The sequence below is a fragment of the Drosophila tropicalis genome, unplaced genomic scaffold, assembly GCF_018151085.1.
Source record: "Drosophila tropicalis isolate 14030-0801.00 unplaced genomic scaffold, ASM1815108v1 contig_115, whole genome shotgun sequence".
NCBI classification, from domain to species: domain Eukaryota; kingdom Metazoa; phylum Arthropoda; class Insecta; order Diptera; family Drosophilidae; genus Drosophila; species Drosophila tropicalis.
The window spans coordinates 412,154-544,188 of NW_027172519.1; the positions used below are offsets into that span (position 1 = coordinate 412,154).

Consider the following 132,035-nt stretch of genomic DNA (forward strand, 5'->3'; position numbering starts at 1 on the left):
CGTCATTTTTTGCGCACATTCATTCAGTTATTCTTTTTAAACCATTTTTATTTCCTAAGGGCTTTCTGTCGTGTTTGGCATTTTTTCGCTATTCCCCTCTCCCAAGGCTTTTGGTTAGTGTAAGCCAAGCCGCGATTTTGCGATTGTTCTGTTAATTGTTAATTTTTATGGTCTGGTAATTGCCGCAGCCATGGAAGGATGAGGGGAGAGATAAAACAAAACAAAAACAAATAAAGCAGACAACAGCAGAATGAAGAAATTAAAATAGCTGGAAGGGAAAGTCCAGGCTCTCCCAGGAACGAACCTATAAAAATAATTTAGTAAGCAATAAAAATGCCGAAAATAACTTGAAATTGAATTGAATTTGAAGCGAGTCAAAAACTGGCAAGTGGCTTTTTTGTATTTTTTATTGATAGAGAAATGGTCCAAAATGTTATCTATTTAGGTGGCAGAGGTGGTTGGGTTACACCCACCCACAGCTCTCAGAAAACATCAAAAAGCGAGGCCATTAAAGGCGCTCTTTTTTTTCTTGTTTGGAGCTTGGCAACCCTTTTACGCACTTACGCATCTTAAGCAAACACAGGGAATGTGTGAGTAGAGGAAATCGAAGGGTTTCAAAGGGAGGGGGTGGGTGTTGGTGTTTCAATTTTAAAGTAAATATTTGCCTCTAGGGTGCTCTCTGGATATTTATTACCTTATTTTTTTTTATCGAATGGACGGAACGGTATAAAAGGGCAATGGCAGGTTGTTGTTGTTGTTGTTAGAACTCAGACTTTGTCTATGGTCAAACAAATCGTGTCGACATTAAGCCACATTGAAGAGCTTGACCAGAAGCAATTTACGAAACGATTCGAATGGCCGGGGCTATATATTTCAGGATTTGCAGAAGGGGGAAAACTTCTACAAATAGGTGGGTAAACAGGGGGAACGCTGAGAACGATTTCATTTTGATACTTTTATGTTGAGCAGGAAGCGTAAATAACTTGAATTTAAGTTTTTCCACCATCACAAGAAACTGTGCCACCATTGATTTGAAATTTATTTTAGTTCAATCCCGAAACATGTTGAATTTGCAGTTAGAAATTCATTTATTTGTTAACAAACTTGACCATCTTTCCCCAATATAATTCCATATCCAAAACTTTCTTATAAAACATAACATGAATCCTTGAAAAGTCAGTCAGTACTAGTCGAAGTCCTTAGCAGCCATTGAGTGTCGTATGGGTTTAAAATTGCAGAGAGTTCTAGCACCTAAATTTATATTTTCAGATGGAGAAATTTTCATTTTTTTTGTTAAACTTTTGAATAGATAGATAATAACATGAAATTTTTAATTTTTTGGCTTCCCAGAGGATTAAACAAGTTTAAATCAAAGTTATTGCAATCCTTTTTCAAAAGGTTGTCGTCTGTCTATGCCAAAGCCGATATTTATAATGATATGAGATTTTTCAATAATTGTCTGTAAATGTGTCTTACATATTTGTGAATCGTTTGCTACTGCTTTAAGAATATGTGACCATCTTGTCTTAAATTTTGACTTACTTATTCCTATATACAGATAGTTTGTTCTTTTATTGTCCTTTCGGCAGCAGGGAAAATGGAGAAGTTTGTATACATTCGCTGTGTGATATGGCTTTGATGTTTTTGGTCTGTCTATACCAAGCTTATAGACGATGTGTATATCCTGATGGTCCTTAGATTTTTACAGGTGAATCTATCATGGTTTTAATAATACTTCTGGACGTGTTTATGATGTGATTTTTAGAGGTGTTTGGTGTGTTAATTAATCATTCGTTCAAAGGATGGACGCAGTCTAGTTTAATCTGGTTGCCCATTCTGCATACCATCTAGCCCCGAAAGGCCGTAAAGGTAGGAGATGACATTAATCTCCATCTTCAGTGTGAAGTTAATATCCTTGTGATACGAATTCATCATAGTCAATATATATTTCGTGTCCTTATCTCTCACTATGTCGTCCCCATAAGTATTTGCTTTATTGTTTTTTATTGTTCGTTTGAATATCTTGTATAAGTGATGCAAGGAAGCCATCCTTTTTAACTGCGTATAGTACTTGTTATCATATCTAAAATATCTGTTCTCTGTTATGAAAAAATACTTAAAAATGTGTATATTTGCTCCCAAAATTATGCAAGAATTCGTTATTTGAAATATATAAAGAAATTTCTACCTAATGCGTTCTTTTCTTGCCTTTAGCATACTTTTGGGAGTAAATTTGTCTCACTACGTTTAAGAAACGTCATATATAAATAGAAAATTTTTGAATTAAGAAAATAAAGTCGAAAAAAATAACAATTGCTTTGAGGTTAATTTCGATTTATGGCAACATTTTTGCAGAAGTCAATGAAGAAGTGTGATGATTGTAAATTGATTTGAATGTAATTTTTGAACTCTTGGAAGTCGCTTGGCCTGTATTTTGACTTGTCAATTTGTTTAGATTAACTAGCCCAAAATTTAAACAAATTACAATTATGTCTCGGCGAAATCGAAAAATCCCCTCGAAGCTACCCAGATACTTATGGGTACATGCAGCGAACTGGCAAAGCGACAGCTGACAAATGACACCAGTCGAGGAAACCGAAAGACCGAAGCGAAGACCAGCATAGACATTAAGCGATTAACTCGTTGAGTTCGGAGGCCAACTTAAGCCATTTTAACATATTGTTAACGTGGGCAAACGAGGCATGTTTTAGCCCCCAAGCCCTATGCTCCCCCCTCCCATCCGTGGACCCGCAGCAAGATGTCTTAAGGGGATTTCAATGTCCTTGCCTGATGATGCGTTTTTTGGACTTTCAACCGTACAATGACATGCAAATGTATGCAGATCTCTCGCTCCTGCTGGCCTTTTGTCGTCTTTGTTGTCGTCATGTCAACGTAAGGCAGGCAAATCGACAGCCAAGAAAGCCCAAAACAAGAGGAAATTGTTTCTAACCGAATTCAACTCGTTTTATTTCTTTTTTTCGGTTATTTGCTTAAATCTGCGCGCATGTTTTGTGTGGTAAATAAAAAATGCAAAATAAATGCGTAAATCTCGTAAGAGAAAGGGATATGAGGAAAAAGTCGGTTGCCAAATCGGACTAGGGCCACTACGTATGTATGTATGTTAGGTTGACGGGCGAAAAGAAGAGGGAAATGGAGGTAAATATGTCTGCAAACTTTTTATACCCTTGCAAAAAGGGTATATTAATTTTGGTCAGAAGTGTGCAACGCTTAGAACGAAGCATCTCCGACCATACAAAGTATATATATTCTTGATCAGCACGACGAGACGAGTTCAACTAGCCATGTCCGTCCGTCCGTCCGTCCGTCCGTCCGTCCGTCCGTCCGTCCGTCCGTCCGTCCGTCCGTCTGGATCAACGCAAACTCCTCCTAGACCGTAAGAGCTACAGAGCTGAAATTTTGCACGTAGGCTTGTGTATACTGCAGGCGTTGTATATCTCGGATTCAGCCGGATCGGACCACTATATCATATAGCTCCCATACAAACCCCAAAGTCACGAACAGTGACTTTCTCAATAACTTCGTTATTTTCTGAGCTATTGTCGTGAAACTAAATATTAGAGAGTTTACTACGCCTATAAGCGACTATGCCAAATTTGATCAAGATCGGGTGACTATATAATATAGCTCCCATACAAACGGCCAAGTCACGAACAGTGACTTTCTCAATACCTTCGTTATTTTCTGAGCTATTGTCGTGAAACTTAATATTAGAGAGTTTACTACGCCTATAAGCGACTATGCCAAATTTGATCAAGATCAGGTGACTATATCATATAGCTCCCATAGGAACGATCGGTGGGAAACAGTGACTTTGATCAATATCTTCGTTATTTCCTATGATTGTAGGCCTTTCTTTCTCAAGCTTAAGCCTTTTTAGATAAAACGTTCTTCCACATTGATGGCTAATAGGTAAGGAAAGAGTTACCAAAAAAGTTGCAAGGGTATACAAACTTTGACGCGGTCGAAGTTAGCCCCGGCCCTCTGGTTTATTTTATTTTTTTGCAGGTGTTTCTTCTGTGTGTGTGTGTGTGTGTGTGTGTGAGTGTTCAGACAACACAAGGACAACAACGAATAGAGACAGTTCATCAAGTTGACTTGTGATTTCCGGTTTTCTTTTCCTTCTTTTACGCTTTTTTTGTTCCCTTTACTTACTTAACTTTAAAAGCGGATTTGGCGGAGACAAACGCCGCCCATGGTGGCATAAGGTATGAGGCATTGTAGCGCTTAACTTGCATGTCTGATCGTTGATGTGGGTAGAAGCTTACAAGGCAGTTCCAGGAGATGGAGGTCCCAGAAACACAGCAAACGAAAAGCAGTCCAATGTCTTCAAAGTGCCAGTAAGTTAATGATGTGAGAATTGTATTTTTCACCTTTCAGACTGTAGTCAGAACAAAAAGATTTTCTCATAAATCAGAATATATTCTGCTGTCAAAATATTAAAATACATACTTATGTTTAGATATATATGTGTGTGTAAATTGATGACTAAACACAAGGATATATTTAATGTTTCTAAAGCAAAGAAGGATACTTCTAGTCCCAAAATCTTCATATGTATGTATCCTCCTGATCAGCATGAGAAGCCGAGTTAATAGAATGCGACTGGAATGAAACATGTTGATTGAGATTAAGTTAGACAATGTGACAATATAAAATATAGATCGAGACGCTTACTTTATTGAGAACCATCTCAGTAGAACTATCAGATATAGTTGTAAATTATCATCAACAATCTTTAAATACAAATATATTTGGAAAACGAAACTTCAAAGTCTAGAAAATGTATTGAACGAACTAACGACAAAATTTACAATTTACTTCGTCGTGGCCAAACACAACGAAATATTTAGTCAAGTGTATTATAAAAAAAATGAAACAAATATTTAAGAAGAAAGTAGAGAGAGTGAGAAAGAAAGGAATCGAGAGATAGAAAGATAGAGAAGTAAGTAGAGTACTCGAGGCTTCGAATTAGCATGAATCTGTTGACAGAATCGGACTAAAATCTAATTTGAAAGCAAGTTAAACATTTAAAGCACATAAAATTAAAGAAATATCCACTTCTTCCCCCTTCTTATCCTCTCACCATACGTTAACAAAAACTAGGCCTAGTTTCTGTCGAAACAATATATCCTTAAACAGAGAATGACAGCTCCTAGTTTTAATGATTCCTTTCAGGACTCTGCAATTGAAACCTCTCGACCTCGGCTGGGTTATGGCTATATCCTAATTTGGGAAGCGCAGTCATACAAAAGAGTTTGGGAAAGCGCTTTTCCTCATTGAAAAGTCTATTTGACAATTTGTCGTAGACGTTCCAACCGGACAATGCCTCCATTCATGCGGTTCATGCTACCAAATCGTAGATCGAATCGGAAAATCTCTTGAACTAAGTATAAGGTCATTTTTGTGGTTGGCCAAGAAAGTAAACAGTTCCTTAACTGCTCCACTCCACCGCATCGATATTTCTTTCAAAGCAACTAACTTGAAATCTCTAAACGGTAATAATTTAATATTAAAATCTCGGCTCCGTTTCCTTTTCCCCTTTTTCCTCTTTCACAGTTGATGAGCTGATTCAGACTTGGGCTTTAATGTCCTTTGACTATATTTATAAGGAAGCTTTATGCCTTTAGGATCTATAAAGTGATTCTAAACAAAGGAGTTCCTATTGTTTGTATTTTATTATTTCATTTAGATTTGAACTGTTTTTTTGTTTTTAGAGCCAACTTTTTAAAGGGCATTGTGGATGATTTTGCTGCCATTTTAAAGTCGTCTTCTGTGTATGAACATTACAAGGCAATAATCTAAACATAATTACTGATTACTATCATTATAATTACAATGGACTTAGTTTGATAAGCCGGCCTCTTTGTTCATGCAGCTTCGTTACTCAATTACAAGAATCATGTTGCATGGCATTGACACGCCTACTCCGAGAGCAATTACCGAGCACCGAAACAGCCAGACCAACTAACTAACTAACTAACTGACTAACTGATTGACTGTCTGATGGAATAATTAACACACACACACATGCTTACCATATACACACACCTGTTGTGTTTGTGTGCCTCGAAGATTTCTAATTGGCAAATGTGCACGCTTGTGTGCCCATTAACCCCTTAAACACTCTCTCTCTCCCCCTCCCCCACAAAGACATTCTGAACAATTGCCACTTGGCTTTGATTTCGCTTTTCATATTGAGGTCTAAGACTTTCGGAGTGGTAATGGAAGTGGGATTGCGAGTGGGTGTGGGCGTGGCATAGAACGTGTTCAATAAGCGATTATTTTTTCAGTTTGAAATATTTCTCTTTGTCGAATTTTGTTTTCATTTAGGTCCTCATCGTCGTCGTCGTCGTCGACGTCGCCGTGTTTGCTTTTTTTGCACATCTTTCTCCTCTGGCTGGCAGCTATTATTTGTTAAATGAAGCGATTTGTTTGTTGACATTATGCATGGAAGCGTTAAACACATTTTCGCTTTTATTTTTTCTACTGTCGAAAAATTGTTTTTGCAATCCGTCAGAGGGTGGTGGGTGGTGGGAGGTGGATGGCGCAATGTGGTGATGGCCCCAGGTGGTTGAAGTGGTTGGGATTTTTTGGCACATACCTGACATGAGGTGGCTATACACAAAAAAGGTGGTTGGGTCTTATGTGTGAATTCCAAACAAGCAGCGGCAGCTGTTCAACATCAATGTGGACCAAAATACAAAAAAAACACACACAAATATTTGCGGATGAACGACAGCGCCAATGGAAAGAGACTTATATATCATTCCTTGAAGATGGTTTATCCAAAAAGTCGCCTTTTAAATGTAGACCCATGAATTCTATATCTATTTAATAGAGTAATGTTAATTAAGACTTGTTTAGTTAGTGTGAAGGGAAACAAAATAAAATTTAATAGTTTTCAATTGGAATCTAATGACAATTAACAGGGCTTAAATTACATTTGGTGGCAAATGGTCCTTGAGCCCCCTAATGCTTCCATATACATAGATACCATCCTGATCCATCTCTCACTGGAATCACGATCAGTCAAAAATAGAGATTTTAATTCAAAAGTTGTTGAGTTGTTAGTTTCTACCCATCAAGATCGGACCACAATATCATTATTCTTACAGTGAACATTTTTTCATTCCCTTTCTGAAAGTATTATAAATTTTGGTGGGAGAGAAAGAAAACGTTTTCGACCCTACAAAGTTTATATATTCTTAATCAGCCTAAGAAGGGTCGGATCTTAACTTAACACTTCTTAACACTTCCTTTTTTCACTATTCAGAGGATGTTAGAGAATTGGTCAGATGCAGAAACGAGAAGAAGCCAAGTCGATTTAGCCATGACATTACGGCCTTCATTAGAAAGCGACAAGCGAAAAGCTTTTACTTGCCAGATTAACATCAGGTTTGCTGGTTCGTCGGATCGGACCACTATTACATTTACTAGTTGCCACAGATTGAAAAGAAAGAAATCTTATAAAGTATCTTATGATGTAGAAATGTAAAAAAAAATCTTATTGTTAAAGGAATCAATCAGTCCTTTTCCAGTTTCCGAGCATTTCCGCATCGCTTTTCAACTTGTTGTTTTCAATTCTGAGTGGAATAACCATCGATTTCGTTTTCCAAGCTAAGATCGAAACACTTTTGTTCCGCCTACCACATCAGCTTAGAGGATTACCGAGCGAGAACAGGTCTTCAATCCGATTGCGACAAAAACATTCGGACTCTAATAAGAAGACAGGGCTGAATGATTTCAAAATGTGAGTTTCGGTGCAGCCGAAGTCAGCTTCTTCTAGTTCTAGTTCGTCATATATAACATTATTTTCATTCTTTCTACTTTCTCTTGAATTTATTCGTCATTTGATTCACTTGCCTGCACGAACATAATTTGATAACAATTTTCAGGCACTGAGCAAGTTGTTAAGGGAGACTTTTTGGAGGATCTATGTGACCGCCTTAAGCTTTTGTGGCAAAATAAATATGGAAGGAGAAAATTGCGTCAATAAGTCATGGGATTAGAATAAAACCAGAGGGCCGGGGCTAACTTCGACCGCGTCAAAGTTTGTATACCCTTGCAACTTTTTTGGTAACTCTTTCCTTACCTATTAGCCATCAATGTGGAAGAACGTTTTATCTAAAAAGGCTTATGTTTGCGAAAGAATGGCCTACAATCGTAGGAAATAACGAAGATATTGATCAAAGTCACTGTTTTCCACCGATCGTTCCTATGGGAGCTATATGATATAGTCACCCGATCTTTATCAAATTTGACACAGTCATTAACAGATATATTAAACTAACAAATGTTTAATTTGAAAGCAATCGCGGTAAAAGTAACGAAGTTATTTACAAAAGTCACTGTTTTCGCCCGATCGTTCCTATGGGAGCTATATGATATAGTCATCCGATCTTGATCAAACTTGGCACAGTCATTAACAGATATACTAAACTAACAAATGTTTAATTTGAAAGCAATCGCGGTAAAAGTAACGAAATTATTTACAAAAGTCACTGTTTTCGACCGATCGTTCCTATGGGACCTATATGATATAGTCATCCGATCTTGATCAAATTTGGCACAGTCATTAACAGATATACTAAACTAACAAATGTTTAATTTGAAAGCAATCGCGGTAAAAGTAACGAAGTTATTTACAAAAGTCACTGTTTCGACTGATCGTTCCTATGGGAGCTATATGATATAGTCATCCGATCTTGATCAAATTTGGCACAGTCGCTTATAAGCGTAATAAACTCTCTAATATTAAGTTTCACGATAATAACATGGAAAATAACGAAGTTATTGTTTGTATGGAAGCTATATGATAAAGTGGTCCGATCCGGCTGAATCCGAGATATACAACGCCTGCAGTATATACAAGCTCTGTAGCTCTTACGGTCTAGGAGGAGTTTGCGTTGATCCAGACGGACGGACGGACGGACGGACGGACGGACGGACGGACATGGCTAGTTGAACTCGTCTCGTCGTGCTGATCAAGAATATATATACTTTGTATGGTCGGAGATGCTTCGTTCTATGCGTTGCACACTTCTGACCAAAATTAATATACCCTTTTTGCAAGGGTATAACAAGCTTAAAGAAAAGGTAATAAAAGGTGCAAAAAGTCTAGAGCCGGAATCTACTGAACATATGCTCTCTAATGACTAATCAAGTTGAGTTCCTTCTTTTGTTTGTATTGGCATAAGGGCCATGTTAACTGTCTGTTATGGCCAACAATGTTCCTCAAATAGATCCTGTGTACATATGTACATATTAGGTAAAAAAAATAATAATAATTCGGCGCAAGCTCGAAAAACAAAATGTTAACGAAATATTTACGATTTTAAGAAACAGCAACCAAGACTCAGTCCCATTATTTGATTTAATTCAAAACGTTTTCCTGTACAGGGAGACCACGAAAAAAAAAAAGAAAACATGCAACTTCCTTCCTTTAGGTTCAGTCTTTCTTTCTTTCTTGCTTTTTTGTTTCATTTTGATTCCTTTCGTTTTTGGCTTATCCGTTTCGGTTAAGTCTCTGGTTAGCCGCGCTCTCTGGATGACATTTTTGCCACATGGCATGCCATGTTGCCATTTTGCCAATAGGGAGACATTTTTAAGGCTAATTAAATCCACTTCATGACTTTGAAAAAAACGAAAATGCTAAACGCCATCCGGACTTTGGCATGTCCTTACCAGTCAGCAAGCCAGTGCGACAGGACCTCACCTCAAATTTATGTCATGTACAATTAACAACTGGCAATAGGCAAAAAACAATGGCAAAGCGAATAAAACAACTGCAAAATGCCAAGAAATGTCCGTTTGAAATAATTTATTTATGACATTTTAAAGCTGGATAACTTTAATATCAAGTCCTTGGGCTGCTTGGCGGCCACCAAAGGATTTGGCCAATTAAAAATGCGGCGTTGGCCTTATCGCACGCTCCAATGTGAGTACTCTCTCTTCCCCACCCCTTCTGCAAGCCCCTGTTCTTGTCTCAACTTAATGTGGTTACAAAAGTTTCAGCAAAGGCAAAAGGTGTTGAAAGTTCTGTTGGGCGGAAGTTTTTACGTGCCCCCACAGGCGTTTCATCTTCTCCTTCGCTGTCGTCGACGTCCTGTTCCCTGTCGTAATCCTACAAGCCAGCTAGAGCTTTAATCCTAGCTGGCTGCTTAACGGCACTGATAAGAAATAAATGTGAAGATGAACATTTTTTTTTTTTATTTCGGTTTTTTTTCTTTTCAAGGCAAAGGCAATTAGTGGACTGCTAATTTGGTGAAGCAGTCAAACTAAGAGCTAAATTGTACTTGTTTTCAATGCAAAAGTACACGAACATAGTGCTCTCCGTCAGTGTGAGAATCTGCATCATGGAAATAATCATTAGCTTCACATGCAACGAAATGGTCGTCTTCATATCCGAAATAATTGGATCAGAGTGCATCCTTTCCCAGCACTCATGCACATTGATTAAGTAAGAGCCCAGGCAATGCATCACATAGGGCAGTACGAAAACCCATTCATAAGGATATGGAGTCTCCGGCAACCAGCCACAGGGCACAATGAGAGCCCCTATAGGCAGCATGGCGATAACAATCGCATACACCAGAGTGATTGCTGGACTCGATATCTCCATTCCAATGTAGGGAACGGCCGATTTGCCACAATACATCAAACGGGGGCCTAAAAGAATACTCCAGCAGGTGACAGTCAGACTCATGTAGACGAACAGCAGTTCCAACTTAACAATTAAATTGAACAATTTCATTTTACCAATTATATATATTGAATTTATAAATATATCTATAAATTTCTTTACAATTCTTACAAGTGACTTTGAATTCTATGAGTGTTGTTGTTAGCTCTCTTTTCAATACAAATTTTGTTTTAATTCTTTTAAAAACTGTCTTCCAATGGGAGAATGTTCTAAAACAAGTGGGCAATCTTATGTATGAAAAAAGTTACTTCCGAAAAGTGACCACAAAGGAAACGAGACAACCACCGAGATCGATAATATCAGCCTCGTCAAAAATATAAGTCGGATTGGTACCAAATCGGTTTACTGGTAGCCAACCTTGTTTATTTGAACTGATTACTGTCTGCAACCATTCTTCAATCTCCTAAACAACCAAGTTCCTTCATGTTCCTTTTCGAAAAATCACTGCTCGAGACTTTGTCGTTTCGGTTAGAGCCACATGGAGAAGAAATACGATCCAGTTGAGTTGGCAGTATATTCTATGGCTTTAACAGCCTAGAAGGAGTTTACGTTGATACAGATGGCTATGAACTTGCTATGCTTCCTTCCATTCATGAATATATATTCTCTAACGATATCAGTAGAAGCAATAATCACCTATAAATGCAACGAAAACAAATCATTTAGTTCATACAGATATATACATATACATATGTACATATATATATACAGATATACATACATATATGCCTGCTGATCACTGGCTTACCTGTATGTGTGATCACAGGCGTCCTTTCACGATACGCCGCCTCCTACGGAGCAAGCATATATACCATATATACTCATATATACCAGAAACAGCCCAATAAATTACTTGCCCTCATAATATTCACGTCGACCACACACACATCACACATGTAACCCCATCTCATGCCGGGTCAACTACACTGTGACCCATATCAATCCAAACTAGCCACTTTCACCCAGGATAAGCATTTGACCCAATAAAAACTTACTATCAAGTAAGATAAACACTTTTCTAATGCTCTCTAATATCAACCTTTGTAACCCATCCGCTTATTCTATTCTATCAATCAATATAATATTTAAGGCTCCCAAGTCCGGAGAAAGGACAGTCTTAGTCTGGACTTAGAACCAGAAGTACTAAGCAGTGAATAATAAAAGGAATTAGAATCAGTTTTATAGCAAACTGCTTAAAGGAAAAGGAATAGTCCTGTGTGTCGTCCTGCCCTCTGCATCCGAAGGTTTACGGTAAGGCCACGACCCGACACTAGGACTCGATAGTTGGCATTGACCAGCAACTTCTTCATGACGACAAAGGATCGTCATCCTCCCAGTCTTAAATACCCAAGAGGGATACAACGACAAGTCCATTTTTTGTGCATTCACAGGAGTCAATAACAATCTTTAGACTCTTATTCTTACAGACATTATTGCGATTACCCAGAAAGGCATACAAAGGGTAAAGAAGGAAAAAACAGGAGAAGCAAAAAGTAACCAAAAATGAGTGGTTTAGAATTATTATCCAGATTTAAAGGATCTGTCTTGCAGAGGCAAGGCCATGAAAAGCCTGGTAGATATCATGGTTATCAAGAGCCTCGCCAATTCCATTTCAAACTACTATGGGGGGCGTGCTGAGCTAGCGTCATGGTTTAAAAAGTGGGATGTGTCCTCGCGGTATTCGCAGAGGATGACAAACGGTCGCCAAAGAGATCCTCAAAGAAGAATGCAGAACCATGGAATTCTGGAAAGCCATAAAAACTATCCTCAAAAGCATTACCCGGAGAGGAGCACCTGCAAAGATATTATTAGCCAAATGGGTGAAATGTACCAGGGACAAGACTCGGTAGAGCCTTACTATAGGAAATTCAGACAGACAGTGGCTTACCAAAATAGACGAGTTGTCACCAGGAGTCAAGGCCGCGTTAACCGATGTACAAGAAAGAGCGAAGACGAATACCTTCATCAAAGGGCTAAACAGAGACATCAAGAAACACATGGTCTTAACCTGGCCAACAACATTAAAAGCTGCCCTCACCGTGTTAAGACATTTCGGAGGAGTTACAGCAAGAGCTATAACAGAAGCTCCCCGTACAAGCGTGGAATATCCTCCAAGGACCATAACCGCGGTTCTCATCGCTTCGTTAATAATAATATCCAAACACCGATCAACCACAACTAATCAGAATCATAAACCCATCCTAGGACATCATCCCAATCGTCTAACTATGGAATCCGCTCGCAAATAAACAAATAAGTCAAATCGGAATATAGTTTATTTATTTGTAGTCTGAATTGAACCGAAATCGCAAATTACGGACAATTCTTAAGCCTAGCTATAGCTACTAGGCCTTAAGCTAAAAGATTATGCTAACTAGTTAGAAAGGTATTTACAGGATTATAGATGTATATATGTACAATGTTTAATATGTAGGTATTATTGAAAATTGATATTTTGGTAACTTTGATCCAGATTATATAAGATTGTTAAAGGAATCGAGAGGATTAGAGGAGAGGTATTTCTTTCTTATTGTATTGTATTTGAGACAATCTAAGATTATGTGGAGGACTGTGTTATGTCTGTTGCACTGGGCACACTGTGGTGGAAGTTGTCTCTTAAAGAGAAACTCATGGGTGAGGCGGGTATCTTTGGAGTCATTGGAATTTGACGAAGTCGACCCGTGTAATGGTGTTTTCAATTTTTATTTGTGAGTCTTTCGCTGTGGTTTGACTTAGGTTGACTGTCCTGTAATGGTCTAATGTTTTTAGCCAAGATCCCTACTGCATCCTTTGAAGGTATTCTTAATGTAGTTTATTCCATCTTTGTAATTTATATTGGACTCAATTATATTTGGGAATATAGTTTATTAAGGCCAAATGCATTGAAAAGCGATTGAATCTTTACTGATTGGTTAGGTTTCAAGGATTACTATTCTTTTCTTAAAAATAAAAAAGAAATAAAAAGAAGAAAAAAAGGATACATATGTGGGAAAAGATTTCAATGTTTCTTCCTGGTTGAGTAGTTTCACATTTTTAGCTCATACATTAGCATTATATTAACATTTTGTGCGAAATACTTTCCAAGCAATTCATTCTCAGTCACTCTCATCTGCCTGTCTTTTGTTCTCTAGTCTACCTCTCTCTCTCTCCCGCTGCTTGTTATAGCAAAGCCATTTTGATGCGCCTTTCATGTCCAGGCTTCCTTTTGGCTTCTTACTAACTTACTAACGAAAACCTCACGTTGAAGTGCAGAGAAACACACACACACACACACTTACAAACCACATACTATACACCTCATGCGGTGACAACGACTTCTAATACCACCGCGCAAAATATGACCAAAGTCCTTTAAGCGCCTTCGCCCCAGGACAACGCAGGACATAAAAAAAGGAGAAGGCCTAAACACGAACAGAACAGAAATCTCCTTTTGCCAGTTCAAGTGGAAAATTTATGTGCCTTCGGGGCGGTAACTTCATTATGCAATGACCTACTATGAAATGCGGGAATGTGCACAAAATTTATGTGCAAAAGTTGAGAGACAGCCTAAGTAAAGTACAAGCAAAGGCAACGGAAAGGTGGGGACCAGAACCCAGACAAACTGGAGACGACGACTGCCTGAAGTGTGAATAGTTGCTTTCGGTTTTTTTTTTTTACTTTTTTTTATGTCTTTTACATTGTGTCTGATAAACACTGAACGGGGTACCTGGCGACCAGCGAGCCAGCGAGCTTCAGCCACAGTGATAAGCGAACAATATTGCTCCTAATCAGCCAAACAATTAGTTGGATTTCAGTTCCAGTTCATGCCGAGAATTCAAAGTGAAAGGTACTTGAGTGGGAAATGAAGGGGCAAATACTTTTGATTGTCTTGATAGGATGCGGCCTTGTCTGCGGCCTTGAAAGTGTTCGTTATGAGAACTATAAAGTCTATCAAGTGAGAGTCGATACTGCAAATCAATACAAAATCCTGTCGAATCAACAAAAACAACTTAAGGTAAACACCTTGGGCTAATTAGTAGAATGTTTGGCAAATAATTACTTCTTTTCCTCTATAGCTTAGCAGTTGGCGTGAGGCACGTCAGTTGGGTGAATACTCAGACATAATGGTTCCACCATCCAGTCAAGAGCAATTTGAAGAATTGCTTAATAGATTCAAGTTTGAATATATGTTGAAAATTGCAAATGTTCAAGAAATTATCGATCAGCAGACACCTAAACAGAGATCAAGCTCCATGGACTGGACTCAATATCATACCCTAGAGGAAATCTATGAATGGTTGGATGTAATTGAGGCGAGGTATCCAAACATTGTGACACCCTTCACCATCGGCCAGTCGTATGAGAATCGGACAATACGTGGCATTAAAATTTCATACAAAGAAGGCAACCCGGCCGTGTTTATTGAATCGAATATCCATGCTAGGGAATGGATCACATCGGCAACCATCACATATTTCATCGATGAGTTGCTAGTCCCACGAAGACCAGGTCTTCTTGATATAGCTAATAATATCGATTGGTATATCATTCCTGTGCTAAATGTAGACGGGTTTTCATATTCTCATGAAGCGGTAAGCGGTTTTTTTCCTCTCAAGATTAGATTTCAATCGCATCAATTAACATGTGCCGCCTTCTTATCGCAATTGGGCTTATCTCTCTAAAAGTTTATTAGTTGATAAACTAACTAAATAGTGCTAATCAATTGACTACTTTCAGGAACGATTGTGGCGCAAATCGCGTATGCCCTCAGACCCAACGGGCGAATGCATTGGCACTGATTTGAACCGTAACTTTGATTATCTATGGATGTGTAAGTTTTTAGTTCGATTTCCTTTAATATAACTCTAAATACCATAAGTTTGTTAAGAATCCTAGAAGAAGAAACTTACTCTTGACCAACAATTGTTAGACCAAGTTGTATTTGTCTTCTTCATTCGACTATGTCTAGGATGGAAATCTATTTAGATTCCTACAGAAAATAGGATAGAAAATATCATTTTATTTGTAGTGACCAGGGCCAGGATAGAAAATATATATGTATACATACATGTATCCTAACTTTAAATTCTCCTACCCACTTTGTCTCTTTCTATTTGGCTAGTCTCATAGTCTGCACCTTTCTTGTCTCTGCGATACAAACATTTAAACAATTTTATAAGTTCTCTGCTTGTTTGTTAAGTGAATGTGTGACAAAATGACCTCTCTTTCATTTCTTTGATGTACATATACTTATGGAAATGTCTGAAATTCCATGACCCCAACATTTCCTTTGATAAATTTTAAAAACAAACTGCCATCGAAATCACTTGAGTCTAGAGATTTCTGTGATATTCCCCGAGTAAAATTTTCCAATTGAATCAAGAGCTGAAATCTGGAGATAAACTAGGATACCTACGTGAAGTAGGATTTAGACTCACGATTTAGGACACGCAAAGGCAGAAAGACCTTGGATAGCATAACACAGGCCAATTACCATTTTGAGGCAAGGATCTCATCCTTTTCCCTAATTCGGAATATGCACAAAAAAAGGGGAAAAATTGAAATTGAATTCTTTATCTAAGTTATCTATTAATTATTCTTAGTCTGGATCAAAAATGGGATAGTGAAATTTTTGTATTTTTTTCTCTTTTCTTTAATTGTCCTTGCATATTTTACTAATTGTAAGTTGATTCTAGATATTAACTGTAAATTTGGCATGGATTAAAAGGTACATTTCCACATTTAGTTGGGACATAAGATCCTTACGTATAGATTAGATTTCATCGTCTTGTGTAATCAACAGATTGAAACAAAGCTTAAATGAACAAACATGAATTGATTTTAGAGTGGAAATTTTTGTTCTTTAATCTTTTGCAAATTCGCTGATTTCGTTTTATTTGCAGTGACCGGGGCCAGTGATGATCCGTGTTCGGAAATTTATGCAGGACCTTCGGCCGAATCTGATCCAGAGATAAGTCAAATGACTGCTTACATTGACAATCACATACCGGACGGTAGTATCAAGATCTATATATCGCTTCATTCGTATGGCCAATATGTGCTCTCGCCCTGGGGCCACACCGATGAAGAATTCCCCGAGCATTATCCACAGATGATGCATGTGGCAGAAGGGTTCGCCAATGCCCTAATCCGAAGATACGGCACAGTTTTCACCTATGGCTCTAGTGCCACAACCTTGTGTAAGCCCATGATTTTCTAAGTAATTTCTGATTGAATTAAGTGTTCCTCGTTCCTAGATCAAGTATCAGGATCAGGCAAGGAATGGGCGTATGCCGTTAAGAACATAACCATACCCTACACAATAGAGCTGCGTGATAAGGGTCAGTTGGGTTTTCTGTTGCCACCAGAGGATATCCTACCAGTGGCTCGGGAGCTGACGGATGGCTTTATAGGCATGATAAATGCTGCACGGGAAGCAAATGTTTTGTAAGATGTTGAAAAACTGAAATAAATCAAACTCCGCCACCCACCACCACCACCACCACCCCCTCTGTCCATACTCCACTGTGCCTCTAACAAAGTCTGAAACTGCGAATCCCCCCTCCAGTGAGGGTTTTGGCCATCAGACGACGCCACTGTGACGAAAGCTTTTGCTCCGCCCCCCAACAAGCAACCCGAACAGCTACAGAAACCGAAGCTTCCAATCAGAGACGAGTGACACGACGACGAAACGAAACTTTTCGCCGAGTTGCGACATCGTTGCACTGCAGTTTTGTTGCCCGTTGTGATTGTTGTTGTTGTTGTTGTTGGTAGTCCCTTGTGTTTCCTACATTGCTTTTTGTTTTCTTCCTTTTTTCGTTGCTGCTTCTGTTCTGTTGCTTTTTTGTTCCTTTTGCGTTTTTATTGGCACAGTCTCCGCCTATTTTCAACGCGCGCGCAGCATCCTGCCGGCAGGGTACAAGTGTGCGAAGAATGCGATATAAAGCTCCTACACATAACACATATCGGGAAACGGGCAACAACACAATCGAAAGGACGTCGCAACGAATGGCAAACGAGCAAACGACCGAAATATGGCGTCCGTCTTGCCTCAATAACTACATATATATGTATGTATATCCTTCTCTATATGGTATCCTTGAATATATATATATATCCTGCTCCTGTTATTCTTATATACTGCTCCCCAGCTCTCATCTTGTCTCCTTCATTCATTCCGATGCTGCTTCTCTTCTCTTGAACGTATTTTTTTTGTCCTCTTTTTTTGCAATTTGTCTAATGAAATTGCGTTTTCCACTTGCGTCGCTCCAGAAATGAAAATAAAATAAAAAATATAGATACATAGATAGAAAGAAAGACACTGAAAGAGAGAGAGAGAGAGAGACGGAGACGGAGACAGAGATGGGGACAAAATTAAATAAAAATAGTCGTACGAAAAATCTTGGAAAATTTGAGAAAAATATTACGTTCGCACTTTTTGCACAGGACTCCTTATGTGAATGTCCTGTGTCTGGCTTTTTACTCACTGCTCATTCTGCATATAAATTGAAATTTACTAGCAGTCCCCCCACCTCACCCTACCCCAGCACAACCCACTCCAACCGTGCTTTCAATGAAGCTGCTGATGTTGTTGTCAGTTGCACCTTTATGACAGTTTTCTTCTTGCCAGCCACTTTTCTGTTGCTACCCTATAACCCGAAATGGGTATATTCGATATATACCTACACAAATGTGTATATATATAGACAGGGAGTTTAACAATCTATTAATATAATCCATAACTTAATGTATATACTAAGTTTTTAAGACCAAATGCTTAGCTTGCCTCTCTCTTTGACTTGGTTTTTGTATTAGGTATTACGCAGTCGGTGCCCCCATAGATTTAATTTATTTTTTCTTATGTTGGTTTTGTGTCTTTTTTTTTTTTTTGCTCCCGTGTTGCGCATATTGTGGTGATGAATTTTTCTCTTTGAGTTATACTTACATGGAATGAGAATGAGCTGGCCAAATGGCTGGAAACAGTGGCAATAAAGGAAAAATAGAATTACTTAGCCAAATTGCAAAGCTTAAAGAGATGAATTAGAAAGAAAATAAACCTAGAAGAGATATAATGCAATAAAATTAAGATTTCTCTGGGAAACATATAAATACCCCTTTTGTCTTTACATTGTAGATATTAGATATAAGATAATTGAAATTATTAATTGAAACCAAATTCGAAATATCAATTCTATAGAATGACAGAAAAGTTAATTGGAATCGACAATATTTAATGAAGTAAAGTACTATGCGGAGGCGGAAGGGGGCGTGGCAAAAATTTGAAATAAACTCAATCACTTAGCATACTACAGGAGCTTACATACCGAATTTGGTGGCTCTAGCTTTTGTAGTCTCCGAGATCTAGGTGTTCACACAGACGGACATAACTAGATCGACTCTGCTGTGGATACTGCTCAAGAATATATATCATTTATGGGGTTGGAGGAGCTTTCTTTTGCCTGTTACATACATTTTGGTGACTTTAATATACCATTTTACCCTATTGGTGCATGGTATAATGAAAAGTGAATGAATTGAATGACTATTGATGTAGAACTCATTCACACAACATTCAAACGAAGCAAAACGAACGAGTTTGAATGCAAGACAATGAAATGCTATGCATTCGAAAACAAACTCTGATTTCAGCATTTAGTAAATACAGTAGAATTTGGTTATAACGACTCCGCTTATAACGTCCGTCCGGTTATAGCGATTAAAGTTCGATTGGTTGGTTATTGGTTGGTCCCAATACAAACTTATATGAAAGGTCCTCCGGTTAGTACATCTTCCGAACATAACGAGGAAAATTGTCGGTCCCTTGAGCGTCGTTATAACTGGATTCTACTGTATTTTTATCGTATTTCTTTGTAATACATGTGATTACTATATGATTAAATTAGTCTGGTAGCTGGCTCAATGGGGGTTAGAATCCCCTACAGAGACGAATTTTTGGTCAAATAATAAAGTAATATTGAAAGCTAGATCCTTTTTGATCAAATTATTAGTTGTTGTTGCCTCCAATTCAAGATAAGACAATTTCGAATATATCGAATGATTCAAGTGCCTTATGCTTCGACACTCAATTCATTGCCTTTCATTAAACAGACTTATGTATTTTTAGAGATTTGACAAGTACTTACATTTATACTCATTCATTACATTGTGTATTCGAATGGATTCCATTCGACTTTGATTTTACTATTATTCAAACAGTTTTCTAATCTTAATACTTAATATTTTAATCGTGTACAAATATTTTTGTTCACCATTCAGATATACTATGTCCATCAGCCTGTTTGTCCACCTGTCAGACTACCAACAGCTGCAATATCAATATCAATTCAAAATACTTGTTCTTGTACATCCTAAAACAGATATCAGCTGTAGTTACCATAGCTAACTAACTTAGAGCTTTTGGCGGTCTTGCAGATTAGATGTTTACAATAAAAACGTAAGCCCAACTTGTTTGACAGTTGCTTATAACAGTAGCATTCAACATTAATTAAGCATTCTAGCGAGGTTTATCAGTTTCGATTTATTCTTCCATGGATATATGACTACAAAAGCAAAACTACAAAAGATATACACTGAGGAGCAAAACTGTAACATTTGGCTGTTTCTTCAATTTTCTGTCTGGGTGACCAAATGACTTTAAACTTTTAGATAAGAGAGTTAAATAGTTACAAAATCAAATGGTAGAAGAATCATCATTCAAGGTTAACTCCGAACAGAGTTATGAGCTACGCAACTGAAGAATGTAAGCTAGTGTTACAGTTTTGCTCGTCAGTGTACATACATACATCCATGTGCTAGATTCCCAAATAGCTCTGTGACAAATTTATATACTTTTTTGTTGGCTAAGATAATGTATGTATGTATATACATTAGCCAAATATAGGTACATATGTATATACATAAGCCCCTTGGCCTTTATAGAGTAATACATACATACATTAAGAGCATAAGGTGGTATTTGTATTTTCAAAAATTTGAAGTTTTCCAACTGACAAGTTTCTAATTTGGGCTAATATTTACTTGGCCCGCAATTTTCCTTAAATATTTTCAATATATCCCCATAATTTTTAAAGTCTGCTGGTTAAGAGTTGATTTGCCAGCAGAACACATCACATGAAAAGTTTCAACAACTTTTCAAATTAAGAAGAGAGTTTTCAAAAGAATTAAAATATGCAAAACAATTGCTTATGGAATGTAAAGCGAATCGTGAATTCTAAATTTAGAGTACGTTGCATTATTTATTCAAAATCTAGAAAAGTGCTTCTTGTTTTCCTTAAATTGAGAAAGATCTAGGATAATGAATAAGTGAACCTTCTAGGACAGTTCTCTTCTGGGATCAAAGCAGTTTCAATAAAGTCAAAATTTCGTATAATAACGGCCAAGAAACACAAGAATCATAGACTTTTATGATGGTGTCAATCCCAAAAACAGTTAAAAAGTTTGTCTGAACAAAATTATTTTTCAACCGATCGTTCCTATGGTATGAGTTATGATAAGGGAGGACAGATCCTGCTGAATCCGAGATATATGTACATACATATATATATATATATATATTTTTAACGTTTAATATATATTTGTTGAATCTACTCTTAAATTAGAGCCTAACAACAACTTTGAGATATTTTTCTTAATAAGATAAATCCTGGGGATACTGCAGGCGGCCCTAATCACTTATTATTGGGTTGGTCTGTCATTTCTTTTAAGACGAGTTCTATTATTAGTTCGCTTAAGGGAATTGGCAAGAACATTATACATATGTACATATGACTACCTTTTATTATTGCCAATGTACTTATCTTTTAAAAACCAAATTACCAAAAAAATCCGTGCTTATGGTAAGGGTATAATAAATTCAGTCTTACCCTTTAAAACTTTAAAAAAAATTTTGAAAAATTAGATCAATTTTTAGTAAGATTATAATTGAGGTTAATTGTAATTAGACTTTGTTAATTTTTTCACATTTAATTATGTTTTACCTCTAAGAGAGCAAGGAATAAAACCCGAAGGCTGAAATGGTAAATCAAAGTCGGAAACGGAATGAACCTCTCGGGTCGATTTAACTAAGCATGAGTTGACTATTTAGTCAATGTGATTAAAGGGCATTTATTAACAACAAATTAGTGTGCCTAATTCAATTTTTTATAAGTTTGTCTAAATTACAGATTAATTAAGAATTTAAGATATAATTAAATACACTGTGGCACTTTTTGTCTCACTAACAAAAAGAATGTCTAATTGTAATTAAAATATATAAAAATTAGGTTAAAGGACTTTTGGTTAGAGAGAGAGAGTTAAAGGTTACATTAACTGTAGAGCCTAGACATCCTGGTGATACAATTGCTTCTAAGTATTATCCTTGCAGTTTATTGATATCTCTTTATAAAAAGGTTAGGTAAGGAAGGGACATAACAAAAAATGGGAAAAAGGCTCAACATATCTGACCAATTTTGGCTTAAAGTTGAAGAGAAAACAATGTGAAAAGTAATTTTTTAAGAGTCAATCAAATCAATAAATAATTATTCAAATTTAATCCTTATTAAATGAAAGCCAATTATTCTGTAGAACAATATTTATAGATGGATTCATAATTTACAGACTCAAAAGCAATCAAATTTTTGTATTCTGATTAATTCGTTGCTTTCCGTTTTATTCTCCGTTTGTGAAACTAGTCACCATTCAGAATTGATAATTCAATTCTTTCAATCTCGATTGACAACCAATTTAAAAATCAAATCAAAGTTGCTTTGATTTTTGGACCAAGCCTACAATAGCAGAAAAAATGCTTTAATTGCTGCCAAAGCAATAAACTTCAACGGCAATTGACGCTTGACACTTTTGCAAAAGGCCTAAAAGTGGACGGAGACCTGGCCACGGTCTCCCTACCAGCTGCTGCTGATGCTTGGCTGCAGCAGAGCCGAAGCGAAAGTATGACCATGGATTGGCTTGGTCCAACTTGGTTGGGTCCAATGGCTCAGGCTTTTGGCTATTCCCAACGCGCGTCATGAAGCTGCGGCGTCTAAGCCTTTTTTGGTAGATAGGATCGGCTTGAGGAGGATCGCATATACACTCACACTCTGAATACGGAGAGAATTGCGTGCCTGGCGCTCCGCTGGTGCTGGCTACATGGGCCCAGAGAGTTATGACAGGCTTTCAGGCAAATCCTTAAATGGCAAAGCAACCAGCAGTTTATGGACTGACGACAACCGACATCCAGACAACGAAGAAGACACAACGGGCAGAGATTGTGGCAGAGGGAAATCTGGTTGCGAATGATTGGTGTTTCGTAAGAAAGTTAACTTTTCAACTCTTTGAAAGGGTTCCCGTTCTCGTTTTCCTGTGAATCTGCGTCGCCTGCGTTGCCATATACGAAAATGTCTAGACAGGTTGGTGGAGAATAAAATCACAGCAGCCCGATGCTTGAGGCCCGCAAACAGAATCAGAGAATCATTCAGCGGCCAATGCCAAGTTTGGTGAGGCCTTCTTCAATGATTGGGGACCCAATGAATGAAAGAGCAATTAGTATGCACAGATTGTGATCAGTATCAGTCGGAAGTAATGCTAATTTTTGTGTTATTTTTTCTCTTCGTTTCTTATTGCTTTCCTTTAACATTTTTACCTGTATGTTTTTGTAGCATGAAGGGTATGAAAAGGGTATGCTAGCGTTAGAGAACCCAACTAATCCATTCACATTCGGTATTGTAGGTCGAAATTTATCTACAATATATCAACTTCTAAGTCAAGTTAAGTCAGACTTAAGTAAAGAAAACGATTTTAGAGTTATTGCAAATCCTTCATTTGCAGAAAAGTAATTAAGTAGTTGAAAGTAATTTGTCCATATTCAGAAAGATCGATTTCGAATCTGTTTATACGTAAATAAGGACTTAAACAAGGACACGATCGACTCGACTTTTGACTCCGATCAAGAGTTATTTTGATTGCTTTAATTATCAAGGACTTTCATTGCAACTTTATATAATGCAATTTGGTATTTAGATTGTTAAATCTTTAAATATTAATCGGTACCTTAGAAAGTCGTTCATTTGGCGAGTCTATATGGATGTTGATGCTGCCTTTTGCTATGTATGTTGAGCTACTTTTTCTAAGTCTTTGCTTAAAATGGTCTGATGCATTGGCCCAGGAGATGTCATTAACATTTGCAAGAGAAAGAGTAAAAGAGATGGATAGAAAGAGAGCAGGATAAAGACAGAAAGATAACAAGAGAGAGAGAGGGAGAAGGAGGAGATAAAAGCAGGTGACTGAATGCAGCTGACAGATGAAGACGAAACTGGGAACGGGACATCCATTATGCAGGCAGCTTGTCTATACCATTAAGAGCGTTAACATTAGTATCCTGTAGGCAACACCTGACAACAACGACGACAACTAGGATGAGGAGGCAGTCGACCAGGACGAGGACGAGGACCATGAGGAACGTCAACAGCGACGAGGTCAACTCCAGACAAAGGCATGCAAATGCGATTTAGCCGGAGCTGCTAGAAGCAGAAGAAGCGAATAAGGCCTTGTAAAATAAGAAAACAACTTTTGCGCTAAGCAGATAAAAAAAAACACACGAAACGCATTTGCATATACTAACCATGAAGGCCCCCAAAAGAACAGAGTGTGTGTGTATGAGATAGAGAGAGAGCGAAGAACTGGGGAAACTCTCAAGAAGCGAAATCAAAAGCTTTTTAAAGGATATTTCATATAATTTCACGCAGACCGGACTTGACTCTGTTTGCTTAAGCGGCAGCCGTAAGGAAAGAAATTGGAAAGAAATCCTCCCACCCTGGCCAAGTGCTGTGTGACTTGCGACCCCACTCTAAACAGCCGTTGCTTTACCCACGTGCCAAGCGGCTTAAAAAGCAGCATCCTTGCCTCGTCCTTCGTTTGGTGAAATTTGCATGCGACTTTTAAATCAATTATTGTTAAATATTTATTTCTTGACAGTCCATTTGGGGGTTTACTTTTCTTCTTTCTATCTGGGAAGGGGAATGGGCATGTATATGGGGAGTAGGGCATATTATCCTAACATAAATTACATGATTGATTTCATTCAGGAGGGCAACAATAGAATGAAAACAACAACAACAAGCACTGTGTGGGCAGATCAACGAGGGACCAGAATCCCACCAAAACCAAGACCAAGACCAAAACCAGGAACAGAACCCGGACAAGGACCAGGACAGAGAATAAAGTAAACAAAATGCAAATGCGCTTTTCTTTATTTTATTTTTTTTTTTTTTTTTTTTTTTTTTTGGTTGGCTCCTTTGGATGGCTTGATTAAAAAGCTTAGAAATTAGCATATCATTTGTGCAAGTTCTGACAACAAAAGAAGAGCCAATATTTGGAAATATTTTCAATTGATTTTATGATGGCATGAGACGGAGGGCGGCGATACCCAAGAAGCCACACAAGGAAAGAGGCAGGAAGGTAACATTTGTGGCAGAGTGTGGAGGAAACAATTTACCACAGAATAAGGCTAAATATAGTCTAAATTAGCTGATATCGATATACAAATGCCAACTAATATCTTTCAACCGTTAGCTGAGCTACTATACAAGAGACATTTGATTGAAATTTGAAATTGTTGCAGGGTTCATATGGGTTAATATGTACTAACTATTCGTCGTGTGCAATGAATCATCATACCCAAGGGGATAGGCTTGCCGAGTAAATTTCGCCTGTCAATCTAACTCCGACACGTTGTTGGTATTAAAAAGGGAGGCATGGAGCTACCCATGGAAAACTCTGAAGACATTTCAATCTATTTAGCTTTGCTTTCGGCAAAAGAGCGATGAAAAAGGATTACCACCTGCCGTATAGCCAAATCTATGTGCAGCTCGCGAGACGATGGTAGGATGCTTACAGCAACTCATGCGAACAAGCTAAACCTACTGGACTGCACCAACTGGAGGAAATGTAAGGTTGTTCCATAAACGCTTAAACACAGTCCAGACATGGCAGCAATGAGGCCTCTGCTGCAGTTTAAAGAACAATATGCCAACTCTGGGCCGTTGCCAGACACACACATATCCTTACAGGCCTCAGGCACACGTCAACACCACGGACCACATTAGGTCTAAGTGGGACTCCAATTAGAATCCACCGGCTGCATCTAACCTATCCTATTGTTATTACAAATAGCCAAGCTTTGATTTAAGTCCCCAAAATCTGCATTTTAATAAGTATAAGAGCATAAAAGGTATTCCATCTGTTAAGGGTTTCATTTATGGCGAGTGACGAGGATTACCTTGTTGAAGAATCAGGGGACCTACATATATGATCATATAAGTTAGAATAGGTCTATGATGATGAAAATGATACTTCGATTTCATAGCTGCTATAGTTTAAGACAGTTCAAGGACACGGCATTGCTCCAAACTGGCTTTATAGTGTGCAGATCTTGGGAATTCCTCCAAAGTCAAACTACAAATGCATATAGGGCAATAGAAAGAGAGAGATCTCAACCTACATACAGTGGAGGCTCAGATCGGTAGCCACACAAGCAGATACATGTAGAAGCTGGCTTAACCGTAGTGTCCTTCCAAGACGATTACACCTGGATCCGCCAATAACTTGTTAGTAAGTAAAATGTCTGTCTGTAAATATCTTAGTTATTTTCCATAGCGCCTTAAAGTATGCACAAAACGGTGGGCTTAGGGTATTGTAGGCTTTGCCAACCTTTTTTCGCTTCATTTGGTTGCAATTCCAAACTTGTTTTAGCGTCGAAGCCTTGGTATGGCTATGACAATTATGGAGTTCTTTAGCATCTTCTGCTGATGATAAAACCTTTTTGAGTTGCCTTTGAAATAATCTTCGGTTGGAAGATTGACCTCGAGCTGGATGGAAGGGAAGATTTGACTTAAAGTAATTTGTTAGAACCATAATTAAACTAAAAATGTCAATCAAATAAATCTCTCATAACAAAAGTTCTAACTATAAAGCTCTACTAACAACAGATCGTACCAAAACCCAATACTCAAATGCATCCAGTATCTAGAACTATATTCGTAATAGTCTGAATGGAATTTGCATTAGTCCAGGAGGAAAGATAAAGTAAACAAATGTCTTGCGGTTAATACTAACTAGGAAATCGAGAAGATGCAAGATTTATATATACATATTATAGAATTTGAAGAAAAGCAAATAAGACGAAAACTTATGACAGCAACTGTAACCAATTCGTGCCCATATGGAATAGTTATTCTCTGAAGAACTTATAGGGGAAAGTTTTGTTTAGCCTCTGTAGAAATCTTGGAGCATTAACTCCCATTTTCAAAGCGATCTCCAGTGATCTGTGTGGGTTATTTGGTCGGATGACCTGGAAAATGAAGTGGTTTCTAATTTAGCTTATTATTATTTCTTTTATTATGTATTTATACCATTTTTATTTAATTTCTTTTGCTTCTTTTACTTTTCTTTAGTTCGGATTCTATACACATACATACGTACGTGTATATTGTATATAAATGTGTGTATGTATGTATTTTTACGCTCCTCTTGGGCCGTGTGTTTTGCTCACTGGCGCGTTGACATTGCCATCAAAATGCTTTGACGTGGTTTTTGATTGACAGGAAACTCATAAATAATTCATGTCATTAAATCATGTTACATTTTTTTTATATATTTTTTGTATTTTTTTTCTTTGCCTGCTCCTTCTTTTTGTGTTGCTTTATACTTTTTTCCGTCGCTTTCTGCTCTTTGGAGGAACATCTTTGAGGTCCAAAGAACGAGTGGTAACAAGTTTGGCTTCCAACCACTTGGCTGGACATTTGGGCCATCCTCATCATCATCATCATCGTCATCATGTTGGTCGTCTTGTCGGGTTTCTAGCAATTAAATGTCAAAAAATAAAAAAAAAAAAGATAAAGAAACAAAAATAAAGCTAAAACTGTTCTCTTTTCTATACCTCAATGTAACTCAATTCCAAGCTCTTCAGCAAACATTTTCTTTCCTTTTTGCTTTCATCATATTTTGTTCCTTACACTCTGTCGGCGAAACTTGAGCAAAATAAGTTTTCAATGAATATAATTATGCAAAACAGCCAAAAAAAAAAAAAAAAAAAGAAAATCAAAAAGGAAAAAAAAATTAAAGCAAAATATTCTGTCATAAAAGCAGCTTGAAAATTATTTAAATATTTCAACGCCTTCTCCTTCATTTTTCTGTCCTGTGTGTGGGTGTGGGTGGGGAGGGGTAGAAGAGCTGCTGTCCGAATATTTTATTATTGCTTGTTTTAATTCCTTGTCTCATATTTTTCCCATTTTTCCAGAGCGATTTTCTTTTTTTTTTTTTTTTTTTTGTATTTTGTCTTTTCTCAATTGTCCTTCAGCTGGAAAGTTTTTAATTCTTATCAAGGAATCGCTCCTGGTTTTAATGAAATTTTTGTTGTTGTTGCTGCTGTGTAAAAGGATTCGCATTTGCATAATTTTATGTCAGAGCCATTTTTAATTTGTGAACGATGTCCTTAAGAAAGAGAGGCGTCTTGCGTCTCTTAAAGAGAGAAAAATGCTAGCAGGATCTTTAATTGCTTTCGCTGCCCAGCCACACATAGACAGACAAAGGCACTCATACAAATCTGTAGCTCTGGGATGTATGGATGTGTAGAGAAAAGCTTGATCCTTTTGTTGTTCTGCGGCGATAATAATTACACGTCACGCTGCCATGCAATCAAAACATTATTTGTGCAAAATCACGGAACTGAACTGAAGCGGAAGTGATGAAGGACTTATTGGCTGCACGCTTCTCCGTTCCCTCATTCAGCAATGGAAAAAGTTTAAAAAATATTTCACCCCTCACCCAGAGCATACCCGTAGTCGGCCCCTTTCTGCTGACGCATTTGCATTGCACCCAAGTCTCTTGAAGTCGGTGCCTTCTTCCGTGTTAAATTCCACGCAACGCGTGCGGTCACGTGGCAGGCGACAAGCAACGACGGCGTTGGCTATTGAGGATACGCCCACTTTCATGATAGTAACACACACACACACACGCAAAGAGAGAGATTTCAACAAAACGTCGAACATCAGTCAGTTAGTCCTTGCCAATCATCAGCTACGGAAAATCGTTCAAAATTATGTAAATTGTTTTCTCTGTTTTTTTTGTTTTTCTGTCGGTGTGTTTTGTTTTATGAATGAAAAGATGGTAACCAGAATGCGAATAAGGGAAAGGAGGACGAAAATTTGCCTAAATGCTTGACAACCGACCAACAAACAGCCGCAGCAGCAACAGGAGACTGAAGTCTGACAGGAACATATGTTGCCATCATCAGCCCGTCATCAGAGTTATCACTTGTGACTCGTAACCCTTTCTCGCCTTTAATGAACGAACTTGGCTGGGTCTCTGTAGACAAGGACTAAAGGGAAATTGAATCCAAAAATGTTATTCAAGTCGACAAATTTCAACTTATTTACTTCAATGATAAATAGCACCAGATTAACTGTTTATGGACAGAGGATAAACAAGTATTTTGAACTAGCATCTAATTGGTTTGATTGGTTAACTTTGACTGATTGTTCATATTATATATAGACATTCGATCTTTTGTTACTCTTCCTAGTCAACGAAAGAGCAGCCTACAAGGTTGAACTGTGGCTATCCGGCTCATATGGCATGCTATGTTATCAAATGGTGGACCATACCGACTAAATCATAGAAACTCTGCAGTATATAGAAGCCCACATGCAAAATTTTAGCTCTTTAGCTCTTACGAACTAGGAGGATATCTCCTCGATCCACATGGACATGGCTATATGAACTCGTTTCGTCGTGCTGATCAACAATATATATACTTGATGTGGTCGGAGATGATTCCTTCCACCCCTTGCACACTACTGACTAAAATGAATATACCCTTTTTGGAAGGGTATTAGAGTCGATAAAAACATAAGTTCAATTGAAACGAAAAGTCCTTGGCCTTGTGTTTCTTCTGTCATTTTCATTTTCAATACCCCAAATCCGTTTTGGATTCATTTTAGTAACAAATAACAGCTCAAAGTCAACACATCTAACATGTTTGGTAGAAAAAGGAAAAAAAAAACAAAATTAAATGAAAAAAACACCCAAAACCCAAAAACCAATCATGTAAGTAAGAACAATAGAAAGGATTTAATTTAGTTTTCTCAAGTTCTCTCTTCTAGGACAATGCTCGAACTCAAACTAAATTGTAAACGTCTGCTCTAATCACAAAACCATCCATATCTCGACCTGTTCGTTAATGCAAATATCTGTGACGTCCTCATCAGACATGGGCGGTAAATTTTTACGGCTGACTACCGTGTTTTATCAGGATTAATGACGATAGCGTAACAATCGCCTTGTAATTGGTGAATATGTGATTTGAATGTTTTCAAAAGAGCATCTAGCTCGCTCACAACGTGCATTCAGACGATTGGCAAGTGCGCTTCCGGAATCTTCGAAATCTTCCTTGTCCATAGCACCAATTACCACTTTTGAATAAGCATAATATTTAATATCGGGCTCATACTAGAATGATAGACGCAGGAATGAATCAGATCCTGTCCTTGTGAGTCATTTGTTCTTCGTCTATTGACTGTGAAACGGCGTGATGTCGTTGTTCTGATCTTCTGACTTCATTGCGTTCAGCTCGTGTATCTTCTGGCTCTTCTTGATGCAATTGCGCTATTCTGACACGTGCATCAGTGTTTTGTTGCTGGATTTGTTCTTCTGTTCTTTCGGATCTGCTATTTCGCAAGTACCGAGCTTTACTTGTTCTGCGGGTCAAATCAGAAGAAAAAGGGTTGATCTTAGAATGGTGGAATATAGATGTTGGCCGATTCTCATAGATACCGCATAAGCATAAAAAATTTCATCAATATCGCTCAAGCCGTTTCGGAGGAGTATGGCAACGAAAACTGTGACACGAGAATTTTATAGGTATATTAGAAATATAGTTCAGAATACATATTCCTCGGTCAAACAACGCGCTAAACAACACAACAGACTGGCAACACCATAATTCATAAAAAATAGCGTTTGCTAACCCTGATATCTATCTTTAGCCCATTTTTCCGCTTTTGAACACTGTTAAGTAAATATTTACTTCAAAATCAATAAAGAGGTCGGCTTTGAATGTTTCCTGAAGAGTTACTCATATTATCTTGGCAATAGAAGTAATAGATTTGGTGTCTGGATGTTCAGTGTTTCACTTCCAACATTCAAATCGTTTCCCGTTGATTTCTACGTACTAGTTATCGATAGAAATGTCAGTGTTGCACAGTACCGAATACTCCTATTACACAGCACTGTTTTCATTTTCATCAAGTAGGCATCGAGAAATTTCTATCGAAAACTGTATAAATACGGGGACGACTCACAGGTTTTCTCATTCAGTTACTTCCTTCTGCTTGGACAACAACTGAATCAGTTTTTCCTTATTCTTTAAAAGGTTGAAAACCAGCTTTTTTAAAATGAACTTTTCCTTATTTAAAAACTTCTCGCATAACATTTTACTTATTTTTAAAAAACTCAATTTGAATAGCATCATTTTCCTTATTCATAAATTATAATTACAATGTCGCCTTTCTTAAAGCGATTGTGTTTTATTTTCCTTAATCTAATATTTCCAACCCACGTGCAACTGCAATAGGAACTAACTAGCTATAATGGAAGTGTCTTCAATGAACGAATTGTGAAGAGTGGTTGATTTGGCCATTTCGCAGCCTTAAAACATATTCACCTGTAATGTGAATATGACTTTGAATTTCTAGTAAGATCGTCATCAGCGTTGTCTCATCGCCTTACAGGGTGGCTCTTCGTTACATCGTGGCTGCCTTGCCTCTTCTAATATAAAATAGCCACTGGCTAACTGGCTAATTGAGTCACTGTCCATATATGGTGGACATTTTGAAAAATCCGACTGCAGAGATCATTGTGCCACGCCCTGCCACTTCGCCGTATTCTCACTCTTTTAGCTCCGCGTTTTATTGGGGCGGTCCAGAAAGTTAAATGTCATTTTCCTGGTGTTTTAAGCGAAAGCTTTGAAAAGCATTTACGATTGGGCACTTTAGCCTTCTCGGACAACTGTTTAAACTCATTTATGGACAAGACATACTAATGATAATAATGTTAACAAAATCTTTTAAAAGGATGAACATCTTTAAATTAAGTAGATTGAAAAGGGACAGACTCACAAATTTGTTTTTCCGATTCTCCTTTTCCCTAAACTGCTTGAAGGTAGTCGCTCAATTTCCTATGATGAGTAGAAACATGGGACAAATGCGGATATTAATAATGCCTTATGCATGGTGTTATTAACTATTTCTCAATTTGCTAAAAGGGAAGTTCCAACAGTTACTACCTGTGAATAACATCATTTTCCTTATTCATCGCCTTTTTTAAAGCGATTGTGTTTTATTTTCCTTAATCTTAAATATCCCGCCCACCTGCAACTGCAATAGGAACTAACTAGCTATAATGGAAGTGTCTTCAATGAACGAAATGTGAAGAGTGGTTGATTTGGCCATTTCGCAGCCTTAAACCATAATCACCTGTAATGTCATTTATGGACAAGACATACTAATGATAATAATGTTAACAAAATCTTTTAAAAGGATGAACATCTTTAAATTAAGTAGAGTGAAAAGGGACAGACTCACAAATTTGTTTTTCCGATTCTCCTTTTCCCTAAACTGCTTGAAGGTAGTCGCTCAATTTCCTATGATGAGTAGAAACATGGGACAAGTGCGGATATTAATAATGCCTTATGCTAACCCTTTCAACATGTCATCCGTGAAGTAGTCTGAAGTTACTGTGGCTTTGACAAACAAAAGTCTGAGCAGGACAGTTGCCTCGGCCTTTTAGAGCAGTAATTTGTTGCATGTGCTGAGCTCAGATCTCCAGCCGAGATTTCCAAGTTTAACTGACAACGAGTTCTTACAATTTGTTGTTAGAGTGTATACATAGTTGACTCCCCAAACAAATTGTTGTCCCTTGCCATATTATTAGACTCTTGCTAAAAGATTAAGTTTTTCTGTCAGTAGACAACAATTTATTATAAAAAACAAATGTCACATAGAAATTTACATGAAAATTAAATCTATGAAATCGCCATTGAAACACATTAAATTGTTGAATTGCACTGTGAAACTGAAACTCTGTTTTTTAGGTTATATCGACTACCAACATGATCAGAGTTGCCAAAACGATAAAAGTGCCCGCGTTATTCAAAAAATCAAAATTATTTTTGGGATTTTTTTTAAATTGAAGACGAGCACGAGCACCTCTATTTCAAAAATTAAATACAGTCAAAAAACTACAAAAGTCCTGGCATGAGAATTATCGGCGTAGGGGAATAAGAGACGATTTGCATTAGTTAGCAGGTATAATATAGAGGTTTCCCTTCCCTATTCCTCCTATAGACGGACGGACAGACAGACATGACTATTTGAGATCGTCTCGTCGTGCTGATCAAGAATATACGTATATACTTTATGTGGTCAGAGCACGAAAATTCTAATTTCAGATATTTTGCTGGGATTGGGATCAATTATTTATAAGGTCAAAATATGTATGCTGCTTGGCAGATTCTTTTGCAAGGACATAAGACCTTACAGTGCAAAGAGTCGCACAGGGGTCCAAATGGGGCACGAGCTCGTGGGCGAAAGGGGGTGTGGCAAAAAAGTTTAAATAAATTTGGTTTAGTTATCGTCTTATCGTCTCCTATAGTACAAGACTAGGTCGACTAGGCTATCGCTGCTGATCGAGATTACATATAGTTTATGGGATACGAAAAAAACTGAACTTATTTTAAGGTTTAAACTTATCCTGTAAGTTAAACTTATCCTAGCTCGAACAGTTAACAGTATTACGAATATGTGCAATGGACTTTTTTGGATTATATCAAATGTTCTGGAAGTCGTTTCCATTCTAACTATCGATTATATTGAAGTTTGAAGTTCATTTCTCTTGTTTTGATTTCTCCCTTTTGATACATCACATTAACATGGGGGGAGGGGGATTGAGGCTATTGACTTGGCACATTTGTTATATATTACTTCCTGTCAGCCATTACTATCTATTTCATATTTTCTCATCTTTCCCACCATTCAGCAGGACATCATCTTTATCCATCGAAAGGGCCGGGCGGCGGGTTGGGTGGGCCCATTCAGGACACACGTTCGTCGCAATAAAAGCGCAAACGTTTCAATTCCGTTGCGGCTGACAAATGCACAAAAATTGCCCCAAAAAATATATATTATATTAGAATGATAAAAAAAAAACACACACACACACACACACACGAACTTAGAAAGAAACAGAGAAACTGAATAAAAGAGACGGTAAGGGCGCGGTCGAGGAAGTAGACAAAAGTTTATCTCGATGCTGGGGCGTCGAGTGTTTTGATTTGTAACGTTTCTCACTTCATTATTATGCAATAAATAAATGGCCCATCTACATGTTCTCGAAGGGCGACACGGGCACGCACTATTTCTCTCTTTTTTCTGCCTTTTTAGGTCCACCGAGGGGTTGTTCATGCTTTTTGCTACTGTTAGTGTTGTTGTTGTTGCTGCTGCCAGCCAGCGGAAATAGAGCGAATCATAATGCCATAGTTCTCGCTGGTCAAGTCGATGGTTCCATGGTTTTGTCTGCGAAATTAATGAGGCCGAACATGACAGAGCGTACGATGGATGATTCCATATATGGTGGATTTCCAACATACATACATACATAAATATTTGAATCATAAATCTTTTTTTGGCAGTCCTTGCAGAATGCCAACCGATTGAAATACATACATCTGAAAATCATTCGAAATGTAACTGGGCTTGTCCAAGTGCCAAAGTTTGTATAGTCTTGCCAATTATTGTGTTACTCTTTCTCTAGAAAGTTTACTTTCCTAAACTGAAGTTATCATATTTACATATATGAACTGTATTATGCACACTAGATCTGGCAAACTATCTATAGTGGGTGCATTCGATATAGTCGATGATATCGATAGGCTTACTTGAGTTTAGTTAACTCTAGACAAAAATAAAAATTATAATTAATTCATTAATTCAGAGAAATCTCTAGTCACGGACAGCGACTGCAGACGGACGAAAAGATCTCTCATAGACGGACATAGTACTAAAAAATCTAATTAGGAGATTAATTCAGGTCCATTCGATTTGTAATATAAATTTCTGCATCAAGTATACATATCTTTATCACCACTGCTGATAACTTAAAGTTGTGAGAATAGTAATGGAAAATGTAAGCGGTAGAAAATCATCCAAGAATCTTCTCTTGCTATATTAAGTGGTATTTTAGTTCAACAAACTAAATATTTTTTAGGATTCGAAAATCTAAATTTCACTCTGTGGAGTCCTTTAAATCTTTTGCTAAGTCTTTAAAGTTTCGCATTGCGCATAAAAAAAGTGAAATAAAATTTACTTGATTAGAGAGTAAATGACAGCCAAAGGCAAAGTTTAGGACTTTCCTAAGGTTATAAACGGCTTATGGATTGAATTTTTCACGGATAAGACCGGATATAGAATACCTCTTAAAGTCCTTACTAAGGACTCCTTAGAATAGAATAGACTTCAACAAATTCGTCAACTACGTTTCTTTCAAAAACGACCCCAAACTTTTATTTGCTTTTATAATAAATTGTCATCAGTATATTACAGGAAGAAAAGATATGATTTCTCTTTTCAATCAAAAATTTGCCAGCTGTTATGATTGCGGAAGACGTAAGGATGTGAGTCATATAGCTAAATACTTCCTCGAGTATAATTCTCAAATTATGGTGAGCATTGGAGCTCCTAGCTAACCAATGGTAATATTTTTTAACTTACTTTAAAGGCTAATCCACTTACTTTACTTTAGGCATTGCAGAAACTAGTTTCCTTTCATTTTTTCCTTTCCTTTTTCTATCCTGTCTTCTTATAATTGGCTCCTTACCTCTGGATCCATCAGTCAATCAGCTCCTGAAATTTCGTTGGGCATGTCAACCTGAGACCCTCCATTATAGGTATCCCTTCAATGCAGAAATTAAAAGAACTCAGAAGACTGAAAAGCTTGCACTTTAATACATTAACCTGTTGACCTTTAATGAAATCTCATCTCATTTTGAACTTAAGAGATAACCCCTCGCATGAAACTCGATTGCAATATTTTTCCACAACCCAAAGCGTTTTAAATGTTAACAGATAATCCAGGTTTGCCACCTTTCAGCAAGCTTAAAGCTCAAACATTTCAACAGGCCCAGGACAACACACTGCGCCCTCAAATTAGTTTATCTTTACACCTTTCTTTATGTAAGGATATCACCATAGTCCTGGTGGGAAAATAAATATCAAAGACAATACAAAAGTTATTGAAAATCGCATAAATATTCAAAGGACACCCTAATACTCATTAAGGACTATGTCAAATTTCATTATAATCGGAGGAGATTGGTTTTTACCTTTGACTCTGCAAATAAAACGTTTTCCGCTTCGTTCACATGTAGAGTACGTTATTCCATCTAATTCGTTCACATCATTTAAGTCTACGCAATCTTCACTTTTCAATTTTTACATTGTTACGAGTCTTAAGTACGAGTCTGGTCCATGGATACGAGTCTGGTCCCTACTCGGGAGCCAGCTACGAGTCTATCATACGTGTCTCTATGTCGGGGTGTGGCATTACCATGATCCTTCAAATACGCATGGGAGATTCTTTCTTTAACCACTAGTATACCATGAAACTAATTACACAGGAGCTTCGATTTAAAGTTATAATTTGTTTATTGAATGTACTTCTGGTTCCGAGGCCAGACTAAGACTAAAACTACTCCAGAGATCGGGGACTTAAATATAACTTTTAATGAAAAGGGGTATACCACTACCCGGAACTCTTTCAACAGTTTCTGGTATTGCGTCTCGTTTTGCTGCATCATAGTTGGTCGGTGTGCAGGGCATGGAAACGCGTGTGCTAACTTATATAATACATTCATTTATCTGCTGGGGTGTCACAGAAACCTCTCATTTCCAAACGAAATGGTGGTGTCACAGATTTTTTTGGAACTTTTTTTGGACTCACTGGTACCGAATGGCAAATTAGCAGAAATGATTACCAATTTGGATGGTTGCTAAAGACAATAGGATTGCGCAATGCATAAATATATAAATCGTTATTGGATTCTACGTTTTTGTAAGTAAAAATATATAAAGCATGTTCCATAAGATCAAGAAAAAGTTGGCGAAATCGCTAAACTATTTATTATTATATCCCGCGGAATATAGTTGTTTAATTGACAATCCCATTGCTTACATTTGAAATTGTATTAAAATTGACAAAAATGTAAATTAATCTTTGGATCAACGACTACTATCTTTTTTTACGAATCTTTGAAAAGAATTGCGCGTTGGCAAAAAAAAAAATTTATTAATTTCTTTGATCATTTATCTATATTTTTGTTTTGTTTTCTCAATCAGCTTTCAAATTAACCTTTCAATCAATTAAAATCAAATTTTTTCAAAACGCAGCATAAAGTTTAACAATTCGAAGGGCCACTGTCAGTACAGAGTGGTCTACTTGGACATACAAACGTACAGGTTCCAGCAGGTTGGTAGGCGCTTTGAGAGGCAATCTTTGACAAAATTTAAGCTCTGCAGGTAAACTTTTGCATACATTTTTTCAATTTTGTTTCTTTCTGCTTTTTTTTTTGGCTATTAATTGTTTACATTTTTGCTGTGAATAGCACATGTTTTTCTGTGAATGACAAATGTCAATCGAACCGTCCATAAAGGAAAGTCTCGTTAGGATGGTGAAATAAATGGTCAAATTTGGGCACGGTAAAACCTCATGCACTATCCCACAAAGAGATAGTGGATGGTCCTCAGTGGGAATTGGGCTTTTGAAGGTGTTCAATATGAACATATCTTTTGTTGGGGTGTATCTTATCCTGCCTAAGATTGTGAGTCATCATTACAATGGTCACATGACAACTAAACACTTCTCAATTGACCTTCTAATTAAAACTCTCCTTCCTAATTAAAAGCGGCATTTCCAATGCCAATGCATCCCAGCAGTCTACGCGATTTCATAACGCTCTTCCCTATTTGTAACTTTCTCCATCTGGATTGTCAAATACCCAGATAGTATTTCCATTTGTATTTTTTTTTTTTTGTCTGGTTTAAATTTAAATTGTGATGTGGGAGAAGGTGCTTTTGGCGTGGGCTTTATCGGTCATTCCAAGGAAAAGCTTTGCCAAATTCTGCAACGCGTTTTTGTGTACGTTTCAAACAAAGCTAATTTTCAAATTACACACATTACAACACATTTTCCCCGACTAAAATTAATATAATGAGAGCTATTAACTGTCCTTCAATTGAAACGCTTTCGCCTACGCCTGGATTATTGGCTAAGAGATTCGGATGAGCTTCAAGGTGGACAAAGTGTCCAATGGACTATACAATTCATAAATCATTTAAAAAGTACTTGGCTTTTAACGGAAGGTACTGTATGCTGGTTTTTTTTTTTTTTTTTTTTTGATAAACCAAAAGTTTTTTACTCTTGAGTGCTTAATTTGAAATCAAAAAACAAAAAAGGCATTCTAAAATGTTAATATTCTGCCAATTTTCCCAATTAAAATGATAAGCCTAATTTTCGGTGGTTTTATAAATATTTTTATGATGTTAAGTTAATCTTGAGTTAAATTCTATTACATCTAACTTCTTAAATTAATCAATAAATAAATTATCATTGTGAAATGCAAAACTGAAATTGCACTTTACTTTTCCGACAGCCGGAAAATATTCCCATAAAATTTTCAATCAACTTTAAAAATTTTGTTCCCCTCTTTTAAAAACTTCTCGTAAAACATTATTTTTTAAAAATTAAATTTCCAATGTAACTTGGAGCATTGATTAAGTTGTTGTCCAAGCAGAAGGAACTGACTTAATGGAAAAACCTGTGAGTCGACCCCGTATTTATAACATTTTCGATACAAATTTCTCGATGCCTACTTGATGAAAATGAAAACAGTGCTGTGTAATAGGAGTGTTCAGTACTGTGCAACACTGACATTTCTATCGATAACTAGTAGATAGAAATCAACGGGAAAGGAATGGAATGTTGGATGAGAAACACTGAACATCCAGACACCAAATCAATTACTTCTATAGCCAAAATAATACGAGTAACTTTTCAGGAAACATTAAAAGCCGACCTCTTAATGAATTGATTTTGAAGTAATCTGGGCTGGAGCTAGATTTAAGTGTTGACAAACGGTATTTTTTATAAATTATGGTGCTGCCAGTTTGCTGCTTTGTTTAGCGCGTTGTTTGGCCGCTCTGGCAGCCAAATATTTTACTCTGAATTATAAAATTGAGGAACTATTCTGAACTGGCAACTCTGAATCATGTTGGTAGTCGATATATGTAACCTAAAAAACAGAGTTTCAGTTTCACAGTGCAATTTAACAATTTAATGTGTTTTAATAGCGATTTATAGATTTCATTTTCATGTAAATTTCTATGTCAAATTTGTTGTATTTATAATAAATTATTGTCTACTGACAGAAAAACTTAATCTTTTAGCAAGAGTCTAATAATATGGCAAGGGACAACAATTTGTTTGGGGAGTCAACTATGTATACACTCTAACAACAAATTGTAAGAACTCGTTGTCAGTTAAACTTGGAAATCTCGGCTGGAGATCTGAGCTCAGCACATGCAACAAATTACTGCTCTAAAAGGCCGAGGCAACTGTCCTGCTCAGACTTTTGTTTGTCAAAGCCACAGTAAAGACTACTTCACGGAAGGCATGTTGAAAGGGTCAGCAATAAGCATTATGAGTATCCGCACTTGTCCCATGTTTCTACTCATCATAGGAAATTGAGCGACTACCTTCAAGCAGTTTAGGGAAAAGGAGAATCGGAAAAACAAATTTGTGAGTCTGTCCCTTTTCAATCTACTTAATTTAAAGATGTTCATCCTTTTAAAAGATTTTGTTAACATTATTATCATTAGTATGTCTTGTCCATAAATGAGTTTAAACAGTTGTCCGAGAAGGCTAAAGTGCCCAATCGTAAATGCTTTTCAAAGCTTTCGCTTAAAACACCAGGAAAATGACATTTAACTTTCTGGACCGCCCCAATAAAACGCGGAGCTAAAAGAGTGAGAATACGGCGAAGTGGCAGGGCGTGGCACAATGATCTCTGCAGTCGGATTTTTCAAAATGTCCACCATATATGGACAGTGACTCAATTAGCCAGTTAGCCAGTGGCTATTTTATATTAGAAGAGGCAAGGCAGCCACGATGTAACGAAGAGCCACCCTGTAAGGCGATGAGACAACGCTGATGACGATCTTACTAGAAATTCAAAGTCATATTCACATTACAAGTGAATATGTTTTAAGGCTGCGAAATGGCCAAATCAACCACTCTTCACAATTCGTTCATTGAAGACACTTCCATTATAACTAGTTAGTTCCTATTGCAGTTGCACGTGGGTTGGAAATATTAGATTAAGGAAAATAAAACACAATCGCTTTAAGAAAGGCGACATTGTAATTATAATTTATGAATAAGGAAAATTATGCTATTCAAATTGATTTTTTTAAAAATAAGTAAAATGTTATGCGAGAAGTTTTTAAATAAGGAAAAGTTCATTTTAAAAAAGCGTATTTTAAACTTTTTAAGAATGAGGAAAAACTGATTCAGTTGTTGTCCAAGCAGAAGGAAGTAACTGAATGAGAAAAAATGTGAGTCGTCCCCGTATTTATACAGTTTTCGATAGAAATTTCTCGATGCCTACTTGATGAAAATGAAAACAGTGCTGTGTAATAGGACTACTCACTACTGTGCAACACTGACATTTCTATCGATAACGATACCGATAATCGATTGGGTTTGTATCAACAGGGACGGACTTACAACAAATGTCGCCTTGGTCAGCAAAACGCATATCGAAACATTTAAAAAATTTTCAATTAACAAGTCTGACAAAAAACAACAAGGAGACATGTATTACTTTGTTATTTTTCAAACGTTTCAATTAAACATTTTGTAGTTTAATATTATAATGAACAAAAGTAACTGCATATTTTGTCACTGTACTTTTTTCGTAGTTTTTACGTTACTTTTGCTTTAAAATTGCATTTAAAAAATTTCAGTGCTCAGAAATTTATTGCTGCAGCTCATGTCACCGTAATGCCGTAATTGAAAATCACATTTACCCTGAGATTTGTCTGCCAACACACACTTTCGCTTTTAGACCTAACACCTCGGAAAAAGCGAAAAACCGTGACGAGCGTCCAAAAAGAATCCACGAATTTCGTCAACTCATCTGTCGGGATATAGGGTGAATTCCGAATCCAGAACAATGGAGCTAAGCAAGCAGCATAAAGTTTAACAATTCGAAGGGCCACTGTCAGTACAGAGTGGTCTACTTGGACATACAAACGTACAGGTTCCAGCAGGTTGGTAGGCGCTTTGAGAGGCAATCTTTGACAAAATTTAAGCTCTGCAGGTAAACTTTTGCATACATTTTTTCAATTTTGTTTCTTTCTTTTTTTTTTTTTTGGCTATTAATTGTTTACATTTTTGCTGTGAATAGCACATGTTTTTCTGTGAATGACAAATGTCAATCGAACCGTCCATAAAGGAAAGTCTCGTTAGGATGGTGAAATAAATGGTCAAATTTGGGCACGGTAAAACCTCATGCACTATCCCACAAAGAGATAGTGGATGGTCCTCAGTGGGAATTGGGCTTTTGAAGGTGTTCAATATGAACATATCTTTTGTTGGGGTGTATCTTATCCTGCCTAAGATTGTGAGTCATCATTACAATGGTCACATGACAACTAAACACTTCTCAATTGACCTTCTAATTAAAACTCTCCTTCCTAATTAAAAGCGGCATTTCCAATGCCAATGCATCCCAGCAGTCTACGCGATTTCATAACGCTCTTCCCTATTTGTAACTTTCTCCATCTGGATTGTCAAATACCCAGATAGTATTTCCATTTGTATTTTTTTTTTGTCTGGTTTAAATTTAAATTGTGATGTGGGAGAAGGTGCTTTTGGCGTGGGCTTTATCGGTCATTCCAAGGAAAAGCTTTGCCAAATTCTGCAACGCGTTTTTGTGTACGTTTCAAACAAAGCTAATTTTCAAATTACACACATTACAACACATTTTCCCCGACTAAAATTAATATAATGAGAGCTATTAACTGTCCTTCAATTGAAACGCTTTCGCCTACGCCTGGATTATTGGCTAAGAGATTCGGATGAGCTTCAAGGTGGACAAAGTGTCCAATGGACTATACAATTCATAAATCATTTAAAAAGTACTTGGCTTTTAACGGAAGGTACTGTATGCTGGTTTTTTTTTTTTTTTTTTTTTTTTTTGATAAACCAAAAGTTTCTTACTCTTGAGTGCTTAATTTGAAATCAAAAAAACAAAAAAGGCATTCTAAAATGTTAATATTCTGCCAATTTTCCCAATTAAAATGATAAGCCTAATTTTCGGTGGTTTTATAAATATTTTTATGATGTTAAGTTAATCTTGAGTTAGATTCTATTACATCTAACTTCTTAAATTAATCAATAAATAAATTATCATTGTGAAATGCAAAACTGAAATTGCACTTTACTTTTCCGACAGCCGGAAAATATTCCCATAAAATTTTCAATCAACTTTAAAAATTTTGTTCCCCTCTTTTAAAAACTTCTCGTAAAACATTATTTTTTAAAAATTAAATTTCCAATGTAACTTGGAGCATTGATTAAGTTGTTGTCCAAGCAGAAGGAACTGACTTAATGGAAAAACCTGTGAGTCGACCCCGTATTTATAACATTTTCGATACAAATTTCTCAATGCCTACTTGATGAAAATGAAAACAGTGCTGTGTAATAGGAGTGTTCAGTACTGTGCAACACTGACATTTCTATCGATAACTAGTAGATAGAAATCAACGGGAAAGGAATGGAATGTTGGATGAGAAACACTGAACATCCAGACACCAAATCAATTACTTCTATAGCCAAAATAATACGAGTAACTTTTCAGGAAACATTAAAAGCCGACCTCTTAATGAATTGATTTTGAAGTAATCTGGGCTGGAGCTAGATTTAAGTGTTGACAAACGGTATTTTTTATAAATTATGGTGCTGCCAGTTTGCTGCTTTGTTTAGCGCGTTGTTTGGCCGCTCTGGCAGCCAAATATTTTACTCTGAATTATAAAATTGAGGAACTATTCTGAACTGGCAACTCTGATCATGTTGGTAGTCGATATATGTAACCTAAAAAACAGAGTTTCAGTTTCACAGTGCAATTTAACAATTTAATGTGTTTTAATAGCGATTTATAGATTTCATTTTCATGTAAATTTCTATGTCAAATTTGTTGTATTTATAATAAATTATTGTCTACTGACAGAAAAACTTAATCTTTTAGCAAGAGTCTAATAATATGGCAAGGGACAACAATTTGTTTGGGGAGTCAACTATGTATACACTCTAACAACAAATTGTAAGAACTCGTTGTCAGTTAAACTTGGAAATCTCGGCTGGAGATCTGAGCTCAGCACATGCAACAAATTACTGCTCTAAAAGGCCGAGGCAACTGTCCTGCTCAGACTTTTGTTTGCCAAAGCCACAGTAAAGACTACTTCACGGAAGGCATGTTGAAAGGGTCAGCAATAAGCATTATGAGTATCCGCACTTGTCCCATGTTTCTACTCATCATAGGAAATTGAGCGACTACCTTCAAGCAGTTTAGGGAAAAGGAGAATCGGAAAAACAAATTTGTGAGTCTGTCCCTTTTCAATCTACTTAATTTAAAGATGTTCATCCTTTTAAAAGATTTTGTTAACATTATTATCATTAGTATGTCTTGTCCATAAATGAGTTTAAACAGTTGTCCGAGAAGGCTAAAGTGCCCAATCGTAAATGCTTTTCAAAGCTTTCGCTTAAAACACCAGGAAAATGACATTTAACTTTCTGGACCGCCCCAATAAAACGCGGAGCTAAAAGAGTGAGAATACGGCGAAGTGGCAGGGCGTGGCACAATGATCTCTGCAGTCGGATTTTTCAAAATGTCCACCATATATGGACAGTGACTCAATTAGCCAGTTAGCCAGTGGCTATTTTATATTAGAAGAGGCAAGGCAGCCACGATGTAACGAAGAGCCACCCTGTAAGGCGATGAGACAACGCTGATGACGATCTTACTAGAAATTCAAAGTCATATTCACATTACAAGTGAATATGTTTTAAGGCTGCGAAATGGCCAAATCAACCACTCTTCACAATTCGTTCATTGAAGACACTTCCATTATAACTAGTTAGTTCCTATTGCAGTTGCACGTGGGTTGGAAATATTAGATTAAGGAAAATAAAACACAATCGCTTTAAGAAAGGCGACATTGTAATTATAATTTATGAATAAGGAAAATTATGCTATTCAAATTGATTTTTTAAAAATAAGTAAAATGTTATGCGAGAAGTTTTTAAATAAGGAAAAGTTCATTTTAAAAAAGCGTATTTTAAACTTTTTAAGAATGAGGAAAAACTGATTCAGTTGTTGTCCAAGCAGAAGGAAGTAACTGAATGAGAAAAAATGTGAGTCGTCCCCGTATTTATACAGTTTTCGATAGAAATTTCTCGATGCCTACTTGATGAAAATGAAAACAGTGCTGTGTAATAGGACTACTCTGTGCAACACTGACATTTCTATCGATAACGATACCGATAATCGATTGGGTTTGTAGCAACAGGGACGGACTTACAACAAATGTCGCCTTGGTCAGCAAAACGCATATCGAAACATTTAAAAAATTTTCAATTAACAAGTCTGACAAAAAACAACAAGGAGACATGTATTACTTTGTTATTTTTCAAACGTTTCAATTAAACATTTTGTAGTTTAATATTATAATGAACAAAAGTAACTGCATATTTTGTCACTGTAATTTTTTCGTAGTTTTTACGTTACTTTTGCTTTAAAATTGCATTTAAAAAATTTCAGTGCTCAGAAATTTATTGCTGCAGCTCATGTCACCGTAATGCCGTAATTGAAAATCACATTTACCCTGAGATTTGTCTGCCAACACACACTTTCGCTTTTAGACCTAACACCTCGGAAAAAGCGAAAAACCGTGACGAGCGTCCAAAAGAATCCACGAATTTCGTCAACTCATCTGTCGGGATATAGGGTGAATTCCGAATCCAGAACAATGGAGCTAAGCAAGCAGCATAAAGTTTAACAATTCGAAGGGCCACTGTCAGTACAGAGTGGTCTACTTGGACATACAAACGTACAGGTTCCAGCAGGTTGGTAGGCGCTTTGAGAGGCAATCTTTGACAAAATTTAAGCTCTGCAGGTAAACTTTTGCATACATTTTTTCAATTTTGTTTCTTTCTGCTTTTTTTTTTTTTGGCTATTAATTGTTTACATTTTTGCTGTGAATAGCACATGTTTTTCTGTGAATGACAAATGTCAATCGAACCGTCCATAAAGGAAAGTCTCGTTAGGATGGTGAAATAAATGGTCAAATTTGGGCACGGTAAAACCTCATGCACTATCCCACAAAGAGATAGTGGATGGTCCTCAGTGGGAATTGGGCTTTTGAAGGTGTTCAATATGAACATATCTTTTGTTGGGGTGTATCTTATCCTGCCTAAGATTGTGAGTCATCATTACAATGGTCACATGACAACTAAACACTTCTCAATTGACCTTCTAATTAAAACTCTCCTTCCTAATTAAAAGCGGCATTTCCAATGCCAATGCATCCCAGCAGTCTACGCGATTTCATAACGCTCTTCCCTATTTGTAACTTTCTCCATCTGGATTGTCAAATACCCAGATAGTATTTCCATTTGTATTTTTTTTTTTTTGTCTGGTTTAAATTTAAATTGTGATGTGGGAGAAGGTGCTTTTGGCGTGGGCTTTATCGGTCATTCCAAGGAAAAGCTTTGCCAAATTCTGCAACGCGTTTTTGTGTACGTTTCAAACAAAGCTAATTTTCAAATTACACACATTACAACACATTTTCCCCGACTAAAATTAATATAATGAGAGCTATTAACTGTCCTTCAATTGAAACGCTTTCGCCTACGCCTGGATTATTGGCTAAGAGATTCGGATGAGCTTCAAGGTGGACAAAGTGTCCAATGGACTATACAATTCATAAATCATTTAAAAAGTACTTGGCTTTTAACGGAAGGTACTGTATGCTGGTTTTTTTTTTTTTTTTTTTTTTTTTTGATAAACCAAAAGTTTTTTACTCTTGAGTGCTTAATTTGAAATCAAAAAAACAAAAAAGGCATTCTAAAATGTTAATATTCTGCCAATTTTCCCAATTAAAATGATAAGCCTAATTTTCGGTGGTTTTATAAATATTTTTATGATGTTAAGTTAATCTTGAGTTAGATTCTATTACATCTAACTTCTTAAATTAATCAATAAATAAATTATCATTGTGAAATGCAAAACTGAAATTGCACTTTACTTTTCCGACAGCCGGAAAATATTCCCATAAAATTTTCAATCAACTTTAAAAATTTTGTTCCCCTCTTTTAAAAACTTCTCGTAAAACATTATTTTTTAAAAATTAAATTTCCAATGTAACTTGGAGCATTGATTAAGTTGTTGTCCAAGCAGAAGGAACTGACTTAATGGAAAAACCCACAGGGGTCGACCCCGTATTTATAACATTTTCGATACAAATTTCTCGATGCCTACTTGATGAAAATGAAAACAGTGCTGTGTAATAGGAGTGTTCAGTACTGTGCAACACTGACATTTCTATCGATAACTAGTAGATAGAAATCAACGGGAAAGGAATGGAATGTTGGATGAGAAACACTGAACATCCAGACACCAAATCAATTACTTCTATAGCCAAAATAATACGAGTAACTTTTCAGGAAACATTAAAAGCCGACCTCTTAATGAATTGATTTTGAAGTAATCTGGGCTGGAGCTAGATTTAAGTGTTGACAAACGGTATTTTTTATAAATTATGGTGCTGCCAGTTTGCTGCTTTGTTTAGCGCGTTGTTTGGCCGCTCTGGCAGCCAAATATTTTACTCTGAATTATAAAATTGAGGAACTATTCTGAACTGGCAACTCTGAATCATGTTGGTAGTCGATATATGTAACCTAAAAAACAGAGTTTCAGTTTCACAGTGCAATTTAACAATTTAATGTGTTTTAATAGCGATTTATAGATTTCATTTTCATGTAAATTTCTATGTCAAATTTGTTGTATTTATAATAAATTATTGTCTACTGACAGAAAAACTTAATCTTTTAGCAAGAGTCTAATAATATGGCAAGGGACAACAATTTGTTTGGGGGAGTCAACTATGTATACACTCTAACAACAAATTATAAGAACTCGTTGTCAGTTAAACTTGGAAATCTCGGCTGGAGATCTGAGCTCAGCACATGCAACAAATTACTGCTCTAAAAGGCCGAGGCAACTGTCCTGCTCAGACTTTTGTTTGTCAAAGCCACAGTAAAGACTACTTCACGGAAGGCATGTTGAAAGGGTCAGCAATAAGCATTATGAGTATCCGCACTTGTCCCATGTTTCTACTCATCATAGGAAATTGAGCGACTACCTTCAAGCAGTTTAGGGAAAAGGAGAATCGGAAAAACAAATTTGTGAGTCTGTCCCTTTTCAATCTACTTAATTTAAAGATGTTCATCCTTTTAAAAGATTTTGGTAACATTATTATCATTAGTATGTCTTGTCCATAAATGAGTTTAAACAGTTTTCCGAGAAGGCTAAAGTGCCCAATCGTAAATGCGTGAGACTTTTCAAAGCTTTCGCTTAAAACACCAGGAAAATGACATTTAACTTTCTGGACCGCCCCAATAAAACGCGGAGCTAAAAGAGTGAGAATACGGCGAAGTGGCAGGGCGTGGCACAATGATCTCTGCAGTCTGATTTTTCAAAATGTCCACCATATATGGACAGTGACTCAATTAGCCAGTTAGCCAGTGGCTATTTTATATTAGAAGAGGCAAGGCAGCCACGATGTAACGAAGAGCCACCCTGTAAGGCGATGAGACAACGCTGATGACGATCTTACTAGAAATTCAAAGTCATATTCACATTACAAGTGAATATGTTTTAAGGCTGCGAAATGGCCAAATCAACCACTCTTCACAATTCGTTCATTGAAGACACTTCCATTATAACTAGTTAGTTCCTATTGCAGTTGCACGTGGGTTGGAAATATTAGATTAAGGAAAATAAAACACAATCGCTTTAAGAAAGGCGACATTGTAATTATAATTTATGAATAAGGAAAATTATGCTATTCAAATTGATTTTTTAAAAATAAGTAAAATGTTATGCGAGAAGTTTTTAAATAAGGAAAAGTTCATTTTAAAAAAGCGTATTTTAAACTTTTTAAGAATGAGGAAAAACTGATTCAGTTGTTGTCCAAGCAGAAGGAAGTAACTGAATGAGAAAAAAATGTGAGTCGTCCCCGTATTTATACAGTTTTCGATAGAAATTTCTCGATGCCTACTTGATGAAAATGAAAACAGTGCTGTGTAATAGGACTACTCTGTGCAACACTGACATTTCTATCGATAACGATACCGATAATCGATTGGGTTTGTAGCAACAGGGACGGACTTACAACAAATGTCGCCTTGGTCAGCAAAACGCATATCGAAACATTTAAAAAATTTTCAATTAACAAGTCTGACAAAAAACAACAAGGAGACATGTATTACTTTGTTATTTTTCAAACGTTTCAATTAAACATTTTGTAGTTTAATATTATAATGAACAAAAGTAACTGCATATTTTGTCACTGTAATTTTTTCGTAGTTTTTACGTTACTTTTGCTTTAAAATTGCATTTAAAAAATTTCAGTGCTCAGAAATTTATTGCTGCAGCTCATGTCACCGTAATGCCGTAATTGAAAATCACATTTACCCTGAGATTTGTCTGCCAACACACACTTTCGCTTTTAGACCTAACACCTCGGAAAAAGCGAAAAACCGTGACGAGCGTCCAAAAGAATCCACGAATTTCGTCAACTCATCTGTCGGGATATAGGGTGAATTCCGAATCCAGAACAATGGAGCTAAGCAAGCAGCATAAAGTTTAACAATTCGAAGGGCCACTGTCAGTACAGAGTGGTCTACTTGGACATACAAACGTACAGGTTCCAGCAGGTTGGTAGGCGCTTTGAGAGGCAATCTTTGACAAAATTTAAGCTCTGCAGGTAAACTTTTGCATACATTTTTTCAATTTTGTTTCTTTCTGCTTTTTTTTTTTTTTTGGCTATTAATTGTTTACATTTTTGCTGTGAATAGCACATGTTTTTCTGTGAATGACAAATGTCAATCGAACCGTCCATAAAGGAAAGTCTCGTTAGGATGGTGAAATAAATGGTCAAATTTGGGCACGGTAAAACCTCATGCACTATCCCACAAAGAGATAGTGGATGGTCCTCAGTGGGAATTGGGCTTTTGAAGGTGTTCAATATGAACATATCTTTTGTTGGGGTGTATCTTATCCTGCCTAAGATTGTGAGTCATCATTACAATGGTCACATGACAACTAAACACTTCTCAATTGACCTTCTAATTAAAACTCTCCTTCCTAATTAAAAGCGGCATTTCCAATGCCAATGCATCCCAGCAGTCTACGCGATTTCATAACGCTCTTCCCTATTTGTAACTTTCTCCATCTGGATTGTCAAATACCCAGATAGTATTTCCATTTGTATTTTTTTTTTTTGTCTGGTTTAAATTTAAATTGTGATGTGGGAGAAGGTGCTTTTGGCGTGGGCTTTATCGGTCATTCCAAGGAAAAGCTTTGCCAAATTCTGCAACGCGTTTTTGTGTACGTTTCAAACAAAGCTAATTTTCAAATTACACACATTACAACACATTTTCCCCGACTAAAATTAATATAATGAGAGCTATTAACTGTCCTTCAATTGAAACGCTTTCGCCTACGCCTGGATTATTGGCTAAGAGATTCGGATGAGCTTCAAGGTGGACAAAGTGTCCAATGGACTATACAATTCATAAATCATTTAAAAAGTACTTGGCTTTTAACGGAAGGTACTGTATGCTGGTTTTTTTTTTTTTTTTTTTTTTTTTTTGATAAACCAAAAGTTTTTTACTCTTGAGTGCTTAATTTGAAATCAAAAAAACAAAAAAGGCATTCTAAAATGTTAATATTCTGCCAATTTTCCCAATTAAAATGATAAGCCTAATTTTCGGTGGTTTTATAAATATTTTTATGATGTTAAGTTAATCTTGAGTTAGATTCTATTACATCTAACTTCTTAAATTAATCAATAAATAAATTATCATTGTGAAATGCAAAACTGAAATTGCACTTTACTTTTCCGACAGCCGGAAAATATTCCCATAAAATTTTCAATCAACTTTAAAAATTTTGTTCCCCTCTTTTAAAAACTTCTCGTAAAACATTATTTTTTAAAAATTAAATTTCCAATGTAACTTGGAGCATTGATTAAGTTGTTGTCCAAGCAGAAGGAACTGACTTAATGGAAAAACCCACAGGGGTCGACCCCGTATTTATAACATTTTCGATACAAATTTCTCGATGCCTACTTGATGAAAATGAAAACAGTGCTGTGTAATAGGAGTGTTCAGTACTGTGCAACACTGACATTTCTATCGATAACTAGTAGATAGAAATCAACGGGAAAGGAATGGAATGTTGGATGAGAAACACTGAACATCCAGACACCAAATCAATTACTTCTATAGCCAAAATAATACGAGTAACTTTTCAGGAAACATTAAAAGCCGACCTCTTAATGAATTGATTTTGAAGTAATCTGGGCTGGAGCTAGATTTAAGTGTTGACAAACGGTATTTTTATAAATTATGGTGCTGCCAGTTTGCTGCTTTGTTTAGCGCGTTGTTTGGCCGCTCTGGCAGCCAAATATTTTACTCTGAATTATAAAATTGAGGAACTATTCTGAACTGGCAACTCTGAATCATGTTGGTAGTCGATATATGTAACCTAAAAAACAGAGTTTCAGTTTCACAGTGCAATTTAACAATTTAATGTGTTTTAATAGCGATTTATAGATTTCATTTTCATGTAAATTTCTATGTCAAATTTGTTGTATTTATAATAAATTATTGTCTACTGACAGAAAAACTTAATCTTTTAGCAAGAGTCTAATAATATGGCAAGGGACAACAATTTGTTTGGGGAGTCAACTATGTATACACTCTAACAACAAATTATAAGAACTCGTTGTCAGTTAAACTTGGAAATCTCGGCTGGAGATCTGAGCTCAGCACATGCAACAAATTACTGCTCTAAAAGGCCGAGGCAACTGTCCTGCTCAGACTTTTGTTTGTCAAAGCCACAGTAAAGACTACTTCACGGAAGGCATGTTGAAAGGGTCAGCAATAAGCATTATGAGTATCCGCACTTGTCCCATGTTTCTACTCATCATAGGAAATTGAGCGACTACCTTCAAGCAGTTTAGGGAAAAGGAGAATCGGAAAAACAAATTTGTGAGTCTGTCCCTTTTCAATCTACTTAATTTAAAGATGTTCATCCTTTTAAAAGATTTTGGTAACATTATTATCATTAGTATGTCTTGTCCATAAATGAGTTTAAACAGTTTTCCGAGAAGGCTAAAGTGCCCAATCGTAAATGCGTGAGACTTTTCAAAGCTTTCGCTTAAAACACCAGGAAAATGACATTTAACTTTCTGGACCGCCCCAATAAAACGCGGAGCTAAAAGAGTGAGAATACGGCGAAGTGGCAGGGCGTGGCACAATGATCTCTGCAGTCTGATTTTTCAAAATGTCCACCATATATGGACAGTGACTCAATTAGCCAGTTAGCCAGTGGCTATTTTATATTAGAAGAGGCAAGGCAGCCACGATGTAACGAAGAGCCACCCTGTAAGGCGATGAGACAACGCTGATGACGATCTTACTAGAAATTCAAAGTCATATTCACATTACAAGTGAATATGTTTTAAGGCTGCGAAATGGCCAAATCAACCACTCTTCACAATTCGTTCATTGAAGACACTTCCATTATAACTAGTTAGTTCCTATTGCAGTTGCCCGTGGGTTGGAAATATTAGATTAAGGAAAATAAAACACAATCGCTTTAAGAAAGGCGACATTGTAATTATAATTTATGAATAAGGAAAATTATGCTATTCAAATTGATTTTTTAAAAATAAGTAAAATGTTATGCGAGAAGTTTTTAAATAAGGAAAAGTTCATTTTAAAAAAGCGTATTTTAAACTTTTTAAGAATGAGGAAAAACTGATTCAGTTGTTGTCCAAGCAGAAGGAAGTAACTGAATGAGAAAAAATGTGAGTCGTCCCCGTATTTATACAGTTTTCGATAGAAATTTCTCGATGCCTACTTGATGAAAATGAAAACAGTGCTGTGTAATAGGACTACTCACTACTGTGCAACACTGACATTTCTATCGATAACGATACCGATAATCGATTGGGTTTGTATCAACAGGGACGGACTTACAACAAATGTCGCCTTGGTCAGCAAAACGCATATCGAAACATTTAAAAAATTTTCAATTAACAAGTCTGACAAAAAACAACAAGGAGACATGTATTACTTTGTTATTTTTCAAACGTTTCAATTAAACATTTTGTAGTTTAATATTATAATGAACAAAAGTAACTGCATATTTTGTCACTGTACTTTTTCGTAGTTTTTACGTTACTTTTGCTTTAAAATTGCATTTAAAAAATTTCAGTGCTCAGAAATTTATTGCTGCAGCTCATGTCACCGTACATGCCGTAATTGAAAATCACATTTACCCTGAGATTTGTTTGCCAACACACACTTTCGCTTTTAGACCTAACACCTCGGAAAAAGCGAAAAACCGTGACGAGCGTCCAAAAGAATCCACGAATTTCGTCAACTCATCTGTCGGGATATAGGGTGAATTCCGAATCCAGAACAATGGAGCTAAGCAAGAGAAAAACCTCATACCCAGACCAAAGCAAGGCGGTGGAAACGTAATGGTTTAAGGACGTACTGTTCAGCACGGTCTTAACAAAGAGTGTTGATAGCCAGATCTTAGTGTTGATAGCCAGTTAGACGATCAGAACTCGCTACTTTAATATACCATTTTACCCAACGGAGCGAAGTAGTAAAATACGGTTAAGTAGTAAAATACAATTTATAACAAAAAGTTCTTATAAACGTAAAGCAGGGACCGGCAAACATGCTACATACATACATACGACACGGCTTTTCGCTTTTCCCGAGGTGTTAAAATTGTAGGTTTTCCATCAAAATTGTATTTTGGCAGACAAATCTCAGGTAAATTGATCTACACCAATTTTAATTTAATCTTGAAAAGACAATTGTGTTTTGGGACGTGGAATGGCGACACATTAAGAGCAAATGTTTCATATTAACCGTTCAGTGCACCTTAACGTTTACGGTTTATGTCAGATTTGAGTAAAAATAAACGTTAAATGAAAAAACAGGTGGCGGCACTGAGCAAAAGCTTACAGCGAAAAGCAAACAAACAAAAAGAAAAATCTACACAGAAAAGCGAAGCGAATTTAAAAAAGTGAAAGTGAAGTGCGCTCTGATTTGAAAATCATTATATACATACATACATGCATATAACATCACACCTCAAGGAACGGGAACATAAACTGTCTGATTAACTTTTGTGTCATAAATTCCACTGATCCTCGGCAATAAGTGACATATTTATAGTCATTTGAAGGAATATTTATATACATATGTATTTCATTTGAAGATATTGTTAAGGCTTTTCTTATAGTCATAATCCCCATTTGTCCGCCTTTTCAATCCATCAAAGCAAAATATATTTTAGAATTTAAAACTTAGACTTGTAAATACATTAGTATGTTCTTCGGATGCAGTCGTATTAGACCATAGAAAACCCTTTTTCTTCTGCGATTATCACGATGATCGACTCAATATCAGGATCAGTTTATGAAAATCGGACGACATTGTTATACATATATGTATGTATGTTTATAGTATGTAGGCCAGTGAAAATTATGTACTTGGGAATAATGGTAGCTCAAACAGGGAGAGGTCCTTTGTGTCTTCTGATAATTTGTCTTTTGGTCTGGGGTGGAGATGTATATTTGTTTGGTTTATGTTAATCATTGTAAAGTCCTATTCTAAACACCTTAAAGAAAAAACGTACTAGGACACATTCAAATCTTTACACAGATCACTTTGGTCATGGATAGCAATATATTCGTCAATGAAACCAAATAAAGCAGTCACAAATTTGCTCGGCGACAAATTCCTTCTTCCTATTACAGATACATAACGGTATCATCTTGATTCAACTTCTTGCTTCCAGGCAGATCTCTGCATAAAAGATCTTTTGACTAATCTCACCGAATTCTCAATCTGTATCCAGACACAACAAGCCCCCAAACACATGAAGCAGCAACAATAGAGTAGAATGGAAAACCCACCCCTACCGAATAGCTGAGCATAAAGAGAAAGCTTGTGGCACACACACATGTCTATGGGTATGCATGCGCTCACAGCTCTCTCGCTCCCTTCCTCTCTTCCACAAACACAACGTCTCTCTCACTTGCTCTCTATTTCATTGCGCTTGCATGGACTTCTCTGCAAGTGTGTGGATGGGCATGGGCACTTTGGAAAAGCTTCAAAAATTTGCTGCTACTGCTACGGCTGATACTGCTGCTGCTGACACAAAGAGGAGTGTCAGCTAGCATAAATTTCAGCATACAACGCGCGTCTCGGCACGGGCGAAAAGGAGAAAGAAAAAATTTCGGCAAACGAAAAGAAAAAGAAAAAAAAACACACACACAGTTTTCCGCAGTTTCCATCGAATGATTGAAATCAAATAAATTAAAAGAACGAAAAATCTAACAACAATAAAAAGTTATTGAAAGTTCCTTGCTAGTGTTTAAAAACGAGAAAGATTTGTAAATAAATTTGCGGTAAATCAAACAAGTTTCCATTAAAGAAAAAAAAGAAAGAAAAAGAAGAAAAAAAAACACACACAAACACCACGCAGCGAAAAACCAAAAAAACGAGAAAATTTTCAAAAGGAGGAAAAACGTCTGCGGCCAAATGGAGGGAAATCATAAATAAAACATAAATTATGTTTTTTTGGCAGGCGGCAAAACAAAAATAAAATTTCCAAAATAAAAAGGCGCAACAACAAAAACAACGACAACATATTTTAATTTATAAAAACGAAACGGATATATTGTTGTATATATAAATACATATATGTATATGTATGTATATATAAATATATAAATTTATATATGTATGTGATTGTGTATGTGTGTGTTTGTGTGTTTTTTTTTTATAAATAGAAAAATCAATTTCGCACGCAGCTAGCACACGCTCCCTTGGATGTGTCTCGCTCTCTCGGGCTCTCTCTCTGGCCTGTTTATACTTGGACTACCCTCTCTCTCTCGCTCTTACTCTTATAGTTGCGCTCTTTCGATTTATTTGGCGCGCGCCTGTCTCTCCGTGTGTGTGTGTGCGTGTGGGTGGTGTGCGTTTGTGTGGGTGTCTGTTTAGTATGTCCAGTGAGTTAAATGACTTAGCTTTTGCCTGAGATATTGTATATATGTACATATGTATGCAGACACACACACATACATGCATATGTATGTACATACATATATAATTGAATAGAACTCAAGTGCTTTTCTTTGCCTACGCCGTCGTAGTTGTTGTTTATTATTATTTGTTTAAATTGTCAAAAATAACAAAACAGAAGTAAAAAGGGGCAAAAGCCAGTGTTGAATGAAGGAAACCAAAAGCGCGCGCGCCATTCAAATAAGAGATGAGAGAGAGAAGCAAGACAAGCGAGAGAGAGAGCAGCAGCAGCAGGGACTGTTAATAGGAACAACGAGAGAGCTTACCGTTGTTTTACTGCAGCCCTGGACCAAACCCTTTTATGGGTTTGTCCTGTTTACAAAAATTGAATTTCCCAGCCATAGCACACAAGGATAGAGCCAAAGCCAACAAAAACAATAACAAAAACAACAACAACAAGGACGACTAACGAAAAGCCTAAAAACAAGTGGTTGTTGGGCCATCAAGAAAACTGTAATTTCCGTTCGCTCGCACAACCTCATCTCCCCAGCCCACCCGCGCTCTATGGATAAATCAGGGGTGGCAGGTGGGGGTCACCACACGCATCACAACATTTCGAAAGAGGCAGCGGCAGCAACGGCAACAGCAGCAGCAGCGACGCACGCAAGCAGCAGCATCAACAAATTAAATAAATTAAATTTACACACATAGTTAAATTAGTGAAAATTGAAAAAATAGTCGACGACAACAAAAAAACAACAACAACAAAAAACCAACAACAAATAAATAAATAAATACAAAAAAAAAGAGAGAGAGATACAGTCATAGAAACAGAGCGATATACATATAGACAGAGAGAGAAAGAGAGAGACCGAACAAGAGATAGATAGAGAGAAAAGAAAAACACGTAGAACGTGTCGAGCAACAAATTAATAATAACAACAACTGAGATATCGCAAGCAGCAGCAACAGCAGCAGCAACACCAGCAGCAGCAGCAGCAGTTCAAGAGGAAGATGGGCTGTGGACAGAGCAAGATACATTTATATCCCAGGAAATCGAAGAGTAAAGCAAATGGCAAGAAAGGAGGACATGGTGAGTATTGCTAGCAACAGTAACGGTAGTAGGCACTAGTACCAGGACCTTTTGGGAGGCATGATGGCGAGAGAATGTGAAAGAGCGGGGTTGGGGTCGGGGATGTATGAACAAAAGCTTACACGCATGACGACATCAATTTGTCTGATAAAAGCCTCCAAACTATATGTATGTATACACTTGCACACTCACACATATTTATGTATATATGTATATGTATGTGCGTGTGTGTGTGTATGGCCACCTGTTTCCATACAATGAGGACATCATCATTGATTAATATGTCACTGACAGAAGCTAAGGCATTTATTGGCCTAATAATAATAAAATCAAAAGTAAAAAATAACACTAAATCTAGACATTTCCGTCAATCGTCTCCTCTAGTCAGTTGATCTTTCAAGGGGCTACAAGATCATAATAGCCAAGGGATAACTGTTGATTCTAATTAATAGGCCTCATGCACACACATAGAAACTCATGCAGAGACCTGTTTCGGCATGTTTCTTGTTGTTTTTTCGTTCTAACCTAGACCATACTAAAATACTTTTGGTCGGAAAAAGGGCGCCTTCCTTTTGCTTTTGTATATGCCGTTGTTACTGTGTTTATGTATAATTAACTGCTAAAAAGGGCAACTTGTTGTTGCTTAAATGGGATGGAGGCGGGTGTGGTTCTTTGTTAGCCCCCTCCCACCCCCAATCTCTGGCTCTTTCTCTTTCTTTCGCTTTGTGTTTGTATAAAAGGGTTAAAGGCAAAATGTATAGCATACACAAAGGCGCCATTGTGCTCCCAAAAAAAGAATATTTTTTACGTATAAACGACCCAAATTTTTAATTTTAATTTCAACCCCCTCTCCCCCCAGTTATCCATTAATTTTTTGTGTTGTGCTCTTTGTATGTGTGTGTGTGTGTTAATTCTTCGCCTTGAAACTCATATTGCTAGATTAATTATAAAGTTAATTTTTGTTCATTCAGAAAATTGGAAATTTTTGCATTTAAAAGCATCAAACCAATTGTTATGCCCTTATTAAAAGCGTATGTATGAATATTATAATGCATAAAAGGAGGCATATATAGTATATATTCAACTGGATATGCACTATGAGCTATAAGCCACGATCATAGAGCCATATTCGATCCCTCCTTGACACAAGGGCACGTCGGCTCTAGTGACTGTTATCATTGACTTTGTCATTGTCTAAGAGCCTAATGATTGTGCCAAAGATCATCAAGATCTAGTGACTATATTATATAGTGATCATAGGAATGATCTAAACGCACAAATTTGTCTATGATTCTCACTAATTTGATCAAATTCCAAACGCTAAATCATACAAACAACGATTCACGAGATACTTGAAGAGATTCAATATCAAGTTTCTAGTTCAGAGCTCTTCGCGAATATCTCGAAAAGGCGCTTAAAAGAATAAACAGATTTCCGCATCGAGTTCCTAAGCTTCAAATTTAAATTGTAAACAAGGCTTTATTATTTATTATACAAACTAATGTAATCAATGAAACTTTAAAGGGTTTGGATGGAAACGTTTATTCACACAGTTTTTCGTGTGGATTAGATTTCAACATTTCATCAAAATATTATTATAGACGGAAATGTATGTAGTCGTATGTACATACATATGTATGTATGTAAATATTGCTTTAAGTTAGCTTAATCGAAGAGAATGTAATTTAAGACGAATTCATTGCCAAGAAGAGAAAAAAAAACTGCAAATTTTCCTGCCAACTCATGTTGCATCATATTTTGCGGTTTTTTGCTATGTCTAGCCGATTCAGATGCCGAAACAGATGAGGACGAAGGCCATATCGAGGACGCCGAAAAGGCACAGCAACAGCAACGTGAACGTGAGAAGCATGATGAGTGTGAAGAGCAAAGCAATAAGGACATACAAGATACAGAGGAGGATGTGGCCGTTTCGCTGCTGCGTGCCAAAAATCTATCTTTGCTGCAGAGCCAGTAAGTATTATTCATTTGTGTGTTTGAGATCCTTCAATTCCAATTGAATATTGATTAAAATTCGTTGTTGCAGGGAAATCTCGTCAAGCCAACAGAATTTCTTTCGCATGCTCGATAGAAAGATTGACGAGGGACCCGATTATGATTCTGGCAGTGAGACAGAAATTGCCTTGGAGGAGGCTCGACTGAATGCCCTGCGACAGCATTGGGAATCGGCCAGCATAACCGCCTCGATATGCTCGTCCACGGCCAGCCGATCACTTCAGACAACGCCTATACGGCAGGTTCAAGTGCAGGTGCAACAGGTGCCACTGAAAACTAAGTTGCTGTTGCAGCCCTCGTCCTCTGCGACGGCAACGGAATATTTGCCGCAGCATGTTTTGGTGGGACGGCAACAGCAACAACAACAACAGCAGCAGCAACAACAGCAGCAACAACAACAGCAACATCAGCAACAACAACAACAACAGCTTATTCTTCTGCCTCAACTGGAGGCAAGTGTTGTCAATACGTCCACAGCAGCTGCTGCTGCTCAGCTAGCCCAGCTCCAGCAGCAGCAACTCTACCAACAACAGCAACAACAACAACAATACCTGCTATCTCTTCCCGCCGGAGTTGGTGTCGGTGTAAGCCCCAAACGGATTATCTACACCGGCTCACCGACACCCGTCGTCACTAGCTCATCCTCTGGTGGTGCTGGTGCACTTGCTCCACCTCCTCCACCACCTGCAACAGCCATACAGTACATGCAACCTCCACCAGGTGGAGTTGGCTTCCTCAACGGCGCCGGCGCCCTACAGCTAGCCTACTATGGTCAAGCGCCGCCGAACACTGCCACAACATCCGCTCTCCCTCTGAATACTTCTGAAACGTATCACGAATCATCGCAACTGCAACAACAGCAGTTGCAAACCGCTCCACATAGCCAAAGTCAGCAGATGCAACAGCAGCAGCCACCACCAGGCGCCTACTACGGCGAAATTATCCATGGGGTGCAGGTGAGTCTTAACCAAATCGAAATTAACTATAGCTCACTCTAATGGCTGAGAAAAAGTAGTTGATTGTTGGTCACATTCTTCGTAGTTGCTCAACTACTTTGGAGAATACGGCCAATAGACTAATCGGACGATAAGAGGCGAGATTAGCTGCAGGTTTCCCAAGTTTTTAAATCAGGATGATTTCGGCGCACTTGCACTGAGTGGAGAAGTGTCCTAGTGTTGGCGATGTTTAGGAGGAGATGGATTTCGCTCGGCGGTAGTGCTTTAATAGCATCATCACCAGGGGACGTGGACACCTTTAGCTTACCGATTTCTGCGACTAGTTCATCCATGTCACCAGCCTTGAAGGGGAGGTCCATTTGACAAGGGACGTCTAAAAAGTCTGCCGTTTGATTAGCTTCCTATTGAGAGCAACTGTTGAAGGGCGTTAAGGCTTCGTACAAGCTGCCTCAGCTGCCCTGTCGCTGTCCGATCGGCACCAGGTGCCATCTGCTTTCTTCACCGGTTCTTTCCTCCGAGCGGTCCTTTTGATCCCGTTGGTTAGTTGCCATAGGTTGCGCTGTTGGTCGCATGGTTCCACATTCACTAGAAAGCCCTCATGGGACTCTTTACGGAGTGAGTGGAATAGCTCCTTTAGCGCCTTGTCTCTGGGGTGCGGGTATTGTGCCAGACTCGACGCAGTTTTCTCTTTTCAGCAAGCAAAGCTGTGATTTCCTGGGGCCCGCAGATGTGCATCTCTGCGGGAAGCATTCCTGGAGGGTTTGGGTGGGGTGCGACCTGGGACGCCGCTTTGTGAATTTGGATGTCGAGATATTCAATAACGTCGTCCCTGATATAGGGCTATAAAATGGGGGAAATCTGCCCGCTAAAGTAATGTTTAGATTAGATTCCATAGGTGACTCATATCTATATGATCCAAGCAAATTCATTAATTAATTCCTAAATGATTACAAAATGTTAATGTTTAAGTAATATGTTTGAAAATTAAAAATTTAGGATCAATTTGTTTGATTGTTTTTAGCAATTGTCTCTATCTGTTTTCTTTGTTTTGTTATAGCCTGCTCCAGCAGCAACGGAATACAAATTTCCGCCGGCCATAAGCGTACAGAGATTGGCTCCCCAGGTACAGAGGCAGCTGCGAGAGACACAGGAACTCATAAAAGACTCGTGCCCGCAGCTATATGCGGCGGGCTATGGCAGCCCAGGACCACCGATACGCAATCCCAACAGAAACCCAACTAGAACTAGACCCACCCTGGAGACACAGTTCTCTCAGGAACTCTCGTGATATCTATATATATGTAAAGATCAAGCAAAATGAACAAACAAACCAAAAATAAAAAATAAATAAAATAAAAAAAAAAAAAACTAAAAAAAAAAAGGAAAGTCGGAATTAGTCAACTGCGCCAAAGAAAGAAAATTTACCAAAACCGAAAACAAACAACTAAAAGCAAACACTAAAAAAGCCAAAAAGGAAAAAACACAAACAAAAAAAAAAAAAAAAAACCAAAATAAAAAGAGAGAAAAACTGCACTCAACGTTTCAGAAACCCCTCTCAAAAAATATACGACTAAATGTATGTAAATGTATTATAATACAACCAGAAAGAACTAACCTATATACCTATGAGGAGCAAAAGCATTATAAAACAACAAAAAAAAAAAAACCAAAAAATTAAAAGAAAAAAATCACAAAATATTCAAAAGGCAAATTCGAAAGTCGGCAGGCAATAAAGATTGAGATAGATGAACCGAAATTGTAATGAATAAATATAGATCTAGTAATCTCAGTGTATAACGATAAAGTGAAACGCAACCCGATGAAAAAAGAAAAAAAAAAAAACCTTAAAAAAAAAAAAAAAAAAAAATGAAAAACACAAATCATATAAATGACTTCTACTACATTCTCACAGCAAAACCAAAATTTTTGTTTAGTCATAATCTCATGGTGTAATTTTTTAAAACGTACAACACAAAAGCAAAAGCAAAACAAAAACAAAAAAAAAAATGAAAATAAATTTAAAACAAGAAAAAAAAAAAGAGAATATTTTCCTGTAAAATGTGTGTGAAGAAAGAAACTAAGCAAAAGCCACTAAATGAATGAAACAGCAAAAACAACAACAAAAACAAAAAAGTTGTCAAAGAAAAATAGTAACGATCGATAAATTAATAGAGAATGAGAGAGAGAGAGAGACAGATCTCTCTCTCGAGTAAGAAAAAAAGGATATGGAAACGGATAGAAAGAGCAAATTGAATTAACAAATTGGATATATACTATATGTATGTATGCATATACATACATATATGTACATACATACATACACATTGATAAGTACGATTATATTAAATGTGGATGATATATTATTTGTATGTACGATGGAAGCTGTCTTAGTAATATTTGTATAATTTAGTTCTATTTATTATTATGATAATTTTGGATGTATAATAGTTTTTTTCTTATATGGAATATATATATATATATAAATATATATTTAAAAATGAATGCGAAATAAAAAGCAAAATCAATTAAGTTTAAAAAACAAATCTTTTCAATTGATTAATTGTTTCAACAGTTTCAATCTTCAAATTCCAAAGGGTTCCCGGGCTCCATTACATAAGGAGCATTCTACGAGTAAAAGTGGCTTAAACTATTCTATGAGATATTACGGCATTTGTATTTGTTGTCAAGGAACTCTGACTTCTTGGGAAATTCTAGTTTTAAAACAAAGTTTACCAAGTAAATGATTTTTTTTTAATTTTAAAAATGTATTTGAATTTGCTGTGAGGGTATCATAAAAAATTTATCGATATCGTTGCTAGTGTTGGTAGGCGGCGGTTTAAAATGGGGAAAAAGAGAAGATACAGGGATTTTACTTTAAAAACGACGGAAAAACTTAGTTAAGCCAAAAAACAAAAAAAAAGGAATTTGAAAGGGGTTTAAGGATAGGAAGGAGTGTTTTCTTAGGTATTAGTTGGCTAGGACAGCAAAACGTCTGTTAATATCAAAAATTACAATTTTTCGTACTAAAAAAGGCACTTGAATTAGCGGAAAGGGAGGCTCACTATTTTTTCAATATGTAGGATTTGAAATTGTCTGCTGCCAGGGAATAAAGAACAAAGGAAAAACTTATACAGTAACAGAAATGTAAGTGGAGCATGCCAACTGCAGAAGGCGCGCAAGTAGAAAACAATATCAATCTTTTGCCATTCACAGTCTTTCATCGACCTTTTTGAGCTCATAATACTGGGCTCACTCAAAATACGGGCTCAAAAGGAGGCATTTGAGCGATACTTTGAATATCGGAAATAAAATCGATGTTGCAAAAACATCGTTGTTTCCAGCCCTGCGTGCCAATGTGCGTGTGCGAGTGTGTGTATAACAACAATGTTGACATATTTACAACTCGTAGGTTTTGCGAGTAACTTAAATCGAATATAAGAAAGAAATAGTTTATAATTAGGTCTATGAACCAAATATCAGCAGTTTGCACAGCTGTTGCTGTTTAGTGTTATTCAACAAACAAGACCCCAATAGATGTATGTACATATGTATGGACTTTTAGATTCTGCCAAAAAATTCAAAGATAGAAACAACAAATGCATTGTGGGTGTTAAAGACATTGTCAAAGTGAAGTGTGTGCGAGAAAGTGAGTGTGGGGGGATTTGTATTGATTGATAGAGGAGAAAGGAGATGAAGACCGTGAAGACAAGTTGTGTGTGTGCCATTGGCATAGAAAATATAGTATATATGTGAATACATATATATCTATGTATTATATATGTATATAGATGGCATAAAAATATAAGAAAAAGAAATATATACACACATACATTGGTATAAAATAATTACAACAAATTTAATTTTGCAGACAACATCATTAACTGTGAAATTGGAAAGTGTAAAAATTGCCAACCAAACTAACAACGGTAATTTACACACACAGGCAGACATACACAGAGAGAGAGAAGCAGCACGCACACAATGAGTGTTTAATGCATACATATATGTATGTGCGTGTGTATGCGTGCATGTGTGTGTGAACAAATCGGAGTAGCAGCAGAAGAGTACCGTGCCCCCGACCTCTTCCCCATCACTCACACCACACACACAGACACAAACACAAACATAAAACCAAAAATTCACAAATTTTGAAAAAGAGGAAAAATTATGACGACGCGTGAAAATGTCGTTGCCAGTCGTCTATCCAAATTGATGTTAAATAATGCCAGCCCAACAACCACCTCACCACCTACAACAACCAATCATCCAAATCCAGCATCACAAACGAAACTCCAATCGCCCATTTCACCTGGCGAGCAATCCGAGTTGAATCAATTGAAGCGCGAGGCTGATCCGCAATTCTCGCGTTTCGCAGATTATTTTGTGATATGTGGCCTGGATTTGGACACGGGCCTAGAGCCAGATCGTTTTGCTGGTAAGCCATCTACATTTCTTTTTTTTGTTATTTATTGTAGACAGACTCAAATATGTGTTTATTTCTTTAATTTCTAGGAGATAATTTGCACTGCTCACCCTTGGACAGGGCCTACAAAAGCAAACCTTTGGCTCATTATCCAGAAAATGTCTCCTGGAATCCATTTGATGCCCATGGCATATGCATGGTATGGCAAAAGCTAGTTGTAGTTGATTATTATATTGTTAAATAAGAAAGATCGTAAACTAATCAAAATTTGTATGTAGGCCCAGGCCAGTTGATTAATTGTCCAAATATTTGAAAAAAAAGATTAATATTTTAAGCAAAAAAAAGAAAATTGGCAATTTACGTTGGTTGATGACAGATAAAAAGTGAATTATTTTAAGTTTTTAAAATCTAGAGTATACTAGTTAAGTCAAAATCAGCATCAAGTAGATTCTAAATAGAACTGAGAAAGCTTTCTATCTACATATATGTATGCATGTGTATGGATGAGGGTGGCGAGGCCATTCAATTGAGCTCAATTGGCTGCCCGACATGCGTTGACGATAGCCCTTTCCAATTCAAATTGGAAATTTCAAAATTCATGCTTGGCTGGCTATGAAACGGCAGCGGCATCGGCAGCGGCTGGTTTTTAATTGATGATGCCACATGGCCGTTGGCCCAGGCAACGATGGCGATGACTTTGGCCTCGCCAGATAGCTTATCATATAGATAGATCGAGTAAGCAATACATATGTACATATATACAGAGTTTATATGTGTTGTTTGTTGTTATACACTTTAAATCAATGGATTCCACTTATAAACTAATCTCATTCATTATCTCATTTTGCTTTTTCTGTCTCTTTCATTTTGGTGTAGCTGTCCTTGCCGCAGGGATTGCGTTTCCGCACCCAGAAGCACAACATTGAGCCAAAATTTCATTCGTTTGCCACCACCCGTGAAGATGGCAAGCGATGCTATGGCTTCAGTTTGGTTTTCTATGAAGAAATACGCAATCGTAATATATGCGGAGCTATACATACTCTGCAATCGATGTTTATTACCGAACTCTCGAATGGCCAACAGGCGCATTCGTTAAATCGCGTCAAACAGGACGGCGATGGTCCGGTGAGTCGTTCCCTGCCCCGGCATTTCAAGGTGGCTGGCCAGGCCCCCCAGTCCGCACAAAGTTACTATGACATCAACAAGGATAAGTTATATGTGGCGAAAAGTATATCGCTAATATGCCAGGCTCCCTATGCCTTTGCTGCCCAGATGTTTCTCAAGAATCTGTATAGGTAAGTGACCACGACCAAAGTGCGCTTTAGACAATATAATGATTAATTTCGTGCTCTGGACAGGTGTCTTCCACGTCAGCCTGGTGCTGGTATCAGTCTGGAATCCTATGTATACAATATACTCTACGAGGTGATGCTGCCACAGCCGGGGAAATCCATACGGGTTTATATGCCGCCATCTGAGCCGCATTTATCAGCTGTTGCTTTGGTCCTGCAGCGACCTTTATTGGCATTGGAATTGCCTCTTTTGGATTTCCCTTTGCGTTTGCTCTTCAATTATCTGGGTGTGGAGTGTGTCATTCAATTGCTGACATGTGTGCTTCTTGAGAATCAAGTTCTCCTACGTTCCACAGGTAAAATAGACTTCAAATCAAGAAATGTGCCCCATTTGCAATGTCCGATTTCTTTGCCTCTTAGATTACCAAAGACTCATGATTGTGGGCGAGTGCATTAGCGCGCTGCTTTTCCCATTTGTCTGGCCCCATGTCTATGCTCCCATATTACCGGCTGCATTGCATCACTTCCTCGATGCTCCGGTGCCGTTTGTGATGGGTTTGCATGCCGAATGCGAGGCAGCCCATAAAATCGGAAGCGAAGCGGTTCTCTGTTTCGTGGATATCGATAAGAAGCACATTCAATTGCCCGAGGAGTTGCCCACTTTTCCGCATAAAATGGATTTTATGGCAGAGATTCGTTCGGTGCTGGATAAGTTTGACATATGCAGAGATACACGGGGGGAGCAGGAGATCGGATTGAAAAATGGACTTCGTGGTAATGGAATCGGTGGTGGTGGCGGTGTTAGTGGACCGGGTGGCATCGATGCCATGATCTCAAGTTGCACTTTGCCAACGGGTCTGCAAGCGGCACGACGCAGCAAGGAGCGTTTCCATCAAATGCAGGAGACGGTTTATACACTTTCATCCGCAGGATCGCCAGCACAATCGCCGGCGGTGGATTACCAACCTCTGATTGCCCATCCATCAAAAATTGATCATGTGCCGCGGATTGCTGACTTCTTGCGGCGCAAAGGGGGTATACGCAGTGGAGGAGGAGGTAGTGGGAGCGGGCAATCCCCAGTGGGCAGCCCTACATTTTCGCTTTCCTCCTCACCAGTTGTTGTGTATCATGATGTGGACGCTGTAGATGCCACCATGCCCCCGCCCTCCTCTCGCCTGGGCTCCCTTTCCAGACGCACCGAGAAACCCAAACTGAGTTTGGTGGAGCAATACTATCAGGATTTGCGTATCAATAGCTCGCTGCGTGAGATCTTTCTCAATCGGTTCGTTCACATGTTCCATGCGTATGCCGACTTTGTTATCTATCCCAATCAGGCAAAGGACGAGTGGCTATCGAATCGTGAAACTTTGCAGAACTTTGACAAATCTTCGTTCCTCTCCGATCAGCCAGAACATCATCGGGCCTTCCTCTCCCGCTTCCTAGAATCTCAAATGTTTGCAACACTCATTGATAACAAAATTTTGGCCATGTGGGAGACCAAACCAGATGAGCAGTTGCAATTGTTCGATCAGCGAATTAAACTGCTGAGGTAAATACGAATCTCTAATCTCTCCAAATCCAATATTCTTTTTGCAACTATTCTATTCACTTATTACAGACGACGCCACGGCGAGAACATGATATGCGCCACCAGCTATGAGCCTTGTGTGGTCAGCCAGGACTCACAGCAGGCATTTGAGAAGCGTCTCAATTGCATTGACATCGAAGTCACACCACCAAGTGAGATTCTATCAAATCGCGCCGCTTACTTTCGCAGCTTTCCACTGCTGGACATGGGTGTTTTGAATCAGGAATGCGCCTCGAGGTAGTTTTTCCTTTGTTCTACTACTATTTGACTATAGACTATCTATCTTCAACAAGCACGTCCACCAGCAATACTTTTTCAATTGAACAACTATCCCCACAGTTTAGATAGCTAATCATCATCCCCTGTACCCAAGCCTAACTGAAAGGCTTGTCATAAAAATTAATTTTGATATTATGCTAAGTGTTAAAAATTTAGTTGTAAATATTTGCCTGACCCTCCTCCCTTACTTGATTGTCTTGTCCAAGTCTCGTGTTGTCGTCCAGCCGGGAATATCTGTTGGCATATCAATTAAGGCAGAATTTAATGATCAAAAATACAATTATCGTAGAATTAGAAAATTACAGATGATAATTCGTAAGAGAAATCGACAACTAAATAAGTTTTAGCACTCGATTCGATAATTAATTCGTATTAACTTTTCAAATGGATATTTACTAATTTAAAATTATCATTGATACTTAAAAATTGAATTACTCTTCTCATATGTTTTTACATATTCGCTTTTTGTCTTCTATCGATATGCCACAATTTTATCTGGCCAATTAGCAACTTTATAAGTCATTCGTATTAATTTATTTTGTTTAAATTTAAATGTAAAAATTATACTTTTTTGTCTTGTTCTTTTTTTTTTTTTTTTTTTTTTTTTTTTTTTTCTTTTTTGTTTTGTTTGATCGTTAACCAATAAATTTGTTTTGCCACGTTAACCGAATATGTATATTTTGTTTCTTTATTTTAGTTTGTAATTCATTTTGCTTCGCCAATTGCACCGCATGCCAGCACATACAAGATTGATTCCCACACCCATCTATCCAATCCACTCCACTTTAGCCAACTCCATTTTGGTCCAGTTCTTTCTGTTGATATCCTTAAACTAATCTGCTTTCTATTTATTCTCTTCAAAATTCCACTAAAAACATATTAAACAAAACAAATGACATGATTACCTAAAAATCTCATCCGCGCTAACCTCCATAAATGAAAACAAAAAATTAATCGCGAACAGAGGCAATAGCCTGCGTCGAGTGAAAAATGGAAACAAGTGGCGTGCCCGGGAGATTTCATTGGATCAGAAGACGAACAATGCCAATAACTCGAATGTCAATAATCTGAATCGATTGTCAGCAAATCTGTCCTCAGCGGATGTAAGTCCTGCCCTGATAGCCCAAGCCAACTGGACATTTGTTGAACGTCTGTTAAAGGTAAAATCAAGACTACAAATTCTGTTCATATATTTAAATGATAAATTTCCCCCCTCAAAAAGGACATAAAATCAAAGACTAAACGCATGCTGCTGGAGAAAATGGGTAATGAGGCGGTTGCCCTGGGCCTCAAAGGCGATGGCATTGAGGAGAATACTCTTATAGCCAGCATGTGTGATCTGCTGGAGAAGATCTGGTCGCACGGCCTGCAGAACAAGCAGGGCAAATCAGCTTTATGGTCGCATTTGTTGGCCTATTTGGAAATGCAAGAGACACGCAGTGGTGGAGAATGCAATACAAGATCCGAACAGCAGTCTAGTACAGTGGTCACTAGCAGTCCTAGCAGTAAGATGAATATAGCATCGGCATCACCAGCTCTAGCTTGGAATGCCATGCGTAAACGTATGGATTGTAAGTTGGCGACAAATTGTATCTTCTTTGAGATGAGCTTACAAATTCGTTTACGTATAGATCTTTCCACATTCCAAACGGATTTCGACAGTCCGCCAAGTCCAAATCGAAGTCGTTCAAGGGATCGTAATAAATTTGTTGGCCTAGAGCAGTTATGTCCGCTACCTGAATCTTTGGAGTTCGATGTGAAGTATGTCCACAATTATAATATTAAATTTAAACAATTTCAGCTTCATGTGTCCACATATCGGGTGCTAGGATTGGTTAGGATAAGTATTTTCTTAATTTTGCTGCGTTTATTGATTAGAAATTAACTTATTTAGCCAGAGCTAGGGTATAAAATATATTTTAGAATATATGTTTGTACATAAATCTCTAAGCTATAAGGAAGTGAAGTATATCGCCTTCTATATGAGGAAAATGGATTGAGATTCTTTAAACGATTTAAAAGTGGTCATCATTCGTGCGGAGTCCTTTAGCTCAATCATAGCAAAGATTTCAAATCACTTAAACAACTATCCTAGCTAAAATATGTCAAATACGTTTAAAAATTCTCCTTAAGTAGACTTGCTAATGGTTAATTAGGTTTTAAATTTACTTTACTGCATTACTTATATAATGGCTTGACTATGTCGATTAGTTGAGATTGTATTCAAGATTTTGTTTTGACTGATCTCACATGTTGGTATGTTTGACATTTGGTGGCTAAGTGCGACCGCATTGGTTCACGGTAGAAGAAAAATTAATAATGGACCTGGAAGATGAAAATGTATCGAACTGGATATTGGATCATATAGTTAAATATTTAAAGAAATTTTGTTCATTCTTATCCGTTGAGGATTTCACTAAGAGTTTATTAAAATTGAATATCTTTTTATTTTTGTTTTGTGCAAAGAAATGTTCTGGCCATGGCTGATATAAAAACGCACATTGGTTATACCCGAGCCTGGGTTCGTTTGTCTTTGGAGAAGAAGCTGCTCTCTCGACACTTTCGGACTCTACTGTCGGATGAGACCCTCTTGCGGAGTATGTACAAGCGATCGGCATTTCTGCGCTGCGAGGAGGAGAAGGAGCAATTCCTTTATCATTTGCTTACACTAAACACTGTGGATTACTTTAGCTTTACCAACATTTATCCCACAACGAGTAAGTTGCCAGACCCTTCTTTAATCACTGAAGCATACTGATTACGTTTATATTCCATAGAGTTGCCCTATCGCGTTGTTATCTTCCCTTCAAGAAAATATGGCTCTTATCACACTTCGAGCAATGTTTGGATTATGGTGGCGGGAACTATGAATGAAACCCAAAGGGTGCCTGTGCCCAAGGGCTCACTAGAATTCATCTTTCATGTAAGTGGCATTGTAGTCAACGCCTTTTCATTTCCATTCATAATAATATCCGATTCATCCTTTTGCAGTATAAAAATTTGGGCCTACTAACCACCATGCGATTGGGACATGATAACACGGGAGCTAGTCACAAGTGGCTTGTCGAACAGGTGGTGATGCGGAATGAGGTCACTGGACACACCTACAAGTGAGCTAGCATGGTTATGCCTCCCAATTACTTTAATTCAATTTGCTTAAATGTCTGCTCAGATTCCCCTGTGGCCGTTGGCTGGGTAAGGGTGTGGATGATGACTCAACGGAACGCCTCTTGGTTGGTCAACGTGTTTCAACGAATGCCAAGAATGCCGAATTAGAGCCAAACACCTCCACCACTCGTACTCCGCCCAGAACTCGCAGTCCCAGTGTCCAGAGGCAGGAATCGGTGAATCCCTCGGAAATTCAGCATCAGTTGGGCAATTGCGTGAATGTCATAGTCAAATGGCATTACAAACCAAGTCGAGATCGCGATGTTGGTACTTTAACGAACCTCTTGTGTGGCGATGACGGCTTGGTTAAATGCCTAGAGCAAGTATTCCTTTGCGGATTTCGGTCAACTCGTTTCTTTGGCAGGAATCTCTACATTTGGGATTATTTTAGTGAGTAGATTGGCCCTCTGCTGCTAGACTTTAATTACAATGACTAATTTTTACTTTTAGCGAAAATAAAAGAGCTCTTCGAGCAAAATCTGCAACAAGATTTGGAGGATTCCGCATCCAGCATGGACTCCTCGTTTAGTAATGGCAGCAGCAACGGTGGCAATAGCTTGCAACGCCGTGAAATTTCCAGCATTTGGCGTCTCTATGTCCAGCTGATGGATGAGATTAACAGTAGCACCAATAGCCTGGGTAAAGATGGCAAATTCCAATTACTCATTTGCCTCAGCCTAAGGGAGCATTTGCTCACACGCCTCATCAAACCCATGGCCCTAACGAAAGTCACCCATGAGATGTATGAGGAGGATAGTTTTCTGCGGCGGCGAAATCTATTGACTTTCCTTATACAAATTCTCGAGCCACTCGATGATTGTCATATTGTTTTGGAGAATTCCATTACCCAAGGTATACGCATTCCATCACAGTGTTGATATGCAGAAACGTAAAGGAGGATGAGACGAAGCACCTGCACCACTTCACCCCACTGACATTTAGTAACCAGTGACCTAGAGAATACTCATATACATATGAAATCTCCCAACACACACACACACACACGCACAAACACATTAACAACATTATAAATCTCGAATTTCTTGTTAAAACCTTAAATCCTTACCTTAACCCTTAATTGCCATCCACAAATCAAGTCAAAAAGAAAAACAAAAAACAAAAAACAAAAAAAAAAAAAAAGAAAACAAAAACTAAAAAATCAAGCCAAAGTTTAACGAAAATTCCTCGAATTTTGAGAATGATAAACAAAAAAGAAACGATAAAAATTTATTGTGCAATTAATATGTTTACTACTCATAAATGGAAAACTGATTTTAAAATGTTGTTCAAAGTAGTTAAGATACTCATATTCCGTATACCAATGGTAGTTTTTGTTTCTTTCTTGTCTTCTTTGCCTTTTCAATGGTGAAAAAAAAAAAACCAAAGAATCTTTTTTCTACACATTATTATTATATTTATTATGAACGAAGGAGTGAGAGATATTTACCAAGTGAAATGCAATAGAATGGTGTTTATTGTTTGAATTAAGTTTTATTTTATTTTTTTTATTCTTTTTTATTCTGTGAAAAAAAAAAACAAAAGCGAAAAAAAAACAGAAAACATAAATTTTCAAGTTATTAGCTTTAAGTTGTGAAAAAAACTCAATAAATATGCAAAAAACAGAAAGACATTCAGAGAACTATAAATATCACGTTTTTTCAATTAAATAAAAATGGTTTAAAAGTTTCTTGGTGAAGAGACATCAGTCAATTAAAAGGATTTCGAAAACGGAAAGAGTTATTAGAGACTCCTCATCGAACGAATGATCGATGTGGTTTTTAAGCCAGAAAACAATGAAAAGAAAAACAGATATTTCTATTTGGTATAAAAATTGTAAGCGACTCGGTTCATGGGTTTTTTGGTTACCAAGTTTAATGGTTTTGAGAAAAATGCGTTTTTAAGATGTACATAAATTTCTTAAAGTTGTTTTTGAGTTTGAATAGTCGTGACCTTGGCTATGACCCTGGACTTATTTCAAAAAGTTTTAATTGAATTTATTTGTAATATAAACAAAATGTTTTACAATAACTTTATTTTGCTAATCTATTAGGGTGTCTTCATAATTGCATAATATCTCGCAGAGCAGGGTTCTAAAATTTGCACCTAAAAGTATGCTATGTCTCAGGATTTTTGTTTAAATCATCCCTCACCCTTCCTTATAGCTGATTGAAACGTCAGTAGTTTTGTGGATTTCTTTGTTATTTTAGCAACTTTTATGCCCATAATTAAGGATCTTTTGGAATATTTTTCAAAGAGTTTTTTTTTGCTCTTAACCTCTGTAAGTCAACCCAAATAAATATTGTTGACCTGTTGCTCACTGTAGACTAGTCTTTGGTCTTTTCTTCGAAATCATTCACATTCACCTTGTTGGTAGACTGATTAACTTGGACTCATAAATATATATCTTTTTGCAACTACTTTCTTAACATTTTCAAAGATGACCAAAGGATTGACTGTTTTCTTAGTTATCTCTCGTATTTGATCCCTTGCCTATATAAAAAGTGAAGGATATAAGCTTCTCCATCCGAGCTGACAGCAGCTAAATGTGTAAGGCGGAATAGGGAAACCTATGAGAGGATTTTCTTGGTTTTCAAAAAAAAACTTTCTTTGACAAACACTTGGAAAGAAGGCAGTTTAGAATATATGTATAACCCGACAATTACAAATAATTGAAGTTCAATAATCGCACTGCAGCCAGCGGACAGCCAATTAGTCCAAAATCGTTTGTTTGACATCAAGATGCAGATACTTGAACCTTATAATCAATGTCCACCCAAAGGACAACATGCTCTTCGAATAGGTTATTATCTATTATATTTATACATAGTTTTCAAGTTTATTTTATTCAGTTTCGCATTCATCCTAATTATGTTTGTGTTTGCCCAACTACAAATGTCACCTTATTTCCAAATCTAAACGTTTCAGTAGGTTGCTTTTCTTAGCCGAATGTTCCGAATCCAAACGTCTTTCAGCAGGTTTCTTTTCCTAGCCGAATATCCATCCATCCATCGAGTCATGAATCCTTCCAGCTAAATAGCCATCGTAAGGACATATGTAAGTGTGTGTGAACAAAGAAAAGTTCCTTTTTTGAATTTTGCGAGAGGGCGGGAATTTAGCAAGAGCGGGTGCACTCGATAAAAGCGATAAAAACATCGATATACCACACTCTCTCTCTAGCTTAGAATTTTCATTAGAGCTGGAAAACCATCGATGTATCGATAGTACCATCGATATTTTTCCCAGCTCTAATTCCCCTTTATTCGACTTTTGTTCGATGTTGGATGCTCCATAGTGCTGGCCAAACATCGATATGTTTTTCAAAAATACAATCTATGTTATTTCCAGCTCTAAATTATCATTCTTATTTTGCGCACGAAGTGTTGTTGTTTTGCTACGGACGCGCACGCGTTTTTTCAAAATAAAGACCGAGTTTCGTTAATTTTGTTATAAAGAAAAAGGCTAAAAACATACGCGTCGGCAACCTTTGCAATCGATTTTTAGCCAATATCAAGAAAAAGCGCCTAAATCATTGTCTTGAAATTGCTAAAGAAAGTGTGAAAGTAAGTTGTGAGTCAAAAACAAATGATGACGATGACGTGTAGCTCCTGTGACGTGAGCAGTAATTCCCTACCGCACTTGGTCAGTCTTGTTGTTGTATTGGTGTTAGTGTTGAGGAAAATGGGTTTTGCCCAAGAGAAATGTGCGTCTTTAACTCGCGGACATCGTCTGATATGATTTGTTGATATGATGAGTGAGAGAGAGAGAGAGGGTGAAAGAGGGACTTCAAGGCTCTTTTGTTTACATAATCGTAGTTTGGGGCTTGCCTAGATATCTATGTATGTATGTACATATGTTTATATGTATACATGCATACATACGTACATACATATATGCATATCTGTTTATTCGCTAGAACAGCTGCTGGCCTATTGATTTGTGGTATTTTTCTTTTTTTTTTTTTTTGGTGAGTTTTTAGCCGGCAAGACGACGCCACGTCATTTCTCATGACATGTACTACCTACCTACCACTCGGGTGACCCTCTCCCCCCGTCCCCCCACCACCATTCTCCTCTGCTGCTGCTGCTGCCACTTGCATATTGTGAACTTTAGTCTAATCGTACGATTTCCCCAACAGTTGTTGGCATCATCACCGTCGCCATCATCAAAAACAGCGTTAACGTTAACCAATGTTTTTGTTTGCATAACGAATATAATTTATTTAATTTTTTTTTTTTTTTTTTTTGTGTGACTTGGGTGTGTGTGTGTGTGTGTGTGTGTTATGGGGCAAGTATTAGTCATTTATGAACGGAAAGCTGACGTCGGCTGCGCTGCTTGATCCACTTTCCCAGGCACATACCACCATGACAATTCTCTTACCGTTAGATAGTAAGTGTGTGTGTGTGTCTGTGTCTGTGAAAGCAAGTGGGAGAGGGTGAGTGAGATAGAATGATCGCATAGCACTCACGCACAATCTCAGTCAGCTGTTTCTCAATGAATTGGCTTTTTGCGTTGTTGTTATGATATTCGCATGCGTAAGATAAACAATTGGCTTACAGAGGTATTTTTATTTCCGTGACTGGAATCTGCTCTACTAAATGACAATAAGAACTTAAACAATCTTATGGATCACAGAACTGTTGGCACTGTCCGCCCAAGAAAGCTTTTACTGTACTTTGAATTCGTGTGCACTATCAAAGATCACCTCATCGATATATACGTGCTTGAAAGATCAGAAACTGTATACCCATATATATAGTAGAATCCGGTTATAACGACGCTCAAGGGACAGACGATTTTCGTCGTTATATCCGAAAGACGTACTAACGAACGGAGGTCCTATTCATAAAGGTTTGTATTGGGACCAACCAATCATTCATTGAACTTTAGTCGCTATAATCGGACGGACGTTATAAGCGGATTCGCTATAACCGGATTCTACCATATATGTATAGTATTTGGTGAGTCAAAATAAATAAGAATGTGAATATAAAGCCAAATATCAGAATCAGAATTAAGGTTTCTATTTCAAATAAATGTCACAAACGGAGCATACAGAATAAAGATAATACATTCTTTTTAAAAACAAAACATTTCCATTTCTACTTAAACTTGAGACTTTTCAAAAAACAAACACAATGATTAAAAACCATTGCCAAACCTTAAATACAATCTACCATAATATTACGGAGTATCAGAAAAGTAGACAAAACTAATAATAAAATAAACATACATACATACGTAATATGTATGTATATACAGTTATCGATAAGATTATCTTGTCAGCAGATAATTACCAACGTTTATTAGTGAGTCAACAGCTTTAGCTACATATATGTATGTATGTATATATTTGAATGTTTGGAGATATCTTTGAATTCAAGGAAAGAAAGTACAAATTTATAAAAACACATAATACATAATACACCTTAGACAACTAAAATTTCAGAACTAATTGTTTAGATTAACTAAACAAATCTATCTACGAATCGTGAGAGGCTTCTAGTGAATAGCGTTGATTATGTTTTCCGGAAAATAAACCATGTTGCAAATGTTTCTGCTAAAATATTACTTTAGGTTTAAATAATTATTATGTCGTTATTTTATAATTGATATGACCAAAGTCATTTATCATTTCCTGGTAACGTGCTCTAAAATTAAAGTAAAATTCTTACGAATTTCCGAAATTCTCACGTATTCATGCAAAGAGACGGTACTTACATACACAGCATCCCGTATGAGTGTGATTTTTTTTTGGTACCTCGAGAAGGTTATCGCAATAATATACTATATATACATACATATATATGAGAAGTACATACATATGCATAATATAAAATAGTATCACCATCCTATATATAGACAAATGTGTGGTGGCTGCTTATCAATAACAAAAACTGACATTCATCGTGTATAGGAACAAAACTCTCGAACTCTCGAGGAGGGTTCGCCATTAACTGTACTTTCACCAGTTCAGTTCAGTTCAGTGGACACGGCCAAAAACGTCGAGGCAAGCAAACCAAAAAAAAAAAAAACAACAAAAAAATTAGTTTTCTTATTTGCCAACTTAGCACAAAAAATATTTTTTGAAACGAGTATGAGAGCTAAAAGTTAGAAGTCCATTAACCCTGAAATCGTAGAACGATGTCAGGCGAAAGCGTGTGTTGAAGAATGAACCGGATCCGCTGATGTTGTATGCGATTAAAGACAGTTATCGCTTGTGTATGTGTGAGTCCATGTTTGGTGGACATTACGCGGGTCATTTTTATCTTCTTGTATCAGTTAAACTTTTTCGGTAAAGTGTGCCTAATTACCTTCTATTTTAAAGTGCAGCGGAAAAGAGATAAGGTAAGGGCATCTCATCATGGTAACTACCCACATGCCTATATTTGTAGTACATACATAGGTTGCAATCTAATCTAGCTGTTGTTTGTTTATACCCTTGCAAAATGAGTATATTCATTTTGATCAAAACTTTGCGACCCATAGAAGTAAGTATGTTTGACCACATAAAGTATGTATAGAAGGAATGGTGGATTCCATACCAAAAAGGGTTAAAAAGATTGTTGACCTAAAGTTATTATCAGGCTGAGTTTTAGTAAGGCAAGATTTCTTAGTGTTTGAAATAAGCTGTGGCAATGTATTTAGTTATGGAAACCTTGTAGAAGTTGACTAACTACTTGCACTTGAATTTTTCGAAAACTCTTTTAGTTTAGAATCTAAACTTTAGATTATTATATACACAGTCCAATATTTTTGACTGGAATTGGAATTATTTGGGTGGCACTTTAAATCTTTGATCAGCAGGAAATGAAAATTCCCCCTATACCATGAAATGAATAGGGCGGAAAGTTTTCCATGCTCGAGCTTAAATTTGTCGACTCTAGATAGAGAAAGAGTAGCAGCAAAAACTTGCAAGGGTATACAAACTTCGGCATGGCCGAATTTAACCTTGGCTGCATGGTTTTCTTTTAGTACCTGCCAATTTTGCAAATGATTCTATTTTTCACACACACACACTTTCATTCCATTCACATACATACCTCTCTCCCTCACGCTGTCTTTTGCTATTTTTCTGCTTTTATTTTTTGAGGTTTTGTTTACATTTTTGATTCATTGTTGACGCCCTTCTGTCCTCCGACATCACACTACAAAGCCTTAGGTGGAATCGTACGACTTATGCCTTGTGACGACAATGACGATGGCGCCGTCGCCTCAGTAGATAAGTTAGACAGTCAACTGTGGCAACTGATTCACTTAACCGCTTGGTAACTCAGTTAGCACTTGTTTTGGGCGGGCTCCAACCTTATTTAAATGCTCTGGGAGATAAATCATCTTGAAGGTTAAACCTTTTACAGACATTTCCCAAACCTTTGCCCAACAATTAGATTCCTCTGTCTCTCTCTCGCTCTCTGACGTAACAGAATGTGATCTGGCACGAATAATACGACTAGATACATACATATATCATGATATATACATATGTATATGTTTAATATGCATGCGTCTTCCTAGGAGATGTTGGGGCAGGGTGCGGTATACAGTGATGCCGAAATTTTTCAGCAAAAGTAGCCAACTTTCTCATAAAATAACTAAAAAGAAAAGTAGCTAAAATGAAAACAGTATTTTTGTAATGAAAATTCAACCATACAATCTAAAATTGAATCTTACCTTGAGGCAAATTTTGATTTTCAGCCGTAAAATCTTACAACTGGAATTGGTTTTGCCACTTCAGTGCACTTCAGTTGAATCTGTGGACACTTTTCTGACCCAGTCTTTGAATTCTGATGATCGACACTAAGAAATATGTAACCAATTTCGCTTATTGTGACTTTTAAAATTTGTTTTGTAATTGGTCTTACAAAGCAGCCAAATCTAGCTTTAATATGGCTGACTTGGCAGCACTGGTGGTGTGAACCTCTGTGTTATAATTGTCTGGCTAAATTTAATTTAAAGCACGCAGCAAACAGCTGATTCAATGAGACACACGCTTTCTGTCCGCCCCTCTCTCTCTCTCTCTCTCTTTGGCTGTCTCGCACGGGACCCTAGGTTAGGCCCTAGGCCCTAGGGTATCAGGTGGGGTCTAAGAGTATGACGAAAGTAATTAGAAATTTCAATATCATGTGGTAGGTTAAATGTCAGCGGTTGGAAAAACTTATGCATATATACATACATACATACATACATACATATCGGTGCATATATTGATTTTAACATCTTTTTATATACATACATATATACATACATAAATAATACATATGTATGTAAGTATGTACGTACTATAGACCGGCCGGGAAGTTTGAATTGTATTATGTAAGAGCAAGGGATAGGAAATTGCAAAATGCACTCAAATCAAAATCGATGATAGTCATGACTATAAACATACAACCTTTTTAATATTCATGAGTTTTTGAATATTTATATACCCTATAAATTAGTTGTAAGTCTAAGGTTATGATCCCTCTTAATCCTTGCCTTCAAATATTCTCAAAAATAACACATAATCAACATAATTTAAGAAATATCCTAGTTGGAAATCATTTAGCTTTACATAGTTTTGAAAGTTGACGAATCCTTTTGGGGATTGTAGGTCATCGTAGGTGCGACCCATGTTATAGCAATTATCCTTTAATTTATCAAACTATTTAGTCGTTATCTATTTGTTTTGGTTCGAGATCTAAATCTGATCGGGCACAGTTCATCTGACTCCTTGCACCAGCACCAACAATCCCAACGTCCCTATCTGCCCATTGTAGTAGCATTTGGTGATTATTTTAGTCGCTTTCATTTAGTCTCTCGATTCAAATACGTGCCAAAATGTTGCGTTATTTTTGTTTTGATTTATTTTAGCTGCCTTTTTTGTAAAGAATTTGTATGGTGCATATGTATGTATGTAGATATATCTATATATATATGTATATAGTAAATATTCGCGTGGCAAATCAAAATCATTTTCTCTTGGCAATTAAAAAAAGCAAACAGAAACCGAATTGATTTGACCATGGAAGTGTCACGTGGTTTAAAGCGTATTCATTTCTCATTTCCCGTTTTGGTTTTTTTTTCTTCCAGTTGGATGCCCGTCGTCATTTTGAATCTACTCGAGGAAAGAACATCATTAGATAGACGCTGCGATGGCAACTTCATCGGTAATCGCCAACAATAACACAGCAATTAACACATCGCAGGGTGCATCAAGCTCTAGCTCCAGCTCTAGCTCCTCCACCACAACATTGACCACACGGAAACGTACCTACGAGACGTCCATTGGCATGCCAGCCCCAATAATTGTTGCTGTAGCTCCAGCAGCTTCTGCGCCAAATCATTCATCATCTTCTTCTCATTCGCATCCACATCGCACAAGTCCGCGTTTGGAGAGTGTCAAAGTGGTGGGATCAACTGTGACGTCGGCGGCAGCGGCGGCGGAGGCAACAATGGCGACAGCAACAGCAACAGTAACAACAACAAGTAGTGAGCCATCCACATCGGCCATCACATTGAGAGACTCAACGCGAACGATTTCCCAAAGCGATGCAGATGATGGCATCGAAGCCGGCGCTGCAGCAGCGGAGGCGGATTTTCAAGTCGCAGGCGCCTCTTCCATAGCGGATTACCTTAATGGCGGCGGAGTCAAACGCAAATATGTACCACAACAACAACGAACCATTACACAGATTCCCGTTCCAGTTGCAATAACAGTTCCAGCCTCCTTCAAAAAATCCCAACAGAAGTCCTTCAATGGCAGCGGCACAGCGGATTTAGCGGTAAGTTAATCCCAAAAATCCCAATCAAGGTCAAATCGCATCATCTTTTGTCTTGGACTGACTGACTGACTGAAATATTCAATATACATATGTACATTCTGTGGAAATTTGCTTTGGTCTAAATACATCTATTGCGAATCTATATAAATATAAAACTATTAACTATTCAGCCCAACAGATGCTTGTATATGTTTACATGCCACTTGAAAATGCACACAGAGACCACCCGCTCCGCCCACGCAGCCAACGGGAACGAGATATTTTGGAAAACATTTTCGTTTTCAATGCCAATTGAAATTCGAATTATTTATGCAGTATTCCTTTTACAAGCAAAGTGAATTTATTTAGGAAGCAATTTCGCCAAATTGAGCCAACCCCGGTGATGTCATAACGAATTGTATGTACCTTATAATTCCCACTTCTTTGGGTATCAGATATGATCCTGTTTTGTTCTTGCGTTCGCATTTAAGGAAAATGATGACAAAAGTCCTAGCCTAATGTTTCGATTTGAGAGTGTCCATACAAAAGTTCTTTAAAAACCAAACGAATCCTTCTATATATCTTAAAGGATAGAGATCCATTTTGTGTATGATAGTGGCTCCAATTGATGTTAGTTGATGAGTCTATTTGAACACAGAATCCCTATGCGAATGAAGGTGATCAAAGAAGATTGCGTTTTGGAGGAAGGTATTTCCCCTCCCTCTAGCCATTGGAATTGGAATAGATAGATCTCTCAAGCAATAATATTAATTGTCTTATTATTAGAAATCGCGACGTATTCATGTTGATGGCAGTCAAGACTTGGGTATGAATTTTTGGCAAACTCTTTAATTGATTTTGCATTTCGATGATGAAATGCCTTTTTGTTTAGCTTTGATTGGCGCCTTTGTTATTAAATGGGTGATTTATATCGTTGTATTATGTATGTCCGTATATGTATGTCCGCCGTATGTATGTGTATGTAGATTCGCCTGATTTTTTTTTTTTTGTTCTCTTGCTTCTTCTAATGCTCGTGCCAAGTCGGGTGACTATTTTCCTGTTCATTTTCAATTTGCGGCAATTGAAATGAAATGCCAGACCCAAAGATAGAGAGAGAAATTCACAGAGAGAAAGAGAGAGAGAGGGAGAGAGAAAGAGTGAGAGTGTAGTGCGAATGAGATAGAAGGGGAGAACGAGAAACAGAGACTTGGTCTTCAATTGTATTGATTTACCGCCAATTAAGCCGAGCGAGATGCGCAATTCCAAGCGCACCAATCCTCCAGAGCCGAGCCCGAAAGAACCCTACACATATGTATGTAGTAAGCCGAGCATTTTATATATTTTTTTTATATAATCAGTCAACCAAGTGAAAGCATCTGGATCAGATCATTTATTTATTTATTATTTTTTTTTTCTACATCAAAAACATAACAAGGAACCAGAGCCAACAGAAACTATTTTATTTTAAATAAATATTTATTAGTATATACATTTTGAAGAAAAATGGATGAAATTGATCCAGCACCAGCGACACCCGTGCCAGTACCCATACCCATACCACCCCCACTACCCACACAAAAAGAATTTAAAATGTTGCCACTCATAATGGACTTCAAGGAGTTTGTAAGGGACTGCCATAACGCACTCACCTCATATAGCTGTGCCCTGCGGAAAACTAATCTTTGTGTTTGTCTTCTTCATGTATTTGCAGACCATTTGCAAACCGGCTCCGTTTGCCTGCGATGAAGAAGCAATGGTGGAACGCCAACGCTGCGATTATACGCAACGAATTACTTATCAAATGGCCCGATCTGGTCAGACGCCGCGCAGAGTGCGGGTGTATGCCGATGGCATCTATGATCTATTCCACCAGGGACATGCGCGACAACTGATGCAGGCGAAGAACATCTTTCCCAATGTCTATCTTATTGTGGGAGTGTGCAATGATGAGCTAACCCATCGCATGAAGGGACGCACTGTGATGAACGCCTTTGAGCGTTACGAAGGAGTGCGTCATTGTCGTTATGTGGATGAGGTGAGTGCGAATCATATGAGACAATGCTATGCATTTCTATATTGCTTAATTGTTTATTGCAGATTGTTCAGGATGCTCCATGGACTCTATCGGATGAGTTCATTGCCGAGAATAAGATTGATTTTGTGGCCCACGATGATTTACCCTATGGCCATGATGGTCTAGATGACATTTATGGTCCGCTTAAGGCTCGCGGCATGTTTGTAGCCACCGAACGAACTGAGGGCGTCTCGACCTCAGATATTGTGGCACGGATTGTCAAGGACTACGATTTGTATGTGCGCCGTAATCTGGCCAGAGGATATTCGGCCAAGGAGTTGAATGTATCTTTCCTTTCGGAGAAGAAGTTCCGTTTGCAAAACAAAATGGATGAGCTAAAGTCGCGCGGCAAACGTGAGTTAACCAAGGTCAAGGGTGACATAATTACCAAATGGGAGGAGAAGTCGCGCGAATTCATTGATACGTTCCTATTGCTTTTTGGACGCGAGCGTCTTAATCACCTTTGGAACGAATCAAAGGGTAAAATCATCCAGGCCCTAAGCCCACCCGGTAGCCCCTCGGGCTCTGTTAATGGTGATGATCTCGAGGCGGCCGAGGATGGTGACAATGGTGATTCGAGTGATGAATATTTAGAACTGCCACCAGAATATAATACCACTGGCACTACCGGATCTGGACCGGGCAGCAGTACTTCGCTGAATGTTAAACAACTGGCACGTCGCAGCTATCAGAGTAGTTATGTGGCGACAGATGGAAATGATAATGATGATGATGACGATGACGATGAGAATAATGATAACGATAACGATGATGTGGAATACGAGAGGCGCAGCAATTGAGGCGATTGATTCATCAATTTTCAGTTTCTCTCTATCTTACTATATCTATATGTATCTATATCTATATCTGCATCTATCTATCTATCTATCTAGCTCCTAACACTCTTTACCTCTAATTCACTCTCAAAATGCTATTGTAAATTAATATGTTTGTTAAAGCAAAAAGATGTTAGAACTATATTATAATTAGTCTAAATGGGGTTAAACGATAACAGCAACACCAACACCAACAAACGATATCTAAATTAGCAAAATAGTAAAATAGAGCCACTAAAAAAGATCCCAAAACACACAAAATTATTAATGCAAAAGCAAAAGAAATTTGCATCAAACATTTATTTGTGCCTTTTTAAGATCTTACACAATACCACCATCAGAGTTTTAAAAAGAATTTCGTTTTTTTCCCCAATACAAACACATATATGAAATCATGCGAAACTTGGCAATTTTTAAGGAGGCCAATTCACTACCCGCTTCCCTAGTTTATCCCCAACCCCAACCTATACTATACAATCAATTCACATGAATACTATTTACATCTAGTTCTATAGTATTTTGTAATCTTGGTAGACTTAGCTTTAGACAGCACTTGCGTGCCAATTTCTCTATCATTCGAGTCACGTCACTTTTCACCAGTAGCAAATTGATTTTAGCCAAAAAAATAAAAGAATGGAGAAACGCGCAAAACTCAATCCCATTTAAAAAAAAAGCAAAGGATAAAGAAATTCAAGTAAATGATATATATATATATATATATATATACAAACAAACAAACAAACAAAAAATTAACATACAAAAAGGCAGTCCTCGGTAGATGAGTTGTCCAAGTCATTTGGGCAACTGAACAACGAGGACCCGGGTTCGAATCCCAGGCTAGTGTGTGGATGTAGTTTTCGTCTAAGCCGAAAAAAATATAGTTAGGTTGATAGTTTACAACTATATCCTATACTTATAATAATAATAATAATAATAACATAGAAAAAGACTCATTTTTGTATTAAGCATTAAAAGTATAACACACAAATGTGGGCATAAAAGAAGTGTTGAAAGGAAAGAAGAAAGCATACTACCGAAAAATTAATATATAGAAATATTTATATTAAATTATTTCGCATCAAACATTTTAACTATAAGTTAATAGACAAAAACAACAAAATACACCCATACACACACACACACCCACACATGGCAATATGTGGATTGTATTGCAACAAAAATGCTTTGTTAAATGATTTTTTGGTAATATAAAAATGGAATAAACAAATGAAAGAAACATGAAATGTATTTTTTTTTCGCCCCCCTAAGATTCCTTAAATTTCTATGAAAGAGTTAAAACGAGAGCAGACACTGGTCGAATAGACTTCTTTGGCAGAGTCACAAGTCAATCAAAAGAATTGGTTTTTGGGGGCGAGATCTTAAGAAAGGGCACCTTGTCAGATCAGGTTTTGATTAGAATTAGTTAAACTATTCAAGACACAATGATAATCTATCGGATAGCTAACTCGCCCAAGTTAATTGAATTGAAATTTATGCAAGCTAAGCGCTTCACATTCTAAATTCTCTTTTAAGACTATACCATTTTATGGCCCATTTCTTTGCTAAATCACTCAAAGTGTATAAAATCAATCGCCGATCGCGGATATCCATTTAGTTGTAAAAGAAAGCCCAGAGATGTTATTGCTGCCACTGCTGCTCTTACTTGCCGGCCAAGAGGCCTGGACTCAACGATTGCAGATCCAATTACCAAATATCATTTCGGCCGCTGGCTTGGCTTCTCTAACAGGTAGCAACTCGGGCTCAGCCAATAACAATAATAACAACCGGAGACGTCCGCAAAACAATAAGAACAACGATTATGCCGCGGACCTAAAGACTTATTTGGAATATCTCAATGCGAATGCCTATTATAGTAGTTATCTGAATACCTTTTATCACAATCAGGCTCTAGCTCAAATTAACCCCTACGATTATTACTATGGATACGGAAATCTGAATTCGCAATTTTTCCCAACAACATCGGCTCCAGACTCACTCACTACAACAGCATCATCGACAACATCCACCACATCGACAGATAGTCCAACCACTTCAACGGCGATTCCCACTTCAACTGGGCAACCGACAACATCCACGGCTATACCAACATCAACAGGAAGTCCAACAACATCCACAGCAATTCCCACATCGACATCGTCAACAACAGGAAGCACCATTTGTTTACTGTTTCCTAATTTACCACTTTGCACCTCAACTACTTCCACAACAACTGTATCGACCTCGACATCATCAACAACTGAATCGACGACATCCACGGCTGTGGCTGATTCCTCAACATCATCTACGACTGATTCGACCACTTCCACGGCTGTATCCGACTCCTCGACATCGTCCACATCTGAATCTACAACATCCACGGCTATTCCAACATCAACAGGAAGTCCAACAACATCCACAGCAATTCCCACATCGACATCTTCAACAACAGGAAGCACCATTTGTTTAGTGTTTCCTAATTTGCCACCTTGCACCTCAACTACTTCCACAACAACTGAATCGACCTCGACATCATCAACAACTGAATCGACAACATCCACGGCTGTGGCAGATTCCTCGACATCATCCACAACCGAATCGACGACATCCACGGCTGTAGCTGATACCTCGACATCATCCACAACTGAATCTACAACATCCACGGCTGTAGCCGATTCCTCAACATCATCAACAACTGAATCGACCACTTCCACGGCTGTGGCTGATTCCTCGACATCGTCCACAACTGAATCTACAACATCCACGGCTGTAGCTGATACCTCGACATCATCCACCACGGAATCGACCACTTCCACGGCTGTGGTTGATTCCTCGACGTCATCTACAACCGAATCGACCACATCCACGGCTGTAGCTGATTCCTCGACATCATCCACAACTGAATCGACGACATCCACGGCTGTAGCTGATACCTCGACATCGTCCACAACTGAATCTACCACATCCACGGCTGTGGCAGATTCCTCGACATCATCAACAACGGAATCGACCACTTCCACGGCTGTGGCTGATTCCTCGACATCGTCCACAACTGAATCGACCACTTCCACTGCTGTGGCTGATTCCTCGACATCATCTACGACTGATTCGACCACTTCCACGGCTGTATCCGACTCCTCGACATCATCCACATCTGAATCTACAACATCCACGGCTATTCCAACATCAACAGGAAGTCCAACAACATCCACAGCAATTCCCACATCGACATCTTCAACAACAGGAAGCACCATTTGTTTAGTGTTTCCTAATTTGCCACTTTGCACCTCAACTACTTCCACAACAACTGAATCGACCTCGACATCATCAACAACTGAATCGACAACATCCACGGCTGTGGCAGATTCCTCGACATCATCCACAACCGAATCGACGACATCCACGGCTGTGGCAGATTCCTCGACATCATCCACAACCGAATCGACGACATCCACGGCTGTGGCTGATACCTCGACATCATCCACAACTGAATCTACAACATCCACGGCTGTAGCTGATACCTCGACATCATCCACCACGGAATCGACCACTTCCACGGCTGTGGCTGATTCCTCGACATCATCAACAACTGAATCGACCACTTCCACGGCTGTAGCCGATTCCTCGACAACATCCACAACGGAATCGACGACATCCACGGCTGTAGCTGATTCCTCAACATCATCCACAACTGAATCGACGACATCCACGGCTGTAGCTGATACCTCGACATCGTCCACAATTGAATCTACCACATCCACGGCTGTGGCAGATTCCTCGACATCATCAACAACGGAATCGATCACATCCACGGCTGTGGCAGATTCCTCGACATCATCAACAACGGAATCGACCACTTCCACAGCTGTGGCTGACTCCTCGACATCGTCCACAACTGAATCTACAACATCCACGGCTGTGGCTGATTCCTCGACGTCATCTACAACCGAATCGACCACATCTACGGCTGTAGCGGATTCCTCGACATCATCCACAACCGAATCGACGACATCCACGGCTGTAGCTGATACCTCGACATCATCCACAACTGAATCTACAACATCCACGGCTGTAGCCGATTCCTCGACATCATCAACAACTGAATCGACCACATCCACGGCTGTGGCAGATTCCTCGACATCATCCACAACCGAATCGACGACATCCACGGCTGTAGCTGATACCTCGACATCATCCACAACTGAATCTACAACATCCACGGCTGTAGCTGATACCTCGACATCATCCACCACGGAATCGACCACTTCCACGGCTGTAGCCGATTCCTCGACGTCATCTACAACCGAATCGACCACATCCACGGCTGCAGCTGATTACTCGACATCATCCACAACCGAATCGACGACATCCACGGCTGTAGCTGATACCTCGACATCATCCACCACGGAATCGACCACTTCCACGGCTGTGGTTGATTCCTCGACGTCATCTACAACCGAATCGACCACATCCACGGCTGTAGCTGATTCCTCGACATCATCCACAACTGAATCGACGACATCCACGGCTGTAGCTGATACCTCGACATCGTCCACAACTGAATCTACCACATCCACGGCTGTGGCAGATTCCTCGACATCATCAACAACGGAATCGACCACTTCCACGGCTGTGGCTGATTCCTCGACATCGTCCACAACTGAATCGACCACTTCCACTGCTGTGGCTGATTCCTCGACATCATCTACGACTGATTCGACCACTTCCACGGCTGTATCCGACTCCTCGACATCATCCACATCTGAATCTACAACATCCACGGCTATTCCAACATCAACAGGAAGTCCAACAACATCCACAGCAATTCCCACATCGACATCTTCAACAACAGGAAGCACCATTTGTTTAGTGTTTCCTAATTTGCCACTTTGCACCTCAACTACTTCCACAACAACTGAATCGACCTCGACATCATCAACAACTGAATCGACAACATCCACGGCTGTGGCAGATTCCTCGACATCATCCACAACCGAATCGACGACATCCACGGCTGTGGCTGATACCTCGACATCATCCACAACTGAATCTACAACATCCACGGCTGTAGCTGATACCTCGACATCATCCACAACTGAATCTACAACATCCACGGCTGTAGCCGATTCCTCGACATCATCAACAACTGAATCGACCACTTCCACGGCTGTGGCTGATTCCTCGACATCATCAACAACTGAATCGATCACTTCCACGGCTGTGGCTGATTCCTCGACATCATCAACAACGGAATCGACCACTTCCACGGCTGTAGCCGATTCCTCGACATCATCCACAACCGAATCGACGACATCCACTGATTCAACAACGACGAACAGCGGGGATACAACAACATCATCCACCACAGCTGCAACTACTTCAGCAACAGATTCTACTACTGCATCGTCCTCAACTACGTCAGATCTATCAACATCTACTGCTGTGGCCGATTCGACAACCAGCACTACAACGGACATAACAACATCCACTGCAGTTACTGAATCAACGACGACAACCAGCGGGGATTCAACAACAGCATCTACGACAGCTGCAACTACTTCAGCAACAGATTCTACCACTGCATCGTCCTCAACCACGTCAGATCTATCAACATCTACTGCTGTGGCCGATTCGACAACCAGCACTACAACGGACATAACAACATCCACTGCAGTTACTGAATCAACAACGACAACCAGCGGTGATTCAACAACAGCATCGTCCTCAACTACGTCAGATCTATCAACATCTACTGCTGTGGCCGATTCGACAACTGATTCAACAACAACAACCAGCGGGGACTCAACAACAGCATCCACCACAGCTGCAACTACTTCAGCAACAGATTCTAGCACTGCATCGTCCTCAACTACGTCAGATCTATCAACATCTACTGTTGTGGCCGATTCGTCAACCAGCACGACAACGGACATAACAACATCCACTGCAGTTACTGAATCAACAACGACAACCAGCGGGGATTCAACAACAGCATCGTCCTCAACTACGTCAGATCTATCAACATCTACTGCTGTGGCTGATTCGACAACCAGCACTACAACTGACATAACAACATCCACTGCAGTTACTGATTCAACAACGACAACCAGCGGGGATTCAACAACAGCATCTACGACAGCTGCAACTACTTCAGCAACAGATTCTATAACGGACATAACAACATCCACTGCAGTTACTGATTCAACAACAGCTGCAACTACTTCAGCAACAGATTCTACTACTGCATCGTCCTCAACTACGTCAGATCTATCAACATCTACTGCTGTGGCCGATTCGACCAACCAGCACTACAACTGGACATAACAACCATCCAACCTGCAGTTACTGAATCAACGACGACAACCAGCGGGGATTCAACAACAGCATCTACGACAGCTGCAACTACTTCAGCAACAGATTCTACCACTGCATCTTCCTCAACTACGTCAGATCTATACAACATCTACTGCTGTGGCCGATTCGACAACCAGCACTACAACGGACATAACAACATCCACTGCAGTTACTGATTCAACAACAGCTGCAACTACTTCAGCAACAGATTCTACTACTGCATCGTCCTCAACTACGTCAGATCTATCAACATCTACTGCTGTGGCCGATTCGACAACCAGCACTACAACGGACATAACAACATCCACCAGTTACTGATCAACAACGACAACAGGATAAAACACTGCAGTTACTGAATCAACGACGACAACCAGCGGGGATTCAACAACAGCATCTACGACAGCTGCAACTACTACTTCAGCAACAGATTCTACCACTGCATCGTCCTCAACTACGTCAGATCTATCAACATCTACTGCTGTGGCCTGTGGCGATTCGACAACCAGCACTACAACGGACATAACAACATCAACTGCAGTTACTGATTCAACAACGACAACCAGCGGGGATTCAACAACAGCATCTACGACAGCTGCAACTACTTCAGCAACAGATTCTACCACTGCATCGTCCTCAACTACGTCAGATCTATCAACATCTACTGCTGTGGCCGATTCGACAACCAGCACTACAACGGACATAACAACATCCACTGCAGTTACTGATTCAACGACGACAAACAGCGGGGATTCAACAACAGCATCTACCACAGCTGCAACTACTTCAGCAACAGATTCTACCACTGCATCGTCCTCAACTACGTCAGATCTATCAACATCTACTGCTGTGGCCGATTCGACAACCAGCACTACAACGGACATAACAACATCCACTGCAGTTACTGAATCAACGACGACAAACAGCGGGGATTCAACAACAGCATTACACATCCACACACAGCTGCAACTACTTCAGCAACAGATTCTAGCACTGCATCGTCCTCAACTACGTCAGATCTATCAACATCTACTGCTGTGGCCGATTCGACAACCAGCACTACAACGGACATAACAACATCCACTGCAGTTACTGAATCAACGACGACAACCAGCGGGGATTCAACAACAGCATCTACGACAGCTGCAACTACTTCAGCAACAGATTCTAGCACTGCATCGTCCTCAACTATCTCAAATCTATCAACATCTACTGCTGTGGCCGATTCGCATCCAGTACAACGCTCAACACTACGTCAGAACTATCAACAACGAAAATCTACATCTACTGCTGTGGCCGATTCGACAACCAGCACTACAACGGACATAACAACATCCACTGCAGTTACTTATTCAACAACAACAAAAGGGGTAAAAACCGATTAACAACAGCTGCAACTACTTCAGCAACAGATTCTAGCACTGCATCGTCCTCAACTACGTCAGATCTATCAACATCTACTGCTGTGGCCGATTCGACAACCAGCACTACAACGGACATAACAACATCCACTGCAGTTACTAAATAAAAAACAAAAAAAAGCGGGGATTCAACAACAGCATCGTCCTCAACTACGTCAGATCTATCAACATCTACTGCTGTGGCTGATTCGACAACCAGCACTACGACGGACATAACAACATCCACTGCAGTTACTGATTCAACAACAACAACAAGCGGGGATTCAACAACAGCATCCACCACAGCTGCAACTACTTCAGCAACAGATTCTAGCACTGCATCGTCCTCAACTACGTCAGATCTATCAACATCTACTGCTGTGGCCGATTCGACAACCACCACTACAACTGACATAACAACATCGACTGCTGTAGCTGATTCGACAATAAGTACTTCCACAGATGTAACAACATCTACTGCAGTAATTGACTCGTCAAGCTCAGAAACTAGTACAGCAGTCGCAGATTCCACAACATCCACAACTACCGAAAATTTGTGTGCAACCAACCCTAATCTTTCACAATGCAAAAGCAAATTGGCTGTCGAGGTGGAGCACTTTCCCACTGTACTAAGTGAGCCGTATCCTGGTCCAGAGCATCAGTTGTCTGTTCAATCGCAGCCCCAATCCGTGTCTTCGCTCTGCTTCTACTATCCTCGTCTTTGTACGAAGCCGGAGGAGGCACAATTCGTACGATTGACTGATGGACATGGAAAACCTTTGCTGCTCATATCACCGAACTCGATTTCCAGTCGTTCGGCCCCGACAACCGGTCTTTGGCGAGCCATGAGAAGAAGACTTCGAAGAGCGTCTGCTAATTGAGTTTCTTTTGTTTAATTTAAATACATCAAAAATGTAAAATTTTACACCAATTGGGCACAATTTAATTAAAACAGAAACCAAAACGAAACCAATTTAAATTTATTCCACAGAAGAACCGTTGTATCAGTTAAATATAAAATGTGACAAAAGCAGAAATAATCATAAAACTCAGATCACAATAGAAATAGCAACAAACTGATTGGAATTTGAAATTGGGTTTTGACATGACACACATGAATTTTAGTCAACTTATGAACAGAGACAAAGCAAGTGGCAAAGCAGTTGCCGAAGACTTCTATCCAAATCTATTAAAAACCTCATAAATTATCCACATTGAAGAGTTTTAAATAAGTTTTAGAATTTAGTGTATTGAGCTGCTTCCCAAACTACCAACCATCGAAACAAAGCAAACGATGGATTAGTCCAATAAATCAATTATAATTCCTTAAAGGAAACAGCTCCATCACTATCATGAGAAAACTTAAAACTCCTTATGATAACGTGTTTTAAGGATACTGGATCATTCCTTCAGCTTGCATTTATTTGCCGGCCTCGCATCTATAATGTCATCATTGGCTGGTTGCTTGCAAGTCCTCGTCATTGTTTCACAGCACTTTGTAGTTGTTGTTGCCTTTTTTTATTCCAAAGGTTAAATCACGTGGCATAATCACATTTATACAAATGTATTTGAAATTATTCGACAGTTCTAATCGGTAACGGTTATCCTAAGATCCAAAAACCCAAAACGTTGCTCCCAATTGGTTTGTCTGTGAAAATATATGAGTGCAAGTGAGTGAAACAAGAGGCAATCATCAACTGAATAACTGTGGCCTTTAAACAACTTTTTGCAAATCGCTGATCTAAAGCTTTTAACATTTAATCTTACTTGCTGTTCGGCCAAACAGAAAATTGTGTGTTTTATGCATTTTTCTATGTTCTGATGCCTTTATTAAGTAACTTTAAGTGTTACAGAGGATTAATGCATATATGTAAGTATATATCTTATTTTGTAACATGAATAAGGGAGAATTGGTTAAACAATAAAATTAGTAGGCGAAAAAAAAGGGTTTGCATCTTTTCAATATTCATTTCCTTTGCGTCTCGGGCGCGTCAAAAAAAAAAAAAGGAAGAAAAATATAAGTGATTAAAAATATATGTCTAATATGACGAACAATTTGTTGTTTTAAAGCCCCTATGGAGCTCGGTTCATCCCAGTGGTAAATAGGGGAATCATTTTGGCCTTGCCCTTCTTTTGTTTTTTGGTGTTCGATTCAGTTGAAGCTTGTGGTGTGTTGGCATTGCCATGTAGTTGCTTCTTCTGATCCAAGGCCCCAACAAGAAGTTCTCCCAGACCCCAATGACCCACCGAGCGCATGTCATCGTCACCAGCAGAGCCAGCAGTGTTTTTTAGCAGCCGACGGATGAACAGTCGGTGGTGGAAGCGGAGCCGAACGTCCCCAAGCACCTACATGAAAATCTAACGAAGCACTGGTGCCTGGTGACGATGAACTGCCAATTGTGGGCCATAAGTCCTTGGGACTGGGACTTAAGGGAGTAACCAAAGGTGTAGTATTATGGGCATGGTTGATGGTCATGGGCAGGGCTTCCTCAAAGCCGCACTGAATACAAATAGAATAGATTTAATTGCATGGAAGGGCGGGCTATGGTAAAAAGTTCATACTCACCGTGGGAAACTCATGTGATGATTCTAGATTTAGATTGGCTGCACTGGCTATAAGTTTGCCCATTTGACGGTCATTCAACTCATTGATATGCTGCTCCCGTTTGCGTTCCTCGCGTTCACGTCGCTGACGTTCCTTGTGGCGATTGTGTAGATCCTCTGATGGACACAAGAAAGGATTTATGAATAAAATGTGTGAAAAATGGAAAGACAAGCAATTTACTTTCAAACAATTTCAGTATTCCTCCAGAAACTATGGGCTGTTGTAGTTCCACTTCTACGACTGAAAACTGGCAAGTCAATGGCAAGTGACCTAAGCAAGTGAATTTTCTGCGGTGTTCTTCATCCATTGAGTGTTGCTCCTTTTTGCAAAATGTTTGCCTCGATCACCAAAGGAGCCAAATCTAAAGAGCCATAACAGGCTTGCAACATCTTCACATTCAATGGGTGCAAGTAGATATGTTGGCCATCATTGGATTGATAAAAATAGTAATATTTAATGGTGTTTAAGTTATTGCCATTGCCAAACGCATTTGCAGCAGATGAAGATGAAGTTGAAGCCTCGGCAGATGATACGGAGGCTACCTCATCGGTGTCAGCTTTCACATCGCCTTCACTGACCAAAGTAGATTGCTCTTCCAGGTCTTCCACATCTTGGTAATCTTTTGCAACTAATTTTTCACTACGTTCGTTAAGCATAACAAGAGCTTGCTGTATAAATATATCCTCCGGACAGGATATGTCAGATTCAGACATCAACTCACGACGTTCGCGCTCTATAATGCTCTTAACATCTGCAAGTTTGGCTATTAGAAATTTCGTATAGTGCTTGGACGCCTCATCGTGACTGCTCATCAATGGGAATCTCTCCGTACCGGCTGCAGCTCCTGTTGTATTTATCCCAAAACGCTCTATATACATGGAGCCCTTGCGACGACGCATTAGTTGAAAGGTTATGCGATCACTCACATTCATTGCCTTTTGCTGCTCGATGTGGCAGCTCTTAAGATCGGCTGCGTGTATAGCATCATAGCAAATAGGACACTTTCGCCATGTCTTATCGCTTAGAGAGAGATAATGGAGTAAACAAGGCCAACAGTAGGCATGACCGCAGCGGGTCAATTTTGCTGCCACAGGTGGATACAAACAGATGGGGCATTGCGGTTCTTCGGTTGTCTGTATGTTTATCTGTTCGATGTACGCCCAATCGATAAGGGTATCTGGCGATCCCATTACCTGAGCTCCCTTGCAGCCATTCGAACTGATGACAAATTGGAAATTGGCCTGCAAGAATTGCTCCTTATTATAGCGTGGTTTGCGCATAATTGCACCGCCGCTTCGAGCTCCCGCCGATCCATAATCCGGAGTATCTCGGACGCAATGAAAGTTAAGAAGATGATTCAAATTCTGCTTTTTACTTCCAGGCGCGTACACAGAGTTTAGTTCATAATCAAAATCGCCGCTACGAGAGTAGCCGCTGCCTTGGAAAACTGCTAGTCCGGCGCCGCCGTAAGACCCGTTCTCACTGGTGGCCATAGATTGACCACAGCCAGCAGCTCCACTCCCATACTGGCCACCACTGCCTCCACCACGTGCCCGAGGACGCTTGTCCACATTGGGACGTAGTTTGGCAGCTTGTTGTTGTTGTTGCTGTTGCTGCTGGGCTTGTTTTCGTGGTTGCTGCTGCTGCTGTTGATCGTTGCGCGGTGTTGGCAGCTGTTCACGTCGTCGCGAACTGCGCGTCGGATATTTGTTGTTGTTGGTATGCAGATCTACAACAGAGTGCGAGCGGAAGAAAACAAAAATTTAGTTGGAAAAATTCAACAAAAACAATAAAATATCAAATGTCGCAATTGTTACACCAGGTTTGGAGGATTTCACCAATGCAGATTGTATATAATTTAGAAACAGACAAACATTTTAAATAAATTGTATCGTACCGTACACGACTCTACATACCAAATTTAATGGTTCTATCTCTTAAAGTCTCCAAGAACAATTTGTTCATGTAAGAACAAACGGACTATGACACCGATCAAGAATATATTTGTATACTTTATGGGGTCGGAACAGATACACGCTAACTCTTCAGGGATTAAATGAAATGCAAAAACATCGCTATACTGACTCAGTACGAATATCAACGACGATAGTTATATACACAATGTGGCCGAAAATGTTTCCTGCGTTACAAACAACTGTCAACCTGACCACATAGACGTAATGCATAGTAACGAAAACATTTGCTTCTTCTGGCAGATTTAAATTTCTTAGATATACAACGTGTTGGCATAATCTTGTGTATTTGCTAATGTCAAAAATATTTTAGGTCTACATATCGAAGGACCACTGTACTCACCACTGGCAGACGACTTGCTGGCTCTGACATTGTGATGAGATTGTTGTTGCTTCTTGCTGTTGTTGTTTTCCATTTTTAATGTTGTTGTTGCAGCGTAGCTCGCAGAAATTTGGGACGGTAAGGGGTGAGGAAATGTTGTAGGATGTATGAATTTTTTTCGACTGCTGCGAATTGGCAGCAAATTGCTTTTTGCCTTGATCTCCACTCGGCGGAGTGCGTTGGGCAAATAACTTTCGTTGCGGATTCATGTTTATTGAGCCATGATTATTAATACGATATGACCAGAAATAATACTTGCGTAATATTTCCAAAAATTTTTTGAGTTTGATGCAAGAAAATTGCAAGCAAATCAAAGTAAAATGTACTAGAAAAAGTACTTAACTATTGCGTTTGACTTTGATTCCTCTGCGCGAAGGCGAATACGTTGATTTTGTTGTTGTTTCGGCGGCGTATTAGTGTTAGTGCTAGTCTCTGCTGCTATCTCGCTCAAACGCAAAGGTGTGACGAAGACTTGACTTTTTTGGGTTAAAATTGAAAACGATGGCTGCCTACGACGAATTTGATTTGCCAAATGCACGCACTTCAACAAAAAAAAACAGTCACAGCTAGGGATTTTAGATTTTAAGGTACGGAAAATAACAAATTTTTGACAGAAAAACCAAACAACCTTTTGTAAGGTTGAAAAATCCGCACCCGTTATGCTCTCTCTTTCTAGCTCAATTCGACGATAACGACAACCGTGATGATCGAAAAATCATTGGTGGTCCGCCTAGACCGATAGCGTCCGCTTCGATAATTATGTATATCAGTTATCGAAAACCAGTGTTAAAACATTTTAAGGAATTTTTCCACTTTTCAACACTGAAATCTCGAGTAGCTTAAGTAAATATGTACATATTTACCTCGATTCCTTACATCTATCAGTGTTACCATCTAGCCTTTTTTTTTTTATCTCTTTCCCACTCAAGGATTTTGTAATTGTGAAATAAAAATGGCTACACTGACCTTTAGGGTACTTTGTCGACATTCTTTGTTACAACTTTCTAGAGATGGGTATTTAGTCGCATCAGTGACTGCGATACTTTGCGGTGTAAATAACGCCTGATATATAATAAATCTGTACATACACTACAAATGCAGTGAAATGCAAGGCAAGAGAAAATATTACATGTTGAGTTGTTACGGTTTCTGGGAATTAATGTAAAATAAAGAAGACCTTTACATTCTTGATCTATCTTCTCAACTAGACTGTCTGTATTACAAATTTGATTTAATTCTTTTTAAGTGGGGATACATATCCATAATTTTAATATTTTACGATGTTTCGAAATAACGAGTTGTTACCGTAACTACCAATTTGTCGACTTACAATTAGTGGTCCACATATTTACATGTATTCCTTTGTCTGTGACATTCAACTCTGTGACTTGCGATTCTCTGTCACGGTGATGCTTAGAGACTCTGTAATAAATAAAATATCGCACATCTCTAGTTTGTTAGGTCAGCACGAGTTGACTCTTTTTTTTTTGAGAAAATTTTTAGAATTGGAAAGAAAAGGCAAAAATAGTAATATCAACAAGCAAATATAAACAATTTACATTGTTCAGAACAGATTATTTCTAATAAATACACACAGCAAACGAAAAACAAAGCAATTTTATCTCTGTTTGTGCATTTTAATCGGTGGCCGTGGCCAGCAGAGATCAGGCAGAGGCGTCAACGTCAAGAATTTTTATTGCATTTTGTATTGGTTTTTTCTTTCGATTGATGGTGAGTAAAATATTCATTGAATAAAAAAAAAAAGAAATGGAAAACTAGCAGAGCGTAAGAGTATACAAATGAATGGAGCAACCGCACAAAATAAGAACAACACTAACTGCAGAAAAAAAACTCAGATACTGCAATTTACAGCTTATTATTGATTTTTCCATGTGTTAATTAGGAAAATGTTTGTGAGCGTTTTGTATTTGTTTTCATTTCTTAAATTGGTACAGTTAACACACTTCGTAGATATGAGCGAAATTTAACAAAATATAATAATAATAGAATAGATTAATCAATACTTTAAGCCACGCGATCGTAGCGTATTTGGACGATTCGATGCCAAGCCAAAGACGGGGCCCTGTTGTGGTTGTTGTGGAGGAGCTGGCAAAAGCGGTTGGGCCGTGGCTGGTCCCCGATTGATGCCGAGGCCGTTGTTGCGTAGTCGGGGAGCCACATAAGGACGTTGGCTGGTTGAGATTCCCAGTCCAGGGGGCGGTAGTCCTCCTCCTATGCCTATGCCAACTCCAGCTCCTGCCGCTGCTGCTGGGACCGGTGCTGGTGCTGGTGCCGGGGTTTGGGGAGGCACTGGTAAAGGTATTTGATTCGATGGGCTCAGGGCCGGTACAATAGAGTTAACCGAAGAATAATTGGGCACCAACACTGGAGCAGGAGGAAGTATCGGTGGTTGTGGTTGTATTTGTGTTTTTTTGGTTAAAGACGGTGCCAGATAGGGATGATTGCCACCTCCAGTTCCACTGCTATTGCTCTGGGGTATATCATAAGTTCGACCGGAGGGCGTCGTCACCTGTATACTATTTCCTGGTGAGGGTGCCGGACCACATGGCTTTGAATAATCATAGCCATTGGGAAGAGCTTGGACATAGTTGTCGAAATATTGGGTAACCTGATGCATTGGCGTTGAGTAATTGACATTGATCAGAGATTCGCGAGTGCGCTGCGGTGCCAACAATTGTTGGGCTTGGAGCCTTAAAATGTTCACTTGCTTTATGTGTGGTAACAGCTCGGCATCACCCTTAATCTTTTCCACAATTGCTTCATCGCTATCTACCGGCTCCGTCTCCGGTTCCACAGCGGGTTGCTTGGTAGTTATTTCCTCTTTAGGGGCTTCCGGCTTTGCATTCTGCACTTTTTTTTTTCTGCTGTTCCTCCAGCTCTTCCTCCACCGAGGATGTGCTACTGCTACTACTACTACTACTACTACTACTACTGCTACTGCTACTGGTAGCAGTCTTCTTACGGTTTACAAACTCAAAAAAGGTCATCAATATCAGGCACATCCGGTAGACTGCCATAGGAATCAAAGTTATCACGAAATGCACTAGCCCATTCTGGATTTTTATGCAGAGCTGGATTAATGGCCAACTTCTGTTGCTTCCGGTTGCTATTAGGCGGCGGCAAAGCCACTCCTGCTACCTCTGCATTGGCGGTGCCAATTCCGCCCAGGTTCTTAATAACTGTGATGGTCTTAACGCGTGTGCCCTCCTTGGAGTCAATGTTGGTAGCCGCATAGCTCAAACTGAGATCCCGTTTGACCTGACGCGTCTGCTGTTGCGGATATTTGATGCTTATGATCGTGGTGCCATGGACACCAACTAGGAGAAGCAACACCAGGCTCACAGCGGCGGCCATATTATATTCTGAGAGATCAACAAAACAAAAAATCAAGGAAGTTTTATATATAATTTCAACACAAATGAAGGTTCAGTAAGGCCTTTAGATGATTCTCAATTATTAAGGAATTTTTGTTTTTTATTTTTCTTTCTCTATTCCCATTACCTTCCTAGCTTCTATTAAATGTTTTGTTCTTTTAATTTAAATCTTCGTTATCTAAATGATCATTTCTAAATATGTTTATTGTAGAGCAAATCTTTAAACTCATTTTCTGTTGGTTCCAATTGTGGATTTTTTTTTTATAACACCTCAATATCTAAATGAGTCAAGATCCCAAGGGATCTTATATCACAAGAAGTAAGTTTCTTTCACATACATTTTGAAAATCCGGAAAGTACCTCATTAATTTAAGAAAGAGAATCTATTAAAAGGTAACATAATTTTACTTTTCTACGTAAAACAAACTGCCTTGCATAGATCCCCGATAAATTCTATCCAAATATGCTCAATCGAAAAGGTAACACATTATTGATAGACTTTTTAAAGCATACAATTGCATTCTTGTGATTACTCTAGTCTTTTTTTTTCTCTCAATAACTAAACAAAATGTAATCCATTAAAAACTCTGTTGAAAACTCGACAAATGTGAGGATCTTAGATATGTTGCTCCAAGTTCAAATAATTTGCTTTGGTTTCTTGGTTTTGTAATAACTAAAGGTAATGGTAATTCTTATAAATATTAATGCTGATTGCAGCAGTGATTGAATATCTTTTGAAAACGTTTTAGTTCACTGAGATTATCCTATCCTGAGATTTCGAACGGGGGCTTAGAATGTAATCAAGTGTCTACAAGATCTTTTCGAAAGAAGAGAGTACCACAGTGAGTGAAAATATTAGGAATCCATCAGTTTCAGGCATAACAATTAAACGCTGATGTTGATCACTCACTGTTGTGCAAAATGAAACTTTGATTTTCGTTTATCTGTTTTGTCTTTTGATTTATTTCTTAATCCACGATGCACGCGATATTGCTTGAGAAATCCGTGGGAGATGCCGTGCTGGGACGGATAGTCGGTTGGTTACGCGGTCAAATCTTTTGTATTACTGCCGACCCAAATGGCCAACAATGCCTATTTATATAGCGAAGCGGAAGGAGTTTTGCAGTCAGTCTGTGCAGTGTGTAATGTGATGTAGTGTTCGAGTTGGCTTTGGCTCTGACTCTCCTGGCTCTGGCCTGGCTCTGGCACTTGCCTGACTTTGGGTTTCCTGTAATGTTTTGTGCGCTAATCAGCGGCGTTGGCAACATTTTGGCTGTTGTTGTTGCTGTCTTTGACACCAAATAAAAACAAACTCTAATCGAATGCGAAACGAAGAAACCGGGCAGACACAGACAGACCTTCTTCAGGTTTCTTGCGGTCGGAACGGACGCGGATGGAGGGTAGTAGGGAGAGGTAAAGACAGTAGCAATTGAATTAAAGCTGCATAATCGCTTTGCAATTACGTCTCAAAACGATCAACGGGTTTTCAATGTGCATTTCATTTTGGAAAAGCAGTTCATGATCCTTCTGCACCTCCCTCATCCCCCCCCCACACACACACACATACGCGACTCTCTCTCACTATCTACGTTTCTGTGCGTGTGTGTGCTGGCTGACAGCTAATTGAGTGCGTCTAATGAGGAAATTGAAACGATCGATTCAGACATAATGATCATGGATCACATCCAATGGATATATAAGTATTTACGCACATATATTCAGCATAGTTGATATTAGGGAGGAGGGACATAGTAGCATAGTTTCTTTCGTCAAACTGTCATCTCCTCCGCACTTCATCGAAAGATCATGTGCGAAGGTCACCTTTTGGGTAAGTGACAATAAAGCCGTGGCTACCAATGGGAAAAGAAAACGTATTTTAACAACGGAAACTAGTCGCTGGTTTGTTATGCAACATCCTAAAAAGTAGTAGCCGCCACCCGCCCGCCATTTGGGAACAAATCAAGTCTAATTGAGTGTGTTATAAGCTACAATTAAGTGTATCTCACTTGATGTGTCGTGGATGGGAATGCGATTAATGTGTATTTTACACCAGATTTTGAATGCGATAAAACTGTAGATAACAATCACATCCGATCAAGGAAGTAAACAATTGCAAAAAATAAAGAAATGAGGAATTAGTTTCCACTTTGCATTCCTAATGACTAGAAGGAACGTCACAAGTAAAAAGTAACAAGCAGTCTTCACCCTCACCACACGACAAAGTAAAAACATCATAAATAAACATCATAAAGTATTCTCAGTTCTGAAGGATCGAATGTGTCTACTATAAATATCGTTTCATAACATTTGTGTTCGATGATTGTTTTCCTCCTTGTTATTGTTATAATTTATGGTTTATGTTTTGTTTCAAGCATATATTGGAAAAACTTTTGATATTATGTTGTATTCGAAATGCTTTTAAGGTTTTGGTCTAAAATTAAAGAAATATTATGTCATTTATGTTTTAAAACTCTGTTTTGGCTTGTAGATTGTTTGTAAGTTATGAAAACCTTATCCTGAAGAAGAATGTCAAAAGGCTAATGCTTTAATCCAAGTGTTTTAGCTTTGAGTATAAACAAAAGGAATAGGCACTGTTAGATTAATCAGTTTAAAATCATTTTTTTTAACAATATTACATATAAATATCAAAGAAGCTAACTTCGGCTGCCAAAGTTTACCCTTGGAGTCCTTGGCCATAACATTTTTACTTGTTCCAAATTCTTTTTTTTGTATCAATGCACAGACAAACCCTTCCAAATATAATTTCCATTTCTTCTTCCCCATGCTGCAAGTTGCGAATGCCGCGCATACACATACAGTTTATGTAGCATTGCGTCTGTGTGTGTATGCGTGTGCTGAACTGCTCTGTGGAGCGGTGTGGATTAATATTGACTGTAACTTGTGTTCTGATCTGATGTTTCATATCCAAAACTATCATATTAGTAAATTTCATAGAGATACTTCAATTTCTTCATCTATGCTTCTTCTAGAACTACATATATGATATAGAGGTCCGATGCTGACAATTTTCATACTTTATCTGCTCCGGGCTATAAGTAGCTCAAATATCAAGTTTCATCCCGATAGCTCTTAAGATGGCGACGTGAAGTTGATTTGCACAGACGGACGGACATAGCTATATCGACTCAGCTTCTCAAGCTGATCAAGAAATACATAGTTTATGGGGTCGGAAGCGTCTCCTTCTGTGCGTTCCAAACATCTGACCAATTACCTTTTGGAGGGGAATAAAAACATGTAAATATTGCACTAGGAAAAGAGGGCTAAGGGAACTTACTCTAAAAAAACAGCAAAATTAGAAAATAAAAACGCCGACTCTTCGACGGAACTTAATCAATGTCGAAGAAAGAATTACCGAACTTGGCTTGGTTTCAGAAGTGTCCGAGCAAGGGCCTAAGTAGAAGAATTTTACATCCTAACGATTTCTTTTTTCAATCTTCTAAAAAACAAATCAACAAATTTAATGATTATATTGCCTAAGCAATGAATGGGGTAAGTTTTCTTATCTTTTGACGAATTTTGAATAACTTTTTGAAGCCTTAGGTAAAGTTATGTTTCTAAGGTAAAGTGATGTTGAAAACGGTGGAAATTGCTTCACACTTCCATATAAAAATCCTTTGGAGAATTTAACTTGGAAGCTGCAATAGGTCTTTGGGGATAGCTTACTAGTCCAGTTCCAGGAATTCGAAGAAGAAACGGCCCATACTTGGTTGTTGTTTAGTCTTTAGGTTTATTTGTTTGATGCTCGTTAATCACATTTTGGCGAATTTATTTATAAAAGTTTGTAACAATAAAGAGAAGAACAAGAATCTAACCAAATTAAGCTTTGCTTAACGGTATATACTAGTCTAAGAGTTTAATGGAAGTATGCAAATTCTTAAATGTAGAAGTGTTATCTTTATTACTTAGTTCGCTAAAACAGGAAGTATATTGAACAGAGATAATTGGAGGGATAATAGTAAAGTAAAGATTATTACGGATTGTTTCAATTTTTGATAATTTGATTTGGTTAACTTTCTTTACAGATATTCGGAAGATTGTGACTTTGAACGGATCTACTTCCCATAATTCACTTTAAGGTGGAGGTGGAAGCTTCATTAAGGCATTGCGGATGAACTGGAGAAGGCGCAACCGGATATCGAACTACCCACTGTGCCTTTCTCATCAACTTCTCCGTATTGTCTCGTCATCGTCTCAGTCATCGTTTCTCATCATCGTCAGGCTCTCGATAAGAGATCAAAATAAAATAAATAACTAAAAACTTCTCATAAAAAAACAAAACAAACTAATTCAAGATGAGTGTGATTATTCGTTTGCAAAATCTGCCGTGGACGGCAAATGCACGCGATATACGCAATTTCTTCACGGGCCTCTCCATACCAGAAGGTGGTGTGCACATTATCGGCGGCGAAATGGGTGACGCATTCATCGCTTTCAGGTAGAGTTAGAACCTATAAAACAACAACAACGACAACAAACAAATATGTTATATTGAAAAGTAGAAAGGGCACTCCCTTATGCCACAGTGCTCCATAATAGTGATCCATCAGCTAAAACCAAACAAAATATATATATGTATATATGATTCAGCTGAATGTCACTATGGCTCACTATTGAACTATATCGGTCCTCTTAATTTTGGCTAATATTGCTTGCATGGAATGACTTCGATCATCAGCTATATAAAAACGGATATAAACGGATAAGAAATATCTAAAGGCCAAGTAATTTAAATCTTAGTCTTTGTATCTGTTGTAGAAATTTCGAGTGAGGGGGTCAAAAACCAGTTAAAATTTCGTTAGGATAACACTTGAACGGCTCCTTAGGACAGTGATAAACATTTAGTGCTTGTGTTTAAATGGCAAACACAAAGTATATAGCTGGGAGGAAGGCTCCAGCTGCAAAATTAATATCTTTTTTAGCCAGACTTTTATTGGTATTCAGTATTAGAGATTTTAAAACATTTGTTATCGATATTTGGAGTTTAAACATATGCTTTACAGGTTTCCGCTGATCGTTCGTTAACATTCTTGAACTTGTTTTCATTGTACAAATGGAGATCTTGTCCAGCCGAATTGATGTTTAGTACAATAAATGACTGTGAAAATATATTATGACGTCATACGACAAGGACACACTTTTTGTTTCTTTGTCTGGTCACAACGTATTTTTTCACAGAGATCAAATGCTTTTTTTGATTTTCGACCCGTCGGTCAGGCCATAATCGGCTGTACACGAGCCGAGCGATTGGCGCACTAAATGCAAGTGAAAGGAAAGTCTCATATCATCGGCTCCCTTTCACTTACATTCTCTCTCTTTCCTTTGGAATCTTCTCTCTACATCTGATCTCTGAATAAATGGAGGATTAAATTTATAAAATGACAATTTTTGAAATATTTTAAATTATCTGAATTTATTTATAAGCTATCATACACGTGTGGTAACTTTAAAGAGTTGAACCTTGAACTTCTCAGCAGAAAGGTCGTTTTGCGATGACCATTATATCTCTGAAGTGACTTCATCAGAAGAATACAAATGGGTTAGGTCAAAGTAATGTATAATCATGCAATGAATCGAAGGCAATAAAGTTGGATAACATGGTGGTTTCTTTTTGTTATCGAAAATAAAAATACTCGGACTGAGTATAAGAGAAAATATAATTCAATTTGGAACGAATCGGTTCGGCCGTTTCAGAGATATCTTGGTCACCGACTCGAAAAACTAGATTAAAGTTTCAAAGTTTTCCAAGGGAACGCTACGATCGTCGTTAAACACACAGTTGGCAAGAATGTCTTCGTACATCAATAATTTGTATATCCTTGCAGAGGATCTTCTGAAATTGCTCGAATGCTTGTAACGCACAGGAGACATTTCCGATCCTATAAGCCATGCCTGCATGTATATGTCGTTCCAATTCTCTAAACTCTAAAGCCACCGGATTGAAACTGGAAACATATTTATGATCGTAGGAAAATTAAGTTTACGATAGATCAGAAAAGCAGAACTGAAGTTATAGACAATATTGAGATACAGAAAAATATTTCGGATCATATGATAATATGATGGCCAAAGTTAGTATTTTTTTTATATTTGTACTCTATAGTTAAGAACAAAACTATTCAAATATATTATTTTTCTCGGATGCTTTTTGATAAAGTTTCAAACAAGACTTTATTTCTGAAGTAAAAATCGAAGTCTATCCTCACTTTTGTGCTATGCTTCAGTTTCCTGTCTTAGTGGAGGTAATAGTGTGATCGAACACCCACATCTGTCTAGGAATTTTACATTCAATCGGAATACTTATACACCCTTATACGCCCATACTGCACAGGTTGTACATATATCTCGGATTCACCCGGATTGGACGACTAATTATCTCAATAACTTTTTCAAAGCTATGATTATGAAAATTAGTTTTTGTTTGTTTTATATATGTACCTATAAATTAGTGAGTTGTGTGCCAAATTTCATAAAGATCAGGCGACCATATCTGGGAACGATCGATCTTTTATCAATAACCTCGTCCTTTTGACGTGATTTAATATTTGTCAATTTAATATAGTTGTTAATGAATACGCCAAAATTTCTTCAAGCTCGCATGACTAAACAAGACTGTAGGAAATTTTGGCTTTTTAGATAAAACTTTTTTTTCACTCACTCCTGTAGGTAAGGAAAGAGTAACGGGCAAAACTGGCAAGGGTATTCGAGTATTCATCTTAATGGGACTAGGGAAAGATGTGAAAGAAGGTGTCCATAAGAGCCGGGGGCGTATGTTTAGGATAGTTGTCCTGATGAAAACTATATAAGCTGCCTAATTTAAAGTTGTCTGTACTCTTTTTTTTTGCACATCTTGATGAATTCTCTTTGGCTTCCAATTGCACGAAAAGTATTTATTGTGTTTATAATTAGTTAGTAGTTTAAATGATTAATATATTCGTTCATGTCCTTGTTGCTTTTTGGTTATTCGGTGGCCAAGAAGTAAGAAGTAAGCTTCCATCAACTATTGTGTTGGTGGTCAAGGTCCCACAGGTATCAACCTTCCATCTAACATTAATATTTTCTCACAAGAATCTCGAATTCACGATAATAGACACATACAGCAAATATCCAAATATTAAGCAAAATAGTTGAAGCAGACATACACCCATAGGGGGAAATGGTATATTAAAGTCGCCAAAGTGTATGTAACAGGCAGATGGAAGCTTTTCCGACCCCATAAAGTATATACATTCTTGATCAGCATCAACAGCGGAATCGATCTAGCCATGTCCGTCTGTCCGTATGAACACGCAGATATCGGAGACTATAAAAGCTAGAGCCACCAAATTTGGTATATAGACTCGTGTAGTATGTAAAGTAATCAAGTATATTTCAAATTTTGCCACGCCCCTTTCCGCCCACGTAATTTAAAAAAACCGTCTTTCTCAAAATCTATTCTAGCTAAGATACATCATATTTGGTATATATGTATATTTGCTTAGTAAATGTTTTTGAATGTGTAAAGATTTTGCCATGCCCCTTTCCGCCCCCGTAATTCGAAAAAACTCGATTATCTCCCCTAATTTTTCACCTTGTCCAATCAAATTTGTCACACTTAAATTTGATACTAATATCTAGCAAAACACCAAATTTGATCAAAATCGGACAATCGGAAAAATAGCCAAGTTATGCATATAAACGTTTTTCCATAAGGCCGGAGTTGGCCGTTAGCTGGTGGCGGCGCTAGTGTGCTCATATGCTTGGGTGAGCGGGATAGTGAGATATGCTTGTAAAAAGCATGTGAACAGAATTGTTTTAAAATACGTACATATATTTGTTATTATAAATTTGAAATATTTGTTTTACTGGTGTATGGTATACCTAAGTCGGCGAGACGACTTACTTCATTTTTTTTCACTTCTACAGTGCTTCAAAGAAAAATGAGTCTCGCTCTTCCAGACTTTCATGACTCATGACTCTTCCAGACTCTATGAATTGTCTCTGTGTTCTGAGCACCTGGAGAAGCACACGTCAAGGATAGCACGGACAATGTCTATATGTTATAGTTGTCTAATCTTCCCGACTTTGAGAAATTTTCAATTCATATTACAAGTCAAGCTCTTTTGTGTTTGAATGGCCGCAAATTTCTAGAAAGCCAAGTGTTAGGGGTTTAGTAGGTTAAAAAGATATTCATAGATGCGTCAGATTTTACATATTTGGGTATAACGAAGCACTTAAGATTGGTTAATATGAAAAGCTAATAAAAGCTAGAACTATCGGTAAAGATCGTGCGACAACATTATCTATATAATAGTTTTGCTCAAAGAAACTTCCTTTTTATAATACGATTCTCAAGAAACTGAATAATTGATAGGAACCCAGAGTATGCTGAAATTCTGCGAAATGGAATAACACACATTTCATATGGCTCTTATAGAAATATACGGTTATTCCGGATTAAGTTTGTGCAGCGGAATTTTGACCAGGCAGAATTGCCTCCTGTAAGTAGGACACAAACAAGGGTGTACGAACTTCGGCTCTCTGGTTATAGAGCTGCAACTAAACTGTAATATTACGAAGGAGATTCCGTTTAAAAACACCAGCATTTCTAGAACATGATCTGTTTTTATAATTCTCGGCCCTTAAACTCTTCCAGTTTAAATTTCAGACGTTATCATTTTGGTGCATGTTTTTGGCTAAGTATTATAATCATATGATGGAACTTACTATGTTTGAACACACAAGGGATTCAAAAATAGTTGGTAGGTTCCAGCGGCAAGATAATCTTTCAAGAATTCTTCTTGTTTGGTCCATAGAATTCCAGCATACATGGGTGCAAATAACTATTATATGGAACGATAAAATAGAGAACTGTAAATGGAGGGGTGTCCTTTTTGTGTACTTTTTTATAAATATATATATTTTATGTTTATGATTCCCGAAATGTTTTCTCTTTCTTTATGTTATGTATTTTGCTTTGGTTTCCTTTTCTTCGTTTTTAGCACCGACGAGGATGCCCGTTGCGCCATGCTAAAGGATCGTGAAAAACTAATGGAGGTGCAAGTCCGTTTGTTGCTCTCCTCGCGTGCCGAAATGCAAAAGGTCATCGAGACAGCCAGACAGAGGGCATCTGGAGCTCCTACAGCCACAGCGGTGGCCGGAACAGTCACAGCTGCGGCAGCGCTGTCACCAACTTATGCGCCAGTGGTGGTGGCAACCGCCAAACCACGAGCGATTGTAGTGCCCTCGCCACAGGTGACACCAAATCCACCAAGCATAGGCGGTGGGCTAAGTAATTTCTTGACCTCGGTTGCATCGGTCACACAGGCACCATCCTTCTTGGATTATCAACAACAAGCGGGCGTAACTCTGATCGATGTATCGAATTCCAGTGGATCTTCACGTCGTCAACATAGTCGCAGTCGAAGCCGAAGTCGCAGTCATTCTACCAGCTCAGAAGACTCCGATCGCAGTCGTGAGAGAGAACGTGGACGGAAGCGTCGTTCGGAACGTGCGGACAGCAGTGAAAGAGAAGTGAAAGTGCAGCCAATTAGTGGATTAGGGAATCTCTTGCCATGGGCAACTAATGCCGTGGCATCAGCTGTTGGTGGTGTGACATTGCCAGGATTAGGCAATCATCAGTTGCATATGCCACCAGTTTTGCCCTCACTACAGAGCTATAGGACCAGCAGCAACAGCAACAACAACAACGGCAATATCAATATCAATAGCAACAATAATATGAATCCAATCAACAGCAACAACTATAATACCATGCCAACACCACATAATAACATGGAGACCCCCAGCCATACGATGAATGCTACTCCTGGACCTGTGGCGGTCTCCACTTCAAGTCCTCAGAACCAGGAACCCATTGCCTTTGCCAGTGTCAATCCCTATGCCCAAATGTATCCGCAGCTGTTCCAGCAACAGCATCTAATACTTCAACAGCAACAGCAACAGCAGCAGCAGCAGCAACAGGGCTCAAATAAAGCATTATCCTCGGGTAGCGGCTCCTCGCCCTCACAAAATGTTGTCGTCGTGCCCATTGCCGATACTTGCTACATCAAAATTAGTGGCATGTGCCCCAGCACCTCGTACAGTGATCTGAGAAAATACTTCTCTGGTCTTTATATACCCCATAACGGTATAAAAATCATGACGGTTCATGGTAATCGCACGGGAGTGGCATATGTCGAGTTCTCCCGTGTGTCTAGTGCCCAAAAGGCCTTGTCACGAAACAATACCATGTTCCGTGATCGCTTAGTACAAATCGTGCCCATTGGCGATGAAGAATTCGAACAGGCTGAGGAGAAGTTACGCCAAGCAGGCAACAATGGAGGTGGCCGAGGAGGTGGTGGGAATGCCAGTGGCGGAGGAGACAGAGGTGGCGACCGAGGCAATTCATCATCATGCCAAACAACTGTGCTTTACGTTGAGGATCTACCTCAGTTGACCACCGAGCAGGATATTATGAAGATGTTTTCGGCCACCTGCACCATTGTGGACATTCTTTTAGCGCCCAGCCCTCAAAATCGTCGGGAATTTGTAGCTTTTGTGCTCTTCGCCCGTGAGAATGAGGCACGATCGGCTCTAGAGGATACCTCTAGGCATTATATTGGCTTCCGGCAATTGCGTGTGCGCTCCAGCAGTCAGGCTGAGATGCAGCATGCCAAGGAGAAACAGCGAAGAGCCAACGAGCAGTTAATGAAAGAGGAAGAGGAACTCCAGCGGAGGGAGGAACAGGAGGAAATGCTTCTGAAGGAGCGGGAAAGAGAACTGGAAAGAGAAAAGGAGCAACAAGAACAGCTAGTGGCTGCCATGAATGTTCGTTATCAGAGTGATCCACGTCGCCGTCAAAACGGCAATGAGAATCAGCAATTGCAGCATCAGCAACAGCAGCTGCCCTTCCAAATGCAGATGCAACAGCAGCAGCAGCAACAACAACAGCTACAGCAAAATTCGCAAATGCCACCCTTTGTGAATATGAACGGAATGCCGCCGCAATCGATGCTTAACGGTGGTGCATTTAACGGAAATCCGCCGTTCCAAATGATGGATAACAATCAACGCAATCATATGGGGGGCGGACCAAGTGGTAGCGGTTGTGGTGGTGGACCAGGAGTCCAACAATTCCCGAATCCTCCCCATCAAGAAAATAATTTTGTGCGTGTCCACAATTGTGAGTATGGCACACGAATCAATGATCTGGGTGAACTTTTCAGTTCAGAGAACTTGCGCATTGAGCACATCGAACAACTTTACAAAGATCGCAACCAAAGATCTGGTGAATTCATTATCGAATTTTTCGATGAGGTAAATGCCAAGCGTGCCATACGCGAATTTCATAATCGTCGCTTCCGTGGACGTGGCATACGCGTGGTTCCCATATCACCCCAAGAGATTGCCGATCGTATGAATAAACCATTTATGAATTATGTACCCGGAGGTAATGGCCCCAGAACTACTGATAATGGTAACAATGGTAATAACATTAGTGCCGGTGGCGGTGGAGGAGGAGGCGGAGGCGGAGGAGGAAGTTCTAACAGTGGCGGCATGGGACCTGGCAGCGGAGATGGAAGTGCTAGTGGAAGTGGTGGTAGTGTTGGTATTGGCGGCGTTGGTGTTTCACCTACGATTAATAATCAGCCAACAGTTTCCAGACGTCGCGGACCTAGTCGTTTCGATGATCCCACAAAGCACCAACAGCAACAACAGCAACAACAACAGCAGCAGCAGCAGCAACAACAACAACAACAACTGCACGATAACAAAGAAGAAGCCTCCAAGCAACAGCATCAACGCTTCAATCCATTTGCCCGCAACGATATTGATCAAAATCCGTCAATATCATCACCTCCGAATCCTTCTCGCCAATCGCCAAGCGACAACCAGCAAATGCAGCAAATGGACCAAGACGACGGCATCCCCGACAAGTTTCATCACCCTGGCTGCGTGGTGGCCATGCGCAATGTTCCATTCAAGGCTGACCTTAAGGATATTTTGCGCTTCTTCAACGACTACAAGCTCAGTCCGGACGATATTATCCGTCGCTTTAATGACGATGGTAAACCCACAGGCGACGCTCGGGTAGCATTCGACAATCCATCGGAGGCTCGCTCAGCATTCGAATCGCGGCGTAGGAAACAAATTTTCAATCGCACCGTTTATTTGGATATATTATAAGTTCTATTAATTGTAAGACTATTTCTAGGCTAGTAATTTAAATTTTACACATTGAAAAGTGACCAATTATTAAGGACTCTTGGTTGCTCCCAAAGCTTTCTATATATTTTTTTTGTTTATTTGATATTGGATAAGAACCGATTTATATATGGAACATATATCGATTTAATTTAAAAACATACATACATAATAACCACATAGATTACACATCTATGATTGTATATAAATATACTCTACATGTAAAACGAAACCAAAATGATGTTTGAATACAAGACATTCAATTTGAATCTTATAATATCGACGCAGGAGAACATTAGTCGACCCCAACTAGTATCAAAAGAGAAACCGGGCCTTTATCCCGAATACTAGAGGGATAAGAAGCAATCCGCAGGGAAAGAAACGTGTTCAAGGAATTTTGTGTTTTTGCTGTTACGGAATATTTGATATTAAGAGATTGTCCTGGCCATTTTATTGGCGATTGAGGCAATGTAGTGGAGATCGCTGTGTAAGATGCTTCCTCAAAGTTAGTCCCATATCACAGGTCATTCCCAGATATGTCACTTGCCTTGTTTGTAGAAATGGGAGTCTTTCGGGGCATTTTTCTTTAGCTGGTGTAAATGTAATGCTTTAAGATTTTTCTGTGTTAATGCAGATTCTACAATGCCTGTGTCATTCTTGGAACTGGTGCAGCCAGTCATATTGGCATTGTGATCTTCAGCAAAGCATATCTCTTGGGTTTGTATGATAGACTACAGTCCAAATCTAAGGATCAGGATAAATTTTAATCTTAATACACCGAAATTATTAAAAGTCGGACTGAAGGGCGGAGTTGGTGTCGCTACAGTTCTTGTAAGAGTGCCTAAGATAGCATACATATTTTGATGAAACATTTAGTTTTATAAAATTTAAATAGATGTTTCACTTAGTGCATGGTGTATAGAAGTCGGCGAGATGACCAAGCGTCAATCACAAGACATCTGAGAAAATCCCAAGTCCCAAAAAACATGAAACACAAAATAAGTATAACATACTGTTTGTTAAAACATTTAAATATATATAATATGTATATTAAACAGTTAAATAACGAGTACGAATGTATGTAAAAAAACTTGTAAAATCAAACAGCTTAACATTATATCCCCATCCCTTCTTCCATTTCTACTGCATATTAGACAAAATTTTGTAGTTGTATCACTTGGGATTTCTTCAGAGATTCCCGACACAAGGGACACTCATCGCGCTCCTCCAACCAGTCAAGAATGCAGTTCCAGCAGAACAAGTGGCCACAAGGAGTTAGACTACAATTTGTTCTGGCTTCTAGACAGAGAATACACTGAGGAGCATCTGCTAATGTAGACTTTTCTTTGGATGATTCTTTTTGAAGGAGAAAACGTTTGCAGGCCTGCTTAACGGCTTCCATTTGCTGGCGTTTGTGCTCTCGCCACATATCCCAACTGCTGATTGCCAGTGACACGGTGACTTGAAGGAATGTAATAGCTCCCAGAATTTTATACCCATAAAGAGAAAATTCCGGCTGCAGCCAGTGACGAATGAGCACATAATTTATTCCAGTCGTTCGCTTCGACAACTGGTATTTGCTAGCATCCAGATAAAAGAGGGATTTGTGCAAAGCCTTAATGTAGCTAGGTGACTGCCGCAATCGATGGATGAGTTTCTTTATCTGTTGCTTCGCTTCGGGGCGAATCTCCTCATGATTGGCAATAAAAACTTCCGATTTGTGCAACAGGCGCAGGAACAAAGAGTCACCACCGAATTCCAAAATAATGGCCAACAATTGAAGCTGCAAAACAAACAGTAACAATTGTTAATAGCAATCAAGGAGCTTGAAAATGCAGACATACCAGGCGACTTGGTATCTGCTTGTATTGCCCATCCACTTGTATGATTCCCGTATATTCCTCTCCAAGAGTTTGCAAATTATTAACGGAAGCGAAACCATGGTAACTGAGTTCCGCCAAGAGCTTGCACAATTGATTATATTTGATCCAGTTCCGCGGTCCAGTCAGACGTAGCACGTCCGACAAATCCTCGGCCACTGAGCATTTAAAAAACGGTCAATTAGTAGTTTTTTACATTTGGCATATTTTGTTCACTTACATTCATTTGTATAGCGGGCATCCTTTTGCACAGATCGCACAATTTCCGGCTGCCTGGCACGGGCATTTCGAAAATCCATTTAGGAAAACGAGAAAGAAAAAAAATCTTACTTAAACTGATAATTGTTCAAAGTGCGCCCCGAGATAAACAAAACGGGAGGAGGAAACAAAGATAACGTTAATGTTTACGTTAGTGAATCGAAAGCTATCGTTATCGACTCGATAGTAACGTCATCGATGGTTGGCCAGCTCTATCGTGTCGTGCGTAATTTTCACATAATTTTTTGCTGTGTTTAATATTTTTTTTTTGTAAGTTTTGTTGATGTGATTGTTGTGTTAGTTTCTGGTCAAAACGATTAAAAGTGTTTAATTAACCCAAATAATAGTGAAATTTGTCTATATTCATTTGCAGCACCAACAAAAAGTAGCATTCCGTCATTCAAAGTGCAAAAGCAAATAACGTTAGAGAGAGAAAGAGAGCAAGAAAAAAATTAAAAGTTATTTTCAACTGTGAAAACGAACAGGCAATCGTGGAGAATTGCATTAGGAAAAAAGGTAATTAAAGCGAAGATAATTGAAAGTAACATATTTGCCAGATTGTCCGACCATGTGTGTGTGTGTGTGTGTGCAGTGTGTGAAAAAGTTGTTTTCCCTGAAAAGGAGAAATAACCAAATTTCGATGACGAAATTGAAGAGTGATTTCCAGTTCCAGTTGTTCTCCATATACGTATGTATATATAAGTGTCTGTGTGTGCCTAAACACTAGTATGTGTGTGAGTGTGTGTGTTTTTATTTTCAATATTTTTCGCATTGATAAGCTAGCAGAGTTTGTTAAGAAGGGGGAGGTGGTTTTTGGGTGGTGTAGGAGTTAATGTGGAGAGTCTCCAAAAGGTCGCATATGCTGGCATTTAAGTTGCTGAGTTTATTTACTGTCAGAAGCCACACAATGTTATACCATCCACCCTCCTCCCATTCTGCCACCTCCCTCATACAGTTTGCTTAACTTGTCCAAAAATATATAATTAGCAGCTCCCATTCCCGCTCTGCCATACCGTATGGTGTATGGTGTCCACGCATTTTGCGTTGTCAGTTAGTTTACCAGCGGAGTCTTCCTCTACCTCATTGGAGAGTTTACTGTTGTTGTGGTTTTTTCTTTTATTTCTACTTTGGAGACTTTTCTTTGCCAATTTCTGTGTATCTTCAGCAGCAGCAGCAACTTGTTGTTGTTTTTTCTTCTTTGTTGTTGATTTCTTCTGGGTTTCAGTATTTTTCAGTGTCATTCCAATAAAAATAACACATACAAGAGCAACAACTTTGCACGTCAATTGATGTTTTAACGCACTTTATTGTTGTTTCTCCACTTGGCACAGTGGATTCGCATCGCATTAAAGTTCAAATTATTTAAAAAGTAAACCTTATTTTTGTTTTTGCTTGTGAGTCATTTTTGTGTCCGCTTTCGTTGTTGGGGATTTTGTATATTTATTTTTATAAGATAAAGATGGTGTAATCGAATTTGCAAACTGCTTATATGAATCAAGTCAATTCTTTGACTTGCTAAAATATATACAGTATATACATATGTACATATATTTATAGTATAATTCCGGTTTACAGCAAAATAAATGCATCCCGCAAAGAGTGATTTTCCCACTAAGCTACAAAAGATCTCAGGTTTGTTGAGGGTATCCAATAGCCAGCACCTCATTTTGGGCTTTTTAATGAGTTTATTTACCATTTTATTTAATTTACAAGGGCATTCTTTTGTTCGAAGATTGTTCGAAAATGTTTTTGTAAAATTATACTTCCGGTTCGTCAAATCTTTTGACACTATCAATTTTATGGGCTTAAGAACTGAAAAATCGCTTAATGGATCTCTTCCTTTTACGCGGACAATATGTATCTGTGCGATCAGAAAATTGCAAGATGCTGCCCGCCCGAAAGAAGGAGAACGAGAAAGAGAAAGGAAGTTCAGGAATTTTCCACACATATGTATTTTAAATCTAATAAACTTTTTCAATAGAGTTGGATTTATATAATAGCATTATACAAATATTGAAGATTAACCTACTGTCCGCCAAACTTGTCCCCTATCCGTCGACTAAGTAGATGATAATAGGATCCATCCGTTGGATGTGTCGTGTAAACTGGGACTTCTTTATGCGCACCGTGATATGGCCAAAGAGATCTATAAGTTTGTGTTCAGGTATATCTTTAGTCTCTTCCGGGAAGTAGCCAAGAAAAGTAGACATTTACAAATACAAACTTGTTGGGTTCTTTACAACATTTGACCAAAGATGGTGGACTTAAATCGCTGCCGGCTAGAACTAGGATGTTGATTGTCACCAATTGCCGCCTTGTCACGTTTCATCGGGTACCGAAGGGCAATTAGTGAGATTTGCTCTTGTATATCGGAAAAATAAAATGTTTTTAAAAACTAGAAGGCGTTGCAAAATAAACAGGATCGTCCTTTTACCTTATCATTGGATCCAAGGTCCCCTCTAATGGATTTTTATTCCAAAATGATAAAACTATCATTTGTTCAGAGGTCAAAGCCCGTCTGGATAGTCTGTTCTATGCATAGTTTTCCCTCTACTATTAGAAGTACTGAACCTTGAGATGATGTACGCGTTAAACATACATCATATGGATGTATGCATGTATTTTTGAAACATTATTATTTATTTTATTTGATATTAGTCACAAACGATTGTTGTTTATTGATTGAAAAAAGTCTAAGCTATCTAGCCATTAATATTTCAATTGGTATTGATTTTAGTAATAACAAAGCAAAAGCTGTTTGCTGTATGTTAAAAGGAATCGAACTCGCTAGCCGGCATTTGGAAGGATTACGCATAATGAGATTACAGAGTAATGACAAGTCCTTTGATCACTTCTATATAAGCTTTCTATCAATACATCAATTTGTCATTTGATGCATTCAGCATTTATTTGATCGTCTTCTGCCCACATTTAGATACACCCATGATGACTTAGGCCATAAAACAATATCTTTAACCAATGCAGCGGTGTCGTCGGTTGATAGTCTTCGGTCTATACATATGTACATATGATATATATAATTGAGGTTTTCCATTTCATTTGGCCCAAGTGCGGTGCTCATACATGCATACATACATCGCGTGTTGTTTTACGCTCGTTTATTCATTGAAGGGAAAACGGGCGGTGGCTTCATTTGGCTTATGTTTAGTTGTTGGCTAGAATCAATATGGGACTATTAAAAATGACCCTGAAACAAGGTGCCGGAGTGGTAGGTCTGTCGGTCTGTAGGTCGTAAAATATTTCCACTGCTCCTGTGACTTTTCTTCTGTTCTGTGTCCATTATTAATGCATATCTGAGTTTTCTTTGCTAGGTTTTTGCGTTGCGTGTGAGGATGATGACGATGATCTAATGCGTCCATTACCTCTTTTGCTTTTTGTTTTTACCGGTTGACCCAATTTTCGACTTGACAAAATAATGTTGGGAAATTTTCGTTGGCTGTATCTTTTTTCTATCAACTGACATAGAAATGAACGTCACTCTCTTTTCTTTCTCTAGATTTTGATATTCTCTTTGTAGTCTATATATATATATAAGTAATTGAAGAAAAGTTGATCAAAGTTTTTTTATATTTGTTTTGCCGGCAGCATGAGCACAACAGCCGCCAGTCTTATTGAGGCGGCTCTTAATGCCAGCAATTTATCTACAGCAGCCACATCATCTGCTCCTGTTGCATCGACCACAGTGAAATCCAATTCAAATTATATTGTTGCAATGAAGGATGATCCCATAAGTGCGCCATTGGAACCCCTGCTCCATGTGGGCGATGGCATATTCCTGCAAACAAAGACGGCTCAAATCCTGGCCGGCGTCTGTGTGTGGGCCGCATTGTTTATAACATGTCAACAGGTGAGTGACTAAAAGCAACTACCAATCTAAACAGCTCAACAATTGTCATTTCCTTTTAGATCTATCAACACTTGCGTTGGTATACTAATCCTCAGGAGCAGCGATGGATTGTTCGCATACTGTTCATAGTGCCCATCTATGCAACATACTCATGGATAAGTCTTTTATTCTTTAATTCAGACAATGTCTACATATACTTTTTCACAGTTCGAGATTGCTATGAAGGTAAGAGTGTCTAATGAGAATCCCTACCCTATGTAGTCAAGAAATAATAACGTTTAGGCAGATAGCCTTGCCTCTCTGAGGTTTTTCTGTAACAACATAACTTTGGCTGTTTAGTCCTTTTCCTCATGAACAAAGATTTTACCTTCAACTCTGAATCAACACTTCGGTGTGGAAAATCAATCACGGACTTGTAGATCAGGCCAAACTGAGAAGCTAGTCCAATGAATTTAGCGAATATTGTAAATATTTTGGAGTCCAGGAGTTTAGAAAAAGTAGTTTAGATCAGTTATATGCTAAATATTACTTCCACATAGAGTCCCTAGGTTAAACAAATTTTGATTTGAATTGAATTAACACGTCCTCCTCTTTTCTTTTGCAGCTTTCGTGATCTACAACTTTCTGTCCCTGTGCTATGAGTACCTGGGCGGAGAGGGTAATATCATGTCGGAGATACGTGGCAAACCCATTAAAACTTCTTGCTTATATGGCACATGTTGTCTAAAGGGCAAGACCTATACAATTGGATTCCTAAGATTCTGCAAGCAGGCAACATTGCAATTCTGTTTGGTTAAACCGCTCGTTGCATTTATTATAATTTTCCTACAAGCTTTTGGACACTATCATGATGGTGATTGGAGGTTTGAGATTAATTTAATTGTACTATATGAATTTTGGCTAAGACTAAACTGTTGTATCTTTAATTACAGTGTGAATGGCGGTTATATCTATATTACAATCATATATAACATTTCCGTATCTCTGGCTCTATATGGTCTCTATCTGTTCTACTTTGCCACACGGGATCTATTGACACCTTTTGAACCTGTTCTGAAATTCTGCACCATCAAATCGGTTATATTTTTATCATTCTGGCAAGGTGTTGGCTTGGCCATACTCGAGAAGGCCAATGTGATCTCGCCCATTGTGGACAGTGCGGGCGCTGTCACCGCGGAGGCGGGTACCGTGTCAGCTGGTTACCAAAACTTTTTCATATGCATCGAAATGTTGTTTGCTGCCATTGCGTTGCGATATGCCTTCCCCTATCAGGTGAGTAAGTTCTACGCCGTGGGTGTGTGTGTATGTGTTCTTGTTCAGGTAACCGGGTGAGTCGAGTGACTTGATTGGGCCAAGATTTGACAGGTATTTATGAGAAACTATGACGGCGAGATAAGATAGGCAGAACGATTGTCAACCGTCATTCAAAGTTAAATTTCACGTTTGGGGAGGGGAAAAACGTTTTCTTGTTATTACGATTTTACATTAATTTTCGATGATTGTCGCTATTTTACATAAAAACTATTCTTTGCCCAAACGACTATAGCCAACTTCAAATTTTTGTCGCAAACCTTAATGGTGCACACAATATTATATATGTATCTATATCTTTTTATTTTACCTTATTGAGTTTAAGGAAAAGTATATGTATTTTTGGACTTATCCATAGAAGGCTTCTATTTTTTTTTTTGTGCATTCGAAAAATGCATTTGTTTACTCATCATTGAGTACTTCAATACTTTCGACATGCAAAGATTTAAGGGACTACTTTTCATCAATGTTCCAAATGACTTTGAACAAGTTGTGAGAGAACACGTTTGTGTATATTATCATACTAGTTTTAATCATTAAATAAATGCATTAGCAAGAGATTAATAACAATTATTTCAAAACCATTGACTAAGAAACTTTCCTATGATTCATAACTACAATGGAAGTTTATTTGTTGGTGTTTCATGCTTAAACATCGTCAGAAATATATATATAGCCACTCCTCTACAAGATAAAACGAATGTTTTGCTAATACTGCCAGCCGGTGCCACTGAAGCCCAGTTATTGCACACTTGGACTTGGATTCCTTTTGACAAATGTCTCTATAAACATACTGGTGCATAGTGTTATTAATTATTAACCAGCAAAACACCCCCATAACATTACCTGTTACCTGTTCTATGTTCAACCGTTTTGAGCTATCTGTTCTTCATAAGCTCTTTGTTGGTTTTGCATACAGATTAAATTTAGACCCGGCTTACATATGTGTTCTTTGGCAGATTCTAGAATATTTTCTTCACCTTTTAAAAAAGAGTCATATATGTATCATACGATTAAACTAATCTCTCTCTAATTCCCTCCAATTCGTCTTTCCAGGTCTATGCACGCAGCTGCATTAGCGATGGCCATGGACGATCTGTTACGATGCAGTCGATTTCCAGCAGTCTTAAGGTAAAATGATCGAATTATTATTAATTGAAATTGTAATTTATATAAATTTGTTTGGTTTATTGCACAGGAAACAATGAATCCTAAGGATATTATGACAGATGCTATACACAATTTCCATCCGCAATATCAGCAATATACACAATATAGTTCAGGTATGTGTGTGGTTTTAGTTTGTGCACGTCCTCTCTTTCTCTTTGTTCTCTTTTTCTATCTCTCTTTTAAAAATTAATTCTCCTTGAATGTTTGTTATTGCCTGCATTTGCTTGTCTGTTTTCCATACATACATACATATATTGTTTTTTTTCTTTCCTTTATTTATAATCAATTTTTGGTTGATTTTCGTTCTTTCTTTCTTTGTTTTCTTATCTTTTGCAGAAGTAACCTCAACTCAGCGTTACGAAAAGCTCTAAACAAATATCTTCTAACGAGGGTCAAACAAAAACTAAAACAAACGACAAACTGCAAAACAAAATCAAAAACAAACAAGTGTACTTATAGCTTTTAGGCTACTCAGATACGTTTTCAGGCCTTAGTTACTTATACACACTCACACACACCACACACTCACACCCACACATACACCCACTATAACATGAGAGAAAAGAAAGCGCGCACTCAAAAACTGATCCTTAGGGCTATATTCATAAAAGAAAACAAAAAATTTAATATATAGTATTGAGGAAAATGAATTTCTTCACTCTTCCTCTGCATCCCCACTCTAAGAAATTTTATGTTTTTACAAAACAAATTTTCAAATTTTCCCAATCCAAAACCAACCTGTCCCCATATTCCACTTGCTGATGTTTTACTACGTTTACGTTTACTCTTAAGAATCCTTTTTTTAAATCAATTTTATTTAAATTTTAGCTCTATAAATTTTACACATTACACATTATGCTGCATATAATAATTCTGAGTAATATTGTAAAATATTATGTAATTTGTTAACAAAGATTTTATTATTATTATATTGTGTAATACAGCAACCAAACGATTTATCGTTTGTTCTTTCCAAATTGCATTAGCCTAATTAAAAATTAGCTCAACAATATTCAGAAGCTGCAACATAAATAGCAGAAAAGCAACAAACAAAAAAACCAGGTCAAGCCAGTTATGTTTTGTGTTATATTTAAAGAAATTACAATTCCATTATCAAACTTAGCTCAAAAAAAAAAAAACAAAGGAAAACATAATAAATTATTGAAAACCCAACCCGCTTGAAAAACTCAAAAAGAAATGTGAAAACTTCTCTATGTAGCTCTGAAATTTTGTATTATTATAAAACAAACAGATATTTGCCAATTCTCTGTAATGTTCTTATTTAATTTTTTTTTTTTTTTTTTTTTTTTGTTTCTATGTAAAAGTGTTAGAAATTGAAAGCGTTAGAAGAAGAAGAAACAATGAATAACAAAACATCTTTTACACAAATTTATCCTAGTTTCATTTTACTTACTTTTTTTCCCCCATAAATTGTTTTTTTTTTGTGATAGGCTCTTGTGCTTTTATTTTTTTCTTTGTAAATGTTTTCTAAAAAAAAAAAAAAAAAGTATATATGTATAAATTGATATCGATAAATTTATAATTAAATGTATTGAATAAATGTAAAATAAGCAAACAAACGTTTTGGCATTGTGTTTTTTGCATGGCATGAGATATGCTTCCCCCGATCTCTGTATATACAAACATTATACGTAATCGAGCTATATACTTGATTCAATACCATCCTATTAAGTACACTGAAGTATAACTCTCTGCCTCACTTGACTAACTTGTATGTGTTTAGGTGGCAAAAATTCTCGTGGCATACGTGTCTCCAGCTATGATCCCGACGATCCCAACAATGGTGGAGCCGGCAACGGTGGTGGGGCCATTCAGCAATCGATACACACCTCAAGTGGAGGATACAATGCGGTGGCTACCAACGGTGGGGGCAGCGGCAACGGAAACGGCGGCGGCGCTGTGGCTCCCAAGACATTGGGCAATCAAAGAAAGTTCATGCCGGGTGGTCAGCGGGTGGCTACCATCAGCCAGAACTACAATGAGAAGACCATGCTGCTAAGCAGCGATGATGAATACCAGTAAAAACATAAAACGAACGAAACGATGAAACCAGCAAACAAAAACCAATTAGTTACTTCCAACATGAAAACTAGTTTCCTCGTCTCGTTTCCAAATTAAGGATTGTTGCCATTTTTTTAAGATTTTTCGTTTTCGTTTCCTGTTTTCATTCTTCCATTTTCTTTCATACATTTTTGCTTGTACAATAATCTTAAGTAGCGAAAACTTTAGAGAAAATGGAGGTATTTATAAAATAAAAAAGAAAATATATAAATATATATATGGACTTATATGTATGTATGTATGTATCTATATATATATATATCATATGAACAATTTTTGTATGCTAATGTTAGTTTTCAAATTCGATCACAAAAGCAAAAAAAAAAAAAAAAAAAACCCAAAACTAAAATGGACAAAAAATCAAAAAAAAAAAAAAAAACAAAAACTTGCACTTTTTGCGTCTAAAAAAACCGTCTTCAGGCTGCTTCTACAATAAACAACAAAAAAAACCAAAAATAATATTTAAAAAGGAACAAAACCCAAAAATATATAATAAAACGGAACGCATAAAGAACCCAAAAAAAATAAAAAAATACAGAAACATATTTAGCGAAATTTTTAACTCTGTCTCGTGGAAATGTAAAAATCAAACAAAATTGTAAAACCAAAAATTTTAATCCCTGTACAAATTGTTCCAACAAAATCCGCTGAAATACAATATTTTCATATATATAGAGCCAGCTTCTCATAAAGGGCAAAAACAAAACAAGCACATAACATTTTGAGAGTGAGTATAACAAATACAACAACAAGGTGCAGAAAATGCAGATAATGATTAAGATACGAATGCGGATAAAGCAGATAGCAGATAGACGAAGATCGATTATAATCGACCGACCATGACAATGGCATAACACAATAGGCAAAGTCAAATTATGTAATATGAAACAAAATCTGATGTTTTTTATGTATATTTTATGTTAATACAATATTAACAACTACAAATATGGAAAATAAATGTCATAAAACAAATTCATACAAAATATTATATATCCATATACATATATGTATATGTCCTTTTTCACCAAAGCAGGCTGGATCGAATGAATCGTGATCAACTTCCGCACTTTCTTTACTAAAAGGAATTCTCAAAATGTTTTTAAATTAAACAGCAGACAAAAAGGGCGAAGTAAGGCGACACGTCCGTGGCCTGATGCACAGTACCTCTCAGATGGCATTCGATTGCACTGCGATATAGGTTGCCATCGCAATGATTCAATAAAGTCTGGTTGACTGGCTTTCACCTGTGTGGAAATGTACTATATTCCCGAATTTGTCCAAAATCTCGCATTAGGAAAGCGAATTTGGAAAAAGTCTTTTGGCTTCCTTAGACCGGGGATGTTTATAACTCTTGAAATGGTCGGTAGGACTTCACTTTGGTTTCTATTACCGACTTTGATCCAGAATTCGTCGACAAGGAGACTCTCTTGTATAGTTAACAATCGCCCTATACGCCTTCTTCAGATGCCCTCGATGTTTGAGTGGTATGTAGCTTCTGGGAAAAGAATTTGATGGGGCTCTCACTACTAGACGATTCCACCGATCTTATTCCAATATCGGAAGCGTGGCATTGTATGAAAAATGTTTTAGATCAAGAGCTATTGGCATGGCAAGCCAGTATGGGACGACTTTGCAGCCCGATCTCTATCTGCCGATTCGACTCAAAGTCCTGGCTGGATATGCATCTTTCTCAGTGGGCACCCCAAGTTCCAGGATTTCACTCAATGCATCGATGATCAGACGTTGTTTAGCTAGAGAAATCGCGTAATGTCTTGATTTGACCAGGACGGCCGCTTTTAATAACTCGTCGCTTGCCCCATTCGCTTCCTCAATCGTCAGGTCATGGATAAAAGCGAATTAGTTGCACATCATCTGTATGGCTATAAAAAAGTCAGCTGACCTCCACGTGTACTTTCCAAATTACCAATCGTCGTTACCGACGCGCGATACGGTATCGATTGTAGTTCTAGCTAGTGACTAGCTCTCGGCATCCATTTCTCAACACACTCAGTAGTCCTCGATCGACACGCGCTTCCATGACAGAAGTTGCGCTCTGCTGACTTCTGGTGCTTTTGAAGGAGATGCAGCATTTTCTTTGGGCACATGATTGGATACCAGAATACGAAGGAATTTCCCTTACCACTTACCCTTCATTTCAGCTTACAATCGCTTGTATTTCCCTTTGTTCCTTTAGGTTGTTTAATCAAATATTTTCACTGCTTCTTAACATTATTCCGTTTTTTATTTTTCCAGAATCGCACCACATACGCCAAAACTCCGCACCACTTGACTTCTTTGACAGATTTGATTCTTCCACTTGGGATATCTCCGATTCCTGGATTCTCTCCCAGACTTTAAAAGTCGCGATAGCAGGCTTTTGTTTGGTTATACCCGTTCCCGCTTTTCATACACGTTTGAGTGAAAAATTCTACTTTTCTGTAATAGTTACACAACACTATATCAATTCTCATTTATCAACAACCTACAAAAACGGGCCAAAAACTTACAGTTTAAACTTTAAACTATGCGCTATTTGGCAACAACATAAACAAGATGTGTTTACCAACACTAAAAGAGCACAAATGGTAAATATTTAATTACGTTACTCGGGCGGCGTCGGTGGTTCAAGGCAAAAGAGTGTAATCTGCTCAACCAAGTCCAATAATTTGCCATTGGCCATACTCTTACTGGCAAATAGTGCTGGCAATAGTCGAAATTCCTCTAGCTCCTCCTCTTCTCATCATCATAATTTACACAATTAAATGTCATCATCCAACTCCAATTCCAATTCATCCTCATTTCTTGGTGGTCGTCAGTCGCTTGGTAATCATCAATTTGTTGATGGTCTAACACCCACTGATGTTATTGATTTATCGTCATCCGGAAGGTCCTTGGCGGCATATTTGCAGCAACATCAGCAGGCAGCTGCCGCCCAACAGCAACAACAACAGGCCTTAGTAGTTGCCGCCCAGCAGCAACTCCGAGCGGCCGCAGTCCGTCATGGAAAAATGATAATTTTAAAAAAAAAAATCGCAACTTTAAAACTGAATATTGGGCGATTTCAACAATCGATCTTGGATATTTTGGTTTTATCTGAAAAGTATGTTCTTTATTAATAGCATGTTTCATAAATTTTAATAATTACTTAAATAGTTATTGAACTAGAAGCGTTTAAAAAATGTACTAAATATGATGGAAAAAAACTAGCAAGACTCAACGAGTATCAATACCGGACTACATACACTAGGTAGGTGAAATATTTACCTATCAGATGTATATAGTCCCAATATGCGGAGACCTGCGACAGCGATGCGTAAGCCATAAAACTAAGGCAACCTCGCCTAAAAAATGCGCTGCAGGTATAAGGAAGAAGAAGAGCGCATGCGTATTGGCCTGTAGCTTCTTTGTATTTAAATGATAACATTGCGTAATGCTGTTTTGCAAATACTACCTGTTTACATATGTATATGTCTTTCTACAATGATAAATTGTTAATTACCTGCTTTGGAAAAAATGACAAGACAGGTAAATGTTATTTAAGTTGATGAAAAGTTTGAAAAGAAACAAAAACGGATAAAACATCTCGTGAGGATATTCAGAGCAGGAAGGAGATTATACAAGCTGAATTCTCTCGCAAGCTGGGACTGAAAGTTGACTGCCCAAAGTACGGATACGGAAATACGAATGATGGAAATACTTCAAGGAGATTTTTTGAAAATGATGAAGTGACATCTTTTATAACAGGTGTTAGTCAAGAGATTATTAAAAGGTTGGCTGTTATCTTGAATATTATAAATTGCAAGGAAACGGTAAATGGTGACAAATTTGCCGAATATACTTCAAAGACTGCTCATCTTTTGAGTGAATTGTATCCGCAAAAAAAAACTTACCCCAACGGTACATAGGATTTTGGCTCACGGAAAGGATTTAATAGAATATCAGTGTTTACCACTTGGAGAGCTATCCGAAGAAGCACAGGAATGTAAAAACAAGGACTACAAAAGGTTCAGATACACTAATACATTAAAAACTTCTCGTGTTAGACAAAATGAAGACCTTTTTAACATGCTAGCAGCCTCTTCGGACCCACTTATTGCATCACTGAGACACGTGCGATCACGAAAGGATTTGGAAAATAGCAACTATAGTCCCGAAATGTGGAGTTTATTAGATACTGATGTAAATATTGAAAATTATTTTGAAGAAAATCAGCCATCAATAGCAAATTTTCAAAGTTAACCTAAAAAAAAATTAAAAAAAATTTTTTTTTTTTTTTTTGTAATTATGTTAAAAAATCAAATTAAAACATTAAAAAATGTTACCTAGTCATCTAAAACAATGAAAAATTCCATTTGTGATTAAAAAAAAACGGGTTTCGATCCATTTTTAAAGGAAAAACATGCTTGGAAATATTTTCTGACTTTGACCTTGAATATTTCAGCACCACGAACACCCAGCACTTTTGACAAACATTCATTTTGAAGCTTAAGGTATTCTTTATCATATGCTTTTTAAATTTTTGAAATCGCTTTATTGGTTTAGACGCTATGATTTTTGCAATGCTAAATGCCAGAAGGCCCCACTGTGCGACGGCGGCAGTAGTTCTGGCGGTGGCGGCGGTTCTGGCTCTGGCGGTGGAGCGTCCAGTGGTTCATCATCGGCGGCGGCAGCGGTGGCTAACAGGGCGTCAATGCATTTACAGCGACATGCCGCATTGGCCCATGCCGACGCTGCCAATGCAGCGGAAAGTGCGCAACGTTTATGCGTCATACCAGAAATACCCAGCAACAACATGACCCTGCATCCGTATAAGGTGCAGAAAGAGTGCGTGGATAAGCATCTGGTGCCCTGTATTAATATAAAAGCCTACAATACGATTTAAAATATTTGGCTACCAGGGTGGTCCAACAACGCGCCAAGTAAAAAATAGCGTTTGACAACATTGAAATATAGCTTTAGTCGATTTTTTGAACTTTTCAACACTAAAATCTCGAGTAGCTTAAGTAAATATTTACCGCACAAATTTTTTTAACGTTGCAAACATTTGTATCTTTCTTTATGGAAATAGAAATAATTTTCACGGTGAATGGCAAATGTTCTGTGGAAATATCGATAGTCAATTAAACTGCGTGAATTGGTAAAATGGGTGCTAAAATTTTGGTATGGCAAAACCTTTTGCAACATCCCCCAAAACAAATGGTATATGGTCGCCAGTGCGAATCGGGTATAAGCAAACATTTACCCTTAAATGCGGAGGGTACTACAAAATTGGACAGATGTGTGTTACGCACAGAAGGAGACGTTTCTGACCCGATAAAGTATATACACTGGCGGACACGAATTTAAGACGTTTTTTTTTTTTTTTTTTTAGTTCTAATTTTCTCGGCTCCTAATAACTTAATCGAGTCATTTTTTCTGTAATTTGTTGGTTATTGTGTTCAGATTATGAACCGTAAAAATGGTCTTCATAGACCAATCCGTTTTTTTCACAGGTGCGTTTGAACAAAGAGAAGTCCGTTTTTTGGGGGCATTTATTTAAGACGTTTTTTCCAAAATCTTAAATATTAAAGATAGACGTTTGAAATCTTCAAAGAAGTTATAGATCTAGCAAAACTAAGATAAACTGCATACAATAATTTTTGAATTTAGCCCCAACTTTCGATTTGCAGCCATTTAAAAATCTGAATTTTGTATGAAAATTTTTGGTCCTTTGGGCGAGTCCATTTTACGAGACTAATTCATACTAAAGTACTTTTTTTCTTGAATTACGAAAGAAAGTAAATTGAATTTCCCGTCGAATGACATATTTTTTGATTCAAATCGGATAAAAATGAGATACTTTTCATTGCCTATCAATATGGGAAATAAAGGAATAATAAAATTGTGTGTCATAGTCACCGAAAATTTTCACAGAAAGGTGCTTATATTGCGGAAAACGAATCTCAGCTGGCGAGATTTTCATTTTTCTTTGCTCACAATCAGATGAGGCTAAAATAAGTCCCCGTCAGACATTTTGCGCACACATTTGGTGACCAGTGTTCAAGAAGCTTCTTTTAGTTTTTATCAAGAAAATGATCCCAAGCAAAAAAGGTGAGGTCCTGGCTGCTCTATGATTGTAAAACTGTATTGGATACTCCCGTTCCAACGAACAGCCTTTAATCCTACTGGGAATTTGTGCCCTTGTCAAAAAACTTGTGAAGAAGAGACATCCTAATATCAAAACGACCTTTAAACTTGTATCTTAAGGTAATGACAAAATGTGCCCGTGGAATATGTCCAACACCTCACCCAGTTGACAAACAAACGACTGGAAGCATTTACAGACGCCGATGGTGTTCTGTTTTTTGCCATTGCATTAGCTGTACAGATTTTCGACTTTTAATTGTTTAGGAAGAAGCATTTGCAGCAGCAAAACGTTTCAAAGTTCTCGCAGTTTAATGTGAACATTAAGCGTAAAACAGAATGAAAAATATGCCAAGTCGAAGGCACCCAAATTTACCCACAATTCACATCGCCCTCATCGAACTTTTGCAAATGCCAGAGACCTGTTGACCGATTCGTGCGGTCGCAAAAATAAAAGTGTTTTTCACTCAATTTTTGAGCAAAGCCCGAGAGCATGCGATTGCGATTCGCACAAAAATTTAGTTCGCGTTCAACCGACCATGGCAAAACGAGTGAAACACTGGCACTGGCAAAAGAGCTAGTAAACCCGAAGGCAAAGGCAGCCGAGGAGAATAGCCGAGCCCATACCCGAACAGTTTGCATTTGAACGACGATTCGAAAGCCTTTTACGCATGTAAAGATCTGCGTATTTTAAGTGTCGTGGGTTCTACGCGTCACTTTAAACATTTAAGTGGCGTTTTAAAAGCATTTTTGGGGGACATGCAATTTGCTGCCAATTGAACTGAGTAGCAAACATTTTTTAAGTTAGTCGACATATTCCTTTTGGCACCTATGTATGTATCATGACGCCTGCATTGTCGTTGCCAACCCCAAACAAATTTGAAATAAAGGCCTCGTCCAAACAACCAAAAGGCCCATCCAAAATTCTGTTGCCTCTAATTTGAATTTTAAAAACTAAAAATTTGTGGTTTGCTGTTAATCTTACAATTAGTTTTGTAAGTTTTAAATATTTGCCCATCACAAAATTGGGGGGTTTCTTTGTTTAAATAGACCAGTGGCAAATACGGAGCAAAATATTTTCATGGTGTTACTTAGGAGCCGGGAAAATCAGAACTAAAGCCAATAAAAAAAGCGTCATAAATTTAAACCTCATTCGAATGGACAATGAGTTCAAATGAGTTGAGTGAGTTGGAATGGATTCGAGTGACAAAGTAGTTTATCTCTCTTTCCTTTTTTTTTTTTGTAGAAAAGAAAGAAAAAAAAAGACAAAAACCAATCAAATTTGAATTCGTTATTATTTCGCCTATTTTTATTTCCATTATTAGTCACCTATACAAACGAAATGAATGCGCAAAATGTGTGTGCTCCACTCGAGTTGATTCGGATGCCTTCGGTTCGCCAAACTTTTCACTCCGTTTTACGCATCATTCATTCTAACTCTCATTGGATGCTGTGTGTTGTGAGACGCAATTCGCACTCATACTCACACGCATTCTCTTAACTGTAAACGCGCACTCACACAGTTCCATTCCATTCGAGTCCACTCATTTCTTTGGACGCACAGGGCAGCGGTCGGCACAAATGCGGTCGGCACAAATTCAGTCGCAAATGAGCATGACGCGGTGCGAAACTCTTTCTGGCTTTACACTTAAAAACCAGTGAAGCGAAAAAATCATTTTAAAATGTTTAAAAAATAACTAAAATGCTTTGAAAGAATTTCATAGGAAATAACGCATTTAAATTTCCATTAATGAACATTTTTTAAGTTTTTTTGATATTTTGACTTATTTTTTTCTCACAGGCACGAGCCGAAGTGTTTCTGAAGTACACTGTCTTGCCCATGATGAAATAACATAAGGTGGTCCCGTCGGCAAGAGACATGTACCGAAGTATACACTTGACTTCAGTGCACGTTTGCTCTCTCACATCACCGTCTCGCTCACCCTCAATAGACACTCGGAATACTATTTCTTTCACTCGCACTTATTGCAAGCATACGTGAAGTGAATGTCTCTTGCCGACGGGACCACATTATGTTATTTCGTCATAGTCTTGCCACGAGCATTCACAACGCATGTGAGAAGGCAGCGCTGCAGCAGAGCTAGGCCCTAGTCCGGAGCATGAAATAAGTAAAATATTTATTTCATTTCATTCATTCATTGTCTGTGGAATGGGTCGTACCGACCACTGCTGAAGCCGAGTGCTGCAGGATTTCTTGTATCTATATGTCGTTTTATTGTACTATAGTGGGACTTTCAAAAATAAATCATAATGGCTTGCTAACATTTTAAAAAGCTTTAAATTTTCCACAGGCGTTGGCGCTGCTTTTAAGATATGCAACTATTCACCTAGGTTCTACTGAAATCGGTTTCACCTCTTCATGTGGTCTGGTAACATTTTTGTCTTAAGTTGCAGGGCTTTAGATTGCTCGATCACGATTTGTCAGCCAGTCAGTTTTTGCTATATAAAAGTCTATTTTTGGCGTGGATTCAATTGTCCTCGATTTTTTATCCTCTCGTAAGTTATTCTACCCTAGCCAAATAAAAATAGGAAACTGTCGGATCACCTGTTGAAAGAACTTAAAAATTTGGCGCACCGTTATAGAGCTGAAACTTTTTGCGCTTTATTTTTGGCTTAAGTTACAGTGCTTTGGATTTCTCGATCACGATTTGCGAGCCAATTCGTTTTTTTTAATCCATTTATAAAGTGGTGAATTACTTAGTCACGGTTTTCAATTATACAACGACGCCGAATGATTTTTTTGGACGCGAATTCAGCTTAGCTCATAAATTCCACGAAATTGGTGTACAAAGTTTTTTTGCAGCGCTTCAAGTTTCTTTTAGCAAATATTTACTTCAATAAATTTAGTTGTCAAAATAATAGAAAAACCTGACCTCAAATATCCTCGTAATGCAATCCCACTTAATTCAAAAATGTATGCTTAACAATAATTTTCAGTCTCATTGCATTGCGTGAGGTAATAAATATATTTTGCAATTATTTTTAGAGAAAATGGGCGTGGCATTTCGCCTCCACGGTCAAAAAACCGTATTTTGCCCAAAAAAGTATGCAAACATAATACTTTTCATACAACCGTTGTGATTTTAATAATTTCTTCAAATTTAGGGCCAAGATTCATAGAAAAATCTAGAAAATGTTCTTAAAGTTATATCAGCATAAGTAATATAGACACTTCAAGCAAGTCAACTGCTTCTGTCGGCCGCGGAATTCGAGAAATGCATTTGGAAGCTTTTTTCGAAGCTTAAAGAGAAAACCAAGGGATCTGAATATCCATTTTTATGTGGAAAGTGTTTTTAAAATCTGCGATTCTATTGTTTATCTTTGCGTGACAGTTTGGCTTATCCTTTGCCATCTAAAAAACTGAACTTAAAAAACATTCAAATTGGTCTTGTATGTTTTGGTACAATAAAAAAAAAAAACAACTCCTACACACGTGGAGCACTGTACACTACATGCGCCTGCAACCTATGAACATTAACTCGATATGCTGAATTCCTAAATCGTTTTTTCCTGCTATTTTAAAATCTCGTCCATAATAAGGAATATGAGGTTATGCGCTAAAAAGTTAAATTGCACAAAAAGTGGTTATTTATGGTCATTGTGACTTTTATATTTTACAAAGGATGGATTATTGTATCCAATGGTAAAAGTCTTAGACTATACACTGGTAAACATTTTTTTATATCTCTACCTAAAGTTGAGATTTCGTTATACGTTTTGTTTTTGAGAGTTGATCAGAATGACACAAATTTTAAGGCAGACACCTAAACTTGTTACAAATTATATATACCTACTTACACATAGTAAAAGCCCGACTTTTTCAGTTGCATCTTCAGTTTTATCAATAACGTTTTTCTTTCAAAAGTCAAGCAACACTTTGCAATAAACAGAAGGAAATTCATACTTTGTCAATTAATTGGTATTTGAGAATCTTTATTATGACAACTAAAGTGAAGATTTGTCGCTATCCGCGATTTCCGAATATTATCCGTCATCGCTCTTAAAAATAAACCATATCTGGCCGAAAATAAAAAAAAAACAGAGGGCTGGGGCTAACTTTGACCCGGTCAAAAACATTTTATCTAAAAAGTCGAATTGACGTCCACAATCTTAGCATGACAAATAACGAAGTTATTGATCAACGTCTCTGTTTTTCACTGATCGTTCCTATGGAAGCTATATGATATAGTCACCCAATCTTTATGAAATTTGTAACAGTCATTAACAGATATCATAAACTAACAAATGTGTAATTTGAACGCATTCGCGTGAAAAGGAACGATGTTATTGCC

General features: G+C 38.1%; 11 protein-coding genes and 1 long non-coding RNA gene across 21 annotated transcripts; 8 read left to right on the forward strand and 4 right to left on the reverse strand.

Moving 5' to 3' along the window:
- The first annotated feature begins 14,520 nt into the window (after nt 1-14,520).
- On the forward strand, nt 14,521-54,109 carry LOC137574618 (zinc carboxypeptidase). Of its 2 annotated transcripts, XM_068286992.1 has the most exons (6): nt 14,521-14,717; nt 14,779-15,294; nt 15,440-15,533; nt 16,606-16,902; nt 16,960-17,149; nt 54,040-54,109. In XM_068286992.1, the coding sequence occupies exons 1-6, from the start codon at nt 14,565-14,567 to the stop codon at nt 54,065-54,067; spliced, it is 1,278 nt and encodes a 425-aa protein (XP_068143093.1). In that variant the 5' UTR covers nt 14,521-14,564; the 3' UTR covers nt 54,068-54,109. The 2 variants fall into 2 exon arrangements, with proteins under 2 accessions (XP_068143093.1, XP_068143102.1); XM_068287001.1 differs by lacking the exon at nt 54,040-54,109 and having other exon boundaries at nt 14,523-14,717; nt 16,960-17,195.
- Nucleotides 27,633-77,855, reverse strand: LOC137574630 (uncharacterized). Of its 2 annotated transcripts, none has more exons than XR_011032021.1 (3): nt 77,745-77,855; nt 77,117-77,681; nt 27,633-27,723 (listed from the first exon to the last, which is right to left on the reverse strand). It is a non-coding gene; the product is annotated as an uncharacterized lncRNA (long non-coding RNA). The 2 variants fall into 2 exon arrangements; XR_011032022.1 differs by lacking the exon at nt 27,633-27,723 and adding an exon at nt 75,574-76,030.
- tow (target of wingless) lies at nt 55,317-61,575 on the forward strand. The gene is made up of 4 exons (XM_068286981.1): nt 55,317-56,357; nt 58,139-58,328; nt 58,402-59,326; nt 60,384-61,575. Exons 1-4 carry the CDS (start codon nt 56,279-56,281, stop codon nt 60,612-60,614), a joined length of 1,425 nt encoding a protein of 474 aa, XP_068143082.1. The 5' UTR covers nt 55,317-56,278; the 3' UTR covers nt 60,615-61,575.
- Nucleotides 63,494-71,722, forward strand: pns (pinstripe). 2 transcript variants are annotated; one of them, XM_068286934.1, is made up of 14 exons: nt 63,494-63,761; nt 63,839-63,948; nt 64,626-65,044; nt 65,108-65,397; nt 65,462-66,590; nt 66,660-66,866; nt 67,873-68,068; nt 68,131-68,479; nt 68,540-68,669; nt 69,375-69,625; nt 69,686-69,831; nt 69,900-70,018; nt 70,081-70,466; nt 70,527-71,722. In XM_068286934.1, the coding sequence occupies exons 1-14, from the start codon at nt 63,494-63,496 to the stop codon at nt 70,952-70,954; spliced, it is 4,428 nt and encodes a 1,475-aa protein (XP_068143035.1). In that variant the 3' UTR covers nt 70,955-71,722. The 2 variants fall into 2 exon arrangements, with proteins under 2 accessions (XP_068143035.1, XP_068143042.1); XM_068286941.1 differs by lacking the exons at nt 67,873-68,068; nt 68,131-68,479; nt 68,540-68,669; ... (3 more) ...; nt 70,081-70,466; nt 70,527-71,722 and adding an exon at nt 67,606-67,811.
- LOC137574586 (choline-phosphate cytidylyltransferase A-like) lies at nt 73,441-83,967 on the forward strand. 3 transcript variants are annotated; one of them, XM_068286953.1, is made up of 4 exons: nt 73,441-73,636; nt 79,143-79,834; nt 81,525-81,848; nt 81,911-83,967. In XM_068286953.1, the coding sequence occupies exons 2-4, from the start codon at nt 79,205-79,207 to the stop codon at nt 82,685-82,687; spliced, it is 1,731 nt and encodes a 576-aa protein (XP_068143054.1). In that variant the 5' UTR covers nt 73,441-73,636; nt 79,143-79,204; the 3' UTR covers nt 82,688-83,967. The 3 variants fall into 3 exon arrangements, with proteins under 3 accessions (XP_068143054.1, XP_068143062.1, XP_068143071.1); XM_068286961.1 differs by lacking the exon at nt 73,441-73,636 and adding an exon at nt 78,105-78,199; XM_068286970.1 differs by lacking the exons at nt 73,441-73,636; nt 79,143-79,834 and adding an exon at nt 81,159-81,436.
- Nucleotides 83,968-84,358: 391 nt separating this feature from the next.
- LOC137574651 (serine-rich adhesin for platelets-like) lies at nt 84,359-89,044 on the forward strand. Its single transcript, XM_068287033.1, has one exon. It carries the CDS (start codon nt 84,359-84,361, stop codon nt 89,042-89,044), a length of 4,686 nt encoding a protein of 1,561 aa, XP_068143134.1.
- Nucleotides 89,045-91,352, forward strand: LOC137574660 (serine-rich adhesin for platelets-like; the record flags this gene model as incomplete). Its single annotated transcript, XM_068287046.1, has 4 exons — nt 89,045-89,384; nt 89,424-90,108; nt 90,308-90,511; nt 90,614-91,352. Coding segments are annotated over 4 exons (1,968 nt in total), but the record flags the coding sequence as incomplete, so codon positions are not given.
- Nucleotides 91,353-92,277: 925 nt separating this feature from the next.
- LOC137574766 (E3 ubiquitin-protein ligase RNF10) lies at nt 92,278-96,132 on the reverse strand. Its single transcript, XM_068287179.1, is given in 6 exon segments — nt 92,278-92,766; nt 92,768-92,971; nt 93,038-93,192; nt 93,257-93,398; nt 93,400-94,805; nt 95,393-96,132. Coding segments are annotated over 6 exon segments (2,202 nt in total). The 5' UTR covers nt 95,466-96,132; the 3' UTR covers nt 92,278-92,544.
- Nucleotides 96,133-96,897: 765 nt separating this feature from the next.
- Nucleotides 96,898-111,259, forward strand: LOC137574868 (RNA-binding protein 12). The gene is made up of 3 exons (XM_068287330.1): nt 96,898-97,162; nt 102,870-103,282; nt 107,826-111,259. Exons 2-3 carry the CDS (start codon nt 103,140-103,142, stop codon nt 111,010-111,012), a joined length of 3,330 nt encoding a protein of 1,109 aa, XP_068143431.1. The 5' UTR covers nt 96,898-97,162; nt 102,870-103,139; the 3' UTR covers nt 111,013-111,259.
- On the reverse strand, nt 97,449-98,806 carry LOC137574668 (cleavage stimulation factor subunit 2 tau variant). The gene is given in 3 exon segments (XM_068287058.1): nt 97,449-98,302; nt 98,367-98,430; nt 98,432-98,806. Coding segments are annotated over 3 exon segments (1,293 nt in total).
- Nucleotides 111,260-112,045: 786 nt separating the features above from the next.
- Pex10 (peroxin 10) lies at nt 112,046-113,295 on the reverse strand. The gene is made up of 3 exons (XM_068287169.1): nt 113,131-113,295; nt 112,875-113,068; nt 112,046-112,813 (listed from the first exon to the last, which is right to left on the reverse strand). Exons 1-3 carry the CDS (start codon nt 113,207-113,209, stop codon nt 112,181-112,183), a joined length of 906 nt encoding a protein of 301 aa, XP_068143270.1. The 5' UTR covers nt 113,210-113,295; the 3' UTR covers nt 112,046-112,180.
- Nucleotides 113,296-113,318: 23 nt separating this feature from the next.
- Tmep (Transmembrane endosomal protein) lies at nt 113,319-121,644 on the forward strand. 5 transcript variants are annotated; one of them, XM_068287126.1, is made up of 9 exons: nt 113,319-113,438; nt 113,542-113,684; nt 116,775-117,036; nt 117,096-117,261; nt 117,641-117,899; nt 117,969-118,308; nt 119,404-119,478; nt 119,546-119,630; nt 121,262-121,640. In XM_068287126.1, the coding sequence occupies exons 3-9, from the start codon at nt 116,776-116,778 to the stop codon at nt 121,558-121,560; spliced, it is 1,485 nt and encodes a 494-aa protein (XP_068143227.1). In that variant the 5' UTR covers nt 113,319-113,438; nt 113,542-113,684; nt 116,775; the 3' UTR covers nt 121,561-121,640. The 5 variants fall into 5 exon arrangements, with proteins under 5 accessions (XP_068143227.1, XP_068143258.1, XP_068143243.1 ...); XM_068287157.1 differs by lacking the exon at nt 121,262-121,640 and adding an exon at nt 119,854-120,715; XM_068287142.1 differs by having other exon boundaries at nt 113,369-113,390.
- The last annotated feature ends 10,391 nt before the right edge of the window (nt 121,645-132,035 follow it).

Coding starts and splice junctions, on each gene's coding strand:
- LOC137574618 (XM_068286992.1), top strand. CDS start 14,565: ATGAAGGGGCAAATACTTTTGATTGTCTTGATAGGATGCGGCCTTGTC. Junction 14,718..14,778: donor ATCAACAAAAACAACTTAAG/GTAAACACCTTG, acceptor TTTCCTCTATAG/CTTAGCAGTTGGCGTGAGGC. Junction 17,150..54,039: donor GCACGGGAAGCAAATGTTTT/GTAAGATGTTGA, acceptor GCTTCCAGGCAG/ATCTCTGCATAAAAGATCTT.
- tow (XM_068286981.1), top strand. CDS start 56,279: ATGGGCTGTGGACAGAGCAAGATACATTTATATCCCAGGAAATCGAAG. Junction 56,358..58,138: donor TGGCAAGAAAGGAGGACATG/GTGAGTATTGCT, acceptor TGCTATGTCTAG/CCGATTCAGATGCCGAAACA. Junction 59,327..60,383: donor AAATTATCCATGGGGTGCAG/GTGAGTCTTAAC, acceptor GTTTTGTTATAG/CCTGCTCCAGCAGCAACGGA.
- pns (XM_068286934.1), top strand. CDS start 63,494: ATGACGACGCGTGAAAATGTCGTTGCCAGTCGTCTATCCAAATTGATG. Junction 63,949..64,625: donor ATGCCCATGGCATATGCATG/GTATGGCAAAAG, acceptor ATTTTGGTGTAG/CTGTCCTTGCCGCAGGGATT. Junction 70,467..70,526: donor CTACATTTGGGATTATTTTA/GTGAGTAGATTG, acceptor TTTTACTTTTAG/CGAAAATAAAAGAGCTCTTC.
- LOC137574586 (XM_068286953.1), top strand. CDS start 79,205: ATGGCAACTTCATCGGTAATCGCCAACAATAACACAGCAATTAACACA. Junction 79,835..81,524: donor GCGGCACAGCGGATTTAGCG/GTAAGTTAATCC, acceptor ATGTATTTGCAG/ACCATTTGCAAACCGGCTCC. Junction 81,849..81,910: donor ATTGTCGTTATGTGGATGAG/GTGAGTGCGAAT, acceptor TGTTTATTGCAG/ATTGTTCAGGATGCTCCATG.
- LOC137574651 (XM_068287033.1), top strand. CDS start 84,359: ATGTTATTGCTGCCACTGCTGCTCTTACTTGCCGGCCAAGAGGCCTGG.
- LOC137574868 (XM_068287330.1), top strand. CDS start 103,140: ATGAGTGTGATTATTCGTTTGCAAAATCTGCCGTGGACGGCAAATGCA. Junction 103,283..107,825: donor GACGCATTCATCGCTTTCAG/GTAGAGTTAGAA, acceptor CTTCGTTTTTAG/CACCGACGAGGATGCCCGTT.
- Pex10 (XM_068287169.1), bottom strand. CDS start 113,209: ATGGATTTTCGAAATGCCCGTGCCAGGCAGCCGGAAATTGTGCGATCT. Junction 113,069..113,130: donor TGCCCGCTATACAAATGAAT/GTAAGTGAACAA, acceptor TTAAATGCTCAG/TGGCCGAGGATTTGTCGGAC. Junction 112,814..112,874: donor AGCAGATACCAAGTCGCCTG/GTATGTCTGCAT, acceptor TTTGTTTTGCAG/CTTCAATTGTTGGCCATTAT.
- Tmep (XM_068287126.1), top strand. CDS start 116,776: ATGAGCACAACAGCCGCCAGTCTTATTGAGGCGGCTCTTAATGCCAGC. Junction 117,037..117,095: donor TGTTTATAACATGTCAACAG/GTGAGTGACTAA, acceptor ATTTCCTTTTAG/ATCTATCAACACTTGCGTTG. Junction 117,262..117,640: donor AGTTCGAGATTGCTATGAAG/GTAAGAGTGTCT, acceptor TTTCTTTTGCAG/CTTTCGTGATCTACAACTTT.